This window comes from Platalea leucorodia (genome assembly GCF_965183815.1).
Source record: "Platalea leucorodia genome assembly, chromosome: Z".
Classification (NCBI taxonomy): domain Eukaryota; kingdom Metazoa; phylum Chordata; class Aves; order Pelecaniformes; family Threskiornithidae; genus Platalea; species Platalea leucorodia.
Window position 1 is genome coordinate 67,552,834 of NC_138858.1, and position 120,954 is coordinate 67,673,787.

Below are 120,954 nucleotides of genomic sequence, written 5' to 3' on the forward strand. Positions count from 1 at the left end.
CATTTGAAAGACCACTACTTAAAAGGTGAGAAGCATGAATTTTGTGACTACTAAAAAACTTACCATTTTTGTTATATAGTCATTACCCTTTGTGTTCATTGTATTAGGATGAGAAAATGAATGATACTTTAAGCGTAATGTTTCAATTTCATTTTTTCCAGCACACTTTGTCTATATGCTTCAGTCTGAAGTACTCTAGAAAAAAAATCTGTATTTGTAGTAGATACCTATAGCAGAGATGAGCTCAATATTACTTTTTTAAAAAATATCTTTGTGTTGGGTTCCATTTACCTTTTTATTGCCTCAAAACCTTTTTAAAGGTTATAGCCATTCAGTGGAAAGACCAAATACCATTTTTTTTGATCAAAAAATCTCTTAAAAAATTTTTATCTTAATCTTTCTTCATGGCAAAAGAAATGCCATTTGAAACAGATGCATGAGATAACGAGCTTATTTTAATTCACCCAGCATAAAAAGACTGCTGGAAATGAAACCCATGTTTATGGGTTCAGTCCTGGTTCTATGCGCCTTAGAAAAGGGCATGGGAAGAGGAGCAACAGCTAGGCCCTCTTGGCATTCTGGCAGACTCCTGCTATTGTTTCCAGTGCACCTAGATTTCACTAGGGAAGTTGATGAAATTATTTCGAAACAAGTGTTCTTACCAGTATGTTTCTTTGAACCCAAATACCTGTAAAAATTAGTAAATGGGGCGGGGAGTGATGGTGGGGGTTGTTCTATGGCCAAATCAATTGCAGCTTGCATCTGCCTTACAATTCAGGCCCAGAACTTGCAGTTGGCTTTGGATAAGGGAACTTCGATTATATCCTGTATTTGTCCAATCCAGTCTTTTAAAGGAAAAGCATTAGCCCATCTAAAAACAAAGGCATTTAGAAACACCATTCTTTTTTGTGATAATCTTCAGCCAGAAGATCCCCTTCTGTCTCTGTATGCACTCATTATTCTTAGAGCAGTGAGGACTTGCTATTACTGATCTTTAGTACTGAAGAGTTGCCTCAAATTATTTAGTACAGGTTTAAAAGTAACCCAGTAAATCTGGATGTAAAATATTTATACACCTTGATATGGAGCATTAGCTAAGATTTTGAGAACTGTTCCAAAGAAGTGGACCTTTTTTGCCCTGTTAATTGTTAGACTGTTTATCAGAAAAAATGTCTCTAAATTCTTATTTACTCAAGCAGTGGAATGCATTATGAAAAAAGTATGTCAAATTATTTTAAAAATAAGACAGCACTGTTTTGCTTTGTATCAGGATTATTTAAACACATAGTTACATTATTGATCTTTCCAGTATATTGTTTTTTGGGGTGAAGCTATAACCACTGTTTCTATAATATTTTAGCAGCTATCCAACACTTCTAACACTCATAGGCTTTCAAAACTGCTATTGCAGAAAAGAAGCAATGTTATGTCTGGCACGGAGCTTTCAAGTATTCAATCCATAGTTCTTCACTGCAGTTTAAATGCTTCTCCCTTCCATCCACTGTGATAAACCTTAATGCACAACTAAAGACGGAAGTCCTTTATCATATCTTCTAAGTGCTACTGAAGTATTTATACCACTTATTACATATTTACGCAATTATTTATTTTGCTACTACTGTGCCTAAATGATCATGACCTGTGTCAAGTCTGGGATAGGAAGCACTAGCCCCACTATTGTTCAAGACAGAACTGTGGAAAGGCGGCTGCGTACTTAGATCTCATTTCATTTGTTTCTCCGGGGGGTTGTATTAGTAGTGTTTTCATTAGAAATGTTTTTACAGATGTCGGCTATCCAGATATGAAGTCTCTGTGGTGGAGAAGCGGTCAGGAGTTTGGCATTCAGAACAGAAAGGAAAAAAAAAAGTCAACTTTGAGAGACTAATTTATAGAAAAATAATTTACTGACTTTCTGATGTATAAATGTACAGTAACCCCATGGCAGCTTTAATGCAGTGTAATTGAATTCTTGCAAGTACAGTTATTTTCTATTCTTAACTTGAAGAAATGCTACAGCCTCTTGTTCCCCATCACTGAAGACAAAAATAGTCCCCATTAATAATGCTTCTGGAAAAGCGACACCCATTACTTTGTAGTCCAGTACTCTTTTTTTTTTTTTTTCCCCCAAGTGAAATACTTGTAGTAGTTTGACAGCATTTTAAACAATTTATGTATTACTACAAAAAGTTTTGTTCTAACAATATACATAGAGAGTAGATGATTATGGAAGTGTAGTGTTACTGAATGGTCGACCAAAGGGTTTTGACACAGTTACCAAGACATAACTGCATTGACAAAGTAATATGGCATCAAAATTTAGAGTGGGTTTACTGGAGCAGATGGAGTCTAGTAGAACAGTCTGCAGCCTAATAACTGTTTCAACAGTAACTGTATGTTGCCCGTAGCTTTAACTGTACTATGAAAAAACCTGCAAAAATTGTTGTCAGAGGACTATGATTTACTATGACTATCATAAGTTTTGTTTTACGAATACAGATGTAAATAGGGCAGCAAAATTAAATCATTGGGTTTTGAGTTAGGCAGGCAATCAAGCTAGTAAATGTTTGTAGAATTTAGGTTTAAGTGGTAGTGGTAAGTCTTCAACGTTTTTGTATTTACTTAATAGCTTAACATAAGTGAGGGGGATTTTTTTTGAGTTTTTTTTCTTCACCTCTGGAGGTACAGAAAATAGTTTTATTGATCTCGTGTTAAGAGATGTTGGTTGTACAGGACACCCGATCGTCAGTATGTTCACCTTGGAAGACTATTCTTGGCAACAAGATTAATATTGTAATACAATAGGTCATCCAGATCAGGGCTGAAAGGCATCGTAAGCTGTTATTTGCTTTATAATCAGAGATGTGGGTGTGAAGGTTGACTCCCATTCATACCAGGCATGAAGTTGACATGATCCAAATAAAGAAGACAACTTAATGGTTTGTTCTTATAGCCAGCACTTTAAGGCAATACTGCAGATACGTTTTCATGAATATCAGTGCATATTTGGTGTAAACCACAGAGCCTACCTCCTTCTCCAGGAACCATTCAGCTGATGTAGACAGTATGTTGTTTGGACTATGTAACATTTTTGATGCTTGTATAGCCATAATGTTTTTTACTGCAGTTTTCCTGAATGTGGGTGCATATGATGTTTTAAATACTCTAGCTTATTGATTATTGATTATCCTGACTTTTCTGATAATAATCCAATTGTTGCATTGAAGAATTGGGGTTAATATCACAAAAGAAATGAAAAAATTAAGCAGAATGTCAAAAAGCAAGATCACACCACTACCACAAGGATTTGGTAGGTGTATCTCCACAGATATATCTCCATGAGAGGGCACTGCTACTTGTGGAAGAACTTGCACACCTCTGCAACATGCTTATGTGCCACTACAGTGAGTTTTACCTGTCCCATCCTACTGCATCTTGCAGAACAGGTGCATTTTTTTTTTTTACTCCATGATTTTATCTTCTTATTGCATATCATAGAATCATAGAATCGCTAAGGTTGGAAAAGACCTTTAAGATCATCAGTCCAACCATTAACCTATCGCTGCCAAATACACTACTGAACCAAGTCCTCAAGCACCACACCTACCCATCTTTTAAATAAACTCCAGGGATGCAGACTCAACCACTTCCCTGGGCAGCCTGTTCCAGTGCCTGACTACCCTTTCGGTGAAGAAGTTTTTCCTAATATCCAACCTAAACCTCCCCTGGCGCAACTTGAGGCCATTTCCTCTCGTCCTATCGCTTGTTACTTGGGAGAAGAGACTGACCCCCACCTCGCTACAACCTCCTTTCAGGTAGTTGTAGAGAGCAATAAGGTCTCCCCTCAGCCTCCTTTTCTCCAGACTAAACAGCCCCAGCTCCCTCAGCCACTCCTCATAAGACTTGTGCTCTAGTCCCTTCACCAACTTCGTTGCCCTTCTCTGGACACGCTCCAGCATCTCAATGTCCTTCCTGTAGTGAGGGGCCCAAAACTGAACACAGGACTCGAGGTGCGGCCTCACCAGTGCCAAATACAGGGGCACTATTACCTCCCTAGTCTTGCTGGCCACACTATTCCTGATACAGGCCAGGATGCCATTGGCCCTCTTGGCCACCAGAGCACACTGCTGGCCCATGTTCAGGTGGCTGTCAACCAACACCCCCAGGTCCTTTTCTGCCAGGCAGCTCTCCAGCCACTCCTCCCCAAACCTGTAGCGTTGCATGGGGTTGTTGTGACCGAAGTGCAGGACTCAGCACTTAGCCTTGTTGAATCTCATACAGTTGGCCTCGGCCCATCGATCCAGCCTGTCCAGGTCCCTCTGTAGGGCCTTCCTACCCTCCAGCAGATCGACACTTCCACCCGACTTGGTGTCATCTGCAAACTTACTGAGGGTGCACTCAATCCCCTCATCCAGATCATCAGTGAAGATATTGAAGAGGACCAGCCCCAACACTGAGCCCTGGGGAACACCACACATGACCGGCCACCAACTGGATTTGACTCCATTCACCACCACTCTCTGGGCTCGGCCGTCCAGCCAGTTTTTAACCCAGTGCAGAGTGCACTTATCCAAGCCACGAGCAGTCAGCTTCTCCAGGAGAATGCTGTAGGAGACAGTGTCAAAGGCCTTACTAAAGTCCAAGTATACAACATCCACAGCCTTCCCCTCATCCACTAAGCGGGTCACCTTATCATAGAAGGAGACCGGGTTAGTGAAGCAGGACCTCCCTTTCATAAACCCATGGTGGCTGAACCTGATCCCCTGGTTGTCCCGCACATGTAATGGCACTCAAGATGATCTGCTCCATGACCTTCCCTGGCACTGAGGTCAGGCTGACAGGCCTGTAGCTCCCCGGATCCTCCTTCCGACCCTTCTTGTAGATTGGTGTCACATTTGCTAACTTTCAGTCATCTGGGACCTCCCTGGTTAACCAGGACTGCTGATAAATGATGGAGAGTGGCTTGGCAAGCTCCTCTGCCAGCTCCCTCAGTATCCTCGGGTGGATCCTGTCTGGCCCCATGGACTTGTGAGCATTCAGGTGGAGGAGCAGGTCAGTGACTGCCACCTCCTCAACAACTGGGGCTTCATTCTGCATCCTATCTCCATCTCCCAGCTCAGGGGTCTGAGTACCCTGAGGATAATCAGTCTGACTATCAAAGACTGAGGCAAAGAAGGCATTAAGTACCTCAGCCTTCTCCTCATCCTTTGTGGCAATGTTTCCCTCCACATCCAACAAAGGAGGGAGATTCTCCCTGGCCCTCCTTTTGTTGCTGATATATCTGTAAAAACATTTTTTGTTATCTTTAATGTCAGTGGCCAGTTTAAGTTCTAGCTGGGCCTTCGCCTTTCTAATCTTCTCCCTACATAACCGCACAACATCCTTGTAGTCCTCCTGAGTTGCCTGCCCCTTCTTCTGAAGGTGGTAGGCTCTCCTTTTTTTCCTGAGTTCCAGCCAAAGCTCTCTGTTCAGCCAGGCCCATCTTCTCCCCCACCTGCTTGACTTACAGCACACGGGGATGACCTGCTCCTGTGCCTTTAAGGCTTATTTCTTGAATAACATCCAGCCTTCCCGGACTCCTTTGCCCTTCAGGACTGCCTCCCAAGGGACCCTGTTAACCAGACTCCTAAACAATCCAAAGTCTGCCCTTCTAAAGTTCAGGGTAGTGGTTTTGCTGACCCCCTTCCTCACTTCTCCAAGAACTGAAAACTCTATTATTTCATGGTTGCTGTGCCCAAGACGGCCTCCGACCACCACATCGCCCACCAGGCCCTCTCTGTTTGTAAACAGCAGGTCCAGCAGGGCACCCCCCCGGTTGGCTCGCTTACCAGCTGCGTCGGCAAGTTATCTTCCACACACTCCAGGAACCTCCAAGACTGCTTTCTCTCTGCTGTGTTGTATTTCCAGCAGATGTCTGGTAAGATGAAGTCTCTCACGAGAACAAGGGCTAAATATATACTATACTATACTATACTATACTATACTATACTATACTATACTATATTATTAATGCAGGAAATCACTAAAAGGGTCTTAAAGTTTTACCCGAGAATAAACATTTTTATGCTACTGTTTCCTATTTCATTTACATATATGGTCATCGATGCAGGTGGCTTGTAATAGCCTAGGTAGAAATAGGTAAGCTTAGCAAGAGGACATCTTATAAGGCATTGTCTCTCTAACACCGTGTAAGGCAAAAGCAATGCTTTGCCATCCTGACCAAAAGCTTGTGTTGCAGTACTTGGTACAACACGGCAAAATCTCCCCTGAATCACTCGTGAAGGGACTCCCACTGGTAGGCTGAGGGTTGGGCACAAAGTCTGTGGTTTCTCTGCCCATCTTGGTTATAGGGGTGTTGAGTGATCTTGAACAGGGCTCTGGACCTCCACTTCCTATCAGCAAAATGAGAATAATGTGGGAAAACCTTTTCTGTGTAAGTGGTTCACAAACTGCTTTAAACTCAGACTATGTGTGCTGGATACAGTTGCCTTAATGACATAAAAGGAGTAGTTACTAGCTTCTACTGGGAAGCTTCTTCAGCAAATGAATACAAGCTATTTACTTTGCTCTCGTTTAGTAGATAAATCAGTATGTTCTTTGGTTCTCCTGGCTAATTACCAATTAATCCAAAAACGTTAGAAAAAAGCAAAAATATGTTAATCCTCATGTATAACTCTGATTTGTAATGAAATTAAGGGAGTCCAAGGCTGTAGCCTTCCAAGAAAGGCTAGGTTAATCTTCTTGTTAAGAGATGAATTAAGTAGGATCACCTGGTAAGAGCAGAGAAAAGGCAAAATATCTGGAGTTTTGGGCCTGCCCCAAACAAGGCTGTATGTGGTATGAGACAGTGCTGTTTACTTTTTTCTCTTTATTTGTAAGATGAAGGTGATTCCTCATTATACTGATGCTTTGATGAATAGCTAGTTAATGCTTGGTTGTTACAGCTCTTTGGAAAAGAAAAGGTCAAGCATTGTTTGGCATATCCCATCTATTGAGCAAATAAGTAATTGTGAGGGTTTTAGTGAAAACTTTTATAGGAAAATCATTTCATGACTTATTAGTATTGAAATAATAATAAAAGCAAATCCCTATTACCCTAACAAACGTGACAGATGATACTGTTGCAAATGAGTTTTGAATGTGGGGGGAGGCCAGCTCTTACTGAAGTAACTCTCAAATACTGTGAAACCAATTGGCTGCTGCCGAGCAGGGCACCTGCAGCCCCATGCCGAACATGGCCGTGCCCATGAGGTGGTCACAAATTCTCCATCCAGGTCTGGAGCTCAGCACGAAAACTCGGGGCCCACCTTGCCGCAGAGAGCAGCAGGAGGAGAAGGAGGAGGAAGCGGCGGCTTTGCTCCACTGCATTTGCCATCGCAGGGAAAAGACATTATTGCTGCCGCTCACAGAACACAAACCTAAACCTCACCCTGTATAGCAACAAATTCCCAGTTTTTTGCCAGAGCAGACTCTTGCCCCCACCTCCTCTTTTTTTTTTTCTTTTTCCTATTATCAGATGTACACATGATGAAGAGAATAGCAGATTTCACCAGCAAACAAATAAATTGGGGCGGTTTGTTTACAGTGAATAATAAAAGAAATGTTTGGTAATTAAATATGCAGAGAAATTACATGTTACTTTATAAACTTTATATTGAAAGCAATCTTGATCAGATAATTCTCTTTAAAAAAGCAGCATCTACAGGAAATAAGTAGGGTTGTTTTTTTTTAAGATAGTCTTTATGCTTACTCAAACAGTCTTTCACAAAGAGCTGAGGTTTTTTTTGAGTTTTCTTTTTTGCCCTTCCTTTCGTGCTCATTGAATAAGTCATTCACAACATCTGTACCGTCACTCCTGGAAATATCCCACTGCTATAAAAGGAAAGTATCTTAGCTAAAATAAATGCTTGTAGAATTAAAAAAAAAAAAAAAAAAAAAAAAAAAAAAAAAAAAAAGAGACTGCCCATGTCTTTATTTTGCTTGCTGCTTATTTTACCACTTGAGTTTCAGATAAAAACGCATTTCATGCTTTATGGAATGCAATCTGTTACAGAGCACGGACAACATACCAACTTGTGTACCACAAAATAACAAGCTTGTATGAGTACAGGCAGGGCTGCTGTTTATACTGCCAGATTCAAACTTTTAGTTAGATAATTTTTGGCAGTGAAAGCACCCAGTCTGTTAGTTATATGCTAGTTAATCCTGACTTAGAAAAAAATGAAAGTCCATTTAGGGCCTCTAAAATCTTAGCTTAACTTTTATATTGTGGTAAGAGATGATTGAGGGTATGTCAAGTTAAAGACTGTAATTCTTAAAATCTTTCTTCTGTGTCAAGCATTAGGTCTTTAAATGCTAACAATGTGTTTTTACGCAAAAGTTTAAGAATGAATACTGAGTCGAACTACAAAGCAACTTGTAGTGGGCTTAGCTCAAAATTTGTTCTATTTAAGCTCACAAAAGAAGAAAAAACAGGCATTTAGTGTTGTCTGCTTTTTTAACAGAGGAACAAGAGCTATGATGAGGAATAGCAGTATGGAGTAAATAGACTACCCCTATGTGGTTTGAATGTATATATATGTGTATTTAAATATGCTGATGAAAGAAGGAACATGGTTAACAGAATCCACCCAGATTTTCTTAAGGCATAGAGACTTGCTTTATCTTACAGCACTTTCTTAATTTTTTTTCTGTAGCACAGAGCAGTATATCAGTGGCTCGGCATCCACATTACGTAATGTCATTTTAATAAGAAGAAGAAAAATTGTCTCTGGGGACATGGGAGGCAACATGTAACCTGGTTCACAGTATCTTCCATTTCTGATTCTCTTATCCATATGAAATAAAAACCAACCAAACAAAATCCCACCGTCATCTGGGGGTTTCCTTATAGAGATTTCTGAAATCTTGCATTTATTCATCTAGGTCTCATAAATATATATTTTTAAAATATCACAAGCTCTACTCCCTTTTCTAGCTCCATTTTTGTTATCACAGTATCTATTTTAATGGCTATTAAGCTACAATGTCCGTACCTTATCTTTGTCAGTTAATGTATCTAATTCCACCATCCCAGAGGGAATAAACCTGAAGCTAAAGCCTGCAATATATTAAAGAATCAAGAACGCTTATGCAGAACAAACAGAGGATTTAGCTTGGATAAACAGCAGAGAGCTCAGTGTCTTTTATGTCCAGAGCTCAGGACTGGAAGAAGAAAATGACTATAAATCATCCCTGTGAAACAACATAACATAAATGTTGTATGTTTATTTAAAACTTTATACAATCATTTATCTGGGCTATAGCTCAGTTTCAAAAAGTGCTCTGCTGTAATGAGGTAGTGAGACTAGCAGTGATCAAGAGTAAAATGATATATAGTCTTCAACCAGAATTTGCTTATGGGAAGAATGGAAAGCACTTAAGCAGACACCAAGAATCTATAGCTAGTAGATCAAGCAGGAGGATAATGCAATAATAACAAAAACTTTGATAAATTTTTTCCTGTTTCTCTTCAAAATATCACATTTCTTGTAATGTGACATTGTTTTGAGAGCTAAGCAGCCAGCAATTTATGCCTTAATTTTCACACTTGAATAAAGGCTGATTTGTTGTCAATGTCTGAGGTATGACATGTTGCTCCACCAGACTTAAATTAAAAAAACAGGCTAAATCTTTGTCTGGGCTTGCATTCCAGGGAGAAGCGCTGTTTAAAATATGCTGCTGTTTTTTCTCGCTTATAGCAAGCACTCCTGTGAATTCATAGCTAGTAGTCGCTAATTTTTTTGCTTATGGGAAATTGAAGAGCTGCTGGTGATATATTTACTGCTTAAGGAGACAGACAAAAAAATATAATGCAGATTTTACTGGAGAAGGATTTTTTTCCCCCAAGTACTTTGCACCCTGGAGTGTCCAGAGGGGAGCCGAAAGTCTCCCAGGAGATGTCAGCATTTGGCCCCAGTGGTGCCCAAGCACCCATCAGGTGCTGGGTTGGGGTTTAGCCATGATGTCCCAATTGCAAATGTGCCCAGCCAGGACTGATTCAACTTTCATTGTGTGTGGGCATGCTCTTGCACAGAGCAATTCCCACCGCAGTATTTTTTACCTAGTGTTTCAGTGTCATTCGGGCAGATCTTTCTCTGTGGAAATGTGCGCTGTGACACAGGAGATCCCACCCGCTGCTTGGGAAAGTGCCTTTGGCCGTGGCAGCTTCTGCTGTGGCTGCAGGCACCATCCCTCTCCCCAGCTGCTGCATGCAAAGATTTTCAACACTGCCTGACACATCTTCTGTCACTTTGACAGTGCATTTAGGTCCCAAGCTCTCTAATTTTTTATTACTTCCAGAGCTGATCTGGTGGCACCTTAAAGCCTAAGCTGCTCTGTGTTACCAAAAGCAGTATTATTTCAGTTTGCAGGACCGCAGATTTGTTAGTTGTTCAAGAATTAACCATTAAAAAAATAGTAAATCCAGCCACATCGTTTGCACCTTGATTTTTTGAAAAATTTTATTTTGTGGCCTATGAAGACAAGGGCCTGTAGAGATGGGGCTGACTGAAGCACTGTATCTGCTGACAAGAACATAAGGGGTGAAAACACCTTCTCTCTCTTTCTGTTTCCCCCTGCAGTTGACAGCACCCAGTAAAGCACTGCCATAAAGAACACAGGCTCATAAATACTTCTATGCCTATGCAGCTCCGGATGTTTTCAAGCAAATATATTTATTATGTCAATAACGATAAAAAAAAGATGACTTATTCAATAATTCATAATGGTTTCAGAGCTGCTGGAGGCTAGTACAGCTCACTTTAGTTTAGATAACTTATAAATGTAGATTATTTCCATGACAGACTGAAATTACTTTCTGGTGAATATTTATTTGAGCTTTAATTTTCTTATTAACCCAGTATGTTCTAGAAAAGAAGATGACAGTGCTACTGTCTTCTTCATGCTGCTCTCCTGGATGCAAGCAACAAAATCTCTGAGAAACATTTCATGGAAGCAAGGTCTTAGACATTTCTCCATGCCATTGACACCAGAGCAAACTCTTGGCAATTTTTTTGGTAGCTGAAACCATTTTGTCAGTCCAGCATCTGGATGTAAACAAACACCTGTACAAGGAATAGGGGGGGCTGGGTTTCTGCCCTCCCCATGGGAGCCACTGCCCAAACCCTGACCAGTCCTTGCAAAATGTACCCCAGGTGCCCAGGACAGCCCTGGCACAGCTGGAGCACCTTTGGCAGCCGAGGCACCCGAGGGAGGGCTGGGATGGGAAGAGGCTCTGCTCCGGGGGGCAGCTGGGAGACAGGATGATGTGCCAGGTGCCGGAGGGTGCAGAGGAGCCCCCATCCCTGCTCCCTGGGTGCTGCTGCCATCAGACCCCCTCCAACCTTCTTCTGCATGGGGCAGCGGCCCAATTCTGCTCTGTCCTTTGCCTGCACATGGCAAATACTGAAACAGAAACAACATCAATATTCTTGAAAATAGTTCAGATTGCCTCTGGAGTTTCCCCTTCAGAGTAAAGAAAAGCTGAAATATCTTCTGGAGAGCCAAAGCCAGGCAGCGAGAGCGTGGGGGAAGGGGCAGGAGGCAGCAAGAGGAGGAGGGACCCCTACATCCAAAAACTGGGCCCACATCCCTAAAGCAGATCCCTTCTCTTTTTCCTTGGGTAAAATATCAAATTCAAGATATTCTGTTAAGCATGTATCTATATCCCAACAACTCCAACATTTTAAGTGAGTGCTGTTGTGATGGTGCTTGAACGCTGAAGAAAGCATTTGTTGTACATGCAGAAAAACATACAGGGAGCAAGTTTAGGATAGCTTTTCTAGCTTGTTGTTGTTTTTTGAAATTAATTTTTACAAGCTAATAGGTTTTGAGCTTATTAACAGTGTGTTTATATTGAATGGGAAGCATATATTTTATAATTCTTAAATATGAAATTGCTTTATTAGTTTAATTTCGCACATGCAAAAAATATGCAGCTGCGGGAATCCATAAATACAGGCCCAGTTAAAAATAAACCTTGCTCTAACACCAATAAAAGCTGGCAACAAATATTTGAAAACTTGAACTCTGTACAAATATGCAAGAAAACCACGTGGACCCTGTTTGGAGCCAGTTTCTAGGCCGAGATGGGTGACAGCAGAGCATGCCCAAAGTTGTGCACCCCTGGCCGGAGCTGGGGTTGTCCCCGAGCGTCACAGCTGCACCGCTGGGTCCCGGGGCTCTGCAGCGTGGGTGCATGGAGGCTGCCGTGGGCATCCTTCCATCCCGCATCTGCACTGCCATGGCGACGGCTCTCCTCCTCAGCCTGCCACATGGCTCGCCCCGACGCCCTGGCTCCCCACGCCAGCGCAGACAGAAAGCACCCTCTCGCTTTAATCGCTTAAGAAGTTACTTATGATACGCAACTAAATATTTAGTTGTGCAGAGGACAGCTTGTCACAGACAGCTTTGTTGCTAATGTATACAAATGCTGGTATGGCGCTGGCTTCCTCCCTGCGTACACAGAGATACACACACACTGACCACAGCCTAAATAAGCTGATTTATTTGTTTCAGTTATTTGATAAGTGCATCATACCTCAAACCCTAGGAAACCACTTTAGGAGGATTATAAGTTTTATGATGTGAAAAGATTACCCTGAGTGTGCTGGGCAAAGTTTATATTCAGAGTCTGTGCAGGAGGTGAGGCATTCACAGAGGCTGGGGAAAGAGGGCTTGATAGATAGAAAAGGGATTTTCTTTGTTGCTGCACCTCTTGTTGGATTATTTTTCTCTTTTCTTCCATCTCAAGAGTAGCCCCAGTGAGCCCACGAGTTGTTAACCTTGTGATTCTCCTCTGCCTTCCACTCAGCAATGGGAATTTCAGGATCTGCACTTTTTTAAAATAAGAAGCAATCAGTTCACTGGCAAATGAAGGGAAGGAGGGGGAGAGGCTTGGGGTTACCTGCAAGGGGGAGCTGTGAGGCTCCTCCTGAAGCAGGTGTCCAGGGAGGGCATCTCAGCCCAACTTCCCCCAGGGCTCCCTGAGCACATCACCCCAAACCACATCATCCCTGGGAGGCTGGTGCAAACAGGGCACCTGCAGAGGCACTGGGTGCTTGTCCAGTCTTTTTGGGGGCTGCCCCATCACCCTGCCCCAGGGCAGGGGCCAGCATCTATTAGCCCCAGTGCAGCTGAGGGTCCAGAGGGGTCAGTGGAGAACTGCAGAGCTGGGACCATGGCTTTGCTCATGGCCTTGAACTGGCACTGCTGTCCTCATAGCATGTGGCTTTGCTGGGCTTGACACTTGAGTCGTGACATGTCAGAGAGGAGAAAATAATTTAGCTTTTTTACCTTTATTGTTTAATGTTTGACACAGGCTCAGGGAATCATTGTAAATACGAGGAAGGTTAATTGAGCAAAATACCTGATGTATGTTTCCACCTGCCCTTTTTAAAGGAATGGACTTACACATCTAATGTTTAATATTGCACTCTAATAATGTTCTTGTATTAACAGGACAAGGTGGAGGTAATAGAGAAAAGAAAACAGCAACAGCAAGTGGAGTCAGCGCACACAGAGTTGCAGAGGTCTGCTGATCTCGGAGGGCTTTGCTCAGGTGCTGGGACAGCAACCAGGGAGGGTGCCTGGGGGTTTTGTTTTCCCACAAAGTGCTCCAGGTCCTGCTGACCCCTTCCCCTCCGCCACGGCCACAGCCCAGCAGGGTTCCCAGCCCCCGGGCCCTGTCGCCCCCTCCCCTGCCCCCCGCCACACGCTCAGGCGCTGCTGCCCCGCAGAGCTCCATTAAATAATGCACTCGCACCCGGCGCTGCGGGTCCAGCGGTACTCTGCTGTTACTAGAAAGGCATTTATATTATATTCTGTCTCCTGCGTCTTTCATAAGGGAGTTTTTATGTGTCACCAGAAAATACTGGGTAACACACTTTATTAGCCTCATGATACTGTGGCCCATCAATACTTGTCGAGGCCTGATGAGATCATGCTACGATTGTTAATCAGCATGAAGGAAGGAGGTGGAGAAGTGGGAAATACCTTTAGGAAAGAATCAATTAGAGAGAACAGTACTGCAGGTAAGCACGCAATGTGTTTTTCAGTAAAAAACAGCAGGCAGCCGATCAGCCCATCACTGAAGTTTAAACCTAACTTGCATGTAATATCAGATATGCCTTTTTTCAAGGAAAGAAGTAGTATTGCATTAGCAGAACATGGTTGGGATCAGTGAGTGGGTCTTTCAACCACTGTCAGCCTCCTTAAGACCCATTATTTAGGAAAACACTTAAGTGCACAGCTGGCTTTAAACATATGGAGTGTTGCTGGGACAGTCTCATTTATCCTTCATTAACCTAAAAGGTTTTGGCTTTAAGAGACTGCCCGGCACTGCTCAGTGCTGACTACTCATGTGGAAGGGTGCTCTTGCCTTGGGTTTTTCCTCTTCAGTGAGGAACTATTTGCTGGGGAGGGAAATGATTAGTTTTGACTTCTTTGCATCTTCTTAAAAACTCAGAGCAGGGGCTGACCCTGCTGCCAATGCGATGCACGGGCAAGGCGAGGGATGTGGCACACGGCAATCACTGGGATACATTTAGCAGTGTGACTCCAGTGACGTTTGGTTTTCAAAGCCCGCTACTGTTGCTTTGTGCTGATAGTGCACAGTTCCTCTCTGCTGTGTTTTTGCATCCTGCCCAGGGTCAGAGGAGGGTAAGCTTTTTATGGCAGAGAAGTGGAGGTCGAGTGGTTAAATGACTGTTTCTTGGACTGCAGCAGAAGTCTATAGCTCAAGAGGCAATGTCTTATTCACCCAGATGCTTGTTTGAGTTTCTAGGAGGCCCTTTCAGACTGTGATCAGTGGGAAAAGCCCAAGATACTTTGGTGAGACCCTGGGTGAAAATTACAGAACCTGCTTTGCACACCAAGCTGAGCATGAACCGAAATATTCAGTGGTTTACATCTCTCAAAGTAATGCAGGCCATGCTGATGACAGATGCCAGGCTGTTTGTCCAGTGCTACCAGCTTAGGTAGCACTTTGTCTGATTTAAGAAATACATATATCTGCACCTGGTTTAAGAAGTACAAATATCTGCACCTTAGACTCTTCTGGCAAGTTTGGCGCCACGTGGAGAATTTCAGAAAAAAAATGAGGAAAGAATGGGATAAGACCCTGGTAACTCATACTGGCAGGGTGCTTGCAGCACATCTCCATATGCATGTCCAAGGATACAAACAGCACTTCGTTTTGCATGGCTGGGACCAGCAACTGCCATTCATTGGTGCAATGTTCAGTCTTTCAATAGGAAAAAAACTGGAAATTCTCTTGCATTGTTGTCAGTACAGCAAGGTCCTCCTCTATTAATTTGGCTCCTAGGGACATGACATTGGGAAACAAATGGATGCTAACAGGCCTAGCAGAACAAATGCAGAGGAGAGAAGTAAGCCATACACAATACCTCCTGATACGATAGCTCTCGCAGCCAAAGGCAGCCAGCTAAATGATTTCAGAGAGTGCCCAGACTTATTTTTTGAAATTGTCATAGAAAACTCTTGATCTGAGCTATGTCAGCACTTCTGTAGGGACTTTTGGCAGAAGCTACCTCATCCACACTTAACAAGATCTCTATCTTCATGGCATGGTGAATGTGCTCTTACGAATGTTAGGTGCAGCACCAAACTTGGGGCTTTCAATAGACGGGAGGAGTAGGTTTTGAAAAGTATGTATGTTTGCCCCTGTTTAAACTAAATGCATGAGCTCAGTGAGTATAAAGAGAAGCAGGAAATCTCAAAATGATTCCGAGTGAAAAAAAACAAAACAGAAAGCAGCAATCACGAATTAGCAGATGCTGTTACAAGCCAAACATAATTAGTTTCATTTAAAGCACTTGTCTGTATTCTTGAGTGAGGGAATAGAAATAAGTGCATCTCAGTGAGATGTAAATATGTTTCCCTGTGACCTCTAGGAGCTGCTTATCCCACTGGGTATCTGTATTTCTGTTCTGTTCTGAAACAAACTGGGACTATACGTTTAACAATAGCAACCTACTTCCAGGGCTTTCCTGAACCAGAGGTAGTGCCAAAACCACTCCTGTGCAAGTCCTGACATAAGTGATGACTGCACTGGGTACGGGGACAACAAAGCTGTTTAAAAGCGTAAATTCACCGCCCATTGATTAGCACAATTCCTGCAGGCCCCATGAAATTCTTTTAAATGGATATCAGATACAAGAACAAAGCTGAGAAATCAAATACAAATCCGCTTTGCTCAGGGCAAAATTCTGTGTTCATACGTTACTCCTATTCCTTGTAGAACTATTCCACTTAACAGTGCATCTGATAAACAGAAGAAAAAAACCACTAAATACGCCAGTTTTGGTGGAATATTTGAGTCCAGAAGGGACCATTAGATCATGCAACCTCATTTTTGCATATCGGAGGGCTTTAAATTTCATCCAGCTATGCCTGGATGGGGCCCAGTAGCCTCTTTGGCTGGAGAACACTTGCCTTGGCTAAAGCACATCTTCCAGAAAGACTCTCAAGCTTAATTTGAGGATGTCGGTTTGGGCACTAAGCATCCTGCCTGCCCACAGGCAGATCCTCTATATCTCCACCAGGATGATGGGAGGAGAGCTCTTCAGCTCTTCTGACAGGGCCAGATCCTGAAGCAGCCAGCAAGAGGCAGAAAATTTTTCTAAACCCATTTGCAAACAATTTTCACTAAACACTTCCGTAAACCTTCTGGGCTCTGTAATTCAACACTGGCTTTGAGCTCCAGCCTTTTACTGGCAATGTATCTTGGCTTGATCTCATGCTTCCAATACTGGAAGCCAAGTTTTGAAAATTAAACTGTTGGGTTGACTATGGGTTAGATACACTCTTGATCCAAGTACAGCAGTTCTTGAATCTGTTTGTACTGATTTACAGTGAAAACAGTCTTTCAATGGCTCTTTGCAGTTTTTCGTCTTTTTCTATAAGAAAAAGAAATAAAATCAGTTCCTTTAAACTGCTTTGCTTTCTATTGAATTCTGGAGTCCATATGGACATACGTGGCCCTGATTATTGTAAGACTGACACTTCCAGAGCTTTTAGGTAATTCCCCACTGTGCCCCTCCAATCAGTCTCATGGCAAATGAGTATTTCATATGAATAGAGTAAAACGTGATGGAAAAAATTGAGACTGTGCAATGGTCATAAGGAAATAGGATTACATGCAACAAAAGTGACAGATACATAACTTAAGATTCTCCTAAATCAGATAATGATGGAAAGAGCAAGGAGCAAAGACTTCCTCCATATTTGTGGGAAGCTATCCCTCCTGATCAGGGCAGTGAAGAGGCATGACACAGTTTTTTAAACTTACCATTTATTTGTCATGGACAAGAGAACCTGCTGAGATGGGCTTTTAGTTTAGTTTAGTTTAGTTTTGGTTTTAATACACAGGAACCTTTTGTTTTATCATCTCTGGACCTCATGTGACACCTCCCTCAGGTGCTTCCATGTGTTCTGTCACTGCCATACAGTGACATTCGCTTTTCATTTTGTCCTCTCAACCAAGAGGCCACCAGTTTGCTCCCAGCCCTCGAGGGTGCTGAGTGTACTAGCACCAAATTCAGCAAATGGGACTTCCCGTGCCCTTAAAATGAAATGCAGACTTGAGGCAAATGATGAAAGTTTTGCCACCTGTGTTGTGGGGTAAGAGTAATTTAAATCAAATAAAAGATATATGTCTGTACAAAATATGTATATGCATATCTGTTTTTTTTACTGGCTTGTGTTACTCCTTTCATTTTTGCCTGTCTAATAATACAACAGTGTGTTAGTTTAAAGCTAACTTAGGAAACTATGTAGCATCAGGGACTCATAACTTTTTATACTTCTGGGAACTTTCTGGGGCACTCAAAGTGTTCCCACAATAAGGTGGACAAAGTGTTTGCTGGTGAGACATCACATGGCAACTTTGAGATGCCTATCACTCACCATGCTGGTTTTCTATTTTTTCCTAACAATTCATTATATCTCTTGGGAAAGTTACTGTACCTTAGAAAACTGTTGCAGAGGTAGAATAAGACTATTTGGTCTGGTAAACGGAAACATGATGTTTTGACCACTTTCCCCACCCGAAATACCAAAGAAGCTCAGCACAGCTCTCCACAGTCAATCACCCTCATCAATCAGACAGGTGTTGCTCTGCTTTGCACTCATTTAAACCAGGATGTGTTTGCATTTCTCATTAATTTGTCAGCTTCCATTTGGGAAGCATTCTTGTACAATCAATGGAAGTCAGTAGGTAAACCTAAATATTTGCAGAGGCTATACGTAATGAGATCATTCAGGCAGCTGTTGACAGTAGGTGTCACAGGGATAGGAATCCATCCTTGGAAAAAATGGATGCAAGTACGTGCACAAATGTACACACCCTCCCCACATAATCACACACCCCTACTCTCTTCTGCTCCACAGAAACCCCTTGCCTACATAGACACACATGGACACAACGCATGTGCAATGCAAGAATGACACTGAAGCTAAAGTTTAACTTCCACATATGAATAAAACTAATGGTACTATTTAAATACAATAAAAACTTGCAGAGTTGCATTGCCAAGTTGTGCAAGGTCACATTGCAATGTGTCGGCTGTAAAGATTTCTAAGGAGCCTGTTTCCTTGAGTAATAGCAGTTGGAGAAATGCACTTATCTGAAGAATGAGACTGTTATAGGTTTCTGTAAATCAAACCTTAGCCAAAGAGCAGTTCCTTGATATCCATTTTCCACTTCACCACTTTGACTACGGCACACATACTGGGCTAAATCCTGCTCAGCTCATGTAACTAGTCCGCTCAAATCAATGCTGGCATGACTGGCGCTGTGTAAATGCAGAAGATAGGTTGGGTGACTCCATGTGAGTAGGAGCAAAAGGGTTTGCTGCTTTCTGCACACAAATATTGGTAGTGGTGTGCCTGGGCATACCAGTCTTATGCGAGGCGAGAGCTAGTTTTTGGAATGGGTCTTATGATTTGCAAATTCCTCTGCTGGATGGGCTCGAGCCGTCCACAGTTATTGTCAAACTGAGCTGATGGGAGGTGATGTGAAGATGATGGATTGAAGAATAGAAAGCACTGGGTCCCCAGGTACCACCTTTTGGGGTTTTATCTCCTATACCCTCAGGCAATGCGCACCATTAACGCGTGCCCTTGTGGTTCACAGTCACCTGGGGGTGATCACTGAAAGCACTTCAGGGTCCGTCCCTGCACAGCTTCTTGCCACAGGTGCGTATGAAACCAGCGTGGCTTCCTCCAGTTTGGGGAATACTGGGGCATGCTAAACACAGCCACTTCGGGAAACCCCTTCCTGTACAGAGGTACCGCAAGAAGAGGTACGCAGCAGCTGGGAGGTGGTGCAGCAGGGTCTGACCCGAGCCCCTGCAGCCAGGAGGTTGCACAGGGAGTGGGATCCAGCTCCTGGCACTGCGCTGGTCCCCGGCACAGCACCTAACACCCACGCTGTTGCACGTGGGTCTGCCTTTTCTGACTGCCCAGCTGGCCTTCCTATAGGTTAGTGAACAACGTGGGCATCTGTAAAGTGTTTTTTACAGATTCTATTAAATACTATTATTCACAGGAAGCCTTAGAAAAATCTAACACTACCTTCATTTCTAAGATATAATAGATGTAAAGTCTTTTTTTTAAATCATTTTAATGCGATCATTTGTTGGGCCTTAGGGTAAAATTACATTTCACAGCTCCCTTGTTCCCATGCTATGGTAAAAAAGAGATTGATGTCTGAAATTTCAACTGTATTTGTCTTACAAATTTGTCCGACTCCCTGGAGAATAATTGTCTCATATCATTTGAAGGCTGGTAATTCCTTTGGAATGACCTCTGTGTTATAATTACAGCAAGAGTACTAGCATGTAGCTAGGCAAAGTGAAAGTTAATGTTCTTGGTTTCTAGCTTTGTTATTTTTATTAAACTGTTCCCCTTTAAAAGAAATACCTGGAGATATGGACTCTTACTCAAGAGGGCTTTTTGCAGATAACACAAAATGTCTTTTTTCCTGCAAAACACTTATGTGCATTAACAATTATCTGAAGGTTGCAATGTATTCTTCAAGTCATTGTGCATTTCTGGAATATATTAGCAGAATTGGAGACTTTAACACGTCATTTGCCACAGGATTATTTATTTTATCACACTTCAAATGTTTTGAAATTTTCTGAATATATATTCAGCCATGGCTTATGTAATTTTTCTATCATGATATGGAATTGAACTGCGAATAACCTAAATATACCTTCTCCTTAGGAAAGAAAATCCTGTGGAGCTGGGAAGAAATCTAGAGAAAATAATGAGCAGATCAAAAGGCATAGAAAATTAGACGTGCACGTGCAGAAGTAACGAAAAAGGCAATGCAATTTGGTGTATCACTTTGTCCTATTTGTGCTGGTCTCTGTGGACCACAGGAAAGTGCTTTGCAGCCCTCAATCTGAGCAGTGCCGGGGCTGTGCAAGGGGGTGCAGAGAGAAAGCCTTCCCTGCAGCCGCGGGGGCACTCTCACTGCCACACAGGCACGGGGATGTAGAATTGCTGTTACCATTATAACGATTTACATGCTCAAGTCCTGTCTGCCTCAGCAAAGTGATAAATACCTCTAAATATTATACATTATAGGGTCTATTCTACTCTTGATTTACAAGGTCAATTACCTATACTAACCTCTGTTAATGTTGGTGCAAATTTATTTTATAAATCTTCAGCGCACACAGAAAGGACATGGGAGTTAATCTGGCATGATTCTTCTCTCTAGAGGCACGACCAGCATCTTACTTCCTTCATCTGCAGTTCTTAGGCACATTTTTTGGGTGATATTTGAAGGTAAAAACACAGTTTGGTGAGTCGGATGGGGCTGCATGCTTCATTTAAAAAGTAAGCACAGACTCTGCTTAATACATTTGCTGCATTATAGTTCTAAAATGGGAACATTTATCAATTGTTATAATAATATCTGAGATATTATTGGTATTTTTTTAGCCTCTGCCCACTGTGAAACTGTGATATCTTATAGTGGACATTTGTTATTTATTAGGGGATAGGTTTTCATATGCATTATGGCCTTAGACCAGCCCAGTTACAACACTGTCAGTGCTCTCAACATTGGATCTCTCAAACATTAGGCTTGCTCATTTTCAGTATTAAATGATATGTATTTGTAACTATTTAATAATGACTAAAAAAAAAAAGTAATACTCAATCCATCTGTTTTCCCTTTGTACTTTCTTGAACAACGTCTTCCTTTGTCCAGTGAGCAAGAATTCAGAATTGAGACTTCTGAAACTGTCTGATGAATCTTTAGGAATAGCCCACATGACCCTATGCTTGTAGGAAGCAAGGAAGTCTTGATCCAGGTTTCAGCAGCTGAGTTCGTCTGTATTTTTTTCTGTGTATTTCCTGATGATCCTAGAGGGTTATGCCTAGTTTCCAAGGTAGTAACGGCAATACATAATTTTACATTTTTTGGCTGATTTAAAGCATATATGGCTTTTGTTAACTTGGGACAGGAGGGGCTCAGACTTGTGTCATAAATGGCCTAGAACATTCACAAATTTATAGGCACAAAGTCACTAAACACAAAGCTTCGCAAAGTCCTTTTAGTTAAATGACTTGGTATATTTGTAAAGCAGTCTTGCATGGAGGCAGTCTGGTGACAGAATTAAAGGAAAATGAGAAACGTTGTTGAAGCGTAATGAGAATTAATGTTTTGGCCATTGCACTTGATGGATATGTTGGAAAAATAGTTAAAGTGCTTGCTGTGTTAATGTCAGCTGACATAACAATTGTTTCCAGAGAACCAGACTTCTGAATCCTCATATAAAGCACTCAGGAACTTGAACAACACAAAAGAATGTAAGGTTTGGAGGGAATGGGGGCAGGGGAAGGAAAGAAAAACATTATATAAGTTTAGCTACTTCCAGCTCATTTTTCCCCATTGAAATAATGAACATAAGGGTGTCTCAGCAGCAACTCAAGCCAAGTTTGAAGAGAGCTTCAAGACTGCTGTCTTGAGTGTAAGAACCATCCCGTGCACTTGCCAAGCCGCACCAAAAGAGTTTTTAATCCATGCCTATAGTCCTACATTGAAATGAAAACTGGTTTATAGGGTGAAAGGTAATAAAGACCTAGGGAAAAAATGAATCCCTTGACTAGCTGAAGACTGCTCCCTTCACTGAGCTCAGAGGAGCCGAAAACAGTGCGAAGAGACTGGTGTTGTGCGTACACAGCAGGGAGGCAGAAAGGCAGCCCTGAACTTTTTCTGCAGCATGAGCCTGCCACTGTCCTGCTTGGTGGAGATGGACAAAGCAAGTAGTATCCCTCAGCGATTACAGCCTTGGGGCCGAAAACCCCAGGCATCAGCCATGCCCCAGGGGCCCCTGAGGGCTTCCAGAAATCTCATACCCTTTGTAAAATCCTTTCTGTAAGGAAATGTGTTTTTTTTTTCTAAGTACATCATATAGTTCAAGATGATACAGAACAACTTTATTTGGTCTGGATCAACTGGTGTTTGAGCTGGCAATAGCCCAGAGGTCCTCTGCCATAGTTATCATGTTGCATGCACTCATTAACCTCCCTGTATAAAATAATGGGCAGAATACCTAATGCCTAACGTTACCAGTTTTTCACAAGTGCAAAGCCCAGAAGAACTCAGAGATCACCAGAAAAAAGTTTGCAGCACTGGGGTAAACTGGAAGACACATCTAACTATTACTGTGCCAACACCAAAAAGCAATAACTTTTCATTGTGAGGAAAGACACGTTCATTATCACACCACACATGCACAAAAACATCCTAATGATTTCCCATAGACTGGAGACTTATTAATGGAAAATACAGGAAAATATATCATCTCAGTTTTCTCTTCCCCCCTACACATTTTGCTGAAGCCACGTAGGAGACTCCGTGTCATTTCTTTGGAACCATTCGTATATCACAGCAGTGGGGGGATTTAAAACACACATTTTGTGCAAAGAAGAGCTTTATAGCTCTTGCATCAACTCCAGTGTTCAGCTTTTGTGATCCAGCATAGCTGAGAAGGGGGTTTTGATGGGATGACCCTTGGTTCCCACCCACTACTTCGGCTGTGATGTGCGATATTGTTCTTCCAGTTTATTGAAGTGGCCCCCAGAGGCAGCTGTGAATCACTGTGAAGTAGAAAATGTCCTTACTGCATGTTTTTTGAAAGGCCTGACCCAGTGAGGGCAAGTCTTTCATTATAGACTTAAAGCTTAGGTTTTAAAGCTTTTCTGGTCCTCAGACATGGGAACCCTGTAGGCTGCTATACTCCCAGCGTACATGATGCTTGTATACTATGTCCTTCCATTGGTTTTAAAGTAGCTCGTCTCATTCTGGAAATTGCTTGAATAGCCACAGCCTGTATTTCGCAAGATAATGGCTCTGATTAGCCCCAACTGCATATATGTTGCTTTGATCATGGAAAGTGTTAGCCATTTCTAAGTCCCATTGCAAACCTCATCTTAGGGGGTTTCACCCCCTCTGTCTCTAGCAAGTCCATCTTTACTCACGTGGGAAACATGAGGAAAACATGAGAACAAACTCTACAGCAGCCTTGCAGTGGTTCCACTCACCAACAGTGGAAGATCATTCCTGTTTGGCAAAGGCCTTGCTGGACATCATGCTGCCCATCTCTTTTCCTATGTTGTGTGTTCAGTACAGGTTGAATGAGCAAGACACAGCCATGCTCATACCCCTGATCCCTCTTTCAGAGGGGGGGTGGTAGCTGTGACATTGTTAGACTCTGAAGCTGTGAGTTCCCCAGGCTGCCATCAGAGAGTCTCCGGAGGGAGAAGTTCAGGAACAATTCAGAAATTATAGACCAGATCATAGAGCTATCATAAAGCTTTCATCAGTCAATAAAACAGGCTTTTCTTTTCATAAAAAATGACTGAAACTTTTTTGTCTTATAAAAAGAATATTGATGCTGGAACCCTGAAAACTTTGTCTGAACTTTTATTCTCTCTGCTTCCCTTTTCATTTCCTGTTTTTCTTTTCTTTGTATGTGGTGAACACTTTCATGAGAGCTTTAATGCTTTTTGATCCACTTATGGGTGAGGTGCCTCAAATAACACCTCCATGTTGCCTATCTCCGATTTCTACCAGCAGGTCACCAGACAGCCATGACCTCTTAGAAGCTGTGAGAAGGATGTCTTCATCAGGCCTCTGATTCCTCCAAAGGAGAGGAAGAACATGAGATTGGGTGGGGAGAAAAACTGCGCTTCAAACTCCTCTAGCATTTTCAAGGCCTCTGGAAAGAGCGTCATGAGTAGCGCATACACTGAATGATCTTCTTGCTGGCTTTGCAAGAAGGAAAACATCCTCTTTGTGAAGTGCTTGCACCAATGTCATCACAAGGTGCTTCTGTCAGGCTCCAGCCAACACATAGAGCAGGTGCCGTAATTTCCTGTTTCAATTAATTTTTCCTTCCCAAGTGGAAACCAGAAGCCAGTTTCCACTCCTGGCTGAGCCCCACCTTACCTCCCACTGCAGCTTGCAGAAGTGCTGGTGATTTCACTGCTGGGGCCGAAGCCCCAGGACCGACCACAGGGTGAATACATTATGACTGTTTTATTACATGAAGGCCTTATTCAGGAAATATTTAGTTATGTTTTCCTAATGTTTGTATGCTGGTTAAGCTCTTTGCAATTAAAATCTTTGTTGTAGGTAGAAAGCCAGTGTTTATATCCGCTCGTTTTATGCCTGGTGGTCAGGTGTCTGCTACTAATTGCAGACATTCAAAGATTAATATGGGAAATACTTACAGAAAAGAGTTACAGATATTTTCTTCAAAGTGGTGCTGGATAGGTAAGGCAGAAAGCATCTCATGTGATTTGATTACTATCATATACTCATTTAGCATCAGTTGACACCATGGGTATTTCATGCACAAGTGCTACTCGGAGTTCTGCTTGCATAAATATTTTGGTACTATCTTTCAAGAAGATATCTGGAGAAATCAGTATTTGTCCACGAACAGACTTAAAAAAAAAAAAAAAAAAAAAAAAAAAGAGACAAATTCATCACATAACTTATTCGCAATGAACAATTTGGCCCACTCCATCTCTGTCTCCACACAGGCAATACAGCACAGCAGCTGACAGCTCTGGGGGTGATGACAGTCAGGAAATCAGCTCTCTACAGCATTGTCCTCTTCCCATGACTCAAACTTTTACAATTTAATAGTAAAGGATTTTAAATTATTGCTGGGCAGTTGATTGAAAGTTGCTGTACCTGTTTTCAGAACGTTGTAAGTAAAAATTGATGTGATTTTGAAAATGGAAAACTATTGTATGAAACTCTTTAGCACCAAGAGAGCTTCCTGGACTATGGCCATAAGCTGCATTTGTTCAAGTCAATTTTGCATTAATCAGTGAGCCTTGAAGATTACGTCCTATGTTTTTTTATTTAGTGGGTCATATATTTTAAAAAGTGCCTTTAAGTGTTTTGATGAAACACGTTAAAAATCCACTGTAATGCCTAGGTGGCTGACAGTGTTAATATATAGCAGGTACATTTGCCTTTGCAGTTTAAATGATCTGGAGGAGATGCTTTATTATTTATTTTTAAATTTTATCACCAAAGATCCATAATATCTGAAAATCAAATTTATGGTACTTGTCTCCAATACCTTCAAAAATATTAATGAATATTTTCCAGTCACTCAACCACAAAATCAGACTTTTAAACGAAGTTTTCCAACTAGAAATTATATAAATGATCTGCTGTTCTTTTGCTCCACCAGGAGAGCACAAAAATTAGCTGAGGCAGTCTTTTTGTTACCTATAGAGCACACAGGCAAAGACTACTCTAACATTTAGCAAAAAGGCACAAGTCAGGCTATAGCTGATTCCAATTTCATAAATGTTCACAGGTCTGATGCTTTTTCTATGGCCTGTCTAAACATTTTTGGTCACAAAACACAGCAGGACTTCTCACAGCAACAAGATTTAATCTGAACTTTCTAGTTTTTGTGAAGAAATCTTGCTGTTCTGCTGTCAACAGAAGCACACTGCAGTCTCACCTCCACTCCTGGGTGCAAAGGTGAGTACGCATGTGAACAAAGGTTTCAGGGTTCAACCTTCCATTTTAAAGTTAAGATAAGCATGTGTGGGCAGAGACATGTCCTCTTGAGTACACAATTGACAAGCACGAAGGGCAAAGTAGTGTGCCTGTGTTGCTTTAGCCAGAGAAAAGCCCCTGGCACCTCACATACTGGCACAGGCTGGTGATGCTTCACCGCAGCTCTCCTGTGCTCTGGCAGCAGAGGGAAGAGCTCCCTCCCTCACCCTGACCCAGAAGAAAGAAAATTTTCTGCCCTAGGTAGCAAGCTGCAGAGGCATGGACGGTCCTCTAGAGATGGCCTTGGAGGTGACATCTCTGGGGGTACGGCAGAGCTGTGTGAGCAGATGAGAGGAGCAAAAGAAAGGCAGAAGCAGCAATGGGAAGAGATGTGTACTTCAACCACCATTTACCAGAAATCCAGATGCTTGGGTTTTTGGGGGTTCTTTAATTCTTTTTTTTTTAAAAAACCCAACATTTTCTCAGGCAGAAGACCAGCCCTAGGTCCTGCAGTGAGAGCTGCCTTGTTCATGTCCCAGAATTGCCTGTCTGCTGAGCTGAGCTCCTGCAGGGAAGAAGACTTCTCCTTCAACGGGGCCACTGCGCCAGGAAGAAAGGATGGCTGTAGGAATTCACACATGCTTGAGGCCAGGAAGGAGGGACCCAAGCTGTGAATATGAATATTCACAAAAGGTATACCCACAGCTAAACGCAAAGGACTGGCTGCAGCTTGGTCTAGGTTTTCAGCACAGATTTTGTTTCATTGCTAGTCTAGCCAAACTAATTTGTCCATCTCTAGTAATTTTGCCCAGTGGGCCCCGTCTCACAGCTTTTAGTCTTTATTCAGGCTATATGCCCATTGACCTCAGTAAGAGCTGTGCCAGGATAAAGATTGAATGAGGACCGCAGGATTCAGGCTGAATATCTTGAATACCATTTAGATATGATTTCCTATATAAAGAGCTCCATTTTTCTTTAAATAAAACCATAGAGAGGAGGAGGATGATAACAGCTTTAGTGACATAATTCAAAATAATCACTTCTCAAATGTACACATGAGGTGGAAGATAGGAAAGGAACCTTTTGACAGAAACACAGTCTACGTAACACGCTGGGAGTGGTCAATGGGTAAACAAGTTCTGGCGGCAGTGAAGTTATGTGAATACACAGGAATTATTTAGTACTTTCCCCCAACTATGAGCAGGACCACACAAATACAGGCCTGTCACAAATATATATGTAGGGAATGATGACTCCAATTTGTTACATTTAGTGGGATTCCATGTGTTTTGCTGGGCTGCTGACCTACTGCAACAGTATTAAAATGCACTGGGGTGCATTTTTTAAATTACAGAGGAAATATGAGAGGAGCCTTTAAAAGGCTTTGCATGTACAGCCAAGTCCACCTTTGGTGTAACTCTCTGAGTCCATACTTCCACTAAGGTTGAGTCAAGCCCTGGAACTGGGGCAGACGTGTTCACTGATTGCTGTCCTATGAAAGTCATACAGCAGGTTTTAAAAGCTGTTCTCTAGCCATGTTTGAGTTACTCTAATTTTGCATTATCATGCAGTTTCATATCACTTCCCATGCCCAGCAGCTGTTAGAGGCTTTGTTGAGCTCCGTCACCATTTGTTAAAAACAGAGGGAATCTGTAGTGGCTCACACAGGATGGGACGGGAGAAAAGATGAGCAAACAGCAGACAGAGGCTTCGTAGAAACCAAATGTGAGAGCTGGAGCTCTAATAAGCTTGAACTCCCTTATCTTGGCCAGCTCTGAAGTTGAAACTTGTGGAGTTTTCTTGGCCTTCCATCTAGGTCTGACCTATCCTCTGAGGGTATGTGGATATTTTTGGCTTTTTAGAATATACTGCACAGATCACAGATCAGAAAAATTACAGCTGGCAAAACCCTTACCTCATTTAGCCTGTCTGCCTGTCTGTGAAGGATCGTTCCCTGGAGTCTGTTTTTGTAGTATTCATAACACAATCTAGAACTAGTGAAAAGGGGAAAGTTTGACCAGAGAAGTCTGCCATTTAAGGGAAGGGGTTGATTTGGGTTTTTTTTTGGTTGTTGTTGATGTTTTAGTTTGTCTGGATGAAACACACTAGGATTTAGACAGCTGTCCAGCACCTCTCTGTATACCTAGGCACAAGAGAATACTTCTATGGCTATTTATTTTTATGATAGCCTGTGTTTCAGACACATCTGAAGCAGCTGCTAACCACCATCTGAGATGATTTTCATCTGAGGTGAGAATTAAAGACTACTGTATGACATGTGAATAATGCAACATAATAGAGGCTGTAATGTAGTATTTGCACTGCAGTAGCACTTCCCAGTTCGTCAATATATACAAACAGACGTGAACAGTCTCCAAAACAGAACTACAGTGATAACACAGCAACAGCAGTTCAGATGTAAAAATGTAAAATGTAAAAAAAAACCCACAAAACACTTAAACAACCTCCAAAGTCCCTGTAGATGCTTCTAGGTTGATTGTTTCTAGATTACTCAGGTGCCACAGGAATGCAGCAGCACTTCAGATGGGCACCCACAGTGCCTGCCCAGAAAGGAGGTTTGTAGGCAGTAGGTTGTGGTGGGTGCTTTCTCCCTGCTTGCTTCTACCATGTGGAGTTTGCAGGCTGAACCCTCTGGATCCTGCCTGGCAAATGGGTGCATTACAAAACAGCACACCCTTGGTCTGATTGGGGCTGAAGAGGGAAGTGATTTATGCAACCGCTGTCATGTCCTCGGAGAATTGTATTAAACTTCCCTTTTGCTAGGTCAAAACATAGAAAAACTGGGAAAAATAATGTCTGTATTTCTCTTGTTCAGAATCATCATTCGAAAGGATAACATAATGTTTTACAAATTGCATGAGCCCTGTGTTGTAGTTTTTTTTTAACAGGTCTGATTCTGCTTCATTAACTGGCTTCTTCTGGCATAACATTTTCACCCATCAAATTTACCTATTCTTAGCTGCTTTGAAAGAAACTCCAGACTGTAAGTAATAGTTAAACCTTCTATCTGTACCACATCTGGTATTGCTTAAGCTTATGCAGAGTCTCTTAGTAGAGTCATTTTCCTTTCTGCAGTACAAAATGAAACATATTGATTATAATTTGTTTCCACTCCCTTTTATCTTTTTTTTTACTCAAAACTTGGAAGAAAATATTCAAAAAGTATTTTTCTCTGTTTTTTTCTTAGTTTCTGTAACAAACAAATTTATATGAAAAGTAACCTTAAATGAAGGCAAAAGGATAAGTTTCGTTGTGGTTTTGCCAAAAGCATGTTTTCCCTTATGAAAATACTCTAATAATCTCAAAATATTGGATAGAGATCTTACAGTTAGGGCACAGAATATAAATCCAAGCATCCCTCAGAGTTCTGCAGCATTATGAACCAATCTAATGTTGCTGTTGGGGTTATCAGATGATTTTGTGAAGCATATGCATGGCTTTCAATAAGGTGGACTAAAGGCCCTGAGTCAGAAAATGTTGTTGTGTTACCCACAAACGAGTGCAGCTGCATAACTCTGAGGACGTATAAAAATTTGATGAAGTCAATGGGAATTACTTGGTTCCTAGAAGAGGGCCTGCAAGGGAAAACTAATGGGTGACAAAAGTTCCTTCTGTCCTATGACTCCCAATAAGTGTTCGACTCTGGACTTGCTTTTCAGTTTTTCCCTATTTTCTCATTTTTTATTTAAACTACGACAGATTTAAGGATCCAATTAGCTTCTGTAACAGAGCTGGCATCCAGATGGTTAAAAAGAAAAGAAAAAGAGTTTTCTTATTAAAGTACTGGGTTTATGTTATTTTCCATTTGGAATTAGTTGTTCTTAGTATCTTTTGTCCTCTGGCATCGTAGGGTAAAAAATAGCAAGACCCTTCCAATGATAAGCTTCAGCCTAACCTGAGGGACCTGGTAACACTACCCAGATCCCAGGTCAGGTGCCTGCAGCAGAGACCCATCTGACCCTGAAGTGCAATGTGGTCTAGGCACTTACAGGCCCTTTTTCCCTTCTTCATCCCTCGCCTTTAGGTTTTTCACCTCTGCACACTCCAGCCATATCCCTGCTCCAGAAGAAGAACAGGGCTAAAACGGTGGCATGTGCCATGCAGGGCACCTATACCTGACACAGCCTGAAGGACTATTTTAAACTCTAGTAAATTAATGAAGGCCTTGAACTGGGTTTTAAATTATTTTCTTCCGTCACATTAGCTTTAAAACAATTTCCCTAACAGTACACCTTTCTCACTCTTTCCACATGTGGAAGAGCTTTCTTCCAGCCACTGCCTACACTTTTCAATGGTGTTCTCCAAACTTTTCCCATTTCTGTTACTTAATCTGTTTCCTATTTCTTACTTCTCCCTTTCTGAAACAAGCACTTCTCTTGCACCAGATTCACACCATCACAAGCCCTCCTTCCTCTCCTTGCTGTGATGTCCTGTTCTGTGAGCAGATCCCCAACTGGACCTTGGGATTAGGAGAGGGAGAGTGTGACTGACAGTCTTTCACACTGAGGATGATGTTTGAATGTGTTTTGTGTGGTTCGTGCAGCAAATGAGAGTAAGCAAAAGAAACAGTAAAAGGTTACGAAAATGGGAACTGTATCTTCTCAATTAATTCCTTTGCTTCTGTCTTCGTTAGTGAATATGAGCCTTAATAACCTTATTAGGGAGTGGGGTTATTTGAGAACAGACTTCCTGGCAAGGACAAATAACACTGTTGGGATGCAGCTATACTACTCCTTGGCCTCATGGCTGGTGATTTTCCATTTCTAATGACACATCCAAGACTTGTCTATTTTGATCACCAGTTTGCTCTAATAGAGAAAATGGCAAACACTTCTAACGCATGATTTTAATGGAGAGCAGCTTCTTAATGTTGTTAAGTTTATCTGAAAAAGAAATATAAACAGTGAATAAGGCCCAAGTGTCTTTCCAGACTACCCTCATGGAATGCCAAGTAGGAGCATCCGGTACAGAGGGTGTGTGCTTTCCTTTCCACAGTGAAACTGCGTTTTCTGAACATACTTTTCATGGATATAAGATATTTAAGCACCACCAGCATTAGCCTGCGGTTCGTTGTATTTGCGGTACCACAGGATGATGTATTCGGAAATATCTGCAGGGAACCAAGAATTATCAAGAGGATTTCACAGAGGAAAACGAATTATTTAAAGGAGCAGCTGAAATGTATTTCTGTTCTGAACGTCCCCTAGAGCCTGGCTAGTAGGGACATTCAGCCCATAAATATGGACTAAACTCTATTTTCATAATTGATTTGCAGTTCATCTTTAAGTGCTAAGGAGGCCAGGTTGTTCAGCAGAGACTGCAGCTTGATTCCTGTACAATAAAGAGTCTGTGCATGCTGCACTCTCGGCAAGTTATACCATGGACAGTTGAGGCTGATAGGAATCCGTGTAATAATTCTCACTCCATCATTTTTGAACATTAGTGACTTACAGGCCCTGATCTTAGTTCTGAATTTGCCTTCGTTTTCATTGATTTTGTAGTATATCTCATGCCCATTGCAGTAAATTACCGAGATCATAAATGATGACTCAAGAAGCCAAGAGTGAAGTCAATGCCATTGGGGTAAAAGAAATTAATGGATGCTGTTGGACGATCTTTGTGCTTTTCTGTACCTGTTGTTTGAACTTTTTCATTGCACATGGGCCTCAGGAAGTCTGGGGATGTGATTGCAAAAAATACCTCTATGGCTCAGAGTTCTCTTGCACATCATTAAATGTGCAGGGGACTGAGGAAAGTAGAGAGTAATTTTTTAAAACTTCTCTATTTCTTCGGTAACAACATGATGCTGGCCCAGTAATTGTGGGATTGCACTCTTTACAGGAGTAGGCCAGCAGAAATTGAGATAGCATTATCTAAAGCAGTTATAAACTTCTAGTAGTAACAATAATAAGATATAATAATAATAAGATATACTAATAATTTAGAACATGTTTCCCCTTTGTCTTCGGGGCGGGGGGGGTAGGGGGAGGAATCATTACTGTTGTTACATTTATTGACAGTACTGCTGAAGCACTCTTCATACTGCCCGAATGCTTGGCATTATCTTTCCTTAGGGGGCTAAGTCACTCCCAGCAAACAATAGTGGATCCTTTGAGAAATACTTTCCATATTGCATAATACACAACTTGGGAAAAACGCTTCACTAACTTCAACCACAGTATGTTTTTTAACGAGGAAAATGTAATCCAACTGGGGGTAAAGGAGCTTGCATGGACTTACTATAATAAAGGGCTCTTTGATAGAATTAAACCAATGTTATTTGTTGGCCATCCAAAGGCTGCCTGTTACCACAGACACCACAGAACAACATCATTAGTTATATGATGTGCAGCAATACAGATTACACTGATTTGCAGTTTGGTAACTGCGAAGTAACTATCAGTGTTTGGATGGCTGAGTGCTGCACTGACACAGATACAAGACTGACTGCTGGAGTCAGGGCTTGCCAGTATGAATTTGATATGAATCTTTCATAATCCTCATTACATCAAGGGGCCCTACCGGAAATTATGCCCAGTTGCCTCCTGCCAATGACAGTGTCCCCGTTCTAATGGGATATTGAGGTTTTAAGTATTGCAAGGTCAGTCATAAGGCTCTTAGACATGTGTGTACCCAGCAGAGGCAATAAATGAAAGTAACTCCAAGGACAAAAAGATCTGACATTTAAGCAGAAAGACTATTTTTACTAAGCAGGAACAATATCTGAAAGAAGCAGATTGAGAACTGAAATGAGATCATTCCTTGCTGCTTTAGGTATTTTGATGTCGCCAGCATTGCAGTGGTCAACAGTGAAACAGCACCTGAATGGGAATGTGCTTGGTCACACAGTGACCCTCTGATCAAATACAATGCAAAGTGCAGCTCCTGGGATTTCCAACATTTATAAGCCATATAGAAGAAGCATTGTTATAGAAAACTTGCCAAATCTATAGGGCCTTTTAAATTCTCAAATAAGAAGGCTAAGAAATTTATTACTGTGTTGCTAGATGTGGAGGCCAAGTAAACTCACAGTGTTGATCTTAGTTGTGTTTAAATTTCTCCTGCCTTCTGGCACTTTGAGCTGTAGTGGAAAGAAATCATTTACTGCTAGCAGCATTAAGCATTTGGAAACACAGGGGTACCATGGAAGAGCATTGCGAACATAAATTATGTCACACAAGTGGTCCCAGAACTGGTGGTGGGTACGTGTCCTCCCAGACACTGTAGATCTGTAGTGACATGGGTGGGCACAGAAAACAAACAGTCCGTGAATGAAACGTGGAGCCAGCCCCTTGCTTACCAGCTTTCTGCATCAAGCTGCATTCATTTACAACACTGTTGCAAGCAAACAAATAAACAGAAAATCTGAGCTTCCAAGCCTTGTAGTTCCTTGCTGAAAAATACGATTGTCTTTGTTAAATGTTTGGTATTTAAAGACATTCTTTGTTTATCTGTATATACAAATCCATTTTAAATGTGGTTAAGTTTGGGATGGAATGCAGTATGTGGGCTTTCTCTTCCTGTGCTTTTAATTGCTCTGCAAATTTCACGTTTGGGAAAGAATCTAGCCAGCTCGGCACCCTGTTAGGGATCAGGGCTTACTGAGTGCTCGCAGAGCCCTAGGATCAGGGCAGCAGAGCAGCGAGGGTGCAATCGCCCTCTCCGAGGCAGCATGTACTGGATGGAACCTCTCAGAGCAGAATAGAAGTCATCTGTCTCCTTTGGAAAGGTTTTGGTCAGAAGAAGCTTATTTTTCATTCCTTTATGGAGCATTTAATTTTAAACGTAGGGTAAAGACTGTCAAAAAGTCCCAAGTACTACTGTGTGTAAGAACAGCAGCCAGATGATCTATCATGTGGAAGATTACCTTGATTTAATGCAAGGCAAAATGCAGTACGTTGAACCCAGAGACAAATGAAGCACTTATCTGAAAAGTAATTTTAATGAAAAAATTATGTGATATATACATGTTCTTCTGGTGAAGCTTATTAAAGTTAGACAGTAAGATTTCCTGGTAGAAAGTTTCTTTCTTGTTTTTATGAACACTCAACTTTTTCACCTTCTTCCCTTCCATTTCCATTTTCTTTTCACTTATGAACAGTTTGGATCTTTTGAAGAAGAAAGACTTAATAAAGATTAGGGAGAGAGAAAATGCCTCCGTGTGTACCTGTACATACATACGGAAGAGAGCTTGTACTTGTCATCCACAAGTTACATAGATCAGCAAGACTGTACGCTACAGGAGACACTTATTAAGAAAAATGTGTTAGACAAAAATAGCATAAAAATCATCATAGGTTTTGATTGCTTAAATCTGGCCTAGATCTTTAGTAAAGTGTGATTAATTTATTTGTGTTTCAAAGCCATCTCTTAAAATCTTTATAAATCATACTAGATTTCCAAGAATGAAAGTAATGAAAACATTTATTTCCATGCAATCAGGATTTTTTTTTCCTGTTGCCTTTTTTTTCTTTCATCTATTTTCTTTTCTATGCCCCCAGAAAAAAAGATATTTCAGTGTGAAAAGACATGCTTATCTTTTCTTGTTACAAACTCTTGTTCTTGTACTACCTGCAAGACCTCAGTAACAAAATCTTAAGCAAGAAAAATGCTCTTTACTCTCTGACCAAAATTTTTTGTGTTTCTCTCCAGAAAAGACTCATTGCTGAAGTTTTATTTTTTAATGAAATGAGATCTAGTGTGTTTCTTTGTTTTAGTAGAGTATGTTAAAAATCTTCAGTAACATGCATTGTTATTATTAGTTTATCCTGTTTCTGAGAATCAGTTTATTAAAATACATGATTATGGTTAGGCAGAATCACATTTTGCTTGATATCAAGATTGAATAATTTTTCTGAAAGTTCTCTGCATGTATCCTCTGAACAAGAATACGATGTCTGCGAAAATAGGCCAGTGAGGAAAGAAAAGGGTTTGGTGAGGCTGTGTTTATTGTTCAATAAATCACAGTCACTATAAGTGACCTGCTGACTTCAAGTTCTTTAGGTCAAGGAACCCTTTGCTATTCTGCAACTTCACCTCTTTGCTGAGCCTCTTAATCAAAAGTGTAAAGCCAGAAAGAACATCAAACAATCAAGAGCTGGATGATTGGATTGGTTCTTCTAAATGACTACAGCTATGGTTGTGACAGATTTGGGGATAGATTGCATTGTCTCGGCCTCACTAAGTAGGTTGCATAGGCTGATCATTTTGTGAAAAACAGCCTCCCCCCCCCCCCCCCCCCAAAAAAAATATATTTAAATGAAGCCATCACTCCAAGGTACTTTGACAGACAATTAGTTTACTACATATGTAAAAGCTGCAGGGATTAAAAAAAAATTCCAGTACAGTGACACCTCTGCTTTTCCGTAACATAAATGAATGATAATTTTTAAGGGCTTTACTATATTAACATATATTTGCTGTGCTATTTTATTAAGTCTTTTATCCTAATTCAGCCTGGTAATTTGTACTGGTTCTTGTGATTTTACCTGTGCTGTTAATGACACATTCAAAAGTGAGAGGGATACAAACCAAATTATGGCACAAAGAAGTGAAGATTAACCATATGTAAACAGTGATGCAGATTTCCTTTCTCGTCTGCAATTTCTGAAATGTGTAGTTTCAATGATGGTAAACATCACAACAGAAAGTAAGAATTAGGCAGATGATAAAACCAAAACCAACATCTGGGTCATTACCATGGGGTTGCTTAACTTGTTTTCAGTTAATGAGCTAATAATAGAAAGGAGGCTATGCTGTCTTTTACTGGGATGGAAGCTGATCTGAGAAGTTTTATGTCCGAAGGCAATCTAGAAGCATATTGAAGTGGCCATGAGTCTGCCATGGGATTTAGTGGGCAAAGACCCCTTGTTCTAAGGCTGCTGGCAGAAAGGGAGTTAGCTAGCAACCTTATTCAACACAGGAAAACCCTAAACCAGAAATGTACTGGCAAACCAGTAGAGGTAGAGAGGGAAGAGAAAAGCTACACATGGCTTAAAATTCTTCCACTATCTACAGTATGACTTGGTAATACACATGATAAGCTGCATAATGCAATACCTTCATTAGGGCTTGACTTGGGGTGAATTAAGACCATATGACCAGGCAAGACTGAAAGAGATAGATGATCTTTGCAGCCACAGTAAAAAGTAAAACAATAATTTAAAAATTAACAATGTTACCAAGAAGATTATGCAGAAGAACCAACCGTTAGACACTACAGAGAGCCATGATTTGCAGTATACAAATGGTCATAATTTTTTGCTGTAGTGATTAGACCTAGACAGGAAGCATCTCTCAAAATACTTTTTGGATGAAAAGGATCTCTTGAAGAAGAGGAGTCATGCACAACGCAGTCCATTTTATGGAAAAAATTTTAAATTTTTTTCCCCCTAAAATTTATGGAAGAAAAATATCTCTTTTTTGGTTTTGGGGTTTTTTTTCCATTTCAAGCAAGCCCTCTACTTTTCTAGACAGTAAATCCCAGGAGGGAAAAATGAAAAACAATCTGAATCATCTTTATTGAAAATGTGCACTTGGAAGAAGATGTTTCTCTAGGAGCTCTGCTATTAGCACAAAGCAAAGAAAAACTAGTAAGATGGAAGGCAGATACAATATGCTTACCTCCCATTAAAGAACGGTGCAGCCTCCTTTCTATCATTAGTTCATTAAATAAAACGAATTTCAACAACCCAATGGTAATTAATCAGTTACTGTTTTCAGTTGTATCTGTCTCCCTATTCATGGAACATATGTCTTCATCACATAAGTAATTTCAAAAACTGAGATGGGAGTTACATGGTATTCTTATCACTGACTGATCAGACACTACTGCAGCATTTCATTGTGCAGAACTATGGCGCAGTATTACAGCAATATATTATCCCCTTCTTGAAGATCATATGTGTAAGCAGAAGAAATTGGCTTTTTACATTTTAAAGAAGAAAACCAGAAAGTGAAGAAAGACTCAGACAAACATACAGACATTACAAGTATGGCTCAGTGCACACATTTAATTGTGCTCTTTTTTTACTCCATAAAAAGTATTTTCTATATGAAAATTTCCATTTACTAGCTATCTAATTACCTTTTATGCCATGGGAAAAAACAGAAAACAATTGCCCTGATAAAAGGCTAATGAAAAAAAAATTGCTAAATAGCTTCCAGAAGAATATTTGATCACTCATAGTGTATGTGCTGTAGGCCAAAATGTTCTTGGCTCCCTAAAAAAAAAAATTCCAGGTTGAAGGCTCTGCATGACTATTATAGTTTGAGTCATTCTATTGAGGCTGAAATTATAGAAAAAAAATTATTTCTGTGACTTGTTGTGCCAATATAAACAAATACAAGTTATTTCCTTAGTCATTTGCAAGCTTATTTGGAGAAACTCTAGAGATGAGGACAATGATTGAATGCAGTAATGTCAGAGGGGAAGAGAAAAATAAAAATATAATAGATGGAAATGATGAGAGCCAAGATGGGAGGGGGAGAAGACTAAAGATTGGAAAAAGTTTAAGTCCATTGGGAAGTACTGGTAAGACTCATCTGCTGTGGTTGGTGCAGAAGACGACATTTGGGAGAAAGCTAGAGTGATCCAGCTATTGCTACAAAAAATGGCCTAGGGCTCACTAATATGGCTTTCCAAGACTGTGGGTGTCTCTCAAGTTATGTTATCTGTAATAAAAATAAATAATAAAAATAAAAATTGAAAAAAATTAAAGTTTGTCAATGCAGGTTCAAAGGTGAGATCTACTGAGTTGAGTGCAAAGATTTCGATCCCTTTTATGACAGACTATATGTTCCTCTTCCCTCCCCATGTCCTTGGACTAATTCCAGTCGTGTTTGAAGATCTAGGTCTTCTACAGCATTAGTTTATTGACTGCCAGACTTATGTGGATGGGAAACCTCCTGTGGCTATGTCCAGCTCCCTGTGGTCTTCCTGGTTTTATGCCTGTGCAAATGATTCAGATTTAGAGGAAAGCAGCTACCTATGGCTATCTCTTGACCAGCTGGTCATGGATCTACCTCGGGATAGCCACCAAGAAGTACTGAGGAGAAAGACAAAAGCCCCATCCAGTGCACTGGCTTGTACAGATCTTATTCTTACGCACCTAATTATTGTTGTACATTGGTTGGTGTATATTTCTGTTTCACCAGACAACTGGATATGTTAAGCACCCTGCATTATCAGTCTAGTCCAAAAGGCTATCACATCCCCTGCAACCATGGAAGATGGGATTGACCAAGTTTGCTGCCAAAATGTTTTGCTGACTATCCTTTAGCAAGTAGGAAAAGAAATGAGTCTGAGGCTGGGAGAATGGACATTCAATACATGGAGGTTAGAGTGCAGCTCCAACATCTGTGTGTCATCAGTTCAAGTATAGCTTGGGTTTGTGGTGTTAAGAAGTCACCAGACTTGTTTTAACTGGCAGATGCTCAGTGGTGCCAAGGAAACTACCTAGGTAGGGTGTGCATTGACTTGGAAGCTGCGGATCTCTATATATTTGTTTGGGAGCAAGTGCCTGCTTGGTTTGGATAAAAATACCCCAACAACAAAATTGATGCTGTCTTTCTCTACTGGTCTCTTGTACTTTAATACTGGATTGGTTCTTCCCCAGATCTCAGTGAACACATACAGGGACAGAAGTAAGAAGGCAGCAAACTCCTAGCCCTCAGCCCAGCTAAAAAAGTTCAGTAAATGAATCAAAAGAAAAATATTAGCAGACCTGAGCCTCACCCCTTCTAAATCATGCACCCAAAGAGTTGCAAGAAGGTGGACCCCAGGACACTTTTATATCGTAGATTGGGCCATCAGCCAAAGGACTTCTCCACCCACCACCCCCTTTAGACATTTGTGTCTCATTAGCTCATGACAGATTACGTGGGTTTAGCAATATAATCTCATACAGCGTGACTCAATACAATTTCTTGTTATAAAGAATTTTCCTTGGATGTATAGAAGCTTGCCTTGAATGATTGACTATCCCTGCTACTTGCAAACCAGCAGGCAGTCTGCGGGCCAATTTACCTGAGTATTTTCTCAAGTACAGTAGTTTTGCACAATTATTCTACCGTGGTGGTTCTGGTGCTTATGTAAAAGGTCATATAACATGAAAAATGACAGAAATGACATATTTTTCTCATACTCAAGTGATATTTTTTCAAGTGGAACAAGGGGTGACTTAGTGAACTAATCGTTGCTCTTTGACATACACAATGGCAGTGAAATAATGTGAAAAAAGGCACTGAAGGTCCCTTGCAGTGGAGCATGGCTAGTGCTTTTGGCTTTGGTTTTAGAATGCTTTTTAAAAAATGAGCTCAGACATCCCATCAACCAGAGTTTTGAAATTCTGTCTTAGTCCACTAGATGGTGATCCTTTAAGGATTCAGGTAACTAAACAAGACTCAGGCCATTAACCATAAAAAACCCACACTCTAGTATGCATAACAGAAAAACTTGGTTACAATATGACACGATTTGCATTATAAACCTATACAAACAAATTCCAAAACATGGCTGAGAAATTGCTTGAGCATATGACTGCACTGTGCCCTCAGCATTACATCAATAGGAGTATTGGGACCCAGTCACCAAGAAAACTGAACTTGATCTCACTCTCTTCTTACTGCAGATCAATTTGCAACATCCAAGCTGCAAACCCCTTTTGGAAGCTCATAAAGAAAACTACAGCAAGGCACTGTGATTATTTGAGGCTGCCTTTGATGCACATGCATTTAAGCACATATGGTTTTCTGCATAGCATGCACAAAATTCCGTATGTAATCTTAACATAAAACATAGGCTTAGGATATGGTAATAGAAATGTTTTATTAATCAAATATATTTACATTTCTTCATCTTCTTTTTAAATGTGTGCCTGTTATCTTCATTTGAACACAATGTCATCTTTACAGTTGATGTCACAAGAATACAGCTACATGCATGACTTAATTGGTCCTTTGCAGTAAAAAAGATGCAATTTTATGAAGTTTTAAAAAAGCAAGCAAGCTCTTTACCTTTCTAATTACAGTGTCATTATTATTTTTATTACAACAGAGGATCCCTTCAGCATACTCTACATCTATTGAGCGGATTTATGCACTTTTTGAGATTGGCTTGATGATGTCAAAACTTCCAAAATCTAGACAAAATATTAAAAAAAAAGACTTCATGCAGTTCTAGAATATTTTATTTTCTGGATTTATTATTATCCACAGAAAGGAATTGGATGGAATAGAAGAGTACTCTAATTATAATTTAAAAAAAAAAAAATCATAGCAATTGATAACTCTCAAAAGCAATGAGGACTTACTTTTGGACTTTCACCTATGTATTCATCTGAAATCACATCATCTATAAGACAGCATCACATAACATAATGGCACCATACAAATAATAAATAGTAATTAAAAGGAGAGATGATGTTACCAAAAGAAAAGATATACACATCATTGCTTATAAGTTTCTGGTCTGTAATGTGCTCCAATTATTACATTATTCTCAACTCAGCTTTCTTTCATGGGAAGACAATCAAGTTGTACTAAAAAAGATCGTATTTGGGGTCTATAACTGCAGGTTCAAAAAGGACCTAACATCTTTCTGAAAGGAATAGCTCTACGAATGTATAAATTTTAATTCCACACTGAAAAAAAATCAGAACTAGGCACAATTTTTAAATATGACTTCCAACGTGTTCATGGTTGGACAAAAAATTTAAAAAAAAACAAGCTTGTATTTATTTACCAGACTACAAAACAGAGATGCCAAGTGCTTCAGAAATTCTGAAATGGCAGGCACATAATCACTACATTTAAAGATAATTGTACTACACTTACTGCTTCAGTTTACTGTGTGCAAACACATACTGTATTCATAATAGACCTAAATGTATGGTTGTTCTGTCGATACATGAACAGGAACTCACTCAGCATTCGGGAAGTGTAGACAGGAACTAGATTCTGTTTAGTCCAAACCTAGGATGTATTTTAGCTTGTCCATGTTAGTTTTACATTTGCTATGTTGTAACAGAATGCCAAATGTTGTACTTGAGAAAAGCCCACTATGAAATCATGGGGTTTCACTGAATTGCTTTTGTATGCTGCCAAATCTGTTGTGAAAGTGCCATGTATAAAATAATACAATAACCAAAATTGTGCTTGGGCATCTGGCACGACATAGCAATTTACACAAGAAAGAATTATTTAGAAGAAAAAAAGTAAGAAGTTCTGCAGAAATCCTACTGTGGTGCATTTTTTTAAAAATCCAGTAAAATCTTGAGATAATTGATCTTTACTTCATGCCCATTCAGGAGAATATTTAGACACATGTTTAATTAAAAACATATGAGTAAGCCTATCTATACTCATCAGGGAACTTGCAATATCTGTAAGCACACACTTACATGCTATTTGCATTATAGGATTCAAATATAAATCCCTTTCTGCAAGAGGCTGAGTGCTCTGCACTACCACTAACCACATCCCTGAACAGGAGAGCACAGTTAGATAATGCAACAGCACAAGTCAGTGGTCTAACAGATAGCTCACATTTGCTTTTCAGAGCATGACATATCTCTTTCCCCACTTTATTTATAAATTTCTGGGTTTTTTTTCTTTTTTTGTTGTTGTTGGGTTTTTTTTTTTTTTTTTTTTTTGTGAGATCTATTTGCTTGCAGAAATTATCTACAGCTGCTGTTCAAATGTTAACTAAAAGCTGGTGTGCCACCAAGATGTTACTTCTCATTAAGTCTCTTAAATAAGGGAAGGTGTGAACTACCAGGTGGGAGGATCTGAAAGGTTTAGGATCAGATTTTTTTTTTTTTTCTGTTTTATCAGCCTTGCTAGGAACAAAACAATGTTCAAATAGTCACCTTTAAGTTACAATTCTTCCTACCCAGCTTCCCATGCTTCTTTGAACCTAAAAAAACAAACAAACAAACAAACACATTTATATAGTAGCTAAGAATCTCTCATAATTTGGAGGATAAAATCAGGCAAGTGACGACAGAACTGTTCACTCCCCATATCTCTGCACTGAGAAACAGAGCTGAAAAACTCACAGGGCCGAAGCCTCTTTATGACATAATCTGGTACTTGCTAGAATGACAGTAAAAAATTTTTTTTTTCCACAACGTTTTACATTTGTAATGGCCAAACACAAATAGAGTAACTCCTGAAGTAATTCCCTGCAAAGCTTTGGAAATTCCAGATTCTGCAGTGTAGTTTCTGCAATACAATAAACAAACATCCTGAAGTAAGAATGTCTTAGCTTTTAAATTCTTTTTAAATGTATTTGAATTTTACTGTATGCTCTTTGTCTGCTTGAGCTCTTTGCAGAATTCATAAATGGTCTGAACCTGTTATTAAATTTGTAGCTGATTCTGTCTAGCCCTTTACAGAATTGGATACTTAATTCTCTACATAGTTAAAATCATCCCCATAAATGTTTTTAAAATATTTAATATAATCAACTGAGCCCTTATGAGCCACCCAGCACTTCAGTTTTGGTGCAAAACTGAATGAATCTGTTTTAATCCCCATAAACTCCACAAATTTATTTTGCAGTTTTACCTTATGATATAGCATGACCTCAGAACTGTTCAGGTTTTGCTTCTTGTTATTGTTTTTTTTTTTGTTTTTTTTTTGTTTTTTTGGTTTTTTTACATTTTTATCAAACTACAGCTCTAGCATCAAGACAATCAATATATAAAGAAACACAGCTGGTCTCTAAAAGAGAAAACCATTCTTTGATTAGACAAAATCATGAAATCTGAAATACATCAAGGATAAAAGCTTGAAAAAAGCCAATATGGAAACTGTTAAATTGAACCAATGTAATGACATCTGAGCTTTTTACATTGATGTTGGGAATATTTTGGCTTCCTTTCATTCACAACGGTACCAGGCAAATTTCCATGAAGTGAATACTATGAAGCCTCCAAGCCATTTCCAAAGTATCTGAGTTCAGATTTAGTTTTTGTTTTGAAGCTCAGCCCAAGTATGTTGAAAGTTTCATCTAATACAGGAGCATTTTCAATTTGATCCAAACCAAGAGAGCAAAAATATCAATGGAATACAGCTTGGATTTCTGAACAGTTTTCCTAGAAATCAGCAAGCCATTAAATCAATCACCCAAACAAAAAAACATAATCCTGGTTTTTGCTCCTCATAATACGATTTACATGTAGACTGGAATCTTAAACGTTTGAAATATTTTCTACCATCTCTGTCTTTCATAGCTATTAGACTGAATTTGAGAGCTCTATTAGTTTAACATAGTTTTCCTACTGGCTCCTTTACTTAATGTATATTTGCAGATATACAACGTTCCTTTTTTTTTTCCATTTTCTTTTTTCCCTTTTTTTTTCCAGAATATCTATGCCAATGCAATGCTGTTGAATGAAACTACTTGCATGAAAAAGTGCACACAGTGTGAGGCATGAGACTATGGAAATGAAATGCCCTTTGGTCTGAGGAGGCTGACACTGACCCCGATATAGCTCTTGATCACTTCCCATCCCATACAGCAATTTCTATTATAGCCACGTCAAGATCAACTTAGCCCAACCCAGCCAAATGTACGGATTACATCTGGGTCCTTTGAGTCATGCTACAAAAAAAGGTGCAACAATAAACAAGTCCATGTGCATTTTCAGTCATAACTATGGGCAGAAGAACCCTTGAGATTCCTCACTTTGGCATTAAATAACAATTATAAAGGCTTTTAGAATTAAAGCAATACATGGCAGGACTTGAAATGTTAACAGTCCCAAGTAACTTGTCAATTGAAATAAGACTCATCCCTAGTCATAAATAAATAATCTCTTTCCTGGTCTCACTTCCATGCCAGGATCAATATCTCTTAACATCTTACTTATTTTATTACTGCTTTTGGTTTTCTGGGACTGATTGAAAGTTGCTCAGAGGAAATCTTTGGTTTTGCTTAAGTGTCCGTGACATTTAATCATGACTTTCCTTGCAGTTTAATTCCAACCAGTCAATCAGTTAATCCACTTCAATTGATTCTGTGCTCTCTGTTATTGGCTTGCACTCATTGGGCATCCTCTGGTGTCGACTCAGCTGGGTGGCTTGTGTGAAGCTCCTCTCACACCTCTCGCACCTGGTGAAGGCAAGAGAGAAAATTGAGACCAGGGAGCTGCTCTGGGGGGGGGTGATGGGCTTTGTCTCATCCTGCCTAATCAGAACAGACATTCAAAAGTGGCTTCAGATTTTACTGGCTCAAGAGGTTTAATTGGTGGCTACTTCCAAGGCCTTGATGCCTATGATGGGACAAGGCCTGTCTGATTCAGAACAGAGGAATCTGTCAATAGACAGGGGGAAGGTGATTTCTCCAGAGAGGCCTGTCCTGCTGTAGCTCTGATCACTGTCAGTTCAAATAGATAAAGAACAAAAAGAGATTTTTAGGAGTGAGCCATCAAAGAAGCAGCTTGTCTGCAGTTTTCTGCTCTGTAACCCCTAGGAGAAATTGATGACAAATAGAATTTCACCTTCTGCTAATTTAAAATCCACAATTGCCTATTGGAGGAAGAGAAATCACAAAGCAATAATCGTTCAGTGCTAGAACAAGAGAAAACTCTTTGTTTGTCTGATCTGACTATGCAGTGTGATTCATTTTAAATAGGCACATGGAGTTAGTGCTTACTTAATTATCTGAAAACATCCACACTATTTGAGAAATCTGTGGGTTGAGCAAGAACTCATAACAGTCACCAGTGTTTGCTTCACTGTCTTTTATGTCGTCTCTCTTTCTACCCTGTCCTCTCTTTAGAGAACCATAATCTGCAACAAAAATAACGTGTGAATAAATGAACAAAGCCATTGAATTTTGGAGGGGATAGGATGGGGGTTATTGCCAGCTTGGAATGAATCCCCTATCCCTGCTCTGAAAGAGAATCTGTTGTATTTAATCTCCCAAATACTGCCCTCTTAATTTGCATTCTGAACACCACATAGGGGTGTTTGATGAGTTGCAAATACAGATGCAGCGGATTCTTCTTGTATAGCGCTTGCTCCAAAAGCCACCTTTGATTTAATGGTGCTGTGTGATGTTTTATCTTCAAAGAAGATTATCATAAAAGAATCACTAAAATGAATTCTTCACCTTCAAAGGAGAATTGAGGAAAACAAAGGGCTCAGCTAATTCATATTCATCTTTCTCTCTTCACTGATGTGAATGATAGAAAGTGAACTGTCACTGATCTAGCTGCTTACAAAAAAAAAAAACAAAAGAGAAAAGAAAGATATTTACACATATGCATAATTGTGGAATGTTCTTCACATTAGTAATTTTTAGTAAGAAAGTTCTACTTTGGGAACATTTAGCACAGACATTACAGAGTCATTCATCCAAGCTACTGTACCAATCTAAAATGTCAACACTTTTAAGTTGTGTTTCTTTGATTGTCTTTCATGGAATATTTTTAGCAGCCTGTTCCACTGTTAAAAACTGCACTGTGATCTTGACAAATGTAAAATGTCAGCTTTAATGTATCAGACCTATCAGCTCAATGAAAATAACTCAGAAGTATTGATTACTTAATGATTTTTGGGGTATTCATTAACGTCTATGTGCAGATCATCCACTCTCCAGAGCTCCTGAAGTGCTGATGACACATTAGTGTACTGCTGATTGTTTATTAGAAAACTGATTAGTTACTGGATTAGTGTGTCAAAATATACTACCTTTCGTTGCCTGACAAACTTGCAAATTATTGTATTATTTTTATATACATATATATATCTATCACAGAGGCATTAGAATCAATTTTGAGGCTGGGGGTTAACTTAGTCTGTATGAGATATTGCCATCTACTTGAACTTGGTAGTTTTGTTATTTTGATGTCTACAAAGACAAGTGCTTTGCTTTCTGAGTAATAGGAGGCTTAGATCCTTGCCTAACCAAGCTGTAAGTGGTACAGTTGCAAAATAACCTACAAAATCAGGTGTGGCAACACCTCACTTCTAAGGGCCTGGCCAAATAAATATATACTATATACTATATATATACTATATTATATTATATTATATGCTATATACTATATATAGTATACTATACTATACTATTATACTATATTGTATAGTATAGTATAATATAGTATATGCTAATATACTATATTAGGATGCCTAGGGGCCATATGTGAATCAGAGAAAGAATATAAGGTGATCAAAAGACAGGGTTACTCATTAAAACCACTGGCCATGAAGCTGTGGCAGACCTCCTTACCCTTTCTGGAGCTTGCCTGGGAGGCTAGAGCTGGGCACTGCGTTCAGTCAGCACCTTGCACTGCTCTGGAAAGCACAGAGCAAGGCTCACTGTATTCCTTTAAAATGCAGGTTCCTGTCCTTTATTCACAAGCTGCTTCTACCGTGAGAGTGCTCTAACTTCCTAGCTACAGGCTGTTTTGGGACACTTTCATACAGACACAGGAAAGAAGGATGCTAAAGAGAGACCAGAAAAGAATACATCTCTTGCTACAAGCATGTGCCCTTTGGACAGGAAGGATGTGGGTTCCAACTGGTTCTGCTGGTCGGGCTGTGGTGTTTGCACTATACAGCCCTTGGGCAAAAGTCGGAATAAAGCCTTTGGCAAAGCGCCTAATTCCCCTGGCTTTCTCATGTACCCAGGTAACCTTCAGATAGTACCCAAGGTGCCTAGTATTTTCTAGGCACTTGCAAAGGGTGTGGATGGTGTTTTCAGGACTATGGTTTTGGATATATAAGTACCTGGCTTACAGGCAGGGACCTATATTAGGCCCCTGACTCCTCTTTTCAATGTGGTCCACAGAAGTTGTAGCTGGATACAAACTGATAGGAAAGGTGAAGATAATAGTGTCACATCAGTCAGTACAACTCTCTCACGGTAGGTAGGAATGGGAGAAAAAGCAGGAATATTTTTTCTTTTGAATTATGATGTAATCTTTCCCTCTATCAGCCATCTTTTTCTAGCCTGTCATAGCAGAATAACCACTGCAATGACCTGTGTCTATGAGCCTGATGTGCATGTTTTTGTGTGTGTGTTTCCATACTACAAGCCACACATGTTTAATGTTGTGTTGGAAGGGTGAATAGTGGCCAAAGCAGTCAGAAAGGAAAAAGAGTCCACCTCTCCTGCGACCACTCACAAAGTAACCATGGGGCTGAGCCCAAGCCTGGCTATTAGACATACACCAAAATTTTGGTTAAGCCTCAAGTGTAGATACAAGTGTTGGCAATAATGACACCTATTAAATGAGAGACCACGTAATTTCCACTTAAGTCATCTGATGGCATTTGAGAGTAATTTAGACAGCCCTTGACATGCTGTAGATCCAAAAAAGCAGTTTAAAAGTCCTCACACAATTAGATATCATCAGTGAACACTAGATTCATGTTATCTTTTTGCAATGTGTGTGTACCTTCATTTTAATTGTAAGGAGTAATGTTGCATTACAACATTCAACCTTGTCAAACACAAGACTTCATTCTACCACAAGGTTTCCCTGTGTGATTTGCATGGGTGGGGATGGTAATCAAAATGGTTCTTAAATTCACAAACAATGTGAACATCAATGGGTTTTGGATATTTCTAAGGTATTGGGTTTTATGAGTTTGGTTAAATAGCCCTCATTGTCACTGGTCTGCTTGTTTGCTTCACAGTGCTTTCAAAACATTGACATTGAGGATTACAGACAGGATTAGTTTAATGCCAAAGTTTATGTCAACCTCTGTGAAAGGCTTTGGGTGAAGAAAATGCTGAAGGTCTATTTTAGGAAAAAATATCTTCATTTGATATTTTCAAAATACACATTTTAAGATTTCATTCAAGAACAGCATTTAAGACTAAATTTTAAAACAATTTTTAAAACCCCAAAAAACAACACAAAGCTGAGGTGCCACTGCAGGTACAACATCTATATTTAACCTGAAATTAATGTTCCCCAGTTTTGTATTTCAGTAAGAAACAATGAAAAACACCTGGGTTATCGCAATCTGAAAAAATCTTTCCTCGAATTCTTTTTGGTTGACTCCTAAATATTAGATGTTTGCATAACGCTGATTCTGCAGGCAAGTCCCTTAACTAATCTTTAATTTTGATGAAATGGAAGAGACTGGGGAGGAAGAATTTAAGAAACGGGGATAAATTTCCTTTTTCTCCTACCTTTTAATTTGCTTAAGAGCTTTGTTCCCAGACTACCAGCCATAGTGGAGACTTCAGTAAGATAAGAATACACAAAAACTTTACAGTGGTGAGGCTGACTTGATAGCTTGTGATGACATGAAAAGAAATCCCTTCTAACTGGACCTGCAGTCCAGGCAATGCAGCTAAAGCTTTGACTACAGATAACCTCACTTAGCATTGTTATCTGTAACGAAAAGCAAATAGAAAAGTCTTCCACCATACATCCAAAGTTACCTAGGACCTACAAAGAAAGTGCCTTCTCACAGAAAAAACTTTTTAACCAATCACAGACTTCCTTGTAAATAACAATTAATTTGACTTTTTTTAAAATACTGTCACTCTATGTTCACTGTTCTTAAAATGACCTTCTGAAAGTAATATGCATACTTAGTGTTTGACATTGCCTGCTTAATCCATGCATACTGTAATTTGTCCAGATACCACTTAGAAACATAGCTGCCTTACTGCATTAGAAATAGTGAGATTGCATTTACAGTAGATGCAAGTGAACTGTCCAGTTGACTGCCTATTTTGAGCTATGAAAATTGAACTTAGTAATACCTTTGAAATTATGCCTGTTATTTTTAAAATAACTTAGCTAGAATTTAAGTAATTTGGCACTATCTATGCATGGTTGTTCTTGCTAATAGTAAAAATATTATTCAACAGAAGTATGTACATTACCACTAATATAGACTTTTTTGAGGTACAGAAACCCTATCTCAATGGACTTTTCCATTTTGCACTTTTTTTGGTAAGAGTACACTCAAAACCCCTTTGTAAACAAACATTTAAAACCTAAACTGCATGATCAAGAGACAGAAATCTTGTTTGTCCCTTTTACGTTTCTTGCTTACAAGAATTTGTTGAGGTTTTTTCCTAAGCTTACTTAATACCAGGTCTTGGATCCCTCCTTTTCAAAGGAGGATCTAAATGGTGATGAAACATCAAGATGAGCTGCAGCTATCTCTTTTTCCTTCAGCAGAGAGGGTGGATCAATTTCTGGATAAGTTTTCTGCCCCTCCTCTCTCAAATGCAAGCAATCCTGCATGGGAGGCAAATCTACCCTTTTGAACAGCTTGCAGGATCAGGGCATATGTGTCCTCTTATCTGACCAGCAGGGATGGGAAGATCTGCAGCTCCAGTTTTAGCTTCATGTGAAATTACTAGTCAGCTTACAGCAAATACTTCAACAAGTCTTCCAGAGAGAAACTGGTACTACTCTTTTTTGAGTTTAAGGAAGAAACTAAATAAAAATCTTACAAGAGTGAAATTATGCCATTCATCATAAAGAAGTAGTACAAAGCATCCACATTTTTTACTGCTCTGCACTGCACCTTTAAGAATGGGCAGATACCTCCCAGAATACTTAAATACTTCAGCATAAGCAGGGCAAAACAAACAAACAAATACCAGGCCACTGGTTAATTGTAGTACATACATTAAGCCCTTTCACAAATGAAATTGTGCTGTAGTCAAGATCATTTTGGAAAAGGGGAAAAAGATTACTAAACCAAAGGGGAAAAATAATGACTCTAAATGGAGCAAAATAGCAGATCTATTGGAAACATGACAAAAACAGGATGTTAAGGAAAAAAATTAAGTGGAGTCAACAAGGTTACACATAAGTAACACCTTAACATTAAAAGAAATCTATTTTCCATTTTGACCCGGAAACCTCTTCCATTAATTACTAAAATCTATTTACACAGCAACTAGATAAGATCAATCTGATTGCTCACACTATTTTTGGCTCACTTTCTAAGGGCTCTGAGCATTCAACAGACTGCCTGTAGAGGAGTTGATGTTTAGATGCTCTGAGTTTCTGTGTTTTGCCACCTACAACACTCTCCTAGCCTTGATTTCTGGTATGCAAGCTCTTCTGTACTGGATATGCAGTATTTGGTTCCTGGCACTGTCCCCTTGCCCCCAGCAGAGACATGTATGGAGGCCATGCTTCCTTTCAACCATATATGGAGGCAAAGCATCTCTACTGATATCTCTACTGAGCTTGTTATGAGGGGTTCTGACAGGCCCCATGGCTGAGCTCTCTTACATTAACCAGACCAAGAGCACAGTGCGGGGAAAGTAGAAAAGAAAGACAAATTGAAAAAAGTAGACAGAGGACAGACAGTCCTTGGAGAACTGGAAGAGACACAAACCTTCTACACTTATTCCCATTCCTCCTAGGAACATCACGCATCTTCCAAAAGAAGTGATATCAACACATTACACGTTGATATCAATACATTATTTTTCTTCCAAAGTGGGATTGCTCCAGGTAAATTATCCATAAAATTTGTGCCTGACACAGACACAAATATAGAAAATTTGTATTCTGTCTTGGAGAACACCTCCTGTTAGGTAGGCAGAGTCTTGCACAACAGAAAGTAAAATCCATCTGGATCAGCTGTGCTATGGCTAGAGGTGAGCACAGAGGGAAAATTTCTGAGAGTCAGGTGTGTGCTTGACTTTAATTTCAGTAAACAGGAACTACAGAAATAAGCAGAGTCTGTTTAATTAACCATCTTGACCAGGTGACTTCTTTTTTTTCTTATATCTTGGACAGCTGAACACTATCAATTTATTATTATGATCTTACCAAACTTATGCCACAAGCCAGAGTTGCATCTTTTATGCAGTGATTTGAGACTAAAATAAGATGCATACTTCTTCCCCATATTTAACCAGATCCAAATTAGCTTTTATGTGAAGCTCCATCTACCTCAACACATGGACATCAAAGAATCATATTAATGTTCTTACAGCATAGCTTGTCCAGTCTTGAGTGTATTTTCAGCTATGGTTCCCTGGCAGCAGCTTGCCATTTAATTAAAACAATCAAGTTCGCATCAGAGGGCAGAAAATTGCTCAGGGCTTGCAAGGCACCCAAAACCAAGCCTGGTTTAAGCCTGATTTTAGCCACACCACTAACGGATTTATCCAGAGGTCTGACCTTAGCTTTCAAGGGAACCTCTGCTGTGTGCTGGTACAGATCAGTAATGCTAGCAAATAGCAGCGATGCATGTCCCTCTCTAATCTCAGCGGGCAAAGGCTGCTGGCTTCAAGTACTTACTTGAAGGGCTTTTCCCCAGTGTGTGTCCGGATGTGGTTGTTGAGTGTTGTGGCACCAGCAAAGGCACGACCACAGTAGCCACACTTGAAAGGCCTGTCGCTGGAGTGCGTAACTACGTGGTTCCTCAGCTCTGAAGGTTGGGAGAAAGACTGGGAGCAGTGACCACACTGGTAGGGCCTGCAACGGGAAAGAGAAGCACCATGCCATCAGTGCATTCAATAGCCGTGAACAGGAAATCATATGGGTGGGAACATCTGGTCTTCCCAGTAATTTCCAAAGAGAACTGCGGGTGCACTTCTCTGCGGCTTTCGTGGGAGGCACATACGCAAAATTTCAAGACTGCTTTAACAAATGTGAAATGATTATTCGGAATTGACTGAAAGTCTATGGGCATCATGCCACACAAAACATAATTCAGCAAGCTAGTGAGGCTGCACTACACATCGTATGCCTGCCTTATTTCTCCCAAACTCAATGTCATACTCCTTAGTCACAAAAATCTCCTCACATATTGGAGGTAAGAGACTGACGAAATCCTCTGTCTGTTGGTGCCAGCTACAGTCTTACCTACAAATGCATGTCTGATTGTTATACCTATATCCTAAATGGATTCTGTGACTGCAATTAAATTCTTCATATTGCTTTGGAGGAACCTAGGTTTTTTGAGGTCACCTTTTTCAATGAGAGACATCAGAAAAAATAAGCACCATGTTACAATTACTTTTCTATTTTCTTACTGCTGTTGAAAATATTTGCATTTAATTAACATGTTTCTCCCATCCAGACTGAAAATGCCTTTTTTGTGATCTTGAAATGAAACACAGAACTTAAGTTTTCAACACCACAGTTAGTTTGTTAAAAACAAGCATAACAAACAAATAAAACTGACTGAGATGTTACAAATTCAGAATCATAGCAAACAGACTGCAAACACAGAAAGAAAAGGATACAAGACAGCAAGGTGAGACAGGACTGCTGAAATGCAAATACCATTGCTAACTAAAATAAAATGTGAAGAAACAATGTCTATATATTTCTGTTTGGTAAAAGTGATTTAATATCAACATTTTACAAGGTTTTTTCCTTTTCACATTTGAGTTAAGTTAGTGACAGAGTCCTACATTTTCATTAGACTCTTTGTTAAGAAAATTAAGAATTTTTCTAGAGGGATATTAATGATTTTTACCCTGCACAACATCTTAAGGCACAGCTCTTGATGTCTGCATTTCTAGAGCCAATGGCCAACACCAACTTAATTGCTCTCTCTTTAATAAATGTGTATCTTTAAATGGCTAGAAACCAAAACTAAAGGGAAGGAGACAATGGTGACCAAGCATGTACAATTCAATTAAGTGCAAAATAAAGTGAACTATCTCATTTGTCAAGTGAACTGCTTAATTGTGGCTACTTGCATCACTGAACACAAATACTATTATTTTACAGTGCTTCAGAGCACTGAACCCTGATTGTAGAATTTTTTAGCTTGATTAATAGCTCAGTATTAGTCAATAACTCAATAGCTTACAATTTTAATTACTTACATTTGAAAATCTAACTGCTCTCCAACAAGCTTGAAAGAAATATATAAAAGCTGTGGAAAGGTTACTTAACATAGATTATATGGTCCTTAAAAAATTACATGAATATATGTAAAATAATATTTTAAGAAAAAAAATAAGTATTGAATATCTGTTTCTCTTATTGGAAGACAAGTAGTAAGATGCCCAGTCTTCTCCTTTCTTGAAGCGCATGGCTAATTTGCACAGAAAATATTTGTCAAACTTGACATGAAAATTCAAGTGCTGGTAAAACAAAAATGATTTGTGAATGCAGACTTATTTGTTTGGGTATTTTCAAATCAAACACTTTTAAGCAAAAAGAACACATTAAGATATTCTGTATCCAAGAAACATTGATTTTCTAATAATGAAAGGGACCATTAACATCTATTAGCCTCTGGTTATCTATTTTTAACAGCTACCACAATAAACGATACAACACTACATAAAACTAATTAATCTTTTATTTTTTTAACAGTCAATGTGATTAATTTCATACTGTGAAAACTCACACCGTAACTTGTCTGTAAATAGTCAAAATTCCAAACCAGTTATAACTGAACATTGTGATACCAAGTAAAATGTTTCTACCCCCTGCATTGGCTCAAAACAAATTTCTTGTTTACAAAAGATATTAATATATGTACTAAGAATACATTTCACTGGCTGATGCTCAAGAAAAAGAGCCCCATAAAAAATCACCTATTGATAGATCATTAGACTGTATTTTTTCCCTTCATCCTTATCTTGGGAGAACAACTATTAAAGAAGTTACCCTCCTCTTTGCAGGGGATGCATTTCTCTAGTTTATACACAGGCAATTCTGATTAATACTAAAATGGGCAAAATAAGTAATTTTTTCAAGCTAGACACACGGCACACATTAAACAAAGCTCATTTAAAAAGAAAGCCTATAAATGCATTGAAATACTATAACAAATTTAAAATTCTGTATTTAATTTGCACAACTGCAGATTCATATATGCCACATTTTGACAACTTTTGGATACAACTATTTTTTCCAAGAACAGAAGAAGTCATTCAATAAGTATAAAAGTTATCATTTTGTTCTCTGGTAACTATTTTACTGTGCTCAGAAATTTTTCTTGGCAAAAAATAAAATCAATATGTTGTTTTTAAAAACAATGAAAGTGGTGCAGAAGGACTGAACATGAGCAATGCTTGGTTCAGTGAGTACATTGACACAGGCAGAGCAGGGCTGTCTTTGATGTAGCAGTTATGTCTTCTGCTATCGCTTTGGTCTGCACTGGGACAATGAATTAAGATGGTGACCTCTTTATAGCAGAGGTTTGCAGACAGAAGGACGAGCAACATAGTGACAAAAATGGTGGTTTTCATAGGCTGTATTCTCAAAGATGTGCTGCTAGACTGAATGTAGTCCCAGCCTAGAAAAACTCATTTCCACTGGAATAACCAAGAACATATTGTACCTTCTTGAGCTTCAAGGTATTCAGGTGAATATAAGCCTAGCTGTGCGACAGCCCAGATGTGTGTTGATGCTCCAGAAAATTAATGTTCAAACAAAATGGATGTCAGCTACTTCATATGTGAAAGCCTACATAACTAAAATATTCCTTTGCATATGTACAGACAGATTTGCAAGCATGAAAGTTTGATGAAACAGGTGTACCAGGGCCTCAAAGTACATGCTGACTATCTGAAGAAATATTTTTTTCTATAAAAAATTGTTCTCCAGCTATCACATACCAGAAACAACAGAGTTTTGAATGTCTTCATCATTGCGTTTTCTACAAAGGATCTTGTAGATGTAAATCAAGCCTGATCAAAATCTTCTCATATAGTATTTTTAAGTTACATTTAGGAACAGCTAAACTGGTGTATAGCAATGTGCAGATGAGAATGATGTGCCAACAGCCATCAAAAGCAGTTCTAATGCTTTTCATTAACCATCTACCTACATATTTTTCTAGTTCTCTGTCCTCCTGTCTGAGCTTAAAGGAAGGAAATCTACTTACCTAGAAGCAAATTCTTCTGTTAGAAAAATTACACTGTTGTAATTAACCCCATGCACCAATAACCAGCTATCTAGCTTTACTATCATGTAGAGTCCAACAGCTTTTTCTAGAGACCCTAATCTTACAGTCTCTGTCTATATGATGGCCTACTATTGGAACACAGGCCATTTAAAGTGACATTCAGACAAGAGTAACTGTGATGTAATAGTTTTCAGGTTTTGTAGTTATTCAAATTTTGAGCTTTTCCAAGTTTTTCAAGTTACATTTTCAAAATGAAACCAGTCAAGAATACTTTTTGCTCTACATCAAGAGATGTAGACAATCTCTTGAATGATTTTGCTGTTTGGTAATGTCTTTTCCCATCTTACAATTTTCTCACTCTTGTAGCTGTTTTTTTCTGGGTGAAACTACATCATGTATAGGACTAGTAGAAAACCCATGTTCCCTTATGACACTTATGGAACCTCACAAAAGCTCATGCTTTGTACAGGGGATGGCGATCCCTTAACATGCACAATGAAAAAAAACAATAGAAAAATGTGTATCTTTGCACCTGGAATAGTTGCTGACAGACAACTGTACGTTTAGATTGATTCTTTTTAAATTTTCATTTGGCAAAAATGACATAGCCTTTAATTATTTATCTTGTACTGTTTCTCTGCTGGAACAATATACTTTCCAACCCCTAACTCCTAAGTACATCCAGCCAATATAAACTTATTTTCTACATTGTAAATAATTCATGGTCTGAATTATTAGAATCTGAAAAATCTTAGAATTATTTTCCACTGAATTTTCAAATTGTTTCCTTTATGATGAACAGGTTTCTAGTGAGGCCTCTTCAGGAGTGAATTTGCCATTTTCAACGGGCATGTGGAATCCCAGTGCAATCCTTACAAGAGGAGTTGCTTGTAATGGTGAGTTCCTGAATACCTGTAACTCTGTCATTGAAACTGTCAGATCAGGGAGACAAAATAGCACATTACTGTCATTTTTTCTCCTTAGAAAAAGCTAGAAAAGCACCAGCTGAAAGAATAGAGACTGACATGCACTTGAAAGTGCTTTTCTCCTTGTTGAGGACTATGAAGTAAAAATCCGATGTGATTCATGTCAGGGTCTCAAAGCGTGGGATGCAGGGCTCTGTTGAACCCAGGGCAGGGTTTCAAAGTGTCATAGGGGCAAGGCTGTCACACCACAGCCCCTGCAAAAAAATGAAAGCAGGGCACGTTGAAATGGGGCCAGCATCAGCTTCCAGGGACAGGCCTTCTTACAACACGCAGCATTAAGAGCACAGCTGCAGTCAGAGGAGTTAGGTCACAGTTGTCCTAATGGAAAGGTATTTTGGAGGGATGCCTTCTTCTGGCAAGTTGAACTAAGAGGCTGGAGAACAAAGTGACATCTAAGGATACTTGCACACAGAAGCATTGCTAGCTTCAGCATGGTCATGGGTGGGTTACATTCACTACCTCTGGACTCTACATCCCCTACTGCCTTGGCATTCCTCTCGGGCATCACAGCTACTGCCCCAGGCACTTCAGGCACCACGCAGCAATGGGGATTGCAGAGCTGGACCCAATGGGAGTTCTGGGATTGTCTTTTACAAATGTTTGTGGAGGAACTAGCAAAAGCAGAAAGTTAGTGTACTTGAAGTGTTTTCAAACTTCCGAAGCTGTCAGGGAGAGGTGCTGCTCTGTACAAGCTTTGTTGTTATTGACGATGAGTACTGGGAGTTTGCAAACCTTTGTCAAATGATTATGCAAGGACAATCATTAAATTCAGCATGATGTTTACTTTAATTGAGCAATGTTCCATAGCCACTCCATAAACAAAAGTAGACAACTCTTCCTCAGAGCATTTACTTTTTTAGGTCTGTTTGGGAGATGTTTAAATTAATTAATGGACTTGGGGAGAACATCAATGTCAAACACACAGAACCTATAAAGAAAAATATAACCACAAAATGGGCTGAGCTATGATCTTAGAGAAAAGGATCTATTAAATTGGCAACTTCAAACTTCAAGCTTCTGTTTTTTTAAAAAAACCTCACAACTGAATATTGAGGTGCTACAGCAAAATATGAGTACAATAATACCTTTTGAGTAAACAAGAATTGTGAGGGCCAGATAACATCCACATTCTGTCCGCCATGGACACACTTATAAAGTGGGTTTTCCCTCAAATTATCAGCTTAAATACATGACAATCATCTATGAGAATATATATCACAAAGATGTACATGCTGTGTGTAAAAATGTTCCACAGACAGCACTAGGGAACTGCAGCCATCTGCCTTCCCTCAACACCAATACATCCTTAATCTGGTGACCATAGTGAGAAAGAAGGAAGATGTCTTTAAAAGAGACTGTGTCATTATCAGAAAAGTGGTTGCTGAAAAAGAAAAAAAAAAATTGCTCTAAAAATGATTCACTGTGATCAAAGGCTTTTGGTTACCCCTTTCTGGAGCCCCCCCAAATAGGATTGTTGGGAATTTCTGCAGCAGAGGGAGGGAAAAAAGCAAACACAAAAAAACAAAAAAACCCCAAACAAACAAACAGAACAAAACAAAACAAAAAAAACCCACCACCAAAACAGAAGAAAAAATAGATTTCTGGCTCCTGCTTCAAGAAATAGTTGCTCAAATTGCTTCTGTCTGGGCAAGGCTTAAAAAAAGTCCCAAAGGCTCAGAAAGTCCCAGAATTCAAATCCTGATGGCTTTAAATCTTCACCTACCACACCCAGTCCAACCCCAACTACCATCAAGTTCAAAGAGAAGCCCTACAAAATATAGCAAACTGAAAAAATCTCAGTGGAAAGGGAGAAGCAAATTATAAGTAAACCAGTAAATAATTTAAAGTTAATCTTAATTTAAATTAAAATCCTAATCTTAATCTAAACCAATAAACACAATAGATTATTTTAATAATTCTCCCTAACTTGGATTCATCAGGTTTTTTAAATTATTTTTATTTATCAAATCATCTGCCTGTTAAATAGGACCATTTCTTTCTCACTGCCTAACAGAATTAAGCATATTTTGGTCTTTTTTATGTCTACTGTCATTCAGATGTTTTCTGAATCTAAGTGGCTTTAAAGTAATCTCTTTTTTTGAATTTCTCAAGCTTAAGTAGTGTGCTTTTCTCAAATTTCAGTCTATGAACTGGGCTCCTGTATAGATTCAAAGATGTTTTCCCTGCACCTCATGCTGTAGGTAATCAGCATTGTTGAAAAACAAAGCCAGAACAGATAGTCTAAAGTCATTTCCTAGAGAAGGCAGCCCCTGCTGCTTCAGTCACATCAAAGATATAGTGGCTGGTGTGCTCACAAATTGCTGACAATAAATGGGGAGCTGTTTATCAGCCAAAGCAGTGCTGCAGATATCATTGAGAAAATATAAACCAGAGAGTTGCACCCAGTACTTCAGCCTGGCAGGCAGATATTCTTTCACAAATCATACCTTATTTTCTTGTCTCCATGAAATTTGGAACAACACTTTATGAATTTTTCATCTGGAGAAATGCAATATGTTTAGGAAACCAAAGACAACTCTTTTCCAGCCACTGTATTACTAAATAGCTGATCTACCGGTACCTGCTAAAAGACAAAAAGCTGCCCATGATGTAAGCTCAACCTGTAATGATTTCTAACTGGGGATATGAGAACCCAGATCCTAGGGCAGTTATGATCTGCAGTAACTATTATTCTGGTAATTTCAAACACTGAACAAACTGCAGTGAGCTTAAACAGATTAATGTGGCTGACGTCCCACATAACGCGCTACAGAAGACCTAGTGGGAAATGCTTTTACAGCATTTAAGTTGATGGCACACCTCACGGGAACAAAGAAGGAATTACAAAACTGGCCTCCAGAAGGAGTCTGCACAATTTATTTAATGAAAACATAGAGATGTAAGCCATTTTTTCAGTACACAGCGAACATAGATGTCACGGAACAGAGCACTGCAGTATCTAGTATTTATGCAACAGATTGATCCTAAGTGTATCTTGCAACCTCGTTAAGTTTTATGCTCTCTCCATAACACAAGAGAAAAAGTTCCTTAAGAACAGGATTCACAAAACCCAACAAGCCAAAGAGGAAATCAGCTAAATTAGCCAGTATCAATATTGAGAAAAAGGAGTTAGCTATTATGTTTCGAATCTTCCTGAAAGCTTCTGGGATTCAACACTTACAGCTCAGAGTCTTTACTTACCTCCTCTCCACCCCAATCCTCCCCAAATCTGATGAGGCCTTTCTCTAATCACCGTTTGCTGTCTTTGCTCCTGGGGGAGCCAACTTGTCTTATGATCTAGATAAATTTCCTACTATGCTGTAGGGCATTATGAGCTAAAAATGCTCTACCTTTTCTTGTTGAAGCTGCTCTGCATGGACAAATTAGGTAGGCACAGGAGAGACAAAACTGCAAGACGTCATGAATAAGTAACGTGCTAATGAGGGTGTTCATCTCTAAGGGGGAAGACTTAAAATCCAGCCTGTGTTTCAGGCAATATTTGACACAAGATACTTAGAAGAAAATAAATAAAAATAAAAAATCAAAAATCAAATCTCTCACCACCAAGACAGACCTAATTGTAGGATAGACTTATCCTCATTTTCTCTCTCTGGCAAAATGAATATTTACCTATCCCTTAGAATGCAGAACAGCTCCATTAGGAGAGATTCTTCTTGCATCAACTGTTCTGCAGCTTGGTTCTTCATAAAGGAAGACATAGGTTCAATTGAAGGAAAGGATGAAATCTAGGTGTCACACCTACTTGGATGAATCACTGAAAAAGTATGTGGGGGAGCCTCACAACATATCTCTTCTAGACTCCCCGATGCATCATTTTATGCTTTACTGTATGCTTAGGATACTTTAATACTGGAAACATAAGAGTCCATGAAACTTAGGAGAATGGACCTTTCAGGATCTATATTCTACATTGTGGCACTTAAATTGGCAGTTGTGTCCTACAGCTTCCTTAGCATGGTGCTTGTTTCTGCCAAGGCCAGTATAAAATTCAGAAAATATTGAAAGGACTTGTTTGCATTCACAATATTATCAACTCTTTAAATCCTATGAAGATTTTCATTGAATCTAGTTTGCCCCTAGCATGCTTGACATTTCTTCCTGGAAAACTGGATTTATGCTCCAGTATCTCCACACCTACAGAATCACAAAAGCGTATGTGTACACGTAGATAACCACGTACACAAAGAGACATAGACATGCATACAAACACACGCACAGACTCACTGTTGCCTATTTTTGGTAGTGTTTTGGTTAAATGTAATTCACAACTAAATGCTGCTTTTAGAACAACCTTCTAGGAATTCAGCTGTTCTGCCAAACCTTCTTCACAGCTGAAGAAGAAACAAAACACGGGCAGCCTTTTTTATTGAATTAATTTGATTTTTGTCTTTTGTCCTGCCAGCTATCAAAATTGTCAAATAAACCAGCTTTGATTAATAAATAATGGTTCCATTATATTTACTGTGCCACTGGTCAGAGTACCTGAAATTTTAATTCACTTGTTCAGCTAAATTTCATCCTCAGTTCACGGCCATAAAATTCTGTATTGACAAACTTTCAAACCAACTTTGACTCTGAGGTATCTAGTCAACATTTTTCTTCTGTGTGGATATTAGTTTATTGAATAAGTGGCATCTGTTTTCCTCCACATCACTAGTGGAGTAGGTATTTCCTTTTGACAGCTTTGCACGATTTATGGGTTTGCATGCTCTGAAGAAAAATAGTACTAAGCAAAAAATTCCAATTCATTACCTCTTAGTACTTAATTAAGTTCATACACATTGCACACTATAGGTGAACCCTGAAATGACTGTGACAGCCACTGAGCAGCAAGTTAGATTATCTTTGGAAGACTGAGAGACTTTTAATTATCTTGACCTCATTTTTCCATCTATGATATTCATAAATTTTCCTTCTATTTTGTTGCCTCCATCAGATTTACCAAACCATTCTAAAAACAAGATTATATCCTTAGCTATTTCCTTTTATCTGCACATTTAGGCACCAAATGTTTTTACAAATAGTGAAGTCAAGCAATGGTTTTTATCGGCTTACTTCACACAGCTGCAGATGAATTATGTTGTACAGGCTCCTCCTAATAATGGTTTGGTTTTGGAAATGATAACAGCTTGATGAAAGAAGAAAGCAGTGGATCTGACTATCAGTAGATACAGAAATAAAGAGAGCCTGGGCTTTACCTGTCAGGGTTCTGCGTACACACATGCATCTGTAAGAGGATCCGCTGGGTGAAAGTCTTAAAGCATTGCCCACATTTCCAAAGATGCCAGTCACTGAACTCAGAATTTAGTTGGCTTGTTGAAGTTGGGCTTGCAAGAACTCGTTGGTTTTTGACACTGATCTGGTTAAATCCTGACTCGATGGACCCAGACTTATCCAGGAGAGAAAAATTTCTGCTACACGGAGTCTGTGGAAATACTATGGATCGCTGTGGAGTGGCAGGGGATAGTTTGCTACTTTTATTAAATGGCTGTAGGGTGTCTTGTCTGGACATGGCCTCCATTACAGTCGAAGGGACATTCACTGGGAGAAAACAAGAAAAGTAAATAAGATCCTTTTTATGCCTTTTTAAAACTAATACAGTGTGGGAGATACCAAAAAAATACCAACATCCATTTTCTTGACACTAGAATTAAACAACTTTATTTTAACAATGCACAAAAATATGGGCTTGAATGAGATAGTGATCTGAATGGATGATGCTGATTCTGTGACACTGAATTGAAAACTCATGCAAAGGGGTGTCTGAGACTGAAAGGACTCAGAGAAGCCTGACTGTGATATACATTTATTGCACAATGGGATTGTCACCTGAAAGAAAATGCTGCTGCACTTGTGATACCCTAACTCTGCATGTTGCAGTCAGCATGTCCAATTGCTATATCACAGACAAGCATGAATTTTGAGGTCATGGGGAAAAAAATCCTTGCTCAGACACTCCTTGAGATACAACAGGGCTTAAATATCTACTGCAGCAATAGTTCACTTATCCTCTTAAAAGGCAGCCACTAAGGCTATTATACTATTACATCTCACAAATAGTCACACAGCCAATACAATACAAAGCCAGTGACTTCACCGTGACTTGTATGATTAAGGCTAACAGCAGTTAGATCACCATGAGACAATGAAAAGTATAGGCAGAGATATGTTTGTGCATCAATTTCCCACCTACAAAATAGTAACAAAAATTATTTCTAGTCCCATGAAGGTCTTATGATCATCAGTTAACTATGGCTTATGAGGCATTCAGGTATTTCAGCAACAAATGCAATAAGCTGTTCTCACAAAGAAGTGATTTAGTGCTGAATTTGGATGTCGCATGATAAGGAAGGCAGGAGGTCAAACATATAGAAGAAGGTTGAATAGCTGCCTCACTCCTTGAGTACCATCTAGATTATGCAGTGAATGAAGCAAGGGTCCTATGGAAAAATGGAGTCAACTAATGAAAGATTGTACCACAATGCAAAAAGAAGCATAACTTAGGCCACCTGGGCCCAGTAACTTCTCATGCTTTCTAATTTTGGCATGCTCGACCTCATGAGATAATATTTTAATGGAGATTTTTAAATTAAAAATGTTGATGCATATGTCTATGTTTATGTATGTTCACACATTTTGTTGCTGTCACAAAGTGTTTATATGTATATATTCACATGTAGGTACATAGCACCTACTAAACAGGTGATTAGAAACTGCAACTCTGTTTAAGTAATCCATGATGATAGATTTCTAAGAGTAAACATGAGAATTAAATTTCAGTTGTGAGCTGGAATCATCCAACATTATTTAATATACAATAAAAATGTAATACAAAATAATGTTAGGGTAATACCTTAAATAATGACAGTTAGTTCACAGAATTATGTTCTAATATCTTCCATCAATCACAATAACTCCAATATTATAATATTACATGCTATTTAATTTGCTTAAGTGGAGGTCCTTCCTAGTCTATTATTTTCTGGAGTATCTGAGGACCTGGCTTCTAAGTAGAGTTACACCCATGAGGCTGTCTATCACAAGTTTCCAGACATATAATACATCTTCTATGTCCCTCTTCAGTACAAGGGGCAATTTGTATACCTTCGTTTTCCCAACATTCTCACACAAGCAGATCACTTTTTTTTTTTTTTTAAATGTGTTCATAAAAGTCCACAGAAGATGGATCAATAAGATCAGGGTATAAAAGACCTAAGGAATATAGGCAGAGTTTGTACTGGGTAAAAATACCCCTGTACAGAAGATAAGCAGAAGATCTACTCTGAGGGCTTAAGTGGCATTTAAGTCATATATGAGCCTGCAGCTGGCTCCATGCTCAGAGATGAATTTCATCTATACATGTCAGTCTCTCTGTGGATGAAACTCTGGTTTCTCTCACAGCAAAATAGCAAGTGACAATATTTAGAGATTTTAACCATAATGCTTTGCTTTTCAAATAAAGGTTTTGTAAGCTTCAGCTCATGAAAGAAAAAATAATATTTCTATATTGTACACTGCAGAGCATGAGTTTTATCAGCAAACATTACTGCCAGTAATTAAATTTCTTTTAAACTTTTCTCAAGCCCAACAGATTTGAAAACTCAAGATGAAAAAGGATGTTTATTTTTGACAGTTTAATCCCTGCTATCTTGCTGTTTTATTGCTGCATGGTTCAGTATTTAAGTTGCTACAAGACACAAGTTCATCCTAGCGTTGCTGTTTAAGTACCCACATATTTGACCAAAAAAATACATCTTGTATGCAATCGATTAAGCGTGGCCAGCCACGGGATTACTTTAGACCAAACTCAATCAGGCATCCATTATTGGTTTCCTCCACCATGTAGATACACATAGCTGTCAAAATGGAAGAGAGGTCTTTGATGCAAGCTCTAATCAAGTTCGACACACAAACAGTGAAACTGAGGGCCGTGCTTGGATCACCCATTCCCATTATAGACAAAGGTATCCAGCATTAGATTGCACTGGGTCTATGTTATAAGTTACATGCTTAATTTTGCGATGATTCCTAGCAAACTAAAAACAAAATATTGAGAAGGGGTAGAAGAATGGATGGAAATGGGGATGGCCAATATGGAATGGAGGTTCATCGTCATTTCAGGCTACTTACAGTCAGTCTGTATTTAGAGAAGCTGGTTTTTTTTTTTTTTATTTTAGCCACAAGGATCTCATCTCTACAATCAGTCAGACAAAGGTTTTCTCGACATACTCAGTGGTAATAGAATGAAGAACTAACAGAGGCCTCATGGACCTGCAATGCATTACTGTTTTGGCAGGAGAGTCTCTTGTGATAGGTCTGATAACAATGGAGACGGCCAAGCAAATCAGTTAAGAATAGACTAGGAATGAATCACTTACAAGGAAAAGTGATTCTACACACTACCACACTATGTGGGGCTGCCCTGGTGGGAAATCTTCTATTTAATTGCACACGCCTGCATACTTCCAAACACCTCTGTGTATTTAGGTAACCATACCATGATTTTGCACAGCTTAAGTGTATCAGCTTCAGGGTTTTATTTGTACATGTCAAGCTTACCTAAAATATATAACATTTGAGATGTCTTAAAATATAGCTGATTAGGTATGAAAAAGGAATTCTGGCTTACATAGGTAGAAATGCAAGGAAGAACTTACAATTTTCGTCTTGTGCAATGCACTGGAGAGGGATTCCAAAGAAAGATGTGTAGCTGTCATTGTACCACACCAACAGCTCGGTGCCCCTGGGGATATCTATACAAGCCCGGTAGAATATATTTGACCTGATCAAGAGAAAAAGAAAAAAATGCCTTCTTTAGGAATAGAGCATTCTCCTCTTATCATACACAGTATTACAGTAGAAATCCATTGTTTTGGAAGTATTTCTGCAGATAACTAAATGAATAACTTACTGATTACTTTAAAACCAAATCTATCATCACGGAAGGACTTTGTTCTTACTTTGTTCTTCAGTTCCTACAGGCACTTTGTACCTAGCGTATTTTAAACACTAAGATTTTAGAAGCACCAAGATTTATGAAAAGACTGATATTTTCTTGCAATGTCCCTTTTAAAGCCATTTTAGAAATGTTGCGTTTTGCTAACACAGTACAAGCATCAGGGTGGTGCACATAGTTAAGTAAGTTCAGCCATTTAAACAGCTTTGCATTTGTCATCTAAGCTAAAGTTAAAATATTTTAGGGCCAAATAGACAACAATTCTTTCATTTGAATAAGTGCTTTTAGCAAGATGTTTGAAGTAGCACGATGTGGCCTTTCATTACAGCAATATACCACTAAAAAGAGAGATCTTGAATTGTTCAGTAGAATAGACAAGGAAATAAAAAAAATGGGGTTAATCTGAACATACAACCACAAAAGTCTTCCCCTGTGTGGAACATGACAGTAATATCAATGATCAGTAAGTATAAATTAGTGTTACCGTAAATGTGATATCTTATCACATCGCTCTGTGGGAAAAGACTGTGGATATTCCTAGACCACTGAACTGGGAGTTGAGGGAAAAAAAAGGAAAAATCCTAGAGTCTCCACGACAAAAACAAGAGCCTTACCCTGATGTTGCACTGATGTAAATAGCTTCAGAGTGATACTTCTACAGTTAACAGATTTACATGGGGGCAAACACTGTGTAAGATTAGAATCAGGCACAAGATAAAATAAAAATGTTATCAGTTTGCAGTGGCTTTTCCCTTAGGCTTCATATGGAACAGTAAAACACACTCCTGTGAGATGGATAGAAATTCAATATACACAAGAATAACACTCCACTCTCGCTGAAGGATTACATACCAAAATGATACAGTCAAAGTACCAAGAAATGACCATTTTTTATAACAGCTTATGTAAGGCAGAAAAACATCTATAGACCAAAAAAAAATGTTAGGCCTCAACCGGTTTTCTGAGTGAAGAATTGCTACAAACGTTAGCCTGAAGTTCAAGATAAAAGTGTTTAGGGTTGGTAGGCCTTAAATTTAGACTTTCTGTAAAGAATTGGCTGTAGCGATGCAATTTGTTCCTTGTATAACACTGCAGACATAAGGAGAATCCGTTACCACATTTTTCATGGCAGTGAGATATGCACTTGTCAACATATTTTGTCACCGCAAAGTGGCTCTTGGCAACAGAATCATAAAGATCAATAAAAAAGTGCAGATTCTCAATATTTTACTAGCAGCTGCAAAAATTTCATTTATCTTGTTATTTTCCTCGCTTACTGCCACCCTGTCTCAGGAGGGCACTGCTAGCTAAGCAGAATGGTTTTCCTACCCTTCTATGAATATCTGACAAAAACTCTCCTTTTTGTGTCTCCCCTTCTCCTCCTCACCTCTTCTCCCTCTCTTTCTTCCCAGAGCTGCACATTTCATTAATTCTTTCCACTGTTACATTAAAATGAAAATCGGAGCCACGCTATAAATTACCAGCATCCCCTAACTTGAGAAAAATTGAGTCTACTTTGTACTTCACCCTTGTAACATTTCATCTCTCAGTTTGGCTTCCCTTAACATAAACACAGCAGCCCGGCAAATGAATGTGCTAAAACCAAATGACACACTTTGCCGCTGAAAGAGCAGAACTGTTTTTGAGCAATGGGTGGTCTGTGAGGCTTGGAGTAGGCAGGAAAAAAAAAAGTGTAAGCGTACACCGTCCCTTACAAGCGTACAGAGCTTCCAAAACTCGCAGAAATCTCTGCATGCTGAAGTACATCAAAGGGATTTTTCCCTTTTTGGATAATATTTCCTTTGCTGACATGTATTTAGTATTGTGGTTGGATGACTCATAAAGATAGCTTCATGGCGTCCCAACGCAGTTGAAGCAGAACACATGCCAACAAACATTATTGTCAGCCTCAAAATAAAAACAAAACGTTCAGCTAAGGGTCAATCAATCAAGAGCACTTTGAAGAAAATTCCATTTAGATATTACAAATCATAACAGAATGAATTTAAACCAGCTGACTTTCTGTGAGGAGGACGTCCATGTACAATAAAAATTAGGCCGGTTTTTCAGTGTCCAACTTTTCTATTTTCTTACACTTGGATGCAGTCACTGGTGATGGATGCCAGTTTTTTAAATTGTGTTTTTGTAGTTCATTTTATAAAGATCTGAAGTAATCGAAAACAGATCAACAGAGGGAACTCTAAGTAAAAACTCCATCATGAAAGGAGAGTTGTAAAATCCACTTAATATTGACAGATGTGTAATGACTTTCTCATGCTCACTTTTCGTTTAGGTTTGTCATCTATATATGTACGCATATATATTTTTTTCTTATTTTTGTATATGTATATGTGCGCGTGCACACCACCATCCTGAGAAATAGTTCACAAGATACCTACAAAAATACTCTTTCATCACAGCAATCTTTATTCATTATTCAGTGTGTTTATTTAAAATCCGATGGGATTTTAGCTACAAATATCAGATATTTAAGGGTATAATAAAAGCTTTGTAATGTATAAATAGGATTGTTATTTTTTTAAGTGCAGCATTATTTAGTCAACTGGCCAGAGAATAAAAAAGCTGAAAATGGAATTGAACAATTTTACCATTGTTAAATTGGAACCCTATGGGGTAATCAAACTTTATATATATTTCATTTTAGCTTGCTTTTGTATGTTTTATTTTTAATTTTAAAGGTACTTTAAATATGTTTAAGATTCTTCCTAAAGAAAAGAAACTCCACTCTCTAAAGCAACGAGCCAAAATCAGGATTGCTCACTGCGACTGGCAAGCCCAGGGCATTCTTTGATGTGCTTCCTACCACGTTTAATAAGGCCAGGCAGTTGCTTCTGATTCTGAGGCAAAAGGTTTGTTTATAGCTGAGATCATGTATTTATGTAATGCGTTGTTTGGGTTTTCTGGATCTGTTTGCGAGTACAAAGTAAAATGCACCATAATTTCTTTACATTTTTCTTCACATTTTGACCTTCTCTAGCCAATGACGTAAGAGGCACAAGCACTAGCAATCTTGGCTAGCAGGTGGACTCAACATAAAAGCTTTAGGTGTATACACATCTCATGACTGACTCTCAGAAAGCCTTTGGGTTCAAAACTCCTCTCCTGCCATTTTCCCCCTTCCTCTAGCACAAGCATCTTTATTAAGGGCAGAAGATCGTGTTGGCTTGCTTCTGATCAGACCACTTGAAAATGTGCAGAGGGGTCTGTGCAGTGTGGTGGTCACATGAGTGACACAGGGCTGCATTTGTCCCCAGGAGCTACAGGTCTAGCATGCTTACTACAATGGCCTCAGCTCAGGGCAACCAAAGTTAAACCCATCCTCACTACACTCTGCAGCTTTTGTATTGCCCTGAATGAGCAGCCCTGCTGCTGTCTTTGCACTCAAAGGCAATAGTACTGGTGACAGTTACAGTCTGACTTTTCACTAAAAACATTTTCATTTTGTTGCATTGAGTAAATTAAAACATACTTTACCTGTACTGAACCACTGTTAAGTTCTGTTCCCCGCAGTGCCTTGCACATCGGATATATCTCATCCAGCTTGACTTACTAGGTTCTCCACCATCAATAAAGTGCTGCAGTGTTCCGTCTTGGTCATATATCTGGGGGAGATGTCACAAGGTCAAGTAGTTAGAACAAATCATCAGCAATCATTTTCACTGCTTTGCTGGTGTCTCTCTATGCCTTTTCCAGGAATTTATTGCCATGAGATTTGTCATTGCGTACTGATGCTCTTAGAAATCTACATGGAACAGCAGAAAAGCATTTTGGGGGATGCAAGTTTTGCAAGTTATCATGTTTCTTTTATCAAGCCAATCTTTTTGTATTAAACATATTTGTGGTGTCTCAAAGATGTGACCATGTTTCCCAAAGAATATTTAACCTATTTTGACAGGCTGGCCTTAAACAATGAACTGCCAGATAAACAAGAAAATCTGGATATAAAGCCCGCACTGAAATGGCTGGAACATCTGAGCAAGGGGCAGTAGTAATCCCTAAACAAGTATCCCTTCCTTCACATCTCAGTTGCAGCAAGAGCATGTACTTCAGCAACCTCACATGATACATTAGGGAGTTGTAGGATTCATAATACCAAAACAAACGAGACTAGACAGAAAAAGAGAGTTGAAGATGCCTTTAGAAGCTCCCTTGAGGCATATAATTTTTTGAAGTAGTAAATGAGATATCAGTCCTAAGGGAATCATGGTTTTCCTAAACATGACATCCCTGCTAAGGACATGAGAACCAGTTAGGGTAATTTTAAAAAAAGACAGTATTATGTCTCCATTTGGCACTGGATGCTTCCTCTGAAGTCGAAGAATAAGATTGCCCTGGAGGCTCTGAAATTAAGAGATACATGTTTCATGCACACCTGCCCTTCTGACTGCTTAAAAAATGTTATCTAGGAAGTGCTAATCCTAGTAAAAGCCCATGGTCTCACAAGATTTTTACCTGTTACACAATTACTTTGTTAAACTTCAGAAATGCATCTGAACAATTAGGTGTTTATCTGAAGCAAACCTGATCTTCAGATATTTTACCCCTCCACGGACACCATCTGCTTTAATAATCCTACCCAAAAAATGTTATTGCTTTTGAAATTGTATGAGCCTAAATTGATGTTTTCTTGAAAGTTCTAATTCTGCTAATTAAAGAGGAAGCACATTTATTACATTGAATTGAACATTTTTAGAGTAAGCAAATTAACAGTCTTGCATTTCTATTTCAATATCAAGAGAATAATCTCAAAAATTATATGACTATTAAAAGAGTGTTTCCTACAATGCACACAAAAACATACACAGGAATCAGAATCTAGTTGTTTATGTCACCACATGAGACTCTCAAATTCAGGAACCAGCCTTGTTTTTGCTTTTGACCAAGAGGGACTGGGAGTAATCAGGAGCAATATATCCATTGCTAGAGCATGAGAGACGGGGAAATCAAGTGTCTACAGAGATCCTTATCATTTGTTCCTGAGTGCCTGTGACAAGGACCAGGTGGAACCTGACCAGATGCTCCTGGGTTGGAGAAGCAAGATGCTACCCCAACATGCACTGAGTGGTGGAATAAAGTCAGATAAATCAGGAGGAGTCCTCAGAGGCAAATAGATACTCTAATACTGCGGATTTGTTTTTTTTTTAATATATGGTAGCTAGTTGATTATAAGCAAGGACCTATTCTTATGTACACATGTTAATGTATGTTGAATACATGAGCAAAGTATGCTAAACAATAAAAATCTGTAATGGAAATGGAAAAGTTTTACAGGAAATCAGCCCACAAAAAGGAAGAGAAGGAAAAACTAATGCCTAACAGTTCTTGGCTGGGAACATTTTGGCAATATCTATACAAGCAGTCTCAGCACGGTGTTTATCATCTATTCATTTACATGGTGCTTACTCACATAATAATATATGGCTTAAGATGAGGCAAAACCTTTTCCCATAAATAAAAAGCTGATAGCTTCCTAATCCCCAGATGATATGAAACAGGAAAGACAAAGACGATTGCTATAATGGGTACTGACAGCCATATCTGGACACACAAGGACCTACTCAGAACTTTGTGTATATGGACAGTCATGAGCTGACATGAGAAATTAAAACCTGCCATGAAAATGCAGGACTAGAGCTTTCTTGGTCCTTGGCCTGGAGTAGGAAGGATTGCTCTTCAAGCAAGACAAAATATTTTCAAATTCTTTATTCTTGCAAGTACTGATGCATCAGTGACACTATGCTCTCCTTTCCTAGGGGCATATTACTGACATTGCAAATAAAGCTGCAGAGCCAGAATCCATCCCACAGCATTCTTAGCCCTGTTCTTACAGGAATGAAAACCCAGATGTAAGGAAACAGAAACCCTAACCTCAGAATGGAAATAACAACACCGCATTGTATCCATTTATTTGTCAAATTGCATAATACACGTCAAAATCTGAAAAAACTTAACTGATATGGTTATTATTATTCATATTATCATCGTGCACCAGTTCTTAGTCATTTTACAAGTGCCTAAATCTGGCAACCACTATATAATTGCCTGTAGAAACCATCATGAGGGAGCAAACCATGACTTGCCATAACAGAGGAAAAGCAAACGTGTAGCGTAAGTTGTGAACCTAGACATTATAGCAAACTATATGGATATATATATTCACCTGCATCTGTATTACACATGCATATGTACTTAAACACTCATAGTATCTGTTAAAAAACTACCACAGAATCCTGTGATAAACTGATTTAACTGAAAATATTTTACTGCCTCATTAGATCACTGCATTCATCTACTCTGGCATAACTTTTAACACATTGCAAGAACTTCATGGCAAAACAAAATACCATTTCTCCAACTGCCTATGGAGAACGCATGGGGTTTTCTTCTGTATCTCACAACAGTCATTGATCTAAGTGGTGGAAACAAAATTAATTATTTCATTTTTCTACTTTGATTACACTTGGAAGGGTTACCTAAACTACTTACTGGATCTTTTGCCTCTTCTGACCCAAAGTACTTGTTAACTGTTGTTTTTGTTGAGTTTTAAGGGGTTTTTTTTGCTTTTGCTTTAAATGTTTCAGAGCTTTAAGATTTCTTTTTTATGGTTTGTTCTAATTTTGAGGAGTGCACCAGACTACTAGGAGATACTGGAGTCTGATAGAAGAGGACTGCACTCACCTTCTCATTTGACATGCCTTGTATTCCTCCTTAGTAGTTCTCATATAATTAATTAACTTCTTAATAGGCTCTTGACTGTTTACTGGTGGTTTACTGGTATTTTACTTATCAAGGGACTGAGAATGTGAAGCATATTATTACGCAACAAATTTCATCCTTTGACTTCAGAATATACAGAAACAGAAACAGTTTCCAAGTAAGTAAGTCCAAAGGGTAACCAGCACAATTTAAGTCTTCTCTTTTCCATTTTTTTATATTCCTTTCTTTATAAACACCAGTTTATTCAGTAATCAAGACATAAATACAGAAAGGTATGAGGCATATGATGAAATTTCTTACAGGGTGCCACTGATACTCCTCATGACCTACACGTGCATTCCAATTGTGAAATATGGCAAAAAGCAGGTAGGATGCCAGTGTACTGATACTGGTCAGGTTCATCTTGTAATGGCATGCAAATATAAATTACATATGAAGGGCTGGATTTATTACTTGTTGGATTGGTTATTGATAATTATTTGGAGGCTGTTGATACTGAAACTTATAATGACGATGTTAGCAACACATAATGGTGATAATAATATCATTTCTAAAGCACACAGTGTCTCATATAAGTGATGCTCTAAAATCTATGAATGACCATTACTAAGTAAAATAAACAGCAGTTGCTGGAACATCTGTCACTCTGGCAACATACCATGTGTAGGTAGGACCACGTAAGATTTAAGTAGTATAACAGATAAAGTAGTATAACAGATAAAGCAGTGTAGTATAACAGATAAAGCAGAGTGCTAAAGAGCCTTCTGAGAACTCTCAATGACTTCAGTACTGACATAGTCAGTATTGCTTACATGTAATGTGAGCAATGGGGGCAAATGTAATTCCAGTGCTAAAGACTGTTGTGCCAGTTTCTGGTACAGATGCAACAGAATTTTAGAATAAAGGAGCCCAAATGTAATAGCACAGCTGCAGAGAAAGCCAAGCTATGAAGCGAGTAAAAAGAATTTCACAGAAGAGACAGGGAGAGCAAAAATGGTTAGATTGTTGGAGATCTTTCCTCTCTATCTGTTGCTTTCCTTTGTTCTCTTTCCACGGCCTGCTAAAGGATTGTGTCTTTTGAAATTCTGCCTGCATTTTATTTTTCTGGTTAGTCAAATATAAAAGGTATTAGCATACTATTTAATTGACCTCTCATTTTACTTGTCGGCACAGGGAGAAAAGGCTAGTCCTGAAAGTGGAATTTTAGTTTGCATGTACATCTGTATTGTAAAAGTAGCCATTAGAATAATTTTTTATGTTGCAAGACATCAAAAGAGATATGAAGAAAACCACAAAACATGCAAGAATTAATTCTTACCATTAGTAGAGCATCTTGCTTTTTGCTGTTCACTGCTATTCTCATTGACATCACATGCATAAGGTCATAGGATTTTCAAATCACTCAGCATTAGCTTTCTCCTCCCACAAGAAGTTCTACCCTTGACTTCAGTGGGAAGAGTCAAGATACCAAGGAGTACTTTTGATGAATACATACATTTCATAAATCATCAGCTGTGCAGTTAAAAATCGTGGATGTACTCTAAACTACTGGAAATACAGAGAAAAAGGTTGTAACAGTCTGATGAAACACACTGACATGTCAGATATGGTAGCATGCATACAGGTTATATTCTTTCTATAATAATGTATGCACCTGTGAGCCACAACAACACCGAAAGCTTCTTCCTTCACTGGCTTGGACATCAAAACTGAATAATCTCTACACTAGGCAAATCTCATTACTGTAGGACCTTGCTTTTGACATAACAACACTACAATATCCGCTACAGTAAGTAGACAGAAGTTGGAAACAATGCCAAAAAGAGCAATGTTTGATAAGCTTGGGTACTTAGCTGACAGTCTGTAAAAGGTGTGCAATTATGGAAGATTACATTCTGAGACTGGATCTATAAAGCCTATTCTTGACACTAGAGAGAGCAGCCCTGCTTGTGTCCCTTTGTCAGAGCCAGTGAGACCCACTGCCTGACACATAATCTTTCCGATACATCCTAAACCTCGGAGTCCATTTTCCTCCCCAGGGTCCATAACTCTTCAGCCGCTCAGGCCATGTTTCTGTGTTCGTTTATTCATTTGGATGTTTGGAGAAGAAAGCTACAGGCAAAAAGGTCCAGGATTTCTGTGTCTGCTACGGTCCTTTTGGGGCTGGTTCCACTACTTGATTATCTCCTTTGAAGGAAACTGCCATTTCTTTACCTTTTTTTTTTTTTTTTTTTTAATTTGATTTGCAGCACTGTATTCATCCCCTGGAGTAAACTAGTACCATAAGTAAAGTCGAACACTTGCATGATTTGATGGATTGGGGGAGAGTGTTCAGTGACATTACTGGTAGAACAGAGCTCTACAGCCATCTTAACAAATGACAAGGAAGGTTAGTTCTTCTGTAAAGCAGATGCAATAGCAAACAGTCACTTTTCTGAAAAGCTCTGAGACTCACACAGGTAAGCGCATGGTAAAATTCAGTGATTTGATTTGCCTAAGGCAGTGATTGTTGAGCAAAATGCCAATGGGCTCTAGTGTGTATTATGACATGTATACATTATTTACTTTTTAGCGTTTCTAATCTTGTCAAACTGAAAGCAAAATGGTTTGTATGCATGACTTGATAACTTGCTCATTTAGATTGTATTCTGTGTAGTACATTGGTGCCTAGCTCCCTTTGAAATCAACACACTGCCAAAGGACCTCATTATCTAGAAAGTTTGAAATGTTCAGAAGATGCTGTAGGAACTGAAAGAGGAGAGAACTGACAAAATTCCCTGAATAGATTACATTTAAGGAATATAGTTTAGCCTGAAAATCAAACTACACCTGGGATCATGTTTGATGATAACAACTGTTTGAAGAATGAATGCTTTTAGACTTTAAATGTCTTTAATATTAGGAGCTCGGCATCTGATTTAGAGGAGGAGGGCCCTTCTGAATACGCGTCTTCTCCCTGTTACACACCAAATGAGAAAGCTGTGTAGAAACAATCATGCATTTAGCCACCACATTATTCTCCTTTCATTCACTAGCTTGGTGATCGAGTCAGGCTGTTCAGCAAACGTTTTAAGAACAACTCTTAGTCTCTCTATGTAAAAGAAAATATGAAATATAATGAACCTCAGAAGCAAACTGCAATGCATGAAAAATTCTCCAAAAACAGCATAACTAAAAAGAAACCGATGTTGACAGATAATAATATTATATAGTCACATCCTTTACAAAGATCACATCTCAAATATTGAAATACTTTGTAAATTACATACTATTTTTTATATTACCTATATAGTAGACAGGCAAATTATTCTTCGCCAGTATAAAGAAATGTGTATTCATCACATTGTGATAACTCTGATGCCTAATAAATACTATTGAATCTGTAATAATGAACTACACACGTAAAACCAGTATGAAAAAATAGTAACATACATGTCAGCAACCTCATTTTACTATAAGTGGAAACATTTGGACAGGTTCCCTATTCATCTGTATGGATATTATTTCAGAAAGATGCTAGTTATCAACGCTTCTCATATATTCCACCGTTGCTTGATAAGTCTAACTGGTTGGTTTTGCCACTTAAAATATGCCTTCAGATTCTTTTTGGGCAGATATCAGAATTAAAAATATAAATATGCTACAGATAACATCTAAGCTTGTTGGCTTGTGATGAGATAAGAAGGCTTTGTTTTTATTATTATGTAGATAGTGAAAGCTAGTTACTACAGTCTTTACATGTATGTGAAATAAATCTATGTCAATAACTAGTTACTTATTTTGAAGTGCTTCTATTTTTTAAATAACTCGATAATATTTTGTTGCCATGTAGAAAAAGTAACAGTGCATTTCAAGAATTATTTTTGATCTTGCAATTTTTGTATTACATGCAAAATGGTGTCAATTTCTTTATACTTTGAATTACCATGAAGATTTCCAAATGTTTTTAACTGCACTGAAGTGTTTTGAACTGCTATAAACTATTAACAGAATAGATACCTGAAATAAGTGAGCAAAGAGGAAACATCAGGAGGCCTCACTGGTCAAAATCAGACTAAAACGTTCTCTAGCATTTTTTGACAATAATCTCCCTGGGATGCAACACCTCTGTGAAAATGCACAGAAATATATCCTGACAGCCAATGGTCTTTAACTGCTCACACTATTTAAAACAATTTTCTACAATTAGCCATATCTGATATGGAGCGTATATCTTGTAATATCCGCTTAATGTTTCTTCTCTTTAATCTAGCAGGCATCATCTAGCAAATTTTATAAAAGAGAATACTTGCCAACTAATATTAAAAGCTATTTAGTTTTAATGTTTCTCAAAGGATTATAGCATATGAAACTATAAACACTGTTTTGAACTGTCTGTTCTAGGTGAAAGGCTTCATCTCTCACTTAGACCCCAGTCCAGCAAACACTTACGCACATGTTGTAGTCCCATTGATCTCAATGGGACTACTCGTGTGTGAAATCAAGCATCTGTGTAAGCGGTTGGACGACTGGGGCCTTGTTCCAGAAAGTGTCACGAAAGCAATGCCCTGCTGATTATGTGGACTTCAGTAAATTATTTTTTTTTTAAGTCAACTCTCAACAGTGTGTTTTGACACTAGCCCATGGAGGTCCTAGAATAGGGAAGAATTAGACGTAACACAAACCAGTGTTACTCAACAACAGGGCAAAAAGGGGAAGACACAGAGCAGACAAAACACACATGTAGCTGGAAATCTGCACACATGCAAACAGGTATGTAAAGGACTAGTGCTCTTGCAGTATCCTCTGATGTAACATGAGCTCCTCAGTGTGTGCTTTTGCACCCTCCTGACAGATACAGTGATATGACAGAAAAAGCAGTGGCATTTCAGCCACAGGTCGTTCTGCGGTGGAGGCATTTTTGCTTGGCATTGGGGTTTTCACCCTGCTAACTACACTGCGTTCCCATGCAGCCTTGGTAGCAGAAGACCATGGGGAGGCAACGGACTGAAGTTGTTCTCTGCAGTCTCATTTATGTGGGGGACAGAGCATGAAGAGAAAAAGTGTTGCCAATCTAGGTTCAGTATCCAAAGACACCAGTAAAAAAACAGGCTAAAAAGGAAAAAGTGGTTTAAAAACAGGGAGGCAAATGATCAAAGCTGAAATAACCCAAACAGAAGACTGTCACAACAGTTGGCTGGTAGATGCATATCCCAATATGTGTGTCAGGGAGGGAGTTACAAGAAGACTATAAGGGCCTGATGCTGAAAACCCTCACTCATCTGGGAAGTCTCACTGAACTTGCTCAGTAGTACAGCTGCTAGGATGATATTCTGAGGCAGGGAATCAAGACAGTTATGATGATCTTTGTTGCTCCTGGTGCACCTGAAAATACTACTGGTACCTTTGCAAGATAATGACAGAGCTTTGGCCATTTTCTTGCAGCTTCTCAAGACCTTTAGACATTGCAAAGTGAAATTAAAAAGTGTTTGTTTCATATTTTTTCATTCTTTCACAAGTAACCAAATATTCCAGAGGGGTCCTCTGTCATTCAGCTGAGATGTTCTTTCAGCCTATTTCCATATAGTCAATACACCCATCCAGTTGGACAAAGAATTAAAAGGGCAAAATAGCTAACCACAAACATAATATGACAGAGGACCACACTCCAAAGCAGCGGATACGAAAACAAGTTTTGGCAGATTTCATCACTCAGCATCAAGCTAGGCAATGCAGCTGAAACAAGTGAGTGGGTACACAGCTCCTAAGGTGACTTACTGATAACTCAGTGACCTTGGAGAAATCACTCAGGACCAAAAGACACGCATAAATGGAAATCATTCTAAATTGCCCTGGTTCTACTATGCGAGAAGGAAGAAAATTGCAGGCGGAGCAAGGAAGGTCTGTTGTTCAAATATGACTCAGGGCTTACCTTACCAAGAGGACCAAGAAGAAACTGATGGCACAAGGAAAGAACACTTTCTGAGCCCTCACTCCTGTAATTTCTGTTGAGTACATTTTCAAAACATGGTTCCAAACTGTGTTTTCATGGCTTTGTGCCTGAAACTGTGTCTATGTGCGAATTACCACTTCCAGGAAGGTGGCAGATTTTAGACTTGCAAATCGCAGCCTCAATGCTTAGTGATACCTTCAGATATATTATGGCACATAGAATATATGGCACAGCTATCATTCTGTAAATGAAGCTTGCTAGCTCAGGAATTTTGTTTGGTTTCACTTTGAAGCACTTGGGGTTTCTCATTCTTTTCTTTACCTTTAGGATTTTTTAAAGCTCCAAAACCATATGCCCCTAGGCATTTTAAGAACCAGTTTAGAAATGTACTTATCTTCTCAAGCATAGAGCTCCTAGAGATACTCTCAATCCTGTAGTAAAACTGGCAAAATCCTTTAGCAAGTTAGACTTAAAACTGCCGCTGAAGTCAATGGGACTCAAGTTCCTACTTACTTGGAACCTTTGGAAACCTACATGTCTATCTGCTTTTTACGCAGGTAAAAGCAGCTATAATTTGCTCTAACTTTCTAAGCAATACTTCTTGCCTTGAGACCGGGAATTCTTCTGTTTTCTTTGCATGTGCCATGAGAGCCTATGGTCTCATTTGAAGTCAGGGGCATTTCGGGAAATCGTGGAATCACTGAGGTTGGAAGGGATCTCTGGAGATCATCTTGTCAGCTCACAAGATAGTGATGACATCCACCACCTTCACTTTGAAATTCCTGCCTCATGGTTCATGGGCATTCTATGAGAAGAAAGGAACTGGAAAAAAAACTAATTCAGAAATGAGTTACATGTTAAAAAAAACTTCTGAAATGAAAGCCTGTCCACAAGTAACCTCACTTTCAAGCAATGTCAAGAACATTACTTTGCTCTGACAAAAGCACTGCTGCCTAGTGTGATGGTTGTGAACCACTGATAAGGGTTTGGCACTGGACTAGCGTGAAAAGTGTTATATTCCTGTGTCTAAACTAGTTCCAGTAGTGTTTCTGATGGCCCTGAGTATCCTACTGAGCCTCCAGTGACTGCTCCAGAAGTCAGGCAGATCTTCCTAAGTTCTGTGCCTTAGCTGTCAGCCCTGTCTGTATGTCTTAGATACTTTCCAGGATTTAAAATGGCATTAAGCATCTCTGTTCAGACACTGTAATTGCTCTGCAGATGCCTGGGTTCAGCTCCTGTTCTGAAAAAGGTTTGTCACATGACTTACAGCAAATACTTAAACTCTCTGTCTTGATCCTGTGGCCATAGAAAACAGGGATTTTGATACCTTTTTTTGTGCACCATTTGTTTATCTTCACTCTGAGTTTGTAAGTAAATGTGGGTAGGAACTGTCTTTACACTGTATATGTAGAACATCTATCTCAACAGAGCATCCATTTACTACTACGGTACAGACTCCACAGATAATTCTTTCAATCCTTTTTAAATGTCTCATTAAGGCTCACCATAAATGTGTAATTTCAGTAAAAATGACATATTTTAGAAAATAAACTTTATTCCTTTGTGAGTTTTAAATAATGAGGCACACTGATATTTTTAGTTTGGAATATTTTGGAATGTCTGGAATGCTAAGTTCCCCAGATGATGATAAAAAGGTCAAGTAATAAAGTATATGATAAACTATGCCTGAGATTCCTCATAAAACAAATGAGTAATGGCTGTACAAACTGTGTCGCCATGTTTTTATATTGAAAAAAATGCCTGTGCTCTATTATTCCTTCAAATTTGTTAGATTATAAGATTGTCAGGAAACCAGTATGGTGATGGTTAGTTTGCAACTGCTTCAGAGCTGAAGTCAGAGTCAAGAAGCAGATGAAAAGGGTGCCTTAAGGAGTAGCGCTGGTGTTGCTAGTGGACACATGGTGGAGAATGTGAAATGGATTTTTTTCTTGCCAGAGTGCAGGTCTGGTATTGGTAAGTATCATGTTAAGTTTCTTTGGAAGAGAGTTTGTTTCTGTGAGGATTATAACATTAGATTAGAACATTGCCTGAGTCACAATCACAGAGCCCTCCAGAGCTGTTAAGCATTTGGCATATCTTACTTATCTCTAAGGGTGGCAGGGGCCATCAATACAAAGTGGACCATCAATCAATCTGGGGTCTTCTTCAGACATTGCCTGTCAACTGATCAGAGGAAGACTTTAGGGAATCAGCTTTCCATTATCAGGATTTGGTCTGTGATCAGAACAAGCCACTGAACCTTTTACTTTTCACTTGGCAAAAACATACACACTGGAAAAAAGTCCTGACAGTTCATTCATTTTGCTCCATCACTGGAGCCAGATGATGTTTGACTGGGGAGACCCACCCTCTTTGATGTTGTGCTCTTTTGAGAGTGCCCTGCTGTGAAAAAAATTTTCTCCTTCCAAATTAAAGAGAAATATTTCTGCGTCCAGCTGTTAAATGTGACGTTTGCCATTTTTCAGTGCGTTGGCCTTGTGCCATCTCACAGGCTGTGTTTCAAGCCTATCTTTTTCCCTTCTCCTTCTCAGCAGCAATATCCACAATGTGTTAGTGTCTCCAACTTCTACATAACATCAACACAGAACAGGGAAAATAAGAATAATACTTCATTGCTCTGAACTGCAGCAGCAATATTTACACACGTTTCTTCTGATTTTTTTTAATTAAAGCCAGCAATCATTTTATTACATGAAATAAAGGACAAAACCCTTAAATACAATCTACCTATGAAAATTAGGCTTCAGTTTCATTCTGATTGCAGTAGGCAAACCATGCTGAAGCAAAGCCTCTGTAGAATACATTTACCAGCTAAATGAATGTGGATGTTATTAAAACTTGTTCATGTGTACTGAGTCCACATCAAAAAAATGGCACCCGTTCAGCAGCCCTAGCTCTGTTTAAATTAAGACAAACTTCTCATGAAAGCTTGAATAAACATTTAGGTTTAAGTAATCAAGAAAACCTGTATCTTCTCATATTTATTAAGTGTAATTTTTAGAGTTATAAAAAACACTGTCATGAATTGTGTATACTCTAAATAAAGGGTGGACTCAGCATTACAATATTTTGCCTATCTATTGAGGTGGATGAAACACAATAGGTTCCAACTGCTCTTCAGCTTGAACTTTCCTTCATCCTTTTCATTTCCATATTTGCTGACATGGAAAAGGATCAATGCTTGATAGATTTTGGCAAGCTTATTGTAGCAAACCCATGTTTTGTAATTAATCTCAGACTATGACCAGCAAATCTGAGTAACTGCTCATGTACTCATCACATCTTCACACTGTGAAAATTAAAACCTGACCAAGAGCCTCAATGGATGAGAACGGAAGCACTTATTTTGGAAAATTACATGGATGACAATAAAAATTAAGCACTTCCCCTTGAGGTATCCACATTCTAGATTCATGCCAAGGAAAAGATAGTCCAGAAAGATTTGATCTAGAAATAAGCAGTAAAGCTGTAGCCTGCTCTTCATTTGCACTACATATAACTCATGAACTCAGTTTTTAAAATTGTAGAATGATACAAATTTTCAGATAAATATAAATTAAAAGCTATATTCCGCAGGGCTTCAGTCAGTTCTCAGAAACTATCTGGTATCTAACAAAGACAGTACTCAGACTGGAGATGTCCAAGCAACATGGAGATACTGACATAAACAGTGTTGGCAATTCAACAGGAGGCATATTTCCTCGTTCCTGGAATGAATCAAACACTGCCACTTCTGAAATTACATACAACACAGATATATGCTCTATAAATGGTTACATTTGGATCTACACGTTATGCTGCTCCATGACTGTATAGCACCTTGTCACAAGAATATCATTTATGCATTATGGTTCTTCTCTGTCTTTATTTCTAATTAGGTTAAAAAACAATTGTCTTACTATTAATTCCAACTTTCTCTCATATATCTAACCAATGTTATTCAAAATTCTCTTTACTTCCCTCTACTCTCCCATCAGCCACTCCCACCATGCTCCTTTTTTCTGTCCCTCATTTTATCAAGGCAGTAGAAAAACAGCCAAGAATGCCTCGTTAGAGTGAAAACCAAGGGCTGACTGAAAAGGTTTGTGTTCGTCTTTCTCTATTCCATTCTGCATTTTTCTGTTTCATCTTTAACACTATGCAGCGTACTTTTATCCTTCCAGCGTTTCTCAACTCTGCTCTCTGTGCCAAAATAATTTTAGGTAAAAGGCCATTTTTTTGGTCCCAAACCATTTAAGTGAAATATTTAGACAGCTTATGTAGGCTACCACAGATGCAGCAGGTATATTTCAGAAATAGGAGAGTAGTTTGAGCAGCAAGTGTACTGGCCTTAAATGTTGACTTTTTTATAAAGGGACACAAAACAGATGAATTAATTAGAAACCAATAGAATGGGTGACTATAATCCATGTCAAAAATCTTCGCAGTAAAATGATTCATCCAAAATGACTTTTATTTTTTTCCCCAAGTCTAAATTCTAAAAACAAAGCAAAATAAACCAGTCCTTATTTTCATTATTTTCCCACCATCCTCAAAGTTTAACACAAAGGAGAAATTAATCACTCTTTAGCAGAGCTTCATGCAAAATTATTTTACTGAATATAGCCAAAACCTCACAATGTTTGTAAAGTAATAACAAAATGTTTTGGAGCAAGATTTTTTTTTTTAAAAGTCATTTGGATGATTTCAAGATTTTATAAACCATAATAAATTGTTTCATTATAAGCTTACTGAGCTTTAAAACTGAAAGGAGTTCTGAACTGAGAAATGAACTTTCTGTTTAGAAAATGTAAGGACAACATGTTTAGATGATTTTGAACAATTTTCCCCAAAGTTTTATTCATCAGAAGTTTCCTTGAAACTGACATTTTTATGCAAACAGTTTTAGTTTCTCAGCATTCTCTGGAAAAAAAATTGGTTTCCTTGGAAAACCCCAACAATTTGTAACTAGTTATCTGTTGTACACCAGTGATAGGCTATTAAAGGCATACATAAAAACAGTCATGGCACCTAAGAGCTTGCAATCTAAAAGACACAGATAAGGCTAAATGAATTGGGAGACCCAGAAAACATGATGAAAGCGTAACCTTTCCCCACTCCTTTCCTGTCTCTTTCTGCCTCATGCATAATCACAAAAATTCTCTGCTTAAATACAAAGAGACTAATAAGGAGTGCAACGGTTTTCCCAGGCTAAGCAGGAATTGCCCCGCTTCCCCTCTGCCAGAAGAGTAAAGCCTTGGGTTTCCCAGTGGGGTATAGAGCTCTACCAGCTCCCTCCCATTCATGGAGAAAATGAATGCTGAATCTACATGCAGACAAGTTAAAATCTAAGCCCTTTCTTAGCCAGCTGGTATTCCCTGGCTGCCAGTCCATTGTGAAGGCATTTAAGTCACATGCATATATTAGCCCATACATTTGAGGGCAAAGGAAAAAGGAAAGCATACTAAAGAAAGAGTGGGAGAAGCTAAGCAATGCGGGAAATAAAAGAGTACGTTTGTATATTTTATGTAAGGTGTTCCTCATGAGGAACGTGTTCCTGCTAATAGCAAGAAATGAGCCCTTGTTCAGCTTCTTTTTTGTGCCTCACAGACTGCCTACTTACTGTATGGTGCTGACTGTCCTAACTGATTTGACCACTACACTTGTAAGATGAGAGAATATTAAAAATAACTGTGTGCTAACTCTTAGCCATACACTCAGATTAACTATTTTCAAAGAATTTGATGAAGCTGTAATAAAAATCAATTTATCCATAGAAAGAAGCACTTCTTGTTCTCAAATGGCAGATTTATGATTTCATGCAAACACGAATGTCCTAGAGCTCACCCTTTTTAATAAGGAGTCTTTTAAAAGACATAAAATATTTGTCCTAATGAAGTAATGGTTTCCTAAGGTTTTGCTTCTTTTCTGTACTGCCTACAGTTTTATGTCTTTGTTGAAATGTGTCACTTCTTAAATTATGATGTTTTCCTAAGTCTACTATATTCTTTTTCTAACCCACACTAAGAAAGCACAATTGTCAGACATTATGTTTTGAGGGCGAACTGACCTCTAACATATTGTGGATAACATAAATTTCATATTTTATAGTTATTTTGAAAACATTCCTAAACTCAAACCCCTTGGTTGCTTAGTATCTTGAACTCACTCCACCTAACAACAGTAAACTAAAGAGGCCAATGTTTTCAGCCAAAAATCAGAGTAAAAGGTGAGAGGAGAAGATGGAAAAGTACTTTAGCATTAGGGAGTCACTGCTGTTACAGAGTCACGGCCAACTTTAGATAAGACACTGTACTGAGACAGCCCAAACAGCTGCTGCAATCCCAGGACTGTCATCTTAGCCTGTTCAAATTTGTCTAAAAACTCTCCAAGAAACTGGGAGTATGGGATGAGAGAGACAGGAGAGGTTAATGCACTATGATTCTAGCCTCTGCTGACTCATTCTGTCAAAAAATACCAAGGATCATCCAACAGAATACGATAGTATGTCACTGTGGAAGATTTTGCTTCTTTTTCTCAAAGACTTTTCATTCTCCAGTAGAGAGCAGAGAAGGATGTGAGTTACTCCAGGCTTCAAAGAAAAGACATTTATTTTGTCCAGATAAGTAAATTGTCTAGTAATCCCGTGTGGCATCTGGATAGGAAATATATTATACTTCCTAGAAAATTGAGCAAATCCTGGAATCAAGGATGAATAAACAAACTGACTGAGAGGAAAAGACACTTACCAGAGGCTTAATAATGAGGTACATTCAGGAGCATTCCATAATTTAAAGGCTAGTTGCTCAGTGAGCAGGACTAATGAAGCCTGGTTTTAGTATGAATGTGTGTGCTTTGTCCCCAAAACTTTCACTGCTGTAATAATCTTCACTTCTACACTGATTCCAGTGTATAACACTGATATCTAAACATTTTTCAGTTATTATGTACTTAGCACTGCCGCTGATATCACTGGAAGTTCAGCACACGGAAGAGAAAAATGTACGATGGAGTCTCTCACTGCGGCTGCAGGAGGAATGCTCTCCTGCAATATCTGGCCTTGTGATGTGTAAGTAGAGAAGAGGTATGGTGGTGACAATAAAGGCTCACAAAAAAACAGTAACTTTTGCTCAACAGTGAGATATAGATTGGGTTGGTGACCTTTGCTGATCCCCATTAATACCTATCTGCATCTTTGATAATCTTCTCGACAGCATCCCAAAAGAGTATACCTACTTTCAGCAGTCACGTCATGAAATGTGAAGTAACAAGAAGGTGAAATCTGGAACAGTGCTGGACAGAAAAGTCATGGTGCACAGTTTGCAAATGCTTAACAAATCTCATGTGTTGGACCAATTGCACAGGCAATAGGTCCAGATGCAGTTGCTGTTTTCCTGAATCTCTGGAAATTTAAGCTGCTGCATGTTTGGAAAAGCATCAGTTGCCATGACAATACAGAAAAGAGTGTGCCCTGTATGCTCTTCATATTTGACTTCACTATATATACAGGATATCCTGTATTATACAGAATGTCTGGCAGTCCTGAAAGAAGAAAATTACATTTCCTGTTGTCATTTACTTTTTTGCTACTTTTTCCATATTTCAGGAGATTTAACTTATAAACCTACTACATCAAATTTAGTGAAAATGAAGGAGGGATTACTGTCTTCCTAGCATTATAGTTATGACTATGAAATAACCACTTCCAATCACTACAGGTAAATCATTAGTAATAACATAGTTCAACTGTAGATACATTTCATATTCATCAAATTTAAATGTAATTTTTTGTGACATATTTTTTCAATCTAAAATGTGATTTCTCTAAAAATGTTCAAAATCAATGAACACTAAAAAAAACCCCCTCAGCTTCTAATGAATTTTTTAACATTGTATATAAGATCTGAATCACACCCAAAATCATACTGACACGAACACCTCTTAACACACAAAATTCCATGCAAGGACTACAAATAGTGTCAAAAGGCATCTTGCTCCACAATGCAGAGAGTGTCTATGCTTCAGTCTCTTTATGATGGTGTAAGGCCTCTAAAAGTCAGTACAATAATAGCAGCAGCAAGCAGATAGCTGGCAGATTTTTAAATGATTGTGGTGATGGGAGAGAAAGAGCAGGAAGATCTTTAGTCACTTATAACAAATGATTGTAGCACTTTTCACCTGTAATATCACAAAAGGTATGTGTTGCAATTCCCATTTTACACCTGAGGTAAACCATGCCATTAACATTGCAACTCTGCTTAAACAGTCTGTGAACTTCAATGGCACATCTACATATACTGCACAAATAAACGAGAAAAAAATCCAAACCTCATCACATACATCATTCACATATTGCACACAGTCAGTCCTGAGATTTGTATTGATTTAATATCTTTGAGAGCAGAAATGAACAGGACTCAAAAGATCCATCATGATACAATTATCCAAAGTTTTTCTTTTAAAATACATCTATGTTTGGTCCCTCCCAAAATAATTTTAACTGTAAATTTGCAAATGTCTCAATTATAAAATTGCACAGATCTGAACTATAATAGTCAAAGCTCAACTGGTTTATAAATACATTTATAATATGACATTAATATAAAAATCCTATATCATACAACCAAAACAATTTAATATAACTTGCTATGGCAATAACCAGATCATTTTTCCAAACAAACAGATAAACTCCATCGTGTCATTTTGAACTTCTTCTGACCTTCTGGTGGCTACAATTCGGAACAAATGTTATCCAAGAAAAATATTGATGGCTTTGCATTTACAGAACAGAGAATGCTTAAATTAAGCAGCCTTTGCTTTAGTAGACATATCATATACTTTGCATAGGAAAAGATACCAGCCCAGTTCTGCTTTCATATATATCAAGTATAATCACAGATTAAAAATCCTACTGATTTAGAGCATGTCGACACTGCAATGAAAGTGACTGGGACTGATGCAGACAAATCTGTTCTCTAGGTGTAAGTTAGTTATTTGGGTCACGACAGCAGGGCAATCATAGTAACATGGGATGTACTTAAGGCTATTTACCACACTTCACCGTGAGTTTTGCATACCATGGTAAGCTCAGAACTGCTGGAGTTACATTATTTATAAGGCCGAAATAATTACCTTGATTAAAGCTAGTTGCCTTGTATCTGCCCAGAGGTGCAGGCACATCTTTGGCTGCAATGTAACATGGCCTTAGTGAATTTGCAATATGGGAAACTGACAATAAATATTGGGTCACTATTGATTATTTCCTTTGTTCACATGCAGTGTAAAACTGAAGTTTGTTAGTGACTTGAAGGTAGGATTCATTTCACATAACATTAACCAGCTAAGGTTAAGTATATAACCTAACCCTATTACCCAATGTCCTTGTAGAGACCATGGAGAGAAACAGGCACTGTCACAAGGCAATACATCGTAAGCAAGGTTAACTGACTAGGACCGGATACTTAACTTAGTGATATTGAGTGTTAGTGACTGAGAGCACAAATACGACCTGCTATAAATTGCCACACGCTGGATGGAGTTCACTGAGACTAGTGCTCAAAAAAGTCAGCCATTTTTGTATTGCTTTTGTATTGGTTGTTTTGTCATGGTCTTTAGGAAAGAAAAATTGTATAAACAATTTTTATCATCTTAACATTTGAATGTGACTATTGTAGTGCATTTTTGACCAGCAAAACAAGACTAGCCTCTTCATATAAATACATTTATAAGTAAATGCATAGCATCATATCAGTCTTAAAAATTCTTAGCCTCTGTTATAACTGGACTATGAAAGCATGCTGTCAACCAGTGAGAAGAAATGATGCAAGGAATATTGTTATTTTTTCTTTTTTTTTTTATTTTTCAGCTTTCTTTCCAAAATGTACTTCTGCCTTTTTCTCTTTTTCTTTTCCTTTCTTTTCCTTTTTCTTTTTCTTCTTCTTTTTCTTCTTCTTTTTCTTCTTCTTCTTCTTTTTTCTTTTTTTCTTTTCCTTTTCCTTTTCCTTTTCCTTTTCCTTTTCCTTTTTCTTTTTCTTTTTCTTTTTCTTTTTCTTTTTCTTTTTCTTTTTCTTTTTCTTTTTCTTTTTCTTTTTCTTTTTCTTTTTCTTTTTCTTTTTTCTTTTTTTCTTTTTTCTTTTTCTTTTTTCTTCTTCTTTTTCTTCTTCTTTTTCTTCTTCTTCTTCTTTTTCCTTTCTTTTTCTTTTTCTTTTTCTTTTTCTTTTTTTTCTTTTTCTCTTTCTGTTTCTTTTTTCTGTTTCTTTTTCTTTTTTTCTTTGCCTTTTTTTCTTTTTCTTTTTCTTTTTCTTTTTCTTTTTCTTTTTCTTTTTCTTTTTCTTTTTCTTTTTCTTTTTCTTTTTCTTTTTCTTTTTCTTTTTCTTTTTCTTTTTCTTTTTCTTTTTCTTTTTCATTGGTAAAGTGAACAGCAGCAACAGCAGCTTTTAGGAGAGCTGTGGTTATAATGCTGCTGAAAGCTACTTCCCTAAAATGACCTTTCCTACCCAGTAAATGATTCCAGCAGGGCAACTCAAAAGCAAAAGGAGAAAAAAATCACTTTTTGTCATATTGCTCACAAAACTACTGTGTTGGGAAAGCTTTTCAGACACATGATTAAAAGTAAAAAAAAAACTAAAAGCATGCCACTTCCACTCAGCTTTTATTTCAAGACTTGAATGGCTGGGATGCCTCAAGTCATTCTCTGGAAGCCTTGAGATAATATGCAAGTGGTAAGAATATGAGTATGTCTGGAGCCTGACAATAATTGCATACCACTGCTTGCATTGCAGCAAAATCTTTATGTTGCAAACAACAGCATAAAATAATAGAGCCTGATGAGCCTAACTATTTCAACCTTATCAGATGGAGGAGAAAAAAGGCTTTACTTAAGACCAGAGGCTCTTATCCCTCCACTGCTGGGAGAAGGGCCAAGGGAAAGCATAGTTTCCACACAAAAGGTGGCAGTGGCTTCAAACAGTCCAACACTCCACAGCAGAACCAGGTTAAACCGGGAGGGCAGGTGGGCTTCCAGTAAAGCAACTGTGGCTCCCCTTGCTGATCTGCTCTCTCCAAAGGCACCAGACCAGATCTCCCAGCAGTCCCTGTGCCACCACAACCTTGTCCCATGGTGGACATGAATATCTTCTGAGTTCTCCAAAGACAGAGGTCTTTGCAGATGTCTGTCTTAACAGAGGAGAAATCATTGCTGTCAAAATTGGGTCTTTGGGATGCAAATTATATTCAGTCTTGTCCAAAATGAAGGACCAACTCTGCCCTCCAACAAAGTCTAGTCAAAAAGATTTAATCAGACAGAAAATCGTCCTGGTGCTTGCAGCAGTATAAACTAACAGGAACTGAAACACAAGAGACAGTACAGCATATCTTCAAAGACTGAACACCGGTACTAAGAAAAAAGATTGTGTGAAACTATGAAACAGTGTCATCTAGTGACTCTTGCCATAATCTTATTATCCAAACAGTGCAACCAGCTACAAGGAAGGCCAGTTTTTACCCTGTTGAAGTGAGCTGTACTCATACTCTATATTGACACTTGGCATTCAGCTATGACAAGATTTCACGGGCAAACTGAGTGCCTGCATACACAAATATGACATTTTCAAACAAGTATCTGATGAGCACACGGACATCCTTAACTGTGTATGTGGAAATCCTAGTGGAATGCCAACGCCAGGCATGGTGCAGGTCCTGTCTTGTGTCAGGGAAAGCATCTGTCATGATGGTGTTGAAATACAGCTCACGATTATACCACCTAGTGAGACTCCTTTGAACTCAGTCCTCCATGTAATCTGCAGAACGTTTTGCAAGGTCCTGCAGACCACCAGGAAGCCATGGACAACGGCTTAGTAGCCTCCAGTGGAAACAACTGCAGTTAAGAGTAGGCAACTTGGCGGTTTTCTTTTTTTTTTAACATCTGACCCTAACACCGAGGATTATGTATCTATAATCAGTGACTAAATCCTGTACCATACCTCCCTATTCCTAAGCTCACTCACTGAATGGGAGCTAATCTGCTCAGAAGGCTCATGAGCGCCTGTTAGTATAACACTGAAAGAGACGTTCCTTTTCTTTCTTGTTTTCATTCTTCTCGCCTGAAAGTCTTTTTCCCACATAAGAAAGCGCATAACAAAGACCATTAATAAAAATGAAAAAGCATAACTAATGTATTGGATATTTTCCTTTTTAGAGTTATGAAGTTCTTCATAAAGTGTAATACTTGCCAAAGAATACAGTTATAGGCATGAGCATTTTGTTGTATTTCCATTATAATTAATTAAACTCTCAGAAACATTGTCCAAAGAGCATTCAGTCTGACAAACTTAGAAAATCTGGAAAATGTAATGCAAGTGTGACACTTGTCTGTAGTTCATGTACCAGTTTACGGGGGTATAAACAACACTGCAACATTTATTAGCCGTTTATAAATAAAAATAAAACAGAATAAAATAAAGCAGAATAAAGCAGAATAAAGCAGAATAAAGCAGAATAAAGCAGAATAAAGCAGAATAAAATAAAATAAAATAAAATAAAATAAAATAAAATAAAATAAAATAAAATAAAATAAAATAAATAAAAGAGTTTAAGAGAATTGGATTTTTTTGCATATACCTTCAGTTTCAGATCACATTCACCTCCTTCCTTTGCTTTACACTGGACACTGCTTTAAATGTTGCACATCAAAACTTAATGTAAGCTTCCAGAAAACAAAGCACAAGTTTTGTCATTGGTTTGATAATGAATTTTTCTGATTCTGCTGTGAGCTTATCACTCAAAATTAAGTTAAAAAAAAAAAAAGAATGTAATGCAGTTTCAGATTGTCTTATTTGAGGTTTGCACATACCATGCACCTGAAAGATCTGTGGCATCTAATTAGAAACCATCACAATAAACAGCTCAGCATAACAGGCAAATTGGGACACTTGTTTTTTTTCTTCCTAGGACACCAACATCCAGTCTAACCACTGAGCTCTGGTCAGAGCCTTGACCACTTATTTGTTTGGCTTCAGGAGCAGAATTGCAAACCTTGCTAACATTATGTGATGCAGCTGAATGCATCGCACCTGGGCACACTGCAACGATGCATCCAAGCTAACCATATTGAAAACTCAGCTACATTGTGCCGTACAGGTGCAATAGGTCATTCAGAAATAACTCAGCCCAACACCTCATTGTAGAGGGTAGATATATCCTTTGTGACCAAAGCGCACTAACGTCTGATGACCATGCCTTTGCTTTTGGTGGTATCAGCTCACCTGCATCTGGGCAAGTGTCTGTAGACTGCAATCTCACAACTAGATCTAACTGGTTCATTGTTGGCAGTCCCAACAGAAAAGTCAAAAAAAAAAAAAGGGTGGGGGGGAGAAAAATATTTAAAGTAATGCTTTTGGAGCAAGGTTAAGGCAAATTGAAGGAATAAAGAAGAGAGAAGTCCCCAGATACGTGAAGGAAGTTCTTGGCTTTCATTTTGAAGCAAAGTTATAAGCACTTTTCTTTGCCAGAACAGTCTTGGAAATATATAACAAAAGAAGTAAAAAAAAAAAAAGCTAGTAGTAATTCAGCTCAGAAAAACCCTGAACCTCCTTTCTGTAATATGAATAAAAGAACAGGCTGCTGTGCTTCTTTTCCCAGACCTGATCCAAGGGGCAGCTTTCTGAGGGACCCCAGAGCCCAGGAATAAGCCTTCACCAGAGCCAAACCAGCACAGCCTGTTCCATTCAGAAAGAGGAAACCTGAAGGTAACACAAGCCGTTCTCAGGTCCCTCTTCTCAAGGGGGACATGAGGGCCAACACTACCACTTCTTCAGCACATCATCTCAGGACAGCTCATGTCCAGCCGTCACCTTGAGTTCCTCATCCACAACACTCCTGATCCCTCCTTTCTCACACTGCCTAGATCCAGTTCTTCCTTTCCCCTGCTTTATCCACCCATTCTTTCTTTTTCATCTTCACACACCCTTCTTCTCTCTCAGGCTTTTCATCCCAGCTCCACTCTGCTTTCTAAATGCACCCATTCTTTTCTAAAACAGTGAAGCATTTGGATACCTCAACAATTTGACAACATGCATATAACAAATCTCAGAAAACTGTATATTTTTTTGTTTCTTTGAAACTCGTCTTCTTTATCTGCTCTCTTCCATGATTTCTTTTATGGCACCAAAATCACCATGTGCTAGCCTTATGTTGGGACAGGAATTATTTATTTCTGAGGCACATGACTCCAAGGTGCTGAAAAAGACAAGCAATAAAAATGTGAGATGGAAAGAGATTCTTCTACAATAAGTTGTCTTAGCTCTTAGCCCACTTCATGAGAATATAATCTAATAACAATACAATGAAGCTAGGAGAATGCTCTGGAATTCTTCAGCATATGAGTTTGGGATCCAGTTTTACACAGGTAGCACCCTTGATACAGCCATATTTGGATTTACAAGGGATATCCGTGAGGACAACTAGATGGACATGATTTAATTTCAGACAGTATTTTTTCTTCATAACTGCAAAGAAAAATCAAACATATGAATGATGTTCAAAGAAATACATCTGATACCCTCATAAAACTAATTCTGACTTAGAATATTTATAGCAAAATAGTGCAAGATTTTGTATGTGCTGTATAGCTTCATTTGTTAAAAAAATATATTTAATAAGTGACAAGCCCAAGTGAAAAAATTTATATGGTACTGGATAAACCACCCAAGTAGTTAAATCAATTCCTTTCTGTTTAATTTTGCTATTTGTTTTTCTATCTGAGCTGCCAATTTTCTAACATATTAGAGGAGAAGTAGGAAAGTCTTTTTGATTGATAACACGCTCAGATTTTTGTGTCAGATCAGTAGAGATTTTTTTTTCAAAGTAAGAATTCTGTATGTTGCTCTTACATTCTTAGACAATTATTCTACAAAAATTATTTAAATGCTCTTTTTTTAGCTGCTTTGACAAGAACACCAAAACAGTTCACATCACCCTTGACCCGCAGGGTGTACATCATCTTGTCAACATATAAACAAACACATGATGGGCTATATTTTAATAGATTCTGTAAATATCAAGATCCAATCCATCAAAAGGTTTGCCAAAGTGACAGCTGTGGGGGTTGTGGTGTATGGTTGCATGTCCACTCAGTGTTGTTGCAATAGGATCATTGCAAGAAAATTCAGAGCTACTGTTGCTCATTCTTCCATGCTATTATTTCTCTGGAGCTCTGGGTTAAGCTGCAGTCTGTATATGCCACTTCATGTATAAGGGAAATATGCAGACTTCCGGGCAGAAGCCACATGGCTGGCTTTTATAATAATCCCTCTCCTCTCTCCCCATCTTTATCAGACAATTCCTCTGATGTGCTGCTCTCTGTCAGAAAAGGAGGCTGAGAGGAATTTATAAGCACAGAAACTCTTACTTGGGAGAATGAGCAGAGCTCGGTTTTGATAAGGTTTACACAGACACAGTAACTTTTCTTGGTTGGCTTCATAGCTTCATGGATTTTAAAGCCAGAAGGGACTGTTCAATCATCTGCTCCAGACTGTACTTCATAGACCATTAGCTTCCATCCAGGAAAAGGCACAGAAAAAAGGGGGAGGACCAGTGTGCCATGAGTACCTGATGCCCCCATAATGGCAGGGTATTGCTAAGGCAACTAAGGCCCAGATGAACCAGCAAGCCAGGACAGCCACATCTGAAGCTGCACATATCATGACAAACTGCAAGGTTGGTGACGGTCAGCCCAGGGCACAAATATGCTAGTTGTGAAATGAAAGATTAACACCTCAAACCACTGTCCCTGTCTCAATCTGTGTGGTAATTCTCTGGCCCCACAAAAAAGCAAAGAGAAAGCAGAATCCACCTGGACAGCTGAGGGCAGGAATTCCCAGTAAGTGCCCCACTGAAGATGAGACCCTTATGCAAAGCACTACAAGGCGATGCAGGCAGTCTTGCTCTCCTCATGTATGGAGTAGGAGGTAAAGCAAAGGGTTTGGAGGTTCACAGACTCCGAAGGCAAAGGCTCAGATCATCCAACCCAAAGATGCAGAACTTAACACACCTAATGACCTTTTAAAGAGTCAAAGTAAGATATCTGCCTCTTTTAGTAAGATATTCTTGTATTTAACTACTGCAAAACATAATAACTTTCTTCTTTTGAGATGCTTTTTTGCCTAACTTCAGCTTCTAGCCATGGTGTTTTGTCTATCCTGTCTCATCCATTGAATAGAAAAGCCCATCTGCCAGGTTTTTCTTTTTGCATATGCAGGTGTCCATGCAAAGCAGTAAAATCAACTCTAACTTCTTCTATAATGAAGACAATATATTAAGCTCCATTAAGAACTCCATTCAAAGGCTTTCTTTCCAGAAGCTGATCACCTCCACAGCCACCTTCTACTCTCTTCTCTTTTCCCGCAGTTCTCTTGTTGTGGTCTCTAGACACAAGGTAACTCTTCAAAGATATTTCAGTCACATGATAGTATTCATTTTATACAATTTATAGCTACCGTAACCCTTCTGCTGGAGAGTTAAATGCCATAATGCTCATGGGCAACTCAAACGCAAATTCCTATACTCATTCACAAAGCCAAAGTCTCTCTCCTCATCACCTGATGCATTTCCAACAGAACCCTCCAGGATGGAAAGTTTAAGAGACTGATGTATGAATTTAAAACATTTGCCCTCTTTGAAACTCGTATCATTTTTGTTTTGCTGGAATGGGGATTAATGCTGGAGTCTTTTTATTCACTAGCAAGTACAATCACCACGAAACATAGAATGAAAAGACCTAAAAAATCCTGCAATCTGACACTGGGACAAAGCTCAGGAGTCCTGATCTTGGAAACCACTCCATGCTTTCTGCAAGCTCCTCAACACCTGAAAGCTCAGAATCATGCAGTGACATTGTGGTATGAGCTTACAGCACCCAAGCTTCCATTTGTACTATTTATAGCTGTCATGCACACAAGAGAAGAATATTTATATCCAATTGATCATAGTTAGGCACAGCAATTGATTTTTTTTTTTGTTTAAATAGTGAAGTTTACTGGGATTTTTCAAGTCATTAGTATGAAATTATTCAACTTTCAACCATGTGATTTATGAGCAGTTTTAGCAAATGTTAGTACTGACTTGGCTTGTGTGTATGTGCAAAACTGTCCTATTATAAAGCACACAATATAAGACCGTCTCTGGTATTTGCAATTGCATCATTTGCTCATGATTGCCTTGGAGCCACTAAGAAGCCCTGTCACTATAACTTCTAGGATAAATCACCTACAGCTAAAGTGGAAACCTATCTTACCTCTAAGTTTTCAGAAAATCTAGTAAGGTGTTGGTCAAATAGTCACAAAAATTTTCCCCAGCAGGCACGGGACAAAGCCATGTCAGAAGGCACAGAGATCCAGCTCACTCTGATCATAATAAACATTGCCTGGGCACAATCCAGTTTCAGCCCATAGGACAATTAAACTTGCTAGGGCTTGTTCCCTTGGGCATGGCACTGTGCTAGCACTCCCACATGGCTTCCAGTCCACAGTAGGCTTCTGTCTGGTCAGCTTAGACCACAGGCATAGAAAGCTTGTGCCCAGTTGTGCCTGCCCATGGTCCACCCTTGGTGTGATACTGTATTTCCTAGTGCAATGCTAAGGACACACTAAAAGATCTCTAAGAAAAGCTTTGCATGCTCAAGAATATTCACAAAGCTACCTTTTGTAGTACTTGCAAGTTTTTGAAACCTCAAACTAGATAAAGTATTTAATGCAATCAGTAAGAGAGTGGGAAAAATCCAGAGCAGAAAACCATGAGAACATGAGGGAGAAAATTATTAATTCTGAATGCTATCATTTCTTAATGTTTTGCCTGTGACTTTCTGCAGGATATCAACAATTCATCATCAAACAGCACCAGCTCAAAAACCAAATAATAGATAGATCAGCACTGTAATGCTCATGAGACAAGTCTAGCATGGTTTGTGAGACAGTGGTAAAATTACCTGTAATCTTTGAGAACAAAGAGAAAGAATGGCAGTAATCTTCTACAAGAGTCATAGTCTGAGAGCCCTGGCTCTTTCGTCAAACTCACAGGCACTACATTGCCTTGCTGTCCTATTCTCCATCTTCTTCAAACACGTTTTAGCAGCCTGCACCTGTCTGTTGCCCCAATTTTCCCTATGATCTAAAGGTCCACTTTTCCAGCCTCCACAGATACATGAATTTGCTGAGGAAAAGTGGAAGATAAGACATCTAGCACTCTGATCTTTATGGTGAGACCTTCAAAGAGTATGAAGGAGGGAGATATTCAGTCAGACTTTTAGTATGTGGCAATCTGATCCTTGGATGTTGCACTACAAAGTCTTTCTTACATAGAAATTTCTCAACATTACTTCTTTTAGAGATTTACCAGGTAAGTTAATATCAAGTTGCAATGACTGAGAGTAGCATTATTTAAATTAAGCAATGGAATTAACTATCAAAATATTAATGTACATCCAGTCCAGCTTTCCCTGTGAAAGAGAGAACTTTTTTCCCACAGTTATGGTGGGATGACAGCTAGAACTAGAAACGGATGCTCTCAACAGCAAGCGTACTGCTAATTCTCCAAATAAATTTGGGCTTTCCACACGGAAACGAAATGCTAGAATGTTTGCCCTCTTTGTAGAAAGCACTGAAACAAACGCTTATCTTTTCAGAAATCACAAAAAGCATTTTTAATGTAAGATTTTTATAGTAATAAATAATAAAATAAATAAGAAATTAATTAAAAAAGGAAAAATAATAAAAAAAAGAAAAATAATAAAACAAAAGTAAGAAAAGGTAAAAAATAGTAAAACAAACATCATGGTGGTCCATAACTTCACTAGGTTGGCTCTAATTGTATATTATTGCCAAGACATGGAATTGCCTTGGCTTAACTACCACTGCAGCTGGCTGTTTTCTCCATGGATGCAGCAGCAAATTTAAACTCTTGATGTCTTTCATCCCTTAAAACAGATGATCTGAAAGTCAAATGTGACAGAGAAAGAAGTGTTTTTCCTGAACTACCCACCGACCAGTGGCTGGGTGCAGTACGGGAGCAGTGTGCTGCTCAGCTTCAGAGAGGGGAGAAGGCCACTTCTTCAGTGGCTATCATTGTTATTTCAAATTGTGACTGACAGCATCCTGACAGGCATTGCTAGCTATTTCTGTAAATACAGCCACTATGACATGCAGGCTATAGAGTGAGAATGAATAGCATTAAGTATAGTATGTGGACCTGTGAGATTTCAGAAGATATAAGTAATAATGTGGAAGAAATATAAACTCAGAATGAAGGATTAAGCAGATTAAGACCCTACAAAGCCCTTAAAGTGATCTATCATGAGAGTTGCTATATCTTTAAAAAAGAAGCCATCTGATTTGTCTTGGCAGCAAACAATGCAATTGTACACAAATTAGCCTTTCAAAAGTAAAGGAAATACCTATTTCAAACAATGAAGTAAAACTTCTGCAACACTATTGCCTCTGGGACATGTCACTTTCAGGTAACTAGGGTATGAAAATTAACATTTTATTAAATAAACAAAAACCCACAAAGGTTAAGAAAAGAGACAGACTAATGTAGTCTTTGGAGGAAAGGGAGGTTGCAGACCTCAGCCTGACCCTCAGCCATCTTTTGTTGGGAATGGCAGACTCCAAGGTCAAATAGCTACTCAGCCAGAGTTACTGTCTGAGCCCACCCAGGCTCAGATATATAGCCTACTCTAATGTATGTTCCACCATATGGTGGGCTAGAGACACCCCTGAGCCCAGGACATGCAGTTTCTGGTGGAGAACTCTCACTGCTGAAAATTCACCAAATCCCTAGACTGGGGATGCAATAGGTACCATTCTGGACAAAGAAGCGAGCAAGTTAATATTCCTAAAAAAACTACCTCTTATTCCAAGTAACTTGAACATGATCCTGGTTTGATCAGAAAAGAAAATAGAATGAAATTCAGATGAGACAACATTGATGCAAAGATTTGAACATGAGTACAGTACCCATTTTTTTCCTAAGTGTCTTCATGATTAGTGTGTAGTCTAAGGAAATGCCAATGCTCATCTTCACTTTTGTTATCTTTGTAATAAAATTGCATCAGAATTTGAGCTTTCTTAACTCCTTACCTGATTTTCAAATGTGCTGAAAGATTTACAGCAAATTAAACTCTACTGTGTTGGTCCACGAACAAAAGAAGAGCTTCAGCTGGGTGAAAAGTTTTGGTCCCAACACAGAAACAAGACCTCAAATTTCTCAGGAAGCATCTCTCACCAGCAAAATGCCAGACCCAGAGTATGGTACTTAGCAATTTGCAGGTTTGGGACCATGGAAAAGAGAAGACTGCTGAAAACACAGCTGCAGTCTTAGCTTGGTACACTTTGCCAGCTGCCCCAAAGCGTTGGAAGCAGCTGTAAGTGAAATTTGTAAGTCTGTGTAATTTTTTGTGCATTTCTGTTAGAGCTGGTCAAAAACTAATCTGCAGCCTCTGCTTTTCTGCATGAAAAAAAATCTTGTTAAAAATCAAACGTTTTTTCATGAACCTATCAGTTTTGCTTAAGTGTTCTGATGCTATTTTTCCATTAGTTAAAAAGAAACATACTTATTTTGATAAGAAGTTAGTGTTTCTTCCTGAACTTTCCAAATGCATGCCATCTAGAGGCACCTAACCAAGATGTACACCAGTTTTCCTGCTCTGAAATGGAGAATGGTCTTATGTTGTGGATGAGAATCAAATTTTTTCAAAAGTTGGGGCTTTTTTCCATTAAATGTCAAATCCTTCTCAAAATGTTTGCTCTGACAAGACAACTCATTTTTTTAGAGGTGGAGAAATGTCACTTTGCTACCGCAGCTGTCACTGAAATCATGCTGGTCACAATAAAATGAATTAACACAAACCCAGGGAAGTATCTGTAGCTCAGCAAAATTTTACATCTCCAATTGGAAATGAAGATGTACTTTATTAGCAACTGATCTTACAGATAAAAAAAATATAGCCAAGTCCTTCTCATTTTTCTCAAAGTAATTGTGCATCTCTTTCATCTTCTTCTTTTACTGGAGCAATGGAAATAGGGACGGAATTCAAGCCAACTTGAAATAGAAATAGAAATAGAAATAGAAATAGAAATAGAAATAGAAATAGAAATAGAATAGAATATAGAAAATAGAAGACTTTTTTTTTTTTTACTTCAATAGTAAGCTCTTTTTGTAAAATGGTGGTCTAAAAATAGTAGCAGTCACCAATCCATACTGCTATAAAAATTCTTTTGACAGACTGATAAAAACTAATACCCTGCTTTCCACAGTGAATGCTGACATGGCATTAGGCAAAAAGTACATATAAACCATTTTTTAAAAAAATATTGACCTTTACACAACTGGAAGATTAGCCTAGGTAAAAATCGTGAACCCTAGATTTGCTTACTTCATTTGCTTTATACATGACACTTCACTTAATGTAGGGTTTTTTTTTTTCCCAGTTTAGGACTGTAACAAGTACTGACCATTACTTTACTTCCAAATTCAGGGCTCTGTTACAGGTGAACATGAAGAACAGAGCCGTCCTTCATACGGATTCTATTTCAGTAGGAGGTTCTCATGCTCATAATAAAACCACTTTTCTCTACTTTGTAGTTCCACAGATGAAACCAAAACATCTTTAGAAATGCCCTGAGGTCACTAAATTTGCTTGCTTATACACCAGTAGGTCACTACACAGAAAGTACCAGGTTGAATTACTGTTAAAATATGGAATTGTTTATGTACATCTTGCTAAATCCATGCAACAAATATGCAATGTAGTACAAACAATAAATTTATGAGTTACAGATTTTTTACAAGATACCAAAAAAAATGTTTTTCTTTGATGTTAATATTTATCTAACTAAATACAACACACTACTACACAGTCACTGGCAATGCAATCCTCCCTTTCTTCACAATAAAATATTATCCTTAGGTCAAATGAATGCATTTATACAATGGTACCTTTACATTAACGGTGTGTTACTGTTATTGTATAGACAGTAGCAGACAATATGCAGGTGGCTCTGTGGTTCTGAAAGAACGGTTGGCCTATCTTGGAAAAAAATGATTTAAGAATTGTGATTAAAGTGATACTGTGTTATTCACTCATGCCTGAAGACCTCATTAAATCAAAGTTCCTAGTGACATCAATGGCTATCTTGTCTGAGCAAGGACTGATTAACAACTGCAGGATATTAGTCCTGGAAGATCATGATCTACATGAGGCCTGACACAAATTAGCTTGTTGCCAGCTATGACTGGACCTCATCTACAGTTTGCAAAAAGAATCTCTTGTAATAATATGCATGTTAAGGTTTAGCGTTTATAGGTTTTTACCGTGCATATTGCTTACTTTCACGCAAGTAGAAAGCACTGTGGTTTTGTGGTTGGTGGCTAGCATTTTGTGGCTTTATTGTATTTGTTTTAATACAGGAAAACTTCTAGAGCATATTCGCTTTGTGACATAATGTCTTTATCATGTCTTGCAGGAATAATTGACCCAAATCAAGTTACTATACACTATATCTATAGGTTAATTAGAACTTTAAGATGCAACAAATAAAACACATTATTGACTTTTAAATCTTCAATCAAATAAATATTTACAGCTGCAATTTGCCAAAATTATTTACCTTTCAATAACGGATCACAAAGAGAATATGCACTACAGACTCAAGTGAATGCCTTGGCCGTCAACAAACAAATTACAAACAGAAAAAAAAAAAAAGTGTTCCGGCTATCATTGCAGTCTATAAATAGCTGATGTCGTTCTCCTTTAAAGATGTGTGATCTTCTACATTAGCAGACTTTTTCAATGCATAATTGACCTTGAGATGGAGAATAACCTCATAGTAGAGTGGCTTTTCTTTTAGGGAACAATGAGTATAGATATCAGAGGATGTGCCTGTTGTCAATGATCATTGCTGAAATCTGCTTATACCACACTGGGACAATCAATTTTGTAAATGATTGCAATAATCAAGGAAATTGCCTAATTTATAAATCCTGGCATACAGCATTTTAATGGATTCCCACATTTTAATGCTGATGCTTTCAAAGCCAAATGAATTGTTGTCCAAGCTGTCACTACACAAAATGATAAAAACATTCAGTCTTGTGGGTAACTACATCTCATGGATATTCAAGCCATCAGGTACATAATCACTCATTAATGAATTCTGTGATAGTTTCCAGTTACAAGCCAATAGCAAAAAGCCACAGTTTCCTAAAGAAAAAGCCTTCTCTGGAACTCAGGACTGAAAATATTTGAGTATTACTGAACCAATACATTAAAAAATTTCCTAGCTTTCTTTGTCCAGGTAAGATAGCACGCTGTTTTACCTTTCTGGTTTTTTCTCTACATAAGAAAGAATAATCTTATTCCTAGAACTAAGAGGCAGGTCCAACAACTTTTTGACCATGAATCACATCAGTGCAAGTACCATTTGTATGGAAAGAGAACAAATGCAGGGCTCAGTGCTATGGCTGTTGCTGGTAGGTAATTCTACCTAATCCACTCTCCAACTTGCTCTCCACACTTAAGCCGGGTCTGCAGATGTAGTTATACATGGATTGCTATTCTCAGTTAAACCTTAAGCGATTGATTTCAGCCAATAGTGGGCTGCCAGTACTTTACTTACTGCTCAATCTCACTAACCTGACATTTATGGTGTACTGATTGGCCTCTGTCACTGGTGGTGGTTGTAAATTCACTTTGAAAAGCTTTGTGTTAACAGCCTTCAACCAGGCTCGGAGATGAGTACGGGCAGGCAAGCTGACAATTGCTCGACCTCCTGCCCTTATTACAGTGAGTAAATCAGGCTTTGAGCCATTAGGCTGGAGCCTGAGGCCTACACAAAAAGGATTGACATGACTAAAGGTCAACCTCTGTCACATATGTGTAACAATTTGGATAATGGAATTCTGTAACTTATCTGAAAAAGGTGCCATATGTGTGGACGAAAAGTATACCCTGGGATGAATTTTCCAGCTTTTATGTTAAGCGATTACTTAAAAGTCTGCATTTTAAACTCCTTGCATGTTTGATGCCATGAAACCTGGGGATCAAAACACATAAAGCAGTGACTGAGACAGTTCGGCAAAATATTGAACATCACCGCCACCCTGAAAAGTGTATGTTGCAGTTTTGGCTTATCAAATCTATAACTAATATATTACTGACATCAGGTAAGCAACACATTTTGGACAACCATATATCTCATTAAAATACTGCCTTTATTCACCTACTTTGAATCAAAAGCCAATAGAAATAATTCACTGTTAATGGTATCATAAATTAAGAGTAATTTCAAGCTTTACAAACTAGATTTCATCCAACAATGGAAATTGCTTTTACTAACTAATAAAAAAAAAAAAGGTCAAGTGTTTCTGTAATATTGGTGATTGGATCACTTTTGAGCAATACGGAAAAGTCGTGGTCAAATAAGGACAGAAATGAGCTTTTCTATTTATTTGTGTTCCATTTCAGTATTTTTGCGTATTACATAATAAAATCTCCAAGGTGAGATTATGTGCCATGGAAAAACAGACAGTCCCTGCATGATCTGGCAATTCAGAAAATATTTTTTTTCTGGGAATAGTGTGTGTCCGGATGCGTGCGTGTTCCGTGCAGTCTACAGAATTACTGTTTTCAGTAACACTGTTGAGATTCTGGGGCTGTATCCAACTCCCCACTAAAGTTTATTCCAAACTTTGCTTCATTAAATAGGAAGAGAATTGGTCCCCGTGCCATATTGGATTTATTTTGTTGCACGTGTGCTTAGGCTTATTTATCTGCTTGTGTAGATCTCTCATGTACGTGGAATAAACATACTGAAGACATGGAGATACATGAAGACCAGGCATGAAAAAGTCTTATAAAAATCACAGGTTTCTAAAAGAAACATCAGTGTTTAGTTTAGCTTTCTAAGAAGAAGAATTACCAAACACTTATATTTGGGATCAAAGTAACTTTATATTGACGCTAAGTAAGGAATCTATAACTTACAAAAGTTATCTGGGAAAATGTGATACTAGGTGATCCAGAAATACTAATGTTAGCAAGCTGCTTTATAGCGGCTTAATGCAATTTTCTTCTAAGGTACATAAATTAAAGAGGCTGTGGCGCTGAATGTGCTCTTACTGAACTTTCAGCTTAGCAAGCTACTGAACGCAACATTAGGGATATATCCAGTAGGCCGTGTGTGAACTGAAAATCTATGAAAAAGTAAAAATAATTGTGCTTTCTTAACAGAAAATAAACGTAAGGGTGGTACACCACACAAAACCCTCAGAAAAGGCAAAACAAAACAACAACAGAATGGCACCAGCTGTTACTCTGCATAATTTAAGATATAATAGTAATATAACTAAGGGTTTTTTTCAAGATCAAATTATTTGAATTTCATTAACATGACATATTTGAAACAGAGCTGACAAGCAGTCTAGAATACTAGATGATGGATTGCTGAGAAACATAATTTTCACTTTAATAGAACTACGGCATGCACATAATTCTATCCCCCAGTGCTTTGCTGTAACAGCGAATATAGTCCAAAACTACAGCCTTGACAATCTGAATACAAATCTATCACCATAACTGGAATGAGTGCTTCATTTGAAAGGTAAGGCTTCTCTCTGCATATTAATTTGTACAGAAATGTACAGTACTGCTGCATGGACTCTGGCCAGCACACAACCCAGCAAAATGCCTGTTCTTGGTCCAGATGAAATCAAAGGCAATGTTTTCTTTTACTTCAGTTGAGGCACTAAAAGTCCAATAAGAACCCAAATGGTACTTTATTAAAATGACATGCACGCTTTCTAGCAGTGTCAGTAATCCTGTCCATTTAAGGGGAACATCAGTGGCACAGGTTTAGCATTTTGTAATTACTAATGAATGCCCTGCTATATGTATATTTTGCTCATCCCTGTAAAAAACCTAACATGAAAAAGCATTTCTTCCAGAAAAGCAAAACTTAAGTCAAGTTGAAATAAAGTGAAATAATATATTTGATATTCTTGGGCTATTCCAAGGGAAAAAAAAAAAAAAAAAAAAAAAAACTGACCTCTGACAAAAAAAAAATAAAAAAAACACCACAAGAAAGACAGCAAACTCTTTATCAGGCAAATGAAGAAAAGGAAACTGTAAGATTCTATCCTTTGATGCATCTGTCAGTAAAAGATTTTTTTTGTATAAACTGCATTTGCAGGGGAAAATACCATTTGCGATTTAGCTGTTTCCAGAATTCACAGTTTAAAGTTTGGAGCCTGAAAAACTTTGACTACTAAAATGTATAAGCCTTTTAAACTTCTGTATTTTATTCTAATAGAATTTAAGTGTATATTGTATACATTCCTTAAGTCTACTCTTATTAAATTTTGATGTTAAACAGAAAGGGAAAACCATGTGCAACCAGATTAATTTATCTCCGGGGAGTAAGGACACATTAATAATTGAGATAATGTTTTCATATATGTTGGAATATGTGTCTTTTCACTTCTTTATTAGAAAACACATTAGGGGGAGATTATCTCATTCTCATCAGTAAGACCTAATTGCTGAGAAAGTCTCTGTTTTCTTTGCAATAACAAAAGGATTGTTCGCATTACTTCAAAATGAAAAAAAAAAAAAGAAGAAAAAGATCAGAAATATTATCAAGCAGTGCTGGAATAAATGCCTGTATTACCAAAGAGAGTGTTTACTTAATACACCCAGTCCTGTTTTTGTTTTAAACAAATCAGAGTTTATTGTATTTTTATAAAATACAAGCAAACTCTGTATTGAAGTGGGCCAAAGGGGGAAAAAAAAGAACTACAACTAAAAATGACTAATATTTTTGGCTTTCTGAAGGGCTGATCTTTCTGTAACTTATAAAAAGTTATCTTGGCTGATTGCAAGAGAACTCTATAATTTCCCATGAACACCCATAGGTGTCAAGGCCTGTTTTGAGGTAACGGAACGGTATGTAATTTACTCTGAATCGCTGTACATTATGCTGTATGGATTACATACAAAGCAAACATTGAGTGCATGGTGGGAACACTTGTGCAGACAGACTAAAGCATATTTCCATAGCGTTGAACTATACATCAAATGCAGTGCTTCTGATGTTTCCCACAACAAAGAGAATAAAAAAAGCCGCCAAATCAGTAACTACACTTAAAAGTCCCTGCAATAGCCCCTCTATTTATCTGGTGTACACTAAAAACAAAGAACTGTAAATGAAAACAAATATCTATCAACTTTACTTCGCAGTGCTGAGAGAAAATATATTCGAATGCTATTTATGGTACTAAGAAAGAAAAGTTCTCTCTATAAGGTCCACTAAGACCTAATGCCGAATAACTCATCTGTGGACATGTATTTGCAGTTATCTTGAAAAGATTGGTGGAAAAGAATTGACTAGACTCACAACTTTATGAAGGGACAATGATGAGACATTCCTTTAACGTTCACAGTGATTTAATCCACACTCCTATACCATATAGATTAAAAGAATACAGACTATTCAGTTACATACTTCCAATTGCTTTTATTTATTTTCATAGATCAGCTGTGTAAAATCACACACACTTTCTGATTACTTTCTTTTGCTATACTTTTCCTTTATTAAATGTTAGTTCTCTGATAGATAAAACATACCAAACTGAAAGGCAAAACAAATGAAAAACGGCCAAAACTTTTAGCTAGAGCTTAGGGTATGTGATTCTTTGCTAACAATTTTTGCCATTAACAGAAATAATCTGAGACAACGAGCTGCCCACAATGCCTCCCCCAAAAACTAAATTTAATTATTATTTTTAGGGTAATTCACTTAAAATACACACACTCATTTTGCTAGCCAACAGGAAATCTGTGTTGTGTGTGAAGAACAGAAGAGTAAACCCACACAAAGACTCAGCTGACACCCATCGATGGCCATATGGAACCTGGCACATACATCAGTACTATTTCTTATTTTTACTTAACATCTTCTTCTTCTTTGCTTTTGGTTTTCCCCCCAACAACCTTCCTTCTTTCATTGCTTTAAAAGAATTTTTAAGTTCATCTGAAACTAAACGAAAAAAATCTTGCCTATTTAAAAACGTTATTATCCATATTTGCAACTTAACTTGCATAAAACTGATTCATAATAAAAAAAAATTAAATTGATAATGCAAATATGTAAGGATAATGTGAAATTCCCTAACTCCATTTATTTTAGCTAAATTTCAATGTTTCATGTAATACGATGATAAACTTATTTTATTATTTTGTATTCTGGTGATTAGCATAGTCTAAGCCACAAAACCCTTCTTAACAATGAAAATAAAGCCTCCAATACTGTATAGAGTGTTCCATAAAAAATATTTGATTAATAACATATCCCAAAATGCCCTCATTATAATCACTGGGCTTTGGTAAGAACAGATTTAAGTCCAATTGATTAATATCCACTATACGAGAGAAATTCCATCCCCACTGAAGGCAGCAACAAACTCCCGATGCCTGCAAGTCATCCAGTTTTACTGAGTACATTTAGGTGTGTTCTGAGACTGATCTTTAATGCAAAAATCTCCCTCTTGCCACAATAACTCTTTTGAGTAAATACTTTACAACAAAGACCCTGATGTGTTATTTACTATTTGTTTGCATACAGGAAATGTATAGGAAATGCATAGGAGCTCCTACTCATAGAAGAAAGTCACACATATTATGCAAAAGTAGAACATAATGATTAAAAGAGGTAACGATCAGTCCCAAAGAGCTGACGACCTAAATATTCACAGGTTTTCTGTGAAGAAGTGCTATATACAACATGCTGGCTCCACAGCACCAAATATCTTTTTAAAATCCATTCACTTTTACTGTATACCCACTGAAGACAGCAAAACCACTCTTTCAATCTTCATGGACTCCTTGTCAGGTTTCTAACCAGCAAGCACGTCCCCTTATATTCTGAAGATTCAGATTTGGTCTAGATGAGTAAATATCACCCGCAGATCTACAGGCACGTTTCTACTGACTCTCCATAACAGTTAGTCTTGAGGTGAGCAGAAGCTGCAGCTACAGAGCAGCAGAACTAAGAAATGACACCTTCCAGCACAAAGCAAAGAAGAAATGAATGGCAAAAGACTAGGTAGACAGCAGCCTGTTTCTGTAAATAAGAAGTACTGACACACACAGGGATCATACGTGTTCCCTATTAGTTATTAGACCTGTGTGTAAAAGGAGCATATACTGTTTTTTCATTCTAAATTAACTTACCGCAAGATGCTGTTGTTAGCATCTGCATACAAACTATACCTAAGCACAAAACTCCAGTGCTTCACTGGAGAAAATGTACACGGTCACAAACAGCAACAGCCGTGGATGTCGCTGTATGGCCAAAGGAATACAATAGCAGGTTTATGATCTGATCCGCCAAACCACAGTCAATGTCCATTACAAAATAAACCAAAGCATCACAGCCTGAATGTTTTCATACCATTTATCACTGTCACCCTCTCTAAGATGGTGACAAATACAAAAAAAGAACATCTTCAGAGAGCTGACAGTGGCTTTAACACAAAAGCACTGAAAGCATCAGTAGGGGAATGCACGGTCGGTGCAGGACTAGAGTTGAACTAAATTGTGAACAAGCACTAATACCTTCACTGTTCAAATAGCAGGTCTGTAGGATAGGCTCCTGCACTCTTTTCAGCAGCTTTCTTGGACTGTCTGTAGGCCACAGCGATGGTGCGATATGCCATCTCAACCCACGTGCATTACTCAGACTAAGATGATGCAGCTGGTACTGTAACCTGAGAGCTCCATCAGCTCTTGTTACTCAGGTCAAAATTTGAAGAGCACTGTGTGTTGTAACCTTCAGCCTTCTTTGGCCACGTCTTTCTGTTCTGCATCACAGCACCTGCAACCATCTGCTCTTCCTATGCAAACCAGTTGGAGCTCTGAGGTGTACATTGGTTTCCTGGCTACCTCTAGTGCAATAAAGCTTTTGCTTGCACTGCCTGCATTTTCAAATCTGCTGGGTTAGCTTACTTAAACTGTGTTTTTTCTTTTTCATGGCTACTGAACAGTGCTAGTACTACTACAATTTCACTCAATGTCTACTTCAAAACAATCAAATTTGACAAGGAAGTAAAGATGATTACTTACTTCCCAGAGATGCTGAGTGTTCCTGATGGCTCCTGCTTGAACCTTCTCTGGCAAGAGCAGGACTCCCTGGAAAGGCCCAATCCAGGTACCCTGCTGGATCCGCTGTGCCGCACAAATGCCGTAGGCCAGGCCAGGCACTGTGCTGGTGCACAGACACACTTCCCTGGGCAGGTCCCGGAGCCACTCTGGGATCTCAGGTGGAGGGGCTGCTGCAGCAGCACTGCTGGTGCCCACCAGCCGGCGCAGGGAGTGGAGGGGCCCATGCATGGGGCACTCACCGTTGCGGTTATCAGCACACATGTCACATCCTGTGGGGCAAAGAGGGAAAAACACCATCAATATGGTGCTGCTGGCCACCACTGTGATCACCGCCACGGGCAAGATCCTGCAGATCCCTCAACTTTTCCTACCATTTCAGGGCAGCTCAGCACTCATACACACCGTGCCCTTTTGCAGGTTGCTTAGGATGGTCTTCCTAATCTCACCAAAGCCCTTAATAAGAAATCACAAAGGCTGAGCAGAAACCCTGCAGACGTTTTGCAAGCCTGGTGTGTTCACGGACCTGCCAATGCTCATTTATTTTAACACAGTTTTTTAGGATTCATTTTTTGACTAATATAAATAGCCCATTTAAACCATCCCAGTGTGTTTCGGTGACATGTTTTAAAACACAGTCGTAACGCCTTACAAGACCCCCTCATTCGCATTACCATAGCTCAGCCCAAGGGTTTAATTGGAAATGGGTTTAATTCCATCCTGATTTTAAATGAACTTTCATTCTACTTTTTACATTAACATGCGTGTGCATGCCTGTCTGTTTAGAAAACAAAATAAATAGAGCAGAACCTCATGAATGACGAATCAGAGCATGCGTGGACATTTACTTTCTTAGAGCCGAATCTAATCTTTATTTTCAAATTATATAGCAAATATTACTGATTCCTAGCACATGTTTGAGAATTTTTACTGAACGGGAATGCATGTTCTTTGCCTGTTACATGTAGCTGAGGCTAAGAAAAAAAACAGCACGCCTGGTTTTGTGGGCAGCTCCCATGAAAAAGACCAGTTCGTAAAAGTCTTAATTTCCCTAACTGCTCTTAATAATGGATGATGTTTCTCTGTTTTGGGAAGATCCTACTGTGAATTTTCTTTTTTTGAGCAAAGAAAATTTTGGTTAAATGTTTCCACTGCACACTATTGCACATGCCACAAATGTACAACTTCCAGGAAAATGTTTCATGCTCAAGAAATCCATTTCTCTGGAGGTATGCTGAGTTAACATAACAATAAATCTGTTGAAATAGGTTACCATCTTCTGCACATTTCACTTCTGTAGCACAGTAAAGGTTTTCAGATAAATTTATTCCAGAAATACAAAGGAAAAAAAATAAGTATGCCATAGTACTCATGCAGCAAGTCCTAGATCTTTCCCCTAATAATTTTATACAACTTACACCCATTCTTATAAAAATAAAGCACAGTATTCACTATAGAAGCTGGAGCTTCTTGGTCTAAGCCACAGATTTAGACTTGCTAGATTGCCTGTAACCACAATTTCAGTACTCGGGGGGACTGACTCAGCTGTTCTTCTTTCCAAGGTGGATATACTACATATTATGTAGGCCTCTTTCCTACAGAGCCTTCAGAGGAAAGCCTTCCTCACTGTTCAGTAAAAGCTGATAAAGGATAATAAAAGCTGCATTTTCAAAACATGGCCTCTATTTGCATTCTCCAATTTTAGACGCACTTTCTAAGCACTATTTCCTGTCATCCTCTTTTAAGTCATACCATACAAAAATGATACATTCAGCAACATAAAAATATTTGAAAGTTATGTGTGGAAGCTAATTTCCTTCGAAATTGTTACACCTTCCAGGAAATGTATGTGTCCCTACTCAGTGCTCGCCTGTTCAAGTTCACTACCCATAACAACAATTACAGATCTTAGCAGAAAGCAAGCAAGCCAAGCCCTGAGCTGTGCATTTCTCTGATGGGTGCCTCTGCAGAAGAAGGGCTGCCTATGAAATACGTCCCATGCCAGCCCTAACATGTGGCGCAGCGTCAGGGCAGGAAGGCAGGAAGGAAGAGGGTCCCTTGCCGTCACTGCAGCACACCTGAGCAGCGACAGGACAAAGCCCCCTGCTGGGGACCGTGCTTACATTGGCAAAAAAAATGCCTTTGGGCTCGAGGGTGAAAACCTTTCCTTAACAGTACAATCCCTGTCGCAAAACGACTCTTCTGCTGGGTTAAGCTGCAGAGGTGTTTTGCTCGCTCAGCCACGTCAATTAGAGGTGGCTGGACAATGAGATTTGCAGGACCCCAGGGAAAAGGTTTCTGGCTAGTCCTGAGAGAAGATTATTATGCAGCAGATATTCCTACATCCATTCCCAGGCATGGTGAATAAAAAGCAGCGAGTACAACCCGGGGGTTTTTCTGTTGTTGTTTCCACAGCTAGTTTGGAAAGTGAGGTATCACCACAACATCTTTTCTTTCCTCTTCAAAACCAGTCATCAAGAAAACCTGTGGTTTTGGCATATCCAAAGATCTCAGGGGCTGCATTGGAGTTTGGCATTGGAGAACATATAGGAAAGGATCTCAAATAGGGAAGGAAAAAAAAAAAAAAAAACACAACAAAACCAACCCCAAACAGGTTGGCAGGCAAGTACACTTTAAACAAATCCGGCATCTTACCATGCAAATTAGAAAGAAAACATCTGGCAGGAAAACTGAGGCTTAAAGAGAGGATGTCTACCATGATGTCTACCCAGCACCCAGGGCAGGCCCTTGAATTCGACCTGTTTGCACTGTTTGGCGGTCTTCTAGACGCATAACTCTCCTCCCAACTACCTGATTATTAATGGCTTTCTTGGAGACACCGTGTCTCTGTAGCAACTTACATTAAACATGCTAAGGCATCTTCATGACTCCAGTCAGGCAATTTCAGTGTCAATTTCCTGCATCCCGCCACCAGATATGCATAACTTTTCATGCACACAACTTTTAGTACCTGCCTAGAACAAGGATTTCTTCAGTTTATCCTGACAATATGTGAGCAGGAGTGTGGATAAAACATTTTATTTCTACCTTTTCAAGGAAAAGAAATTAAGAAGTTGAGGAGGAGTATAAATGAACCCTGTGTCACCATCATTTACCCTTACAGAAAGTCACACATAGTGATGTTTATTTTCCACTATCCAAAAGCACTGGTAATGTCTTAACGCTGGGCAGCAGCAGTATCTGATCGCCTGCTGTGTTCCTTTCCCTTTGTCCTGCCAAAGCTGAAAATTTGGAAAATGGGACATCTTCTGAAATTATTTTGGCTTACGGCTTGTTGATGAGAGGGAAGGGACTGTCTTTTATACTAAGCAGTACTGAATTCTTCTTAGTTGCATGCTTTATACATCTCTCTTTAGTTTTTATGCAATTGTACAAATAAAATTTTAAAAAATCCTCATGAATTTTCTAAGGAGCAGAAACCCTACTAGACCTATTTTACCATGCCTTGAGTAAAAAGTTACCGTGCATCTTTTCCTCTGCCGAGACTAACTTTTGTGTAATGATACGTGGAAGGCTTTGACCCAAGCACACATTCTATAACTTTATACCACCCATTTAAAGACTGTCACTGTAAGCAGTGGATTCCTCTGCCTCAGAGGACAAGGGAAGGAAGTCCTTAATATCAGATGGGGGAAAAAAGGAGAACTTCAAGACTTGCACACTACCCTGCCTCACAGAAAGGATCAACAGCATCTTCTTCATGGATACTTCCAAGCAGGATGTCATACAGTGCACCAACTTGCTTAATAATACATGGAAAAGAAGGGAGGGTTTTGGGAGTGCTGTAGTCCACTGACATCACTAGAATCTCCAAACTGGATAGCAAGCATTAAGACCCACATGGGTGTAGGAAGTTCATGTAAAAGGGACGTGGCGGGACAAGAGTGAGCTATCCAGAGGACTGCCGCGCAGGGCAACAAGGAGGCATGTACCGTGCCCTTCCTCCTGTTTTGGCCTTAGAGAGCAGCTGTGTAAGCACAGGCTTCCTCCAAGGACCACTGAAAGTAATAATTCCAGTGGCTGTAATAGCATCCTTCAAGCCCCAAATTAAGACAAGAAGAAGCAAGAAATGTGAGAAAATTGAGGGATTTGCTGAAAATGGAAAAAGCAAGGAGGACTGCAGCCAGAGCAAAGTGTCTCCTGATAAAATCAGGAGATGTAGAAGGTAAGGTCGGTGGGAATGCTCCATTGCAGGCCCAGATGCAGCCAGACTCTTTGGAAGGAGATCAGCTTCTCACTTTATACCTTCATGCTCTACAGATGGGAGGATTAAAGCAACGAAGAAGCAAGAAAAAAAATTAAACAATTTCCTAGTGGAGCTGTTTGGTATGGCTCTCTTGGGAGGAGCGCAATATGTTATCGTTTATTTGCCTCCATAAAAACGAACACGGTGTAATGCCAGCACTATAACTCCATGTGAGTACACTTAAAAGTACTAAACCTCAGCAAAAGGGAAAGGACACCTCATTGCCCCCAAAATACAATTCTAAACACTCTCTAACCTAAATTACACTACTACTGCATATTTTAAAGGAAATCTGAGAGGAGAAAGCTTTTGTCAGTGAAAGGTAGAGTCCAACACAGTGTTTTAACCAGCAAACCAGCTGTAACAATAAATGAAAGAAATACATTTTTGTCTCGGCAATAATATGCTTCAAAGGTGCAGTTATACTGGATACCTGCAGTTTGCTGGTATTAAAGAAGGGTGGCCTCTGACCCTCTGCTTCATAATTCACCACAAGCATACAGGTATCCGGTGTAAGTGGCCATCATTTCACACGGTATTACTCACTTGCAAGTATAAATCACTGCGGCCGGCCCTGCGTCCCTGGCCGGGCCTGGGTGCCCAGCTAAGAGGGAGGGTGGCCTGGGTGAGACAGTGCCCTTTCCTCTCCTGAGGGCTGGTACGTTTTAGGGATCACGGGTTCCTCGTGCCTCAGTTTCCTCACCGGCAAGCTGACATGAACCTCTTTGTGCGAAATTAATCGCAGTTTTTCGCAGACTGCCTGACTTGAGGCAGGCTTTCGGGGGAGACCGAACACAGATGCACTCTTCCCCTCGGGTTCCTTTTATTTCTTTGCTTATCTGTTCCAAATACTGGCTGCGGAGAGCGGGGCCGAGCCCAGCCTGCCGCCCCAGGGGCCGGATCGCGGCGCGGGGGTGCGGAGCGGCCGCCGCAGGGCGGCGAGCCACGGCCGGCACCGGCTCCCGGCTCCCCCCGCCCGGCTCTGCCCGACCCTTCCCGGGGCCCGACCCCCCCCCCGAGCTTTTACCCGCTCGCCTCCCCTCCCCTCCCCTCGCCTCGCCTCCCCGCTCTCCCCCGGCCGGGGCCGAGCCGCCTCCGCGGGGCGGGGGAGGCGAAGCGGAGCCCCCGCTGCGCCCCGCCGGCCGCCCGGGCCGCGCTCCCGCACGGGAGCAGGAGCCGCCGCGGGGCCCGAGCCCCCCGTCGGGGGTCGGGCAGACCCTGCCCCAGCCCCTCCGAGGGAGCCGTGTGCGAGGGCCCGCCGGGGAGCCCGGGCTGGGCCGGGGGACCGGGGCGGGGGCGCGTCCCGCTCTGCGAGCGGCTTTCGGGCGCTTTTTGCGAGGCGGGTGGGGGAGGCGGGTTTGGTTTTGCCTGCCTTCGATTGAAGGTATGAATGAATTAAATTTCCGTGTCAGGTATGAGAAGGGTAGGAGAATATTGTGTGTAGATAAACCTTGCCACCCCCTGCCCCTGAGAGACCCCCATATACAATGTAGAGATGATGAATAGGCTCTGGGAGAGGAGATCGAAGTTCAGTCCGCACCGGCTCCACTCTCTCCTACAAAACTATAGGGCAATTAATTGTGGCTTGTCCCCTCATCCTTCATCTCCTGGTGGCACATATCGATGGAGATTACTGCTGATGGACCATTTTATCACCCTAAATAAACAGTCACCACCTTCTCTAACCTCAATCTAATATATGGCTATCTGCTATGTTTAAGGGTGCCGGGTAACTAATGATGTAAAATAGCTAAATCATACAGGTTAGCAGCAGCCTAGAGGAAAAAAAAAAAAAAATCCAAATATTCCCCGCACCGATCCACTTCACAGCACGTTATATATACACTGTCTCCCTGTAAATTGAACGGGAAGAGGCGCGCAAACTGCTTGCTTGCGTGACACTTCAGTTTTACACAGCGTATTTATTACAGTGGCAGGTTGGCGCGTTCTGGTGAAGGCAGAGGAGTCGCAGACTTCTCGTTGCGAAAGCCTCTCCCCAGAAGCGAGGAGCAAGCCCACACGGGAGCGAGCCGGCCCCGCACCCCCCGAATTCACCCTAGGAGATCTCCTCCTCGCCGCCCCTCCCCCAGCGCCCAGGAATACCCCCGTCAGTCCAGATTCAGAGCTGGGAAGAAAACGGTCCCCAGCCGCCTGCCACATTATCGGGGTTTTAACATAATCCCTTTTACTACCCCGGGAGTAAAGACTGCAGGGCCCTAATTAGGGTTTTGTTTCTTGGTTGCTGTTCTTTTTTTTTTTTTTTCCCCCTAACTAAACCCTTTTCAATTAAAAACAATTACATACAGACACTTAACCCACAGCTCCTTGGCGGCCCTCGCCCCCCTCCCTCGCCCAGGACCGTGCCATATTCACTGATATTTGACGGCCAAGGCGCGTGTCTACGGGGAAACCGCCGCCCATCCATCTTCCCACGGCGGCCGCCCGGCGCCGGGCCGGGCCGGGCCGGGCCGGGCCGGGCGGTGGGGAGCGGGGAGCCGGGAGCCGGGCCGGGCGGGGCGGCGGGCAGCCGGGGTCGCCGCCACCCTCCCGCTTTCCCGGCGCGGAGGCAGCGCCGCCGCCGCCCCCGCGGGAGCCGCCCGCCCGCCTCCCCGCTGCCCCGCCGCGCTGGGGCGGCCGCCCGGAGAGCGGCCGAAGGCATCGGCGAAGTTTGCGGGAGCCTCTCCCGAGCGGGTGAGCGCGGCGGGAGGATCCCGCCGGGGGAGCGCGGGGGGAGGCGCTTTGCCCCGGAGAAGAAGGGGATGCTCGGGGGCGGGGTGGCACTTGGGAAAGAAGGGGCAAAGGGGCACCGGCTTGGTCGGCGAAGGGGGTACATCTAAAATTCAAACCCGAGCAGCAGCCCGCAGGCAGGGCCCTGCCGCCAGCCCCGACGCGGCGGGCTGCAGCCGGGCAGGGCGGAGGCGGCGGCCCTGCGCCCTGGGCGGGGAGGGGATCGGGCCCGCGGGCGGGCGCCTGCGCCAGGCCGGGAGAGCCCCCGCCGCACGGCGCCCGCGCCCCCGCCTCGGAGCCCCGGCGGGGCTGCCCGGAGCGAGCGGCGCACCGAGCCAGGACAACTCGAACTGAAGTCGGTCGCTCCTCACCTCACCCACAACCCCGGCCCCCGCTCCCTCGAACGGACACCCCCGGTGCAGCGCGGGAAGCGAGGGACGGAGCCAAAGCGGCTGAGCATCCCTCCTGCCCACGGACTCGCTGCGTGACCCCCGCGGCAGCCGGGGCGCCGCGCAGGGCCAGCCGGGCCGGTGCCCCGCCGCCTGCCCGCCTGCGCCTCTGCCCGGGGCAGGGAGCCGAGTGCGTGGCACGGCACGGACCGCCGTTCGCGTGCTCCATCCTCACTTACAATTCGCTTTTTTCCTTTATTTTTTAAGAACGAGTTGCCCAAAGCAAAGGCACCTGGTCCCAGAAGGCTGAAAACTCGGGTTAAAAGTTTTTCTCAGAGACAACTAATAACCGCTGGAGCGAGAGCCGCCTGCTAAACAAGTTCAATGATAAGACTTTTTAGATCTCGCTGCAGAAAAGAAGGGAGAGACCGTGCCGGCAGCACCCTGCCCCGTCCTTCAGACGGCGAGAGCTGCCCCGTCCCAGCCGGACGCGGTTCACAAGCGCCCTTTCTGCAATCGACCCCTTTTCTTTCTCGAATACACCTTTAATATCGCGATTAGGAAGAAACTATGCAGGCTTCGCCTGCGACTCTGAGGCGTGCTTTTATTTCCCTCACTCCTTAAAAATGCTCCCCCCAAATCGCTTTTTTATCTTCCTTTCTCTTTTTAAAACCTTTATCTTGCAGATTTACAGAGCTGCTCCGAGAAGTAAAACATGTATTGTCTGAACGGTTCGCTTGGCGATTAAAAGTGCATTTCAGATTCCATTAAGTGCATGTAATTTATGAGATCACGTTTTCTGCACCCGAGAATAGAAAATACACTAACACGTTTCACTACAGGGTAAAACTAAGCATGAGGAAGTCGCTCAAAACAAAGTCGGTACCCAATATGGAAAGATTTGCACAGTTGAGAAGAGGGGGAAATCCCCACCAAACTCAGAGTCAACTTTCTTCTTGCTCTTTAAGATGTACGCACAATGATGAAGACTATGCTAGCATTCACGCAGGTTAATTAATACACAACAGAGCTTCATGGAAACTTTCAAAACAAACTCCGCATCTGAAATGAAATTAAACGAATCCGCATTTTGCTTGGGCATGTGCTTACGGATCGCTGGTGTGGTATATCGTTCGTGTGTCCAACAGCCTTCCTTAAACAGACATTTCAGGGGGGCAGGACAACAAAAATAAATAATTTTAAGAAACCTGAGGATAAGAGAGGGTGTTTGAAGCAATAGAAAAAAGTGCACACGCTGAAGCCATGTTCCAGTGTTTTAACAGGGAGAGATCCCCGTGCTCTGAATGTTACTAATAAACCTGATTAATTTAGTTCATCTAGTTATTTTAACCCCGTGAATTTCCTCGGTTGCGTAGTAGCTACAGATACAGGAACAACACACAGGCAGAATCGATTTCTAAAATCACGAACCTCTAGTCCATATGGATGTTTAATAATAGGGGCGCCCCCCCCAAAAAAAAAAACCCCGCCAACTTTCTAATTGGCAACAGCAGTATTAAACGTTTTCTAACCACCAAGTGCTAAATGAATTCTGACACTCAGGCAGACGATGTTTTTAGTCTCGAAAACCAGCTTTTCTTATTAAATGACCATGTCATGCTTTTCAGTAGGGGTGAAAACTAAAACCAGCGAGGTGTTAAGGAGGTCTGAAAGGAAAACGATACTCCGAGATAAGAGGGAGGAAAACTTTGCCCTAGTCCATCTGACGAAAACTGCAATTTTTCCCCTGCCCTGCTTGGAGGAGTAATTGATTTCTGGATACTCCACGAAGCCCGGGCTTTCCAGGCAGGAACGGAGTGATACAAGCAAGGCGAGAAAGGACCGGCTTTACAGCAAGTTGCTCTGAACCATTTCTGAACCCATTTTCCCAAGCAGCCCTCCCAGAGGAATCTACCCCCACAGCAGCCTTCCCGGCGAAGTGTGCCTTCCAGGGAAGGACCTGGGTCTCAGACAAGAAAAGCCATTACCGAGGGGTTACCGCCCGCCTCCCGAAAGCACTGGGAACAACGCAAAAGCAGCTCAAGGGAGGAGGATGTTCCTCATGGAGAGAGCGGAGCGGGCACGGGCGGCGGTTCCCCGGCTGGGAGCGCCCCAGGCTGGCCCGCTGCGGGGAGCGGCGGAGGACGGGGGCCGGGGACTGCGAGAAGGGGCACGGTACGTACGGTTGTTGGGGTCACTGGTGTGCTGGTTCAGGGGGATGATGTCCATGCGCTGCTGCCCGTACAGGTAGTAGTCCAGCTCCTCGGCCGTGCAGCGGAACCGAGCGGCCGCCCGCTCGCCGCACTGGCTGCCGCCGCTGCCGGCCCCGCACAAGTCCTTGCCCTGCAGGGGAGCGGGCGCTCCCCCGGCCGGGGGCTCGGAGCTCTGCAGCGGTCCGAAGACCGGGAGCTGGGTCACCGGCAGGGATGTCAGGCCGGCCAGGGAAGCGGCCGCCGCGGCGACGCAGGAGGAGGTGGAGGAGGAAGACGGAGTGGACGAGGAAGAGGAGGAGGAGGCGGAGGAGAGGGAGGCCGGGCGCTGGCGCAGGCTGTCAGCCGGAGGCTCGGCTCTCTCGGGCGGCTGGAGCTGGGCGAGGGCCCCGCTGCTCTTGAGCTGGCCGCTCTGCGGGAAAAGCTGCTGCCAGTGCTGCAGATAGGCGGGATCCACCTTCAGGAACGCGGATCCGCCGGGGTCGCCGGGCTTCAGCATCGTGCTGCCTGCGGAGCGGAGAGGAAGGGGACAGCAGACGTGAGACCCCCGCCCCGCCCCGGCCGGGCCGCCCCGACCCCGCGGCGCCCTCCACGCTCGGAGGCGCCGGCCCACGCGTGGGCTCCCGGCGCCGGCTCCCCGGGGCCGGCGGCGGGACCGTCCCCGCCCCGCTTCCCTGCCCGCCCCAGGGTCGGCAGGAGAAAATCTCGGCCGGCAGAGCCCCGGGGCGGACAGGCGAGGAGCGCGCCAGCCGGGGCGGCACGGCTTTCCCCCGCCGCCGCCCCCGGGCCGCGGGCAGGACGAGAGCGGCGGCGGGAGCCCCCCACGCCCGCGGGCGGGGAGCCGGCCGCCCCCAAAGGCAGCAGCTCAGCCCGTCCCCGGCGCGGACGATGTCTTTCCCTTTCATCCCGTCCCTCTCTCCGCGGGAGCAAACGACTCTCAAAGTTGACAAGGAGGAGGAGGAGGAGGAAAGTTCAGCCCCACGCACCCACGCGCGAGTCTTTTCTCTCCAGCCGCTCCCGCTCTCCGCGCCAGCGTTTACAGGGGGAGGACGCGGCCCGGCAGTGCCCTACGGCCGGATGACGGTGCCCCGCCGCGGCCCCGGCCGGGCCGGCGGTGCCGGGCGAGGCGGAGGGGCCGGGGCCGCCCCCCGCCGGGTGCCCCGGCCCGCAGCTGCCTTACCTGAGCGGGCTGCGCCGGAGCGGCTGCTGCGCGGTCGGCGTGCGGAGCTGCGGGCAGCCCCGGGAGGCTTCGAGGCGGAGGAGGGTGGCGAGGAGAGACTTCTCTGGTCTTTGCCCACGGGGAAGCGGGGTGACCCGCCTCCCGGTGCCGGGGACCGGCGGGCCGGCTAGCTCCGAGCCGCCGGGCTCCCTCTGCCGTGGCTGCGCATCGCAGTCGCGGCCGGGCGCGCTGCTGGGCTCTGGCAGGCTCCGGGCTGGACACGTGGGTTTTACGACAGCGCAAAATACAAGTGTGTGTGGTGTGTGCGGGAGGGAGGGGAGGGAGCGGGAAGTTACCAGCGAGCCTGAACGCAGAGCCCTTTTTTTGGCAACTTCCCCCACTTTGTTCCTTGCTCAACTTTTAAAGGTGTCCCTTTCTTTCCTTCCCTCCTCCGTCCCTCCTTCCCTCCCTCCCTCTCCCCCCGGTCTCTCCCTCCCCCCCCCCCCCCACCCCACGCCCCCAGCTCCGGGAGCACGGCGCCCCGGGAAGAGCTGGGCTTTGGTCCCGGCGGAAGGGGAACCACGGCCCGGCGCAGCCCCCGGCAGGGTCCCGCCGCTGCGCCGTCCCCAGCCCCGCCGGGGGCTCCGGCCCCGCTCCGGCCCCAGCCAGCCGGCGCCCCGCACCCGGCCGGGCCGCCGGCAGCCGCGGCCCCGCTCCGCTTGCCTTTTGCCCCTCGGGGGCTAGGGTGGATTTTAGAGACCCTCCCGGCCCGTGTCGCTGTCCTGACACTGTCCCACCTACTTTCCTTAGCCTCTCTCCTGGGATGACCTGCCTGCCCGTCCCCTCGGCTACCTGAGCCCTGCCCCAGGAGGTCCCGACACAGATGGGCGAGCTCCCCGCCCCAGAACTTCTCCCTCCTCAGACCTTGTCCCCTGGAGCACCAGCACGTCTCTCTCCTGCTCTCTCTACTCCGTTACAGCACAGAGCAAGAAGCGTGCAGGCAGAGATGCAACCTGTGGCGAGAAACTTCTCATCCCTAGCGACTTTTTCTCACCGCTTTGCTTAAAAATTGGCTTTTTTCCGCCCCACTACTCAGTTGTTGAGCTCACGTATCAGTGAGTATTTAACATTTTTTTCAGTTTCTTTCCTATACCTTATGAAAAACTGGGCGAGAACCACAATCTCTTACGTGTGTCGCATGCACGTACTACCCCATGCATTTAAGACAAAATACTTGCACAGAGCGTTTATGTCACCAAAACATCTCCCTAGTGTCAGAAAAGCCCCCGTGGCCAGGTGTCACGCTGCCACGAAACTCACAGCTGCTTACAAACGCGACGTGGGCACGCGTCAAGCCTTTTTGCCATTCCCCCCACCCGGTTCCCAGTTTCTTTCTTTCCCACCCTTCATTCTCGCACAGCCTGGGAAAGCTGCTGCTGTTTAGACTTTGTCTGTGTCTAAGGCAGGACATTTTAACACAGATTCGAACAGGGCTGGGGCAAAAAATGTTTTGACTGGCGTCATTTTGACAAGGTCATCCGTCATCTGCTGTATAGATTGATAACACCTAAGTTAAAGGGAAACACGAGCAGGAAAAAAAACCGATTTCTATGGGTTATGAAGTTGGCTATGAAAACCTTCTTTATGTCTTTGATCAATTCCATTGTGCAACACATAATGAGTTTTCAGCCCTCTCGCGCTGTTAATCCACTTTCTGAAGTCCTGAAACACTGCCGCCAGCCGAGGGACAGAGGTGCGGGGCGGCAGCCTGGCCGCACACTCCCCAGCGTGCGCCTGGCGCGGTGCTGGACGCGCTCATCTGCCGATGGGCGCCCTTCGTTTTCTCTCTTTTCACTGCATTAACACAGCCTCTCGTCCTTGGCCAGCTCCCTCCTGGTCACAGTTTTATTCCGCCCTTTCCGACTCTCTTCATTTTCTCAAATGCGCACGTCTGCGTTATTGTTGTTTTCCTTACAGGACATCTTTTAAAAACACTCAATTGCTTTTAGTGGCAACAATCTCTAAAAATTCGTTTCACGCTAGAAAAACGTGATGAAGTGGGGAAAAGCTCCTAGCTAATGGGCTTAAGTACATTGTCAATATCTGCACTTGCTTTGAGTTGTTAACAGAAATATTCCATGCGGGTTCATATTAGGAGGACTTTAATCTGTTACTGCAGTTTGTTGGGTTTTTTGTTGGGGTTTTTTGTTTGTTTGGTTGGTTGGTTGTTTTTTTTTTTGGTTTTTTTTTTTTTTTTATACAGCTAGAAAAGTAGCGCTTCGAGGGATCAAGGTGGGAGAATAAAATTCATAGACTTCCCTCACACTTTGGGACCTAACCTAACCGGAGGAAAGAGGAAGAAAGAAGTATAAGGCTCGCCGCCTTCGCCCGTCCTTAGGGCCG

The 120,954-nt window shown here is 40.2% G+C and overlaps 1 protein-coding gene across 1 annotated transcript; it reads right to left on the bottom strand.

The window, feature by feature from the left end:
• Positions 1 to 44,137: 44,137 nt before the first annotated feature.
• PRDM6 (PR/SET domain 6) lies at positions 44,138 to 117,891 on the bottom strand (the record flags this gene model as incomplete). The annotated part of the gene is made up of 7 exons (XM_082335810.1): positions 44,138 to 44,252; positions 51,388 to 51,564; positions 61,170 to 61,512; positions 64,629 to 64,753; positions 68,423 to 68,550; positions 107,764 to 108,071; positions 117,366 to 117,891. The coding sequence occupies 7 exons, from the start codon at positions 117,889 to 117,891 to the stop codon at positions 44,138 to 44,140; spliced, it is 1,722 nt and encodes a 573-aa protein (XP_082191936.1).
• Between the last annotated feature and the right edge of the window lie 3,063 nt (positions 117,892 to 120,954).